General features: G+C 32.2%; 5 protein-coding genes and 1 pseudogene across 23 annotated transcripts; 3 read left to right on the top strand and 3 right to left on the bottom strand.

Annotated features, from left to right (window-relative positions):
* The first annotated feature begins 49,812 nt into the window (after window positions 1-49,812).
* Window positions 49,813-73,928, top strand: LOC148609487 (uncharacterized). Of its 5 annotated transcripts, none has more exons than XM_088540679.1 (19): window positions 49,813-49,883; window positions 50,864-50,941; window positions 52,875-52,952; window positions 53,255-53,326; window positions 53,729-53,800; window positions 54,324-54,466; window positions 56,431-56,570; window positions 57,225-57,374; window positions 59,723-59,788; window positions 61,439-61,582; window positions 63,791-63,952; window positions 64,350-64,637; window positions 67,327-67,767; window positions 68,077-68,264; window positions 69,380-69,512; window positions 70,347-70,394; window positions 70,485-70,668; window positions 71,674-71,845; window positions 72,512-73,928. In XM_088540679.1, exons 7-17 carry the CDS (start codon window positions 56,551-56,553, stop codon window positions 70,513-70,515), a joined length of 1,671 nt encoding a protein of 556 aa, XP_088396805.1. In that variant the 5' UTR covers window positions 49,813-49,883; window positions 50,864-50,941; window positions 52,875-52,952; window positions 53,255-53,326; window positions 53,729-53,800; window positions 54,324-54,466; window positions 56,431-56,550; the 3' UTR covers window positions 70,516-70,668; window positions 71,674-71,845; window positions 72,512-73,928. The 5 variants fall into 5 exon arrangements, with proteins under 5 accessions (XP_088396805.1, XP_088396808.1, XP_088396803.1 ...); XM_088540682.1 differs by having other exon boundaries at window positions 69,380-69,641; XM_088540677.1 differs by having other exon boundaries at window positions 70,347-70,668.
* A 1,219-nt stretch (window positions 73,929-75,147) lies between these two features.
* LOC148609485 (thrombospondin-4-B-like) lies at window positions 75,148-83,019 on the top strand. 8 transcript variants are annotated; one of them, XM_088540688.1, is made up of 9 exons: window positions 75,148-75,267; window positions 76,676-76,716; window positions 77,014-77,118; window positions 78,137-78,251; window positions 78,514-78,584; window positions 78,816-78,883; window positions 79,244-79,357; window positions 80,813-81,122; window positions 82,439-83,017. In XM_088540688.1, the coding sequence occupies exons 2-5, from the start codon at window positions 76,678-76,680 to the stop codon at window positions 78,543-78,545; spliced, it is 291 nt and encodes a 96-aa protein (XP_088396814.1). In that variant the 5' UTR covers window positions 75,148-75,267; window positions 76,676-76,677; the 3' UTR covers window positions 78,546-78,584; window positions 78,816-78,883; window positions 79,244-79,357; window positions 80,813-81,122; window positions 82,439-83,017. The 8 variants fall into 8 exon arrangements, with proteins under 8 accessions (XP_088396814.1, XP_088396812.1, XP_088396815.1 ...); XM_088540686.1 differs by having other exon boundaries at window positions 78,514-78,883; window positions 82,439-83,018; XM_088540689.1 differs by lacking the exon at window positions 78,514-78,584 and having other exon boundaries at window positions 78,745-78,883.
* On the bottom strand, window positions 80,105-80,749 carry LOC148609486 (uncharacterized; annotated as a pseudogene).
* A 3,433-nt stretch (window positions 83,020-86,452) lies between the features above and the next one.
* LOC148609484 (mannosyl-oligosaccharide glucosidase-like) lies at window positions 86,453-93,911 on the bottom strand. Its single transcript, XM_088540826.1, has 2 exons — window positions 93,295-93,911; window positions 86,453-89,102 (listed from the first exon to the last, which is right to left on the bottom strand). Exons 1-2 carry the CDS (start codon window positions 93,769-93,771, stop codon window positions 87,297-87,299), a joined length of 2,283 nt encoding a protein of 760 aa, XP_088396952.1. The 5' UTR covers window positions 93,772-93,911; the 3' UTR covers window positions 86,453-87,296.
* A 4,717-nt stretch (window positions 93,912-98,628) lies between these two features.
* LOC148609483 (uncharacterized) lies at window positions 98,629-111,417 on the bottom strand. 8 transcript variants are annotated; one of them, XM_088541916.1, is made up of 9 exons: window positions 111,267-111,417; window positions 106,426-106,489; window positions 103,076-103,106; window positions 102,714-102,775; window positions 101,734-102,042; window positions 101,368-101,477; window positions 100,506-100,674; window positions 99,974-100,077; window positions 98,629-98,869 (listed from the first exon to the last, which is right to left on the bottom strand). In XM_088541916.1, coding segments are annotated over exons 3-8 (753 nt in total). In that variant the 5' UTR covers window positions 103,078-103,106; window positions 106,426-106,489; window positions 111,267-111,417; the 3' UTR covers window positions 98,629-98,869; window positions 99,974-99,976. The 8 variants fall into 8 exon arrangements, with proteins under 8 accessions (XP_088398042.1, XP_088398041.1, XP_088398037.1 ...); XM_088541915.1 differs by having other exon boundaries at window positions 106,426-106,517; window positions 111,267-111,414; XM_088541911.1 differs by lacking the exon at window positions 111,267-111,417 and adding an exon at window positions 106,777-106,945 and having other exon boundaries at window positions 106,426-106,517.
* A 14,361-nt stretch (window positions 111,418-125,778) lies between these two features.
* On the top strand, window positions 125,779-143,442 carry LOC148609482 (uncharacterized). Its single transcript, XM_088541339.1, has 12 exons — window positions 125,779-125,802; window positions 132,614-132,751; window positions 133,061-133,369; window positions 133,997-134,187; window positions 136,188-136,367; window positions 137,135-137,260; window positions 137,716-137,901; window positions 138,569-138,582; window positions 138,769-138,998; window positions 139,444-139,661; window positions 140,207-140,472; window positions 141,208-143,442. Exons 2-12 carry the CDS (start codon window positions 132,715-132,717, stop codon window positions 141,521-141,523), a joined length of 2,073 nt encoding a protein of 690 aa, XP_088397465.1. The 5' UTR covers window positions 125,779-125,802; window positions 132,614-132,714; the 3' UTR covers window positions 141,524-143,442.
* The last annotated feature ends 737 nt before the right edge of the window (window positions 143,443-144,179 follow it).

Raw genomic sequence — 144,179 nt, 5'->3', positions numbered from 1 at the left:
AATGAAGAAATAGTTTTAAAAGTAATCATTTTCTGAGAAATTGGTCTATTTTTAAAAATTTATTTCTGACATGCCTCCCCCTTTTTCTTGATCACATGTCAAAAATCCTAAATCTTTAAATTTTCACAAAAGGTGATATATTTGGCTTTAAATTTGTAAATACAGTGTTTTCACATTAAAACATGACCAGTAAAGGGCACCTAAAGCAAAAAAAGTGCTCAATAATGGATTTTCCATGTTGCCATAGGGGAATGCTTATATGGCCTTAACCGCAGTAATGAAAGTGAGTTTTTCCTCATTTCTAACCTAATTTTTGCTCAAATCTACACAAAACTTGATTTCAAGTGCTTATTACTACCATATTTAGGTAAATATAGCCCTCAAAGTTTAATATTTGATATTTTTACTAAATTTTCTACACTTTTTACAAGATAGGACATAAAAATCAGCCAAAAAGACCAATTTTCCATAATTTGGACCTATAACTTAAAAAAATGCATATTTTGAAGGATTTTTGTAGTGTATTCCTCTCATGGCAAAGTTAACAAGATCTTCAAGTAGTTTAAAGCTATTTCAAGAAACTTTTCATTTTGCCATGGCTTCATCTTAAGGCTAAAAACCACTAATTCCACTTCCCATAGGCTTCTATGCTAATTTCACAATATTCAATGGCTTCTCTGGACTTTACCTTAACTTTAACCTGCAGATGACTATATATCAGCATGATTCTACATATGTCAGCTCACAATCCTCAGAATGGCATGTGGGGTTAGCAGACTTGCAGTGCAATACTGGTCACCGGAAGTGAAGGGTCTATAAATAGCATGGGAAATCCAAGTGTTTTCACAAGATAGGGGTATATTTAAAAATCATTATGGAGATTAGGCTTCACATCACAAGAAGCAAAATGCACCTATAAAATGTACAGAAATGTTTTTCCTTTCAGAAACTGTTTCAATTTTTTAAATAAGATGAGAACTTTTTTCACAGCACTATGAGGAACAGGGGTAATTTCTGCGTAGGACTATTTTTGCGTACGTTCCAAATGCTCATTGGTTGAATTGGTGGTCTGTAACCTAAAGGGTCACTTTTTGTCTTAGAAAAAATAAATAGCTATACAGGTATCTTCCTACACACATACTGAATGCATTTGCAAAGTTTCAGTGAAATGTGACAAGCACTTTTTTAAATATTTGATTTTTAAATATAGGGTAACCAAGTTGTGCGAGCAAAAAAGTGAAAATATTCTACCATACTGAAATGCATTAAATATTTGCAAAGAACTTTTTCTGACTTTTCAAATAAAAAATATCAATCACAACTTGTTTTTTAACAATATTAATGAAGAAATAGTTTTAAAAGTAATCATTTTCTGAGAAATTGGTCTATTTTTAAAAATTTATTTCTGACATGCCTCCCCCTTTTTCTTGATCACATGTCAAAAATCCTAAATCTTTAAATTTTCACAAAAGGTGATATATTTGGCTTTAAATTTGTAAATACAGTGTTTTCACATTAAAACATGACCAGTAAAGGGCACCTAAAGCAAAAAAAGTGCTCAATAATGGATTTTCCATGTTGCCATAGGGGAATGCTTATATGGCCTTAACCGCAGTAATGAAAGTGAGTTTTTCCTCATTTCTAACCTAATTTTTGCTCAAATCTACACAAAACTTGATTTCAAGTGCTTATTACTACCATATTTAGGTAAATATAGCCCTCAAAGTTTAATATTTGATATTTTTACTAAATTTTCTACACTTTTTACAAGATAGGACATAAAAATCAGCCAAAAAGACCAATTTTCCATAATTTGGACCTATAACTTAAAAAAATGCATATTTTGAAGGATTTTTGTAGTGTATTCCTCTCATGGCAAAGTTAACAAGATCTTCAAGTAGTTTAAAGCTATTTCAAGAAACTTTTCATTTTGCCATGGCTTCATCTTAAGGCTAAAAACCACTAATTCCACTTCCCATAGGCTTCTATGCTAATTTCACAATATTCAATGGCTTCTCTGGACTTTACCTTAACTTTAACCTGCAGATGACTATATATCAGCATGATTCTACATATGTCAGCTCACAATCCTCAGAATGGCATGTGGGGTTAGCAGACTTGCAGTGCAATACTGGTCACCGGAAGTGAAGGGTCTATAAATAGCATGGGAAATCCAAGTGTTTTCACAAGATAGGGGTATATTTAAAAATCATTATGGAGATTAGGCTTCACATCACAAGAAGCAAAATGCACCTATAAAATGTACAGAAATGTTTTTCCTTTCAGAAACTGTTTCAATTTTTTAAATAAGATGAGAACTTTTTTCACAGCACTATGAGGAACAGGGGTAATTTCTGCGTAGGACTATTTTTGCGTACGTTCCAAATGCTCATTGGTTGAATTGGTGGTCTGTAACCTAAAGGGTCACTTTTTGTCTTAGAAAAAATAAATAGCTATACAGGTATCTTCCTACACACATACTGAATGCATTTGCAAAGTTTCAGTGAAATGTGACAAGCACTTTTTTAAATATTTGATTTTTAAATATAGGGTAACCAAGTTGTGCGAGCAAAAAAGTGAAAATATTCTACCATACTGAAATGCATTAAATATTTGCAAAGAACTTTTTCTGACTTTTCAAATAAAAAATATCAATCACAACTTGTTTTTTAACAATATTAATGAAGAAATAGTTTTAAAAGTAATCATTTTCTGAGAAATTGGTCTATTTTTAAAAATTTATTTCTGACATGCCTCCCCCTTTTTCTTGATCACATGTCAAAAATCCTAAATCTTTAAATTTTCACAAAAGGTGATATATTTGGCTTTAAATTTGTAAATACAGTGTTTTCACATTAAAACATGACCAGTAAAGGGCACCTAAAGCAAAAAAAGTGCTCAATAATGGATTTTCCATGTTGCCATAGGGGAATGCTTATATGGCCTTAACCGCAGTAATGAAAGTGAGTTTTTCCTCATTTCTAACCTAATTTTTGCTCAAATCTACACAAAACTTGATTTCAAGTGCTTATTACTACCATATTTAGGTAAATATAGCCCTCAAAGTTTAATATTTGATATTTTTACTAAATTTTCTACACTTTTTACAAGATAGGACATAAAAATCAGCCAAAAAGACCAATTTTCCATAATTTGGACCTATAACTTAAAAAAATGCATATTTTGAAGGATTTTTGTAGTGTATTCCTCTCATGGCAAAGTTAACAAGATCTTCAAGTAGTTTAAAGCTATTTCAAGAAACTTTTCATTTTGCCATGGCTTCATCTTAAGGCTAAAAACCACTAATTCCACTTCCCATAGGCTTCTATGCTAATTTCACAATATTCAATGGCTTCTCTGGACTTTACCTTAACTTTAACCTGCAGATGACTATATATCAGCATGATTCTACATATGTCAGCTCACAATCCTCAGAATGGCATGTGGGGTTAGCAGACTTGCAGTGCAATACTGGTCACCGGAAGTGAAGGGTCTATAAATAGCATGGGAAATCCAAGTGTTTTCACAAGATAGGGGTATATTTAAAAATCATTATGGAGATTAGGCTTCACACCACAAGAAGCAAAATGCACCTATAAAATGTACAGAAATGTTTTTCCTTTCAGAAACTGTTTCAATTTTTTAAATAAGATGAGAACTTTTTTCACAGCACTATGAGGAACAGGGGTAATTTCTGCGTAGGACTATTTTTGCGTACGTTCCAAATGCTCATTGGTTGAATTGGTGGTCTGTAACCTAAAGGGTCACTTTTTGTCTTAGAAAAAATAAATAGCTATACAGGTATCTTCCTACACACATACTGAATGCATTTGCAAAGTTTCAGTGAAATGTGACAAGCACTTTTTTAAATATTTGATTTTTAAATATAGGGTAACCAAGTTGTGCGAGCAAAAAAGTGAAAATATTCTACCATACTGAAATGCATTAAATATTTGCAAAGAACTTTTTCTGACTTTTCAAATAAAAAATATCAATCACAACTTGTTTTTTAACAATATTAATGAAGAAATAGTTTTAAAAGTAATCATTTTCTGAGAAATTGGTCTATTTTTAAAAATTTATTTCTGACATGCCTCCCCCTTTTTCTTGATCACATGTCAAAAATCCTAAATCTTTAAATTTTCACAAAAGGTGATATATTTGGCTTTAAATTTGTAAATACAGTGTTTTCACATTAAAACATGACCAGTAAAGGGCACCTAAAGCAAAAAAAGTGCTCAATAATGGATTTTCCATGTTGCCATAGGGGAATGCTTATATGGCCTTAACCGCAGTAATGAAAGTGAGTTTTTCCTCATTTCTAACCTAATTTTTGCTCAAATCTACACAAAACTTGATTTCAAGTGCTTATTACTACCATATTTAGGTAAATATAGCCCTCAAAGTTTAATATTTGATATTTTTACTAAATTTTCTACACTTTTTACAAGATAGGACATAAAAATCAGCCAAAAAGACCAATTTTCCATAATTTGGACCTATAACTTAAAAAAATGCATATTTTGAAGGATTTTTGTAGTGTATTCCTCTCATGGCAAAGTTAACAAGATCTTCAAGTAGTTTAAAGCTATTTCAAGAAACTTTTCATTTTGCCATGGCTTCATCTTAAGGCTAAAAACCACTAATTCCACTTCCCATAGGCTTCTATGCTAATTTCACAATATTCAATGGCTTCTCTGGACTTTACCTTAACTTTAACCTGCAGATGACTATATATCAGCATGATTCTACATATGTCAGCTCACAATCCTCAGAATGGCATGTGGGGTTAGCAGACTTGCAGTGCAATACTGGTCACCGGAAGTGAAGGGTCTATAAATAGCATGGGAAATCCAAGTGTTTTCACAAGATAGGGGTATATTTAAAAATCATTATGGAGATTAGGCTTCACATCACAAGAAGCAAAATGCACCTATAAAATGTACAGAAATGTTTTTCCTTTCAGAAACTGTTTCAATTTTTTAAATAAGATGAGAACTTTTTTCACAGCACTATGAGGAACAGGGGTAATTTCTGCGTAGGACTATTTTTGCGTACGTTCCAAATGCTCATTGGTTGAATTGGTGGTCTGTAACCTAAAGGGTCACTTTTTGTCTTAGAAAAAATAAATAGCTATACAGGTATCTTCCTACACACATACTGAATGCATTTGCAAAGTTTCAGTGAAATGTGACAAGCACTTTTTTAAATATTTGATTTTTAAATATAGGGTAACCAAGTTGTGCGAGCAAAAAAGTGAAAATATTCTACCATACTGAAATGCATTAAATATTTGCAAAGAACTTTTTCTGACTTTTCAAATAAAAAATATCAATCACAACTTGTTTTTTAACAATATTAATGAAGAAATAGTTTTAAAAGTAATCATTTTCTGAGAAATTGGTCTATTTTTAAAAATTTATTTCTGACATGCCTCCCCCTTTTTCTTGATCACATGTCAAAAATCCTAAATCTTTAAATTTTCACAAAAGGTGATATATTTGGCTTTAAATTTGTAAATACAGTGTTTTCACATTAAAACATGACCAGTAAAGGGCACCTAAAGCAAAAAAAGTGCTCAATAATGGATTTTCCATGTTGCCATAGGGGAATGCTTATATGGCCTTAACCGCAGTAATGAAAGTGAGTTTTTCCTCATTTCTAACCTAATTTTTGCTCAAATCTACACAAAACTTGATTTCAAGTGCTTATTACTACCATATTTAGGTAAATATAGCCCTCAAAGTTTAATATTTGATATTTTTACTAAATTTTCTACACTTTTTACAAGATAGGACATAAAAATCAGCCAAAAAGACCAATTTTCCATAATTTGGACCTATAACTTAAAAAAATGCATATTTTGAAGGATTTTTGTAGTGTATTCCTCTCATGGCAAAGTTAACAAGATCTTCAAGTAGTTTAAAGCTATTTCAAGAAACTTTTCATTTTGCCATGGCTTCATCTTAATTAAGGCTAAAAACCACTAATTCCACTTCCCATAGGCTTCTATGCTAATTTCACAATATTCAATGGCTTCTCTGGACTTTACCTTAACTTTAACCTGCAGATGACTATATATCAGCATGATTCTACATATGTCAGCTCACAATCCTCAGAATGGCATGTGGGGTTAGCAGACTTGCAGTGCAATACTGGTCACCGGAAGTGAAGGGTCTATAAATAGCATGGGAAATCCAAGTGTTTTCACAAGATAGGGGTATATTTAAAAATCATTATGGAGATTAGGCTTCACACCACAAGAAGCAAAATGCACCTATAAAATGTACAGAAATGTTTTTCCTTTCAGAAACTGTTTCAATTTTTTAAATAAGATGAGAACTTTTTTCACAGCACTATGAGGAACAGGGGTAATTTCTGCGTAGGACTATTTTTGCGTACGTTCCAAATGCTCATTGGTTGAATTGGTGGTCTGTAACCTAAAGGGTCACTTTTTGTCTTAGAAAAAATAAATAGCTATACAGGTATCTTCCTACACACATACTGAATGCATTTGCAAAGTTTCAGTGAAATGTGACAAGCACTTTTTTAAATATTTGATTTTTAAATATAGGGTAACCAAGTTGTGCGAGCAAAAAAGTGAAAATATTCTACCATACTGAAATGCATTAAATATTTGCAAAGAACTTTTTCTGACTTTTCAAATAAAAAATATCAATCACAACTTGTTTTTTAACAATATTAATGAAGAAATAGTTTTAAAAGTAATCATTTTCTGAGAAATTGGTCTATTTTTAAAAATTTATTTCTGACATGCCTCCCCCTTTTTCTTGATCACATGTCAAAAATCCTAAATCTTTAAATTTTCACAAAAGGTGATATATTTGGCTTTAAATTTGTAAATACAGTGTTTTCACATTAAAACATGACCAGTAAAGGGCACCTAAAGCAAAAAAAGTGCTCAATAATGGATTTTCCATGTTGCCATAGGGGAATGCTTATATGGCCTTAACCGCAGTAATGAAAGTGAGTTTTTCCTCATTTCTAACCTAATTTTTGCTCAAATCTACACAAAACTTGATTTCAAGTGCTTATTACTACCATATTTAGGTAAATATAGCCCTCAAAGTTTAATATTTGATATTTTTACTAAATTTTCTACACTTTTTACAAGATAGGACATAAAAATCAGCCAAAAAGACCAATTTTCCATAATTTGGACCTATAACTTAAAAAAATGCATATTTTGAAGGATTTTTGTAGTGTATTCCTCTCATGGCAAAGTTAACAAGATCTTCAAGTAGTTTAAAGCTATTTCAAGAAACTTTTCATTTTGCCATGGCTTCATCTTAAGGCTAAAAACCACTAATTCCACTTCCCATAGGCTTCTATGCTAATTTCACAATATTCAATGGCTTCTCTGGACTTTACCTTAACTTTAACCTGCAGATGACTATATATCAGCATGATTCTACATATGTCAGCTCACAATCCTCAGAATGGCATGTGGGGTTAGCAGACTTGCAGTGCAATACTGGTCACCGGAAGTGAAGGGTCTATAAATAGCATGGGAAATCCAAGTGTTTTCACAAGATAGGGGTATATTTAAAAATCATTATGGAGATTAGGCTTCACACCACAAGAAGCAAAATGCACCTATAAAATGTACAGAAATGTTTTTCCTTTCAGAAACTGTTTCAATTTTTTAAATAAGATGAGAACTTTTTTCACAGCACTATGAGGAACAGGGGTAATTTCTGCGTAGGACTATTTTTGCGTACGTTCCAAATGCTCATTGGTTGAATTGGTGGTCTGTAACCTAAAGGGTCACTTTTTGTCTTAGAAAAAATAAATAGCTATACAGGTATCTTCCTACACACATACTGAATGCATTTGCAAAGTTTCAGTGAAATGTGACAAGCACTTTTTTAAATATTTGATTTTTAAATATAGGGTAACCAAGTTGTGCGAGCAAAAAAGTGAAAATATTCTACCATACTGAAATGCATTAAATATTTGCAAAGAACTTTTTCTGACTTTTCAAATAAAAAATATCAATCACAACTTGTTTTTTAACAATATTAATGAAGAAATAGTTTTAAAAGTAATCATTTTCTGAGAAATTGGTCTATTTTTAAAAATTTATTTCTGACATGCCTCCCCCTTTTTCTTGATCACATGTCAAAAATCCTAAATCTTTAAATTTTCACAAAAGGTGATATATTTGGCTTTAAATTTGTAAATACAGTGTTTTCACATTAAAACATGACCAGTAAAGGGCACCTAAAGCAAAAAAAGTGCTCAATAATGGATTTTCCATGTTGCCATAGGGGAATGCTTATATGGCCTTAACCGCAGTAATGAAAGTGAGTTTTTCCTCATTTCTAACCTAATTTTTGCTCAAATCTACACAAAACTTGATTTCAAGTGCTTATTACTACCATATTTAGGTAAATATAGCCCTCAAAGTTTAATATTTGATATTTTTACTAAATTTTCTACACTTTTTACAAGATAGGACATAAAAATCAGCCAAAAAGACCAATTTTCCATAATTTGGACCTATAACTTAAAAAAATGCATATTTTGAAGGATTTTTGTAGTGTATTCCTCTCATGGCAAAGTTAACAAGATCTTCAAGTAGTTTAAAGCTATTTCAAGAAACTTTTCATTTTGCCATGGCTTCATCTTAAGGCTAAAAACCACTAATTCCACTTCCCATAGGCTTCTATGCTAATTTCACAATATTCAATGGCTTCTCTGGACTTTACCTTAACTTTAACCTGCAGATGACTATATATCAGCATGATTCTACATATGTCAGCTCACAATCCTCAGAATGGCATGTGGGGTTAGCAGACTTGCAGTGCAATACTGGTCACCGGAAGTGAAGGGTCTATAAATAGCATGGGAAATCCAAGTGTTTTCACAAGATAGGGGTATATTTAAAAATCATTATGGAGATTAGGCTTCACATCACAAGAAGCAAAATGCACCTATAAAATGTACAGAAATGTTTTTCCTTTCAGAAACTGTTTCAATTTTTTAAATAAGATGAGAACTTTTTTCACAGCACTATGAGGAACAGGGGTAATTTCTGCGTAGGACTATTTTTGCGTACGTTCCAAATGCTCATTGGTTGAATTGGTGGTCTGTAACCTAAAGGGTCACTTTTTGTCTTAGAAAAAATAAATAGCTATACAGGTATCTTCCTACACACATACTGAATGCATTTGCAAAGTTTCAGTGAAATGTGACAAGCACTTTTTTAAATATTTGATTTTTAAATATAGGGTAACCAAGTTGTGCGAGCAAAAAAGTGAAAATATTCTACCATACTGAAATGCATTAAATATTTGCAAAGAACTTTTTCTGACTTTTCAAATAAAAAATATCAATCACAACTTGTTTTTTAACAATATTAATGAAGAAATAGTTTTAAAAGTAATCATTTTCTGAGAAATTGGTCTATTTTTAAAAATTTATTTCTGACATGCCTCCCCCTTTTTCTTGATCACATGTCAAAAATCCTAAATCTTTAAATTTTCACAAAAGGTGATATATTTGGCTTTAAATTTGTAAATACAGTGTTTTCACATTAAAACATGACCAGTAAAGGGCACCTAAAGCAAAAAAAGTGCTCAATAATGGATTTTCCATGTTGCCATAGGGGAATGCTTATATGGCCTTAACCGCAGTAATGAAAGTGAGTTTTTCCTCATTTCTAACCTAATTTTTGCTCAAATCTACACAAAACTTGATTTCAAGTGCTTATTACTACCATATTTAGGTAAATATAGCCCTCAAAGTTTAATATTTGATATTTTTACTAAATTTTCTACACTTTTTACAAGATAGGACATAAAAATCAGCCAAAAAGACCAATTTTCCATAATTTGGACCTATAACTTAAAAAAATGCATATTTTGAAGGATTTTTGTAGTGTATTCCTCTCATGGCAAAGTTAACAAGATCTTCAAGTAGTTTAAAGCTATTTCAAGAAACTTTTCATTTTGCCATGGCTTCATCTTAAGGCTAAAAACCACTAATTCCACTTCCCATAGGCTTCTATGCTAATTTCACAATATTCAATGGCTTCTCTGGACTTTACCTTAACTTTAACCTGCAGATGACTATATATCAGCATGATTCTACATATGTCAGCTCACAATCCTCAGAATGGCATGTGGGGTTAGCAGACTTGCAGTGCAATACTGGTCACCGGAAGTGAAGGGTCTATAAATAGCATGGGAAATCCAAGTGTTTTCACAAGATAGGGGTATATTTAAAAATCATTATGGAGATTAGGCTTCACACCACAAGAAGCAAAATGCACCTATAAAATGTACAGAAATGTTTTTCCTTTCAGAAACTGTTTCAATTTTTTAAATAAGATGAGAACTTTTTTCACAGCACTATGAGGAACAGGGGTAATTTCTGCGTAGGACTATTTTTGCGTACGTTCCAAATGCTCATTGGTTGAATTGGTGGTCTGTAACCTAAAGGGTCACTTTTTGTCTTAGAAAAAATAAATAGCTATACAGGTATCTTCCTACACACATACTGAATGCATTTGCAAAGTTTCAGTGAAATGTGACAAGCACTTTTTTAAATATTTGATTTTTAAATATAGGGTAACCAAGTTGTGCGAGCAAAAAAGTGAAAATATTCTACCATACTGAAATGCATTAAATATTTGCAAAGAACTTTTTCTGACTTTTCAAATAAAAAATATCAATCACAACTTGTTTTTTAACAATATTAATGAAGAAATAGTTTTAAAAGTAATCATTTTCTGAGAAATTGGTCTATTTTTAAAAATTTATTTCTGACATGCCTCCCCCTTTTTCTTGATCACATGTCAAAAATCCTAAATCTTTAAATTTTCACAAAAGGTGATATATTTGGCTTTAAATTTGTAAATACAGTGTTTTCACATTAAAACATGACCAGTAAAGGGCACCTAAAGCAAAAAAAGTGCTCAATAATGGATTTTCCATGTTGCCATAGGGGAATGCTTATATGGCCTTAACCGCAGTAATGAAAGTGAGTTTTTCCTCATTTCTAACCTAATTTTTGCTCAAATCTACACAAAACTTGATTTCAAGTGCTTATTACTACCATATTTAGGTAAATATAGCCCTCAAAGTTTAATATTTGATATTTTTACTAAATTTTCTACACTTTTTACAAGATAGGACATAAAAATCAGCCAAAAAGACCAATTTTCCATAATTTGGACCTATAACTTAAAAAAATGCATATTTTGAAGGATTTTTGTAGTGTATTCCTCTCATGGCAAAGTTAACAAGATCTTCAAGTAGTTTAAAGCTATTTCAAGAAACTTTTCATTTTGCCATGGCTTCATCTTAAGGCTAAAAACCACTAATTCCACTTCCCATAGGCTTCTATGCTAATTTCACAATATTCAATGGCTTCTCTGGACTTTACCTTAACTTTAACCTGCAGATGACTATATATCAGCATGATTCTACATATGTCAGCTCACAATCCTCAGAATGGCATGTGGGGTTAGCAGACTTGCAGTGCAATACTGGTCACCGGAAGTGAAGGGTCTATAAATAGCATGGGAAATCCAAGTGTTTTCACAAGATAGGGGTATATTTAAAAATCATTATGGAGATTAGGCTTCACATCACAAGAAGCAAAATGCACCTATAAAATGTACAGAAATGTTTTTCCTTTCAGAAACTGTTTCAATTTTTTAAATAAGATGAGAACTTTTTTCACAGCACTATGAGGAACAGGGGTAATTTCTGCGTAGGACTATTTTTGCGTACGTTCCAAATGCTCATTGGTTGAATTGGTGGTCTGTAACCTAAAGGGTCACTTTTTGTCTTAGAAAAAATAAATAGCTATACAGGTATCTTCCTACACACATACTGAATGCATTTGCAAAGTTTCAGTGAAATGTGACAAGCACTTTTTTAAATATTTGATTTTTAAATATAGGGTAACCAAGTTGTGCGAGCAAAAAAGTGAAAATATTCTACCATACTGAAATGCATTAAATATTTGCAAAGAACTTTTTCTGACTTTTCAAATAAAAAATATCAATCACAACTTGTTTTTTAACAATATTAATGAAGAAATAGTTTTAAAAGTAATCATTTTCTGAGAAATTGGTCTATTTTTAAAAATTTATTTCTGACATGCCTCCCCCTTTTTCTTGATCACATGTCAAAAATCCTAAATCTTTAAATTTTCACAAAAGGTGATATATTTGGCTTTAAATTTGTAAATACAGTGTTTTCACATTAAAACATGACCAGTAAAGGGCACCTAAAGCAAAAAAAGTGCTCAATAATGGATTTTCCATGTTGCCATAGGGGAATGCTTATATGGCCTTAACCGCAGTAATGAAAGTGAGTTTTTCCTCATTTCTAACCTAATTTTTGCTCAAATCTACACAAAACTTGATTTCAAGTGCTTATTACTACCATATTTAGGTAAATATAGCCCTCAAAGTTTAATATTTGATATTTTTACTAAATTTTCTACACTTTTTACAAGATAGGACATAAAAATCAGCCAAAAAGACCAATTTTCCATAATTTGGACCTATAACTTAAAAAAATGCATATTTTGAAGGATTTTTGTAGTGTATTCCTCTCATGGCAAAGTTAACAAGATCTTCAAGTAGTTTAAAGCTATTTCAAGAAACTTTTCATTTTGCCATGGCTTCATCTTAAGGCTAAAAACCACTAATTCCACTTCCCATAGGCTTCTATGCTAATTTCACAATATTCAATGGCTTCTCTGGACTTTACCTTAACTTTAACCTGCAGATGACTATATATCAGCATGATTCTACATATGTCAGCTCACAATCCTCAGAATGGCATGTGGGGTTAGCAGACTTGCAGTGCAATACTGGTCACCGGAAGTGAAGGGTCTATAAATAGCATGGGAAATCCAAGTGTTTTCACAAGATAGGGGTATATTTAAAAATCATTATGGAGATTAGGCTTCACACCACAAGAAGCAAAATGCACCTATAAAATGTACAGAAATGTTTTTCCTTTCAGAAACTGTTTCAATTTTTTAAATAAGATGAGAACTTTTTTCACAGCACTATGAGGAACAGGGGTAATTTCTGCGTAGGACTATTTTTGCGTACGTTCCAAATGCTCATTGGTTGAATTGGTGGTCTGTAACCTAAAGGGTCACTTTTTGTCTTAGAAAAAATAAATAGCTATACAGGTATCTTCCTACACACATACTGAATGCATTTGCAAAGTTTCAGTGAAATGTGACAAGCACTTTTTTAAATATTTGATTTTTAAATATAGGGTAACCAAGTTGTGCGAGCAAAAAAGTGAAAATATTCTACCATACTGAAATGCATTAAATATTTGCAAAGAACTTTTTCTGACTTTTCAAATAAAAAATATCAATCACAACTTGTTTTTTAACAATATTAATGAAGAAATAGTTTTAAAAGTAATCATTTTCTGAGAAATTGGTCTATTTTTAAAAATTTATTTCTGACATGCCTCCCCCTTTTTCTTGATCACATGTCAAAAATCCTAAATCTTTAAATTTTCACAAAAGGTGATATATTTGGCTTTAAATTTGTAAATACAGTGTTTTCACATTAAAACATGACCAGTAAAGGGCACCTAAAGCAAAAAAAGTGCTCAATAATGGATTTTCCATGTTGCCATAGGGGAATGCTTATATGGCCTTAACCGCAGTAATGAAAGTGAGTTTTTCCTCATTTCTAACCTAATTTTTGCTCAAATCTACACAAAACTTGATTTCAAGTGCTTATTACTACCATATTTAGGTAAATATAGCCCTCAAAGTTTAATATTTGATATTTTTACTAAATTTTCTACACTTTTTACAAGATAGGACATAAAAATCAGCCAAAAAGACCAATTTTCCATAATTTGGACCTATAACTTAAAAAAATGCATATTTTGAAGGATTTTTGTAGTGTATTCCTCTCATGGCAAAGTTAACAAGATCTTCAAGTAGTTTAAAGCTATTTCAAGAAACTTTTCATTTTGCCATGGCTTCATCTTAAGGCTAAAAACCACTAATTCCACTTCCCATAGGCTTCTATGCTAATTTCACAATATTCAATGGCTTCTCTGGACTTTACCTTAACTTTAACCTGCAGATGACTATATATCAGCATGATTCTACATATGTCAGCTCACAATCCTCAGAATGGCATGTGGGGTTAGCAGACTTGCAGTGCAATACTGGTCACCGGAAGTGAAGGGTCTATAAATAGCATGGGAAATCCAAGTGTTTTCACAAGATAGGGGTATATTTAAAAATCATTATGGAGATTAGGCTTCACATCACAAGAAGCAAAATGCACCTATAAAATGTACAGAAATGTTTTTCCTTTCAGAAACTGTTTCAATTTTTTAAATAAGATGAGAACTTTTTTCACAGCACTATGAGGAACAGGGGTAATTTCTGCGTAGGACTATTTTTGCGTACGTTCCAAATGCTCATTGGTTGAATTGGTGGTCTGTAACCTAAAGGGTCACTTTTTGTCTTAGAAAAAATAAATAGCTATACAGGTATCTTCCTACACACATACTGAATGCATTTGCAAAGTTTCAGTGAAATGTGACAAGCACTTTTTTAAATATTTGATTTTTAAATATAGGGTAACCAAGTTGTGCGAGCAAAAAAGTGAAAATATTCTACCATACTGAAATGCATTAAATATTTGCAAAGAACTTTTTCTGACTTTTCAAATAAAAAATATCAATCACAACTTGTTTTTTAACAATATTAATGAAGAAATAGTTTTAAAAGTAATCATTTTCTGAGAAATTGGTCTATTTTTAAAAATTTATTTCTGACATGCCTCCCCCTTTTTCTTGATCACATGTCAAAAATCCTAAATCTTTAAATTTTCACAAAAGGTGATATATTTGGCTTTAAATTTGTAAATACAGTGTTTTCACATTAAAACATGACCAGTAAAGGGCACCTAAAGCAAAAAAAGTGCTCAATAATGGATTTTCCATGTTGCCATAGGGGAATGCTTATATGGCCTTAACCGCAGTAATGAAAGTGAGTTTTTCCTCATTTCTAACCTAATTTTTGCTCAAATCTACACAAAACTTGATTTCAAGTGCTTATTACTACCATATTTAGGTAAATATAGCCCTCAAAGTTTAATATTTGATATTTTTACTAAATTTTCTACACTTTTTACAAGATAGGACATAAAAATCAGCCAAAAAGACCAATTTTCCATAATTTGGACCTATAACTTAAAAAAATGCATATTTTGAAGGATTTTTGTAGTGTATTCCTCTCATGGCAAAGTTAACAAGATCTTCAAGTAGTTTAAAGCTATTTCAAGAAACTTTTCATTTTGCCATGGCTTCATCTTAAGGCTAAAAACCACTAATTCCACTTCCCATAGGCTTCTATGCTAATTTCACAATATTCAATGGCTTCTCTGGACTTTACCTTAACTTTAACCTGCAGATGACTATATATCAGCATGATTCTACATATGTCAGCTCACAATCCTCAGAATGGCATGTGGGGTTAGCAGACTTGCAGTGCAATACTGGTCACCGGAAGTGAAGGGTCTATAAATAGCATGGGAAATCCAAGTGTTTTCACAAGATAGGGGTATATTTAAAAATCATTATGGAGATTAGGCTTCACACCACAAGAAGCAAAATGCACCTATAAAATGTACAGAAATGTTTTTCCTTTCAGAAACTGTTTCAATTTTTTAAATAAGATGAGAACTTTTTTCACAGCACTATGAGGAACAGGGGTAATTTCTGCGTAGGACTATTTTTGCGTACGTTCCAAATGCTCATTGGTTGAATTGGTGGTCTGTAACCTAAAGGGTCACTTTTTGTCTTAGAAAAAATAAATAGCTATACAGGTATCTTCCTACACACATACTGAATGCATTTGCAAAGTTTCAGTGAAATGTGACAAGCACTTTTTTAAATATTTGATTTTTAAATATAGGGTAACCAAGTTGTGCGAGCAAAAAAGTGAAAATATTCTACCATACTGAAATGCATTAAATATTTGCAAAGAACTTTTTCTGACTTTTCAAATAAAAAATATCAATCACAACTTGTTTTTTAACAATATTAATGAAGAAATAGTTTTAAAAGTAATCATTTTCTGAGAAATTGGTCTATTTTTAAAAATTTATTTCTGACATGCCTCCCCCTTTTTCTTGATCACATGTCAAAAATCCTAAATCTTTAAATTTTCACAAAAGGTGATATATTTGGCTTTAAATTTGTAAATACAGTGTTTTCACATTAAAACATGACCAGTAAAGGGCACCTAAAGCAAAAAAAGTGCTCAATAATGGATTTTCCATGTTGCCATAGGGGAATGCTTATATGGCCTTAACCGCAGTAATGAAAGTGAGTTTTTCCTCATTTCTAACCTAATTTTTGCTCAAATCTACACAAAACTTGATTTCAAGTGCTTATTACTACCATATTTAGGTAAATATAGCCCTCAAAGTTTAATATTTGATATTTTTACTAAATTTTCTACACTTTTTACAAGATAGGACATAAAAATCAGCCAAAAAGACCAATTTTCCATAATTTGGACCTATAACTTAAAAAAATGCATATTTTGAAGGATTTTTGTAGTGTATTCCTCTCATGGCAAAGTTAACAAGATCTTCAAGTAGTTTAAAGCTATTTCAAGAAACTTTTCATTTTGCCATGGCTTCATCTTAAGGCTAAAAACCACTAATTCCACTTCCCATAGGCTTCTATGCTAATTTCACAATATTCAATGGCTTCTCTGGACTTTACCTTAACTTTAACCTGCAGATGACTATATATCAGCATGATTCTACATATGTCAGCTCACAATCCTCAGAATGGCATGTGGGGTTAGCAGACTTGCAGTGCAATACTGGTCACCGGAAGTGAAGGGTCTATAAATAGCATGGGAAATCCAAGTGTTTTCACAAGATAGGGGTATATTTAAAAATCATTATGGAGATTAGGCTTCACACCACAAGAAGCAAAATGCACCTATAAAATGTACAGAAATGTTTTTCCTTTCAGAAACTGTTTCAATTTTTTAAATAAGATGAGAACTTTTTTCACAGCACTATGAGGAACAGGGGTAATTTCTGCGTAGGACTATTTTTGCGTACGTTCCAAATGCTCATTGGTTGAATTGGTGGTCTGTAACCTAAAGGGTCACTTTTTGTCTTAGAAAAAATAAATAGCTATACAGGTATCTTCCTACACACATACTGAATGCATTTGCAAAGTTTCAGTGAAATGTGACAAGCACTTTTTTAAATATTTGATTTTTAAATATAGGGTAACCAAGTTGTGCGAGCAAAAAAGTGAAAATATTCTACCATACTGAAATGCATTAAATATTTGCAAAGAACTTTTTCTGACTTTTCAAATAAAAAATATCAATCACAACTTGTTTTTTAACAATATTAATGAAGAAATAGTTTTAAAAGTAATCATTTTCTGAGAAATTGGTCTATTTTTAAAAATTTATTTCTGACATGCCTCCCCCTTTTTCTTGATCACATGTCAAAAATCCTAAATCTTTAAATTTTCACAAAAGGTGATATATTTGGCTTTAAATTTGTAAATACAGTGTTTTCACATTAAAACATGACCAGTAAAGGGCACCTAAAGCAAAAAAAGTGCTCAATAATGGATTTTCCATGTTGCCATAGGGGAATGCTTATATGGCCTTAACCGCAGTAATGAAAGTGAGTTTTTCCTCATTTCTAACCTAATTTTTGCTCAAATCTACACAAAACTTGATTTCAAGTGCTTATTACTACCATATTTAGGTAAATATAGCCCTCAAAGTTTAATATTTGATATTTTTACTAAATTTTCTACACTTTTTACAAGATAGGACATAAAAATCAGCCAAAAAGACCAATTTTCCATAATTTGGACCTATAACTTAAAAAAATGCATATTTTGAAGGATTTTTGTAGTGTATTCCTCTCATGGCAAAGTTAACAAGATCTTCAAGTAGTTTAAAGCTATTTCAAGAAACTTTTCATTTTGCCATGGCTTCATCTTAAGGCTAAAAACCACTAATTCCACTTCCCATAGGCTTCTATGCTAATTTCACAATATTCAATGGCTTCTCTGGACTTTACCTTAACTTTAACCTGCAGATGACTATATATCAGCATGATTCTACATATGTCAGCTCACAATCCTCAGAATGGCATGTGGGGTTAGCAGACTTGCAGTGCAATACTGGTCACCGGAAGTGAAGGGTCTATAAATAGCATGGGAAATCCAAGTGTTTTCACAAGATAGGGGTATATTTAAAAATCATTATGGAGATTAGGCTTCACATCACAAGAAGCAAAATGCACCTATAAAATGTACAGAAATGTTTTTCCTTTCAGAAACTGTTTCAATTTTTTAAATAAGATGAGAACTTTTTTCACAGCACTATGAGGAACAGGGGTAATTTCTGCGTAGGACTATTTTTGCGTACGTTCCAAATGCTCATTGGTTGAATTGGTGGTCTGTAACCTAAAGGGTCACTTTTTGTCTTAGAAAAAATAAATAGCTATACAGGTATCTTCCTACACACATACTGAATGCATTTGCAAAGTTTCAGTGAAATGTGACAAGCACTTTTTTAAATATTTGATTTTTAAATATAGGGTAACCAAGTTGTGCGAGCAAAAAAGTGAAAATATTCTACCATACTGAAATGCATTAAATATTTGCAAAGAACTTTTTCTGACTTTTCAAATAAAAAATATCAATCACAACTTGTTTTTTAACAATATTAATGAAGAAATAGTTTTAAAAGTAATCATTTTCTGAGAAATTGGTCTATTTTTAAAAATTTATTTCTGACATGCCTCCCCCTTTTTCTTGATCACATGTCAAAAATCCTAAATCTTTAAATTTTCACAAAAGGTGATATATTTGGCTTTAAATTTGTAAATACAGTGTTTTCACATTAAAACATGACCAGTAAAGGGCACCTAAAGCAAAAAAAGTGCTCAATAATGGATTTTCCATGTTGCCATAGGGGAATGCTTATATGGCCTTAACCGCAGTAATGAAAGTGAGTTTTTCCTCATTTCTAACCTAATTTTTGCTCAAATCTACACAAAACTTGATTTCAAGTGCTTATTACTACCATATTTAGGTAAATATAGCCCTCAAAGTTTAATATTTGATATTTTTACTAAATTTTCTACACTTTTTACAAGATAGGACATAAAAATCAGCCAAAAAGACCAATTTTCCATAATTTGGACCTATAACTTAAAAAAATGCATATTTTGAAGGATTTTTGTAGTGTATTCCTCTCATGGCAAAGTTAACAAGATCTTCAAGTAGTTTAAAGCTATTTCAAGAAACTTTTCATTTTGCCATGGCTTCATCTTAAGGCTAAAAACCACTAATTCCACTTCCCATAGGCTTCTATGCTAATTTCACAATATTCAATGGCTTCTCTGGACTTTACCTTAACTTTAACCTGCAGATGACTATATATCAGCATGATTCTACATATGTCAGCTCACAATCCTCAGAATGGCATGTGGGGTTAGCAGACTTGCAGTGCAATACTGGTCACCGGAAGTGAAGGGTCTATAAATAGCATGGGAAATCCAAGTGTTTTCACAAGATAGGGGTATATTTAAAAATCATTATGGAGATTAGGCTTCACACCACAAGAAGCAAAATGCACCTATAAAATGTACAGAAATGTTTTTCCTTTCAGAAACTGTTTCAATTTTTTAAATAAGATGAGAACTTTTTTCACAGCACTATGAGGAACAGGGGTAATTTCTGCGTAGGACTATTTTTGCGTACGTTCCAAATGCTCATTGGTTGAATTGGTGGTCTGTAACCTAAAGGGTCACTTTTTGTCTTAGAAAAAATAAATAGCTATACAGGTATCTTCCTACACACATACTGAATGCATTTGCAAAGTTTCAGTGAAATGTGACAAGCACTTTTTTAAATATTTGATTTTTAAATATAGGGTAACCAAGTTGTGCGAGCAAAAAAGAGAAAATATTCTACCATACTGAAATGCATTAAATATTTGCAAAGAACTTTTTCTGACTTTTCAAATAAAAAATATCAATCACAACTTGTTTTTTAACAATATTAATGAAGAAATAGTTTTAAAAGTAATCATTTTCTGAGAAATTGGTCTATTTTTAAAAATTTATTTCTGACATGCCTCCCCCTTTTTCTTGATCACATGTCAAAAATCCTAAATCTTTAAATTTTCACAAAAGGTGATATATTTGGCTTTAAATTTGTAAATACAGTGTTTTCACATTAAAACATGACCAGTAAAGGGCACCTAAAGCAAAAAAAGTGCTCAATAATGGATTTTCCATGTTGCCATAGGGGAATGCTTATATGGCCTTAACCGCAGTAATGAAAGTGAGTTTTTCCTCATTTCTAACCTAATTTTTGCTCAAATCTACACAAAACTTGATTTCAAGTGCTTATTACTACCATATTTAGGTAAATATAGCCCTCAAAGTTTAATATTTGATATTTTTACTAAATTTTCTACACTTTTTACAAGATAGGACATAAAAATCAGCCAAAAAGACCAATTTTCCATAATTTGGACCTATAACTTAAAAAAATGCATATTTTGAAGGATTTTTGTAGTGTATTCCTCTCATGGCAAAGTTAACAAGATCTTCAAGTAGTTTAAAGCTATTTCAAGAAACTTTTCATTTTGCCATGGCTTCATCTTAAGGCTAAAAACCACTAATTCCACTTCCCATAGGCTTCTATGCTAATTTCACAATATTCAATGGCTTCTCTGGACTTTACCTTAACTTTAACCTGCAGATGACTATATATCAGCATGATTCTACATATGTCAGCTCACAATCCTCAGAATGGCATGTGGGGTTAGCAGACTTGCAGTGCAATACTGGTCACCGGAAGTGAAGGGTCTATAAATAGCATGGGAAATCCAAGTGTTTTCACAAGATAGGGGTATATTTAAAAATCATTATGGAGATTAGGCTTCACACCACAAGAAGCAAAATGCACCTATAAAATGTACAGAAATGTTTTTCCTTTCAGAAACTGTTTCAATTTTTTAAATAAGATGAGAACTTTTTTCACAGCACTATGAGGAACAGGGGTAATTTCTGCGTAGGACTATTTTTGCGTACGTTCCAAATGCTCATTGGTTGAATTGGTGGTCTGTAACCTAAAGGGTCACTTTTTGTCTTAGAAAAAATAAATAGCTATACAGGTATCTTCCTACACACATACTGAATGCATTTGCAAAGTTTCAGTGAAATGTGACAAGCACTTTTTTAAATATTTGATTTTTAAATATAGGGTAACCAAGTTGTGCGAGCAAAAAAGTGAAAATATTCTACCATACTGAAATGCATTAAATATTTGCAAAGAACTTTTTCTGACTTTTCAAATAAAAAATATCAATCACAACTTGTTTTTTAACAATATTAATGAAGAAATAGTTTTAAAAGTAATCATTTTCTGAGAAATTGGTCTATTTTTAAAAATTTATTTCTGACATGCCTCCCCCTTTTTCTTGATCACATGTCAAAAATCCTAAATCTTTAAATTTTCACAAAAGGTGATATATTTGGCTTTAAATTTGTAAATACAGTGTTTTCACATTAAAACATGACCAGTAAAGGGCACCTAAAGCAAAAAAAGTGCTCAATAATGGATTTTCCATGTTGCCATAGGGGAATGCTTATATGGCCTTAACCGCAGTAATGAAAGTGAGTTTTTCCTCATTTCTAACCTAATTTTTGCTCAAATCTACACAAAACTTGATTTCAAGTGCTTATTACTACCATATTTAGGTAAATATAGCCCTCAAAGTTTAATATTTGATATTTTTACTAAATTTTCTACACTTTTTACAAGATAGGACATAAAAATCAGCCAAAAAGACCAATTTTCCATAATTTGGACCTATAACTTAAAAAAATGCATATTTTGAAGGATTTTTGTAGTGTATTCCTCTCATGGCAAAGTTAACAAGATCTTCAAGTAGTTTAAAGCTATTTCAAGAAACTTTTCATTTTGCCATGGCTTCATCTTAAGGCTAAAAACCACTAATTCCACTTCCCATAGGCTTCTATGCTAATTTCACAATATTCAATGGCTTCTCTGGACTTTACCTTAACTTTAACCTGCAGATGACTATATATCAGCATGATTCTACATATGTCAGCTCACAATCCTCAGAATGGCATGTGGGGTTAGCAGACTTGCAGTGCAATACTGGTCACCGGAAGTGAAGGGTCTATAAATAGCATGGGAAATCCAAGTGTTTTCACAAGATAGGGGTATATTTAAAAATCATTATGGAGATTAGGCTTCACATCACAAGAAGCAAAATGCACCTATAAAATGTACAGAAATGTTTTTCCTTTCAGAAACTGTTTCAATTTTTTAAATAAGATGAGAACTTTTTTCACAGCACTATGAGGAACAGGGGTAATTTCTGCGTAGGACTATTTTTGCGTACGTTCCAAATGCTCATTGGTTGAATTGGTGGTCTGTAACCTAAAGGGTCACTTTTTGTCTTAGAAAAAATAAATAGCTATACAGGTATCTTCCTACACACATACTGAATGCATTTGCAAAGTTTCAGTGAAATGTGACAAGCACTTTTTTAAATATTTGATTTTTAAATATAGGGTAACCAAGTTGTGCGAGCAAAAAAGTGAAAATATTCTACCATACTGAAATGCATTAAATATTTGCAAAGAACTTTTTCTGACTTTTCAAATAAAAAATATCAATCACAACTTGTTTTTTAACAATATTAATGAAGAAATAGTTTTAAAAGTAATCATTTTCTGAGAAATTGGTCTATTTTTAAAAATTTATTTCTGACATGCCTCCCCCTTTTTCTTGATCACATGTCAAAAATCCTAAATCTTTAAATTTTCACAAAAGGTGATATATTTGGCTTTAAATTTGTAAATACAGTGTTTTCACATTAAAACATGACCAGTAAAGGGCACCTAAAGCAAAAAAAGTGCTCAATAATGGATTTTCCATGTTGCCATAGGGGAATGCTTATATGGCCTTAACCGCAGTAATGAAAGTGAGTTTTTCCTCATTTCTAACCTAATTTTTGCTCAAATCTACACAAAACTTGATTTCAAGTGCTTATTACTACCATATTTAGGTAAATATAGCCCTCAAAGTTTAATATTTGATATTTTTACTAAATTTTCTACACTTTTTACAAGATAGGACATAAAAATCAGCCAAAAAGACCAATTTTCCATAATTTGGACCTATAACTTAAAAAAATGCATATTTTGAAGGATTTTTGTAGTGTATTCCTCTCATGGCAAAGTTAACAAGATCTTCAAGTAGTTTAAAGCTATTTCAAGAAACTTTTCATTTTGCCATGGCTTCATCTTAAGGCTAAAAACCACTAATTCCACTTCCCATAGGCTTCTATGCTAATTTCACAATATTCAATGGCTTCTCTGGACTTTACCTTAACTTTAACCTGCAGATGACTATATATCAGCATGATTCTACATATGTCAGCTCACAATCCTCAGAATGGCATGTGGGGTTAGCAGACTTGCAGTGCAATACTGGTCACCGGAAGTGAAGGGTCTATAAATAGCATGGGAAATCCAAGTGTTTTCACAAGATAGGGGTATATTTAAAAATCATTATGGAGATTAGGCTTCACATCACAAGAAGCAAAATGCACCTATAAAATGTACAGAAATGTTTTTCCTTTCAGAAACTGTTTCAATTTTTTAAATAAGATGAGAACTTTTTTCACAGCACTATGAGGAACAGGGGTAATTTCTGCGTAGGACTATTTTTGCGTACGTTCCAAATGCTCATTGGTTGAATTGGTGGTCTGTAACCTAAAGGGTCACTTTTTGTCTTAGAAAAAATAAATAGCTATACAGGTATCTTCCTACACACATACTGAATGCATTTGCAAAGTTTCAGTGAAATGTGACAAGCACTTTTTTAAATATTTGATTTTTAAATATAGGGTAACCAAGTTGTGCGAGCAAAAAAGTGAAAATATTCTACCATACTGAAATGCATTAAATATTTGCAAAGAACTTTTTCTGACTTTTCAAATAAAAAATATCAATCACAACTTGTTTTTTAACAATATTAATGAAGAAATAGTTTTAAAAGTAATCATTTTCTGAGAAATTGGTCTATTTTTAAAAATTTATTTCTGACATGCCTCCCCCTTTTTCTTGATCACATGTCAAAAATCCTAAATCTTTAAATTTTCACAAAAGGTGATATATTTGGCTTTAAATTTGTAAATACAGTGTTTTCACATTAAAACATGACCAGTAAAGGGCACCTAAAGCAAAAAAAGTGCTCAATAATGGATTTTCCATGTTGCCATAGGGGAATGCTTATATGGCCTTAACCGCAGTAATGAAAGTGAGTTTTTCCTCATTTCTAACCTAATTTTTGCTCAAATCTACACAAAACTTGATTTCAAGTGCTTATTACTACCATATTTAGGTAAATATAGCCCTCAAAGTTTAATATTTGATATTTTTACTAAATTTTCTACACTTTTTACAAGATAGGACATAAAAATCAGCCAAAAAGACCAATTTTCCATAATTTGGACCTATAACTTAAAAAAATGCATATTTTGAAGGATTTTTGTAGTGTATTCCTCTCATGGCAAAGTTAACAAGATCTTCAAGTAGTTTAAAGCTATTTCAAGAAACTTTTCATTTTGCCATGGCTTCATCTTAAGGCTAAAAACCACTAATTCCACTTCCCATAGGCTTCTATGCTAATTTCACAATATTCAATGGCTTCTCTGGACTTTACCTTAACTTTAACCTGCAGATGACTATATATCAGCATGATTCTACATATGTCAGCTCACAATCCTCAGAATGGCATGTGGGGTTAGCAGACTTGCAGTGCAATACTGGTCACCGGAAGTGAAGGGTCTATAAATAGCATGGGAAATCCAAGTGTTTTCACAAGATAGGGGTATATTTAAAAATCATTATGGAGATTAGGCTTCACACCACAAGAAGCAAAATGCACCTATAAAATGTACAGAAATGTTTTTCCTTTCAGAAACTGTTTCAATTTTTTAAATAAGATGAGAACTTTTTTCACAGCACTATGAGGAACAGGGGTAATTTCTGCGTAGGACTATTTTTGCGTACGTTCCAAATGCTCATTGGTTGAATTGGTGGTCTGTAACCTAAAGGGTCACTTTTTGTCTTAGAAAAAATAAATAGCTATACAGGTATCTTCCTACACACATACTGAATGCATTTGCAAAGTTTCAGTGAAATGTGACAAGCACTTTTTTAAATATTTGATTTTTAAATATAGGGTAACCAAGTTGTGCGAGCAAAAAAGTGAAAATATTCTACCATACTGAAATGCATTAAATATTTGCAAAGAACTTTTTCTGACTTTTCAAATAAAAAATATCAATCACAACTTGTTTTTTAACAATATTAATGAAGAAATAGTTTTAAAAGTAATCATTTTCTGAGAAATTGGTCTATTTTTAAAAATTTATTTCTGACATGCCTCCCCCTTTTTCTTGATCACATGTCAAAAATCCTAAATCTTTAAATTTTCACAAAAGGTGATATATTTGGCTTTAAATTTGTAAATACAGTGTTTTCACATTAAAACATGACCAGTAAAGGGCACCTAAAGCAAAAAAAGTGCTCAATAATGGATTTTCCATGTTGCCATAGGGGAATGCTTATATGGCCTTAACCGCAGTAATGAAAGTGAGTTTTTCCTCATTTCTAACCTAATTTTTGCTCAAATCTACACAAAACTTGATTTCAAGTGCTTATTACTACCATATTTAGGTAAATATAGCCCTCAAAGTTTAATATTTGATATTTTTACTAAATTTTCTACACTTTTTACAAGATAGGACATAAAAATCAGCCAAAAAGACCAATTTTCCATAATTTGGACCTATAACTTAAAAAAATGCATATTTTGAAGGATTTTTGTAGTGTATTCCTCTCATGGCAAAGTTAACAAGATCTTCAAGTAGTTTAAAGCTATTTCAAGAAACTTTTCATTTTGCCATGGCTTCATCTTAAGGCTAAAAACCACTAATTCCACTTCCCATAGGCTTCTATGCTAATTTCACAATATTCAATGGCTTCTCTGGACTTTACCTTAACTTTAACCTGCAGATGACTATATATCAGCATGATTCTACATATGTCAGCTCACAATCCTCAGAATGGCATGTGGGGTTAGCAGACTTGCAGTGCAATACTGGTCACCGGAAGTGAAGGGTCTATAAATAGCATGGGAAATCCAAGTGTTTTCACAAGATAGGGGTATATTTAAAAATCATTATGGAGATTAGGCTTCACATCACAAGAAGCAAAATGCACCTATAAAATGTACAGAAATGTTTTTCCTTTCAGAAACTGTTTCAATTTTTTAAATAAGATGAGAACTTTTTTCACAGCACTATGAGGAACAGGGGTAATTTCTGCGTAGGACTATTTTTGCGTACGTTCCAAATGCTCATTGGTTGAATTGGTGGTCTGTAACCTAAAGGGTCACTTTTTGTCTTAGAAAAAATAAATAGCTATACAGGTATCTTCCTACACACATACTGAATGCATTTGCAAAGTTTCAGTGAAATGTGACAAGCACTTTTTTAAATATTTGATTTTTAAATATAGGGTAACCAAGTTGTGCGAGCAAAAAAGTGAAAATATTCTACCATACTGAAATGCATTAAATATTTGCAAAGAACTTTTTCTGACTTTTCAAATAAAAAATATCAATCACAACTTGTTTTTTAACAATATTAATGAAGAAATAGTTTTAAAAGTAATCATTTTCTGAGAAATTGGTCTATTTTTAAAAATTTATTTCTGACATGCCTCCCCCTTTTTCTTGATCACATGTCAAAAATCCTAAATCTTTAAATTTTCACAAAAGGTGATATATTTGGCTTTAAATTTGTAAATACAGTGTTTTCACATTAAAACATGACCAGTAAAGGGCACCTAAAGCAAAAAAAGTGCTCAATAATGGATTTTCCATGTTGCCATAGGGGAATGCTTATATGGCCTTAACCGCAGTAATGAAAGTGAGTTTTTCCTCATTTCTAACCTAATTTTTGCTCAAATCTACACAAAACTTGATTTCAAGTGCTTATTACTACCATATTTAGGTAAATATAGCCCTCAAAGTTTAATATTTGATATTTTTACTAAATTTTCTACACTTTTTACAAGATAGGACATAAAAATCAGCCAAAAAGACCAATTTTCCATAATTTGGACCTATAACTTAAAAAAATGCATATTTTGAAGGATTTTTGTAGTGTATTCCTCTCATGGCAAAGTTAACAAGATCTTCAAGTAGTTTAAAGCTATTTCAAGAAACTTTTCATTTTGCCATGGCTTCATCTTAAGGCTAAAAACCACTAATTCCACTTCCCATAGGCTTCTATGCTAATTTCACAATATTCAATGGCTTCTCTGGACTTTACCTTAACTTTAACCTGCAGATGACTATATATCAGCATGATTCTACATATGTCAGCTCACAATCCTCAGAATGGCATGTGGGGTTAGCAGACTTGCAGTGCAATACTGGTCACCGGAAGTGAAGGGTCTATAAATAGCATGGGAAATCCAAGTGTTTTCACAAGATAGGGGTATATTTAAAAATCATTATGGAGATTAGGCTTCACATCACAAGAAGCAAAATGCACCTATAAAATGTACAGAAATGTTTTTCCTTTCAGAAACTGTTTCAATTTTTTAAATAAGATGAGAACTTTTTTCACAGCACTATGAGGAACAGGGGTAATTTCTGCGTAGGACTATTTTTGCGTACGTTCCAAATGCTCATTGGTTGAATTGGTGGTCTGTAACCTAAAGGGTCACTTTTTGTCTTAGAAAAAATAAATAGCTATACAGGTATCTTCCTACACACATACTGAATGCATTTGCAAAGTTTCAGTGAAATGTGACAAGCACTTTTTTAAATATTTGATTTTTAAATATAGGGTAACCAAGTTGTGCGAGCAAAAAAGTGAAAATATTCTACCATACTGAAATGCATTAAATATTTGCAAAGAACTTTTTCTGACTTTTCAAATAAAAAATATCAATCACAACTTGTTTTTTAACAATATTAATGAAGAAATAGTTTTAAAAGTAATCATTTTCTGAGAAATTGGTCTATTTTTAAAAATTTATTTCTGACATGCCTCCCCCTTTTTCTTGATCACATGTCAAAAATCCTAAATCTTTAAATTTTCACAAAAGGTGATATATTTGGCTTTAAATTTGTAAATACAGTGTTTTCACATTAAAACATGACCAGTAAAGGGCACCTAAAGCAAAAAAAGTGCTCAATAATGGATTTTCCATGTTGCCATAGGGGAATGCTTATATGGCCTTAACCGCAGTAATGAAAGTGAGTTTTTCCTCATTTCTAACCTAATTTTTGCTCAAATCTACACAAAACTTGATTTCAAGTGCTTATTACTACCATATTTAGGTAAATATAGCCCTCAAAGTTTAATATTTGATATTTTTACTAAATTTTCTACACTTTTTACAAGATAGGACATAAAAATCAGCCAAAAAGACCAATTTTCCATAATTTGGACCTATAACTTAAAAAAATGCATATTTTGAAGGATTTTTGTAGTGTATTCCTCTCATGGCAAAGTTAACAAGATCTTCAAGTAGTTTAAAGCTATTTCAAGAAACTTTTCATTTTGCCATGGCTTCATCTTAAGGCTAAAAACCACTAATTCCACTTCCCATAGGCTTCTATGCTAATTTCACAATATTCAATGGCTTCTCTGGACTTTACCTTAACTTTAACCTGCAGATGACTATATATCAGCATGATTCTACATATGTCAGCTCACAATCCTCAGAATGGCATGTGGGGTTAGCAGACTTGCAGTGCAATACTGGTCACCGGAAGTGAAGGGTCTATAAATAGCATGGGAAATCCAAGTGTTTTCACAAGATAGGGGTATATTTAAAAATCATTATGGAGATTAGGCTTCACATCACAAGAAGCAAAATGCACCTATAAAATGTACAGAAATGTTTTTCCTTTCAGAAACTGTTTCAATTTTTTAAATAAGATGAGAACTTTTTTCACAGCACTATGAGGAACAGGGGTAATTTCTGCGTAGGACTATTTTTGCGTACGTTCCAAATGCTCATTGGTTGAATTGGTGGTCTGTAACCTAAAGGGTCACTTTTTGTCTTAGAAAAAATAAATAGCTATACAGGTATCTTCCTACACACATACTGAATGCATTTGCAAAGTTTCAGTGAAATGTGACAAGCACTTTTTTAAATATTTGATTTTTAAATATAGGGTAACCAAGTTGTGCGAGCAAAAAAGTGAAAATATTCTACCATACTGAAATGCATTAAATATTTGCAAAGAACTTTTTCTGACTTTTCAAATAAAAAATATCAATCACAACTTGTTTTTTAACAATATTAATGAAGAAATAGTTTTAAAAGTAATCATTGTCTGAGAAATTGGTCTATTTTTAAAAATTTATTTCTGACATGCCTCCCCCTTTTTCTTGATCACATGTCAAAAATCCTAAATCTTTAAATTTTCACAAAAGGTGATATATTTGGCTTTAAATTTGTAAATACAGTGTTTTCACATTAAAACATGACCAGTAAAGGGCACCTAAAGCAAAAAAAGTGCTCAATAATGGATTTTCCATGTTGCCATAGGGGAATGCTTATATGGCCTTAACCGCAGTAATGAAAGTGAGTTTTTCCTCATTTCTAACCTAATTTTTGCTCAAATCTACACAAAACTTGATTTCAAGTGCTTATTACTACCATATTTAGGTAAATATAGCCCTCAAAGTTTAATATTTGATATTTTTACTAAATTTTCTACACTTTTTACAAGATAGGACATAAAAATCAGCCAAAAAGACCAATTTTCCATAATTTGGACCTATAACTTAAAAAAATGCATATTTTGAAGGATTTTTGTAGTGTATTCCTCTCATGGCAAAGTTAACAAGATCTTCAAGTAGTTTAAAGCTATTTCAAGAAACTTTTCATTTTGCCATGGCTTCATCTTAAGGCTAAAAACCACTAATTCCACTTCCCATAGGCTTCTATGCTAATTTCACAATATTCAATGGCTTCTCTGGACTTTACCTTAACTTTAACCTGCAGATGACTATATATCAGCATGATTCTACATATGTCAGCTCACAATCCTCAGAATGGCATGTGGGGTTAGCAGACTTGCAGTGCAATACTGGTCACCGGAAGTGAAGGGTCTATAAATAGCATGGGAAATCCAAGTGTTTTCACAAGATAGGGGTATATTTAAAAATCATTATGGAGATTAGGCTTCACATCACAAGAAGCAAAATGCACCTATAAAATGTACAGAAATGTTTTTCCTTTCAGAAACTGTTTCAATTTTTTAAATAAGATGAGAACTTTTTTCACAGCACTATGAGGAACAGGGGTAATTTCTGCGTAGGACTATTTTTGCGTACGTTCCAAATGCTCATTGGTTGAATTGGTGGTCTGTAACCTAAAGGGTCACTTTTTGTCTTAGAAAAAATAAATAGCTATACAGGTATCTTCCTACACACATACTGAATGCATTTGCAAAGTTTCAGTGAAATGTGACAAGCACTTTTTTAAATATTTGATTTTTAAATATAGGGTAACCAAGTTGTGCGAGCAAAAAAGTGAAAATATTCTACCATACTGAAATGCATTAAATATTTGCAAAGAACTTTTTCTGACTTTTCAAATAAAAAATATCAATCACAACTTGTTTTTTAACAATATTAATGAAGAAATAGTTTTAAAAGTAATCATTTTCTGAGAAATTGGTCTATTTTTAAAAATTTATTTCTGACATGCCTCCCCCTTTTTCTTGATCACATGTCAAAAATCCTAAATCTTTAAATTTTCACAAAAGGTGATATATTTGGCTTTAAATTTGTAAATACAGTGTTTTCACATTAAAACATGACCAGTAAAGGGCACCTAAAGCAAAAAAAGTGCTCAATAATGGATTTTCCATGTTGCCATAGGGGAATGCTTATATGGCCTTAACCGCAGTAATGAAAGTGAGTTTTTCCTCATTTCTAACCTAATTTTTGCTCAAATCTACACAAAACTTGATTTCAAGTGCTTATTACTACCATATTTAGGTAAATATAGCCCTCAAAGTTTAATATTTGATATTTTTACTAAATTTTCTACACTTTTTACAAGATAGGACATAAAAATCAGCCAAAAAGACCAATTTTCCATAATTTGGACCTATAACTTAAAAAAATGCATATTTTGAAGGATTTTTGTAGTGTATTCCTCTCATGGCAAAGTTAACAAGATCTTCAAGTAGTTTAAAGCTATTTCAAGAAACTTTTCATTTTGCCATGGCTTCATCTTAAGGCTAAAAACCACTAATTCCACTTCCCATAGGCTTCTATGCTAATTTCACAATATTCAATGGCTTCTCTGGACTTTACCTTAACTTTAACCTGCAGATGACTATATATCAGCATGATTCTACATATGTCAGCTCACAATCCTCAGAATGGCATGTGGGGTTAGCAGACTTGCAGTGCAATACTGGTCACCGGAAGTGAAGGGTCTATAAATAGCATGGGAAATCCAAGTGTTTTCACAAGATAGGGGTATATTTAAAAATCATTATGGAGATTAGGCTTCACATCACAAGAAGCAAAATGCACCTATAAAATGTACAGAAATGTTTTTCCTTTCAGAAACTGTTTCAATTTTTTAAATAAGATGAGAACTTTTTTCACAGCACTATGAGGAACAGGGGTAATTTCTGCGTAGGACTATTTTTGCGTACGTTCCAAATGCTCATTGGTTGAATTGGTGGTCTGTAACCTAAAGGGTCACTTTTTGTCTTAGAAAAAATAAATAGCTATACAGGTATCTTCCTACACACATACTGAATGCATTTGCAAAGTTTCAGTGAAATGTGACAAGCACTTTTTTAAATATTTGATTTTTAAATATAGGGTAACCAAGTTGTGCGAGCAAAAAAGTGAAAATATTCTACCATACTGAAATGCATTAAATATTTGCAAAGAACTTTTTCTGACTTTTCAAATAAAAAATATCAATCACAACTTGTTTTTTAACAATATTAATGAAGAAATAGTTTTAAAAGTAATCATTTTCTGAGAAATTGGTCTATTTTTAAAAATTTATTTCTGACATGCCTCCCCCTTTTTCTTGATCACATGTCAAAAATCCTAAATCTTTAAATTTTCACAAAAGGTGATATATTTGGCTTTAAATTTGTAAATACAGTGTTTTCACATTAAAACATGACCAGTAAAGGGCACCTAAAGCAAAAAAAGTGCTCAATAATGGATTTTCCATGTTGCCATAGGGGAATGCTTATATGGCCTTAACCGCAGTAATGAAAGTGAGTTTTTCCTCATTTCTAACCTAATTTTTGCTCAAATCTACACAAAACTTGATTTCAAGTGCTTATTACTACCATATTTAGGTAAATATAGCCCTCAAAGTTTAATATTTGATATTTTTACTAAATTTTCTACACTTTTTACAAGATAGGACATAAAAATCAGCCAAAAAGACCAATTTTCCATAATTTGGACCTATAACTTAAAAAAATGCATATTTTGAAGGATTTTTGTAGTGTATTCCTCTCATGGCAAAGTTAACAAGATCTTCAAGTAGTTTAAAGCTATTTCAAGAAACTTTTCATTTTGCCATGGCTTCATCTTAAGGCTAAAAACCACTAATTCCACTTCCCATAGGCTTCTATGCTAATTTCACAATATTCAATGGCTTCTCTGGACTTTACCTTAACTTTAACCTGCAGATGACTATATATCAGCATGATTCTACATATGTCAGCTCACAATCCTCAGAATGGCATGTGGGGTTAGCAGACTTGCAGTGCAATACTGGTCACCGGAAGTGAAGGGTCTATAAATAGCATGGGAAATCCAAGTGTTTTCACAAGATAGGGGTATATTTAAAAATCATTATGGAGATTAGGCTTCACATCACAAGAAGCAAAATGCACCTATAAAATGTACAGAAATGTTTTTCCTTTCAGAAACTGTTTCAATTTTTTAAATAAGATGAGAACTTTTTTCACAGCACTATGAGGAACAGGGGTAATTTCTGCGTAGGACTATTTTTGCGTACGTTCCAAATGCTCATTGGTTGAATTGGTGGTCTGTAACCTAAAGGGTCACTTTTTGTCTTAGAAAAAATAAATAGCTATACAGGTATCTTCCTACACACATACTGAATGCATTTGCAAAGTTTCAGTGAAATGTGACAAGCACTTTTTTAAATATTTGATTTTTAAATATAGGGTAACCAAGTTGTGCGAGCAAAAAAGTGAAAATATTCTACCATACTGAAATGCATTAAATATTTGCAAAGAACTTTTTCTGACTTTTCAAATAAAAAATATCAATCACAACTTGTTTTTTAACAATATTAATGAAGAAATAGTTTTAAAAGTAATCATTTTCTGAGAAATTGGTCTATTTTTAAAAATTTATTTCTGACATGCCTCCCCCTTTTTCTTGATCACATGTCAAAAATCCTAAATCTTTAAATTTTCACAAAAGGTGATATATTTGGCTTTAAATTTGTAAATACAGTGTTTTCACATTAAAACATGACCAGTAAAGGGCACCTAAAGCAAAAAAAGTGCTCAATAATGGATTTTCCATGTTGCCATAGGGGAATGCTTATATGGCCTTAACCGCAGTAATGAAAGTGAGTTTTTCCTCATTTCTAACCTAATTTTTGCTCAAATCTACACAAAACTTGATTTCAAGTGCTTATTACTACCATATTTAGGTAAATATAGCCCTCAAAGTTTAATATTTGATATTTTTACTAAATTTTCTACACTTTTTACAAGATAGGACATAAAAATCAGCCAAAAAGACCAATTTTCCATAATTTGGACCTATAACTTAAAAAAATGCATATTTTGAAGGATTTTTGTAGTGTATTCCTCTCATGGCAAAGTTAACAAGATCTTCAAGTAGTTTAAAGCTATTTCAAGAAACTTTTCATTTTGCCATGGCTTCATCTTAAGGCTAAAAACCACTAATTCCACTTCCCATAGGCTTCTATGCTAATTTCACAATATTCAATGGCTTCTCTGGACTTTACCTTAACTTTAACCTGCAGATGACTATATATCAGCATGATTCTACATATGTCAGCTCACAATCCTCAGAATGGCATGTGGGGTTAGCAGACTTGCAGTGCAATACTGGTCACCGGAAGTGAAGGGTCTATAAATAGCATGGGAAATCCAAGTGTTTTCACAAGATAGGGGTATATTTAAAAATCATTATGGAGATTAGGCTTCACATCACAAGAAGCAAAATGCACCTATAAAATGTACAGAAATGTTTTTCCTTTCAGAAACTGTTTCAATTTTTTAAATAAGATGAGAACTTTTTTCACAGCACTATGAGGAACAGGGGTAATTTCTGCGTAGGACTATTTTTGCGTACGTTCCAAATGCTCATTGGTTGAATTGGTGGTCTGTAACCTAAAGGGTCACTTTTTGTCTTAGAAAAAATAAATAGCTATACAGGTATCTTCCTACACACATACTGAATGCATTTGCAAAGTTTCAGTGAAATGTGACAAGCACTTTTTTAAATATTTGATTTTTAAATATAGGGTAACCAAGTTGTGCGAGCAAAAAAGTGAAAATATTCTACCATACTGAAATGCATTAAATATTTGCAAAGAACTTTTTCTGACTTTTCAAATAAAAAATATCAATCACAACTTGTTTTTTAACAATATTAATGAAGAAATAGTTTTAAAAGTAATCATTTTCTGAGAAATTGGTCTATTTTTAAAAATTTATTTCTGACATGCCTCCCCCTTTTTCTTGATCACATGTCAAAAATCCTAAATCTTTAAATTTTCACAAAAGGTGATATATTTGGCTTTAAATTTGTAAATACAGTGTTTTCACATTAAAACATGACCAGTAAAGGGCACCTAAAGCAAAAAAAGTGCTCAATAATGGATTTTCCATGTTGCCATAGGGGAATGCTTATATGGCCTTAACCGCAGTAATGAAAGTGAGTTTTTCCTCATTTCTAACCTAATTTTTGCTCAAATCTACACAAAACTTGATTTCAAGTGCTTATTACTACCATATTTAGGTAAATATAGCCCTCAAAGTTTAATATTTGATATTTTTACTAAATTTTCTACACTTTTTACAAGATAGGACATAAAAATCAGCCAAAAAGACCAATTTTCCATAATTTGGACCTATAACTTAAAAAAATGCATATTTTGAAGGATTTTTGTAGTGTATTCCTCTCATGGCAAAGTTAACAAGATCTTCAAGTAGTTTAAAGCTATTTCAAGAAACTTTTCATTTTGCCATGGCTTCATCTTAAGGCTAAAAACCACTAATTCCACTTCCCATAGGCTTCTATGCTAATTTCACAATATTCAATGGCTTCTCTGGACTTTACCTTAACTTTAACCTGCAGATGACTATATATCAGCATGATTCTACATATGTCAGCTCACAATCCTCAGAATGGCATGTGGGGTTAGCAGACTTGCAGTGCAATACTGGTCACCGGAAGTGAAGGGTCTATAAATAGCATGGGAAATCCAAGTGTTTTCACAAGATAGGGGTATATTTAAAAATCATTATGGAGATTAGGCTTCACATCACAAGAAGCAAAATGCACCTATAAAATGTACAGAAATGTTTTTCCTTTCAGAAACTGTTTCAATTTTTTAAATAAGATGAGAACTTTTTTCACAGCACTATGAGGAACAGGGGTAATTTCTGCGTAGGACTATTTTTGCGTACGTTCCAAATGCTCATTGGTTGAATTGGTGGTCTGTAACCTAAAGGGTCACTTTTTGTCTTAGAAAAAATAAATAGCTATACAGGTATCTTCCTACACACATACTGAATGCATTTGCAAAGTTTCAGTGAAATGTGACAAGCACTTTTTTAAATATTTGATTTTTAAATATAGGGTAACCAAGTTGTGCGAGCAAAAAAGTGAAAATATTCTACCATACTGAAATGCATTAAATATTTGCAAAGAACTTTTTCTGACTTTTCAAATAAAAAATATCAATCACAACTTGTTTTTTAACAATATTAATGAAGAAATAGTTTTAAAAGTAATCATTTTCTGAGAAATTGGTCTATTTTTAAAAATTTATTTCTGACATGCCTCCCCCTTTTTCTTGATCACATGTCAAAAATCCTAAATCTTTAAATTTTCACAAAAGGTGATATATTTGGCTTTAAATTTGTAAATACAGTGTTTTCACATTAAAACATGACCAGTAAAGGGCACCTAAAGCAAAAAAAGTGCTCAATAATGGATTTTCCATGTTGCCATAGGGGAATGCTTATATGGCCTTAACCGCAGTAATGAAAGTGAGTTTTTCCTCATTTCTAACCTAATTTTTGCTCAAATCTACACAAAACTTGATTTCAAGTGCTTATTACTACCATATTTAGGTAAATATAGCCCTCAAAGTTTAATATTTGATATTTTTACTAAATTTTCTACACTTTTTACAAGATAGGACATAAAAATCAGCCAAAAAGACCAATTTTCCATAATTTGGACCTATAACTTAAAAAAATGCATATTTTGAAGGATTTTTGTAGTGTATTCCTCTCATGGCAAAGTTAACAAGATCTTCAAGTAGTTTAAAGCTATTTCAAGAAACTTTTCATTTTGCCATGGCTTCATCTTAAGGCTAAAAACCACTAATTCCACTTCCCATAGGCTTCTATGCTAATTTCACAATATTCAATGGCTTCTCTGGACTTTACCTTAACTTTAACCTGCAGATGACTATATATCAGCATGATTCTACATATGTCAGCTCACAATCCTCAGAATGGCATGTGGGGTTAGCAGACTTGCAGTGCAATACTGGTCACCGGAAGTGAAGGGTCTATAAATAGCATGGGAAATCCAAGTGTTTTCACAAGATAGGGGTATATTTAAAAATCATTATGGAGATTAGGCTTCACATCACAAGAAGCAAAATGCACCTATAAAATGTACAGAAATGTTTTTCCTTTCAGAAACTGTTTCAATTTTTTAAATAAGATGAGAACTTTTTTCACAGCACTATGAGGAACAGGGGTAATTTCTGCGTAGGACTATTTTTGCGTACGTTCCAAATGCTCATTGGTTGAATTGGTGGTCTGTAACCTAAAGGGTCACTTTTTGTCTTAGAAAAAATAAATAGCTATACAGGTATCTTCCTACACACATACTGAATGCATTTGCAAAGTTTCAGTGAAATGTGACAAGCACTTTTTTAAATATTTGATTTTTAAATATAGGGTAACCAAGTTGTGCGAGCAAAAAAGTGAAAATATTCTACCATACTGAAATGCATTAAATATTTGCAAAGAACTTTTTCTGACTTTTCAAATAAAAAATATCAATCACAACTTGTTTTTTAACAATATTAATGAAGAAATAGTTTTAAAAGTAATCATTTTCTGAGAAATTGGTCTATTTTTAAAAATTTATTTCTGACATGCCTCCCCCTTTTTCTTGATCACATGTCAAAAATCCTAAATCTTTAAATTTTCACAAAAGGTGATATATTTGGCTTTAAATTTGTAAATACAGTGTTTTCACATTAAAACATGACCAGTAAAGGGCACCTAAAGCAAAAAAAGTGCTCAATAATGGATTTTCCATGTTGCCATAGGGGAATGCTTATATGGCCTTAACCGCAGTAATGAAAGTGAGTTTTTCCTCATTTCTAACCTAATTTTTGCTCAAATCTACACAAAACTTGATTTCAAGTGCTTATTACTACCATATTTAGGTAAATATAGCCCTCAAAGTTTAATATTTGATATTTTTACTAAATTTTCTACACTTTTTACAAGATAGGACATAAAAATCAGCCAAAAAGACCAATTTTCCATAATTTGGACCTATAACTTAAAAAAATGCATATTTTGAAGGATTTTTGTAGTGTATTCCTCTCATGGCAAAGTTAACAAGATCTTCAAGTAGTTTAAAGCTATTTCAAGAAACTTTTCATTTTGCCATGGCTTCATCTTAAGGCTAAAAACCACTAATTCCACTTCCCATAGGCTTCTATGCTAATTTCACAATATTCAATGGCTTCTCTGGACTTTACCTTAACTTTAACCTGCAGATGACTATATATCAGCATGATTCTACATATGTCAGCTCACAATCCTCAGAATGGCATGTGGGGTTAGCAGACTTGCAGTGCAATACTGGTCACCGGAAGTGAAGGGTCTATAAATAGCATGGGAAATCCAAGTGTTTTCACAAGATAGGGGTATATTTAAAAATCATTATGGAGATTAGGCTTCACATCACAAGAAGCAAAATGCACCTATAAAATGTACAGAAATGTTTTTCCTTTCAGAAACTGTTTCAATTTTTTAAATAAGATGAGAACTTTTTTCACAGCACTATGAGGAACAGGGGTAATTTCTGCGTAGGACTATTTTTGCGTACGTTCCAAATGCTCATTGGTTGAATTGGTGGTCTGTAACCTAAAGGGTCACTTTTTGTCTTAGAAAAAATAAATAGCTATACAGGTATCTTCCTACACACATACTGAATGCATTTGCAAAGTTTCAGTGAAATGTGACAAGCACTTTTTTAAATATTTGATTTTTAAATATAGGGTAACCAAGTTGTGCGAGCAAAAAAGTGAAAATATTCTACCATACTGAAATGCATTAAATATTTGCAAAGAACTTTTTCTGACTTTTCAAATAAAAAATATCAATCACAACTTGTTTTTTAACAATATTAATGAAGAAATAGTTTTAAAAGTAATCATTTTCTGAGAAATTGGTCTATTTTTAAAAATTTATTTCTGACATGCCTCCCCCTTTTTCTTGATCACATGTCAAAAATCCTAAATCTTTAAATTTTCACAAAAGGTGATATATTTGGCTTTAAATTTGTAAATACAGTGTTTTCACATTAAAACATGACCAGTAAAGGGCACCTAAAGCAAAAAAAGTGCTCAATAATGGATTTTCCATGTTGCCATAGGGGAATGCTTATATGGCCTTAACCGCAGTAATGAAAGTGAGTTTTTCCTCATTTCTAACCTAATTTTTGCTCAAATCTACACAAAACTTGATTTCAAGTGCTTATTACTACCATATTTAGGTAAATATAGCCCTCAAAGTTTAATATTTGATATTTTTACTAAATTTTCTACACTTTTTACAAGATAGGACATAAAAATCAGCCAAAAAGACCAATTTTCCATAATTTGGACCTATAACTTAAAAAAATGCATATTTTGAAGGATTTTTGTAGTGTATTCCTCTCATGGCAAAGTTAACAAGATCTTCAAGTAGTTTAAAGCTATTTCAAGAAACTTTTCATTTTGCCATGGCTTCATCTTAAGGCTAAAAACCACTAATTCCACTTCCCATAGGCTTCTATGCTAATTTCACAATATTCAATGGCTTCTCTGGACTTTACCTTAACTTTAACCTGCAGATGACTATATATCAGCATGATTCTACATATGTCAGCTCACAATCCTCAGAATGGCATGTGGGGTTAGCAGACTTGCAGTGCAATACTGGTCACCGGAAGTGAAGGGTCTATAAATAGCATGGGAAATCCAAGTGTTTTCACAAGATAGGGGTATATTTAAAAATCATTATGGAGATTAGGCTTCACATCACAAGAAGCAAAATGCACCTATAAAATGTACAGAAATGTTTTTCCTTTCAGAAACTGTTTCAATTTTTTAAATAAGATGAGAACTTTTTTCACAGCACTATGAGGAACAGGGGTAATTTCTGCGTAGGACTATTTTTGCGTACGTTCCAAATGCTCATTGGTTGAATTGGTGGTCTGTAACCTAAAGGGTCACTTTTTGTCTTAGAAAAAATAAATAGCTATACAGGTATCTTCCTACACACATACTGAATGCATTTGCAAAGTTTCAGTGAAATGTGACAAGCACTTTTTTAAATATTTGATTTTTAAATATAGGGTAACCAAGTTGTGCGAGCAAAAAAGTGAAAATATTCTACCATACTGAAATGCATTAAATATTTGCAAAGAACTTTTTCTGACTTTTCAAATAAAAAATATCAATCACAACTTGTTTTTTAACAATATTAATGAAGAAATAGTTTTAAAAGTAATCATTTTCTGAGAAATTGGTCTATTTTTAAAAATTTATTTCTGACATGCCTCCCCCTTTTTCTTGATCACATGTCAAAAATCCTAAATCTTTAAATTTTCACAAAAGGTGATATATTTGGCTTTAAATTTGTAAATACAGTGTTTTCACATTAAAACATGACCAGTAAAGGGCACCTAAAGCAAAAAAAGTGCTCAATAATGGATTTTCCATGTTGCCATAGGGGAATGCTTATATGGCCTTAACCGCAGTAATGAAAGTGAGTTTTTCCTCATTTCTAACCTAATTTTTGCTCAAATCTACACAAAACTTGATTTCAAGTGCTTATTACTACCATATTTAGGTAAATATAGCCCTCAAAGTTTAATATTTGATATTTTTACTAAATTTTCTACACTTTTTACAAGATAGGACATAAAAATCAGCCAAAAAGACCAATTTTCCATAATTTGGACCTATAACTTAAAAAAATGCATATTTTGAAGGATTTTTGTAGTGTATTCCTCTCATGGCAAAGTTAACAAGATCTTCAAGTAGTTTAAAGCTATTTCAAGAAACTTTTCATTTTGCCATGGCTTCATCTTAAGGCTAAAAACCACTAATTCCACTTCCCATAGGCTTCTATGCTAATTTCACAATATTCAATGGCTTCTCTGGACTTTACCTTAACTTTAACCTGCAGATGACTATATATCAGCATGATTCTACATATGTCAGCTCACAATCCTCAGAATGGCATGTGGGGTTAGCAGACTTGCAGTGCAATACTGGTCACCGGAAGTGAAGGGTCTATAAATAGCATGGGAAATCCAAGTGTTTTCACAAGATAGGGGTATATTTAAAAATCATTATGGAGATTAGGCTTCACATCACAAGAAGCAAAATGCACCTATAAAATGTACAGAAATGTTTTTCCTTTCAGAAACTGTTTCAATTTTTTAAATAAGATGAGAACTTTTTTCACAGCACTATGAGGAACAGGGGTAATTTCTGCGTAGGACTATTTTTGCGTACGTTCCAAATGCTCATTGGTTGAATTGGTGGTCTGTAACCTAAAGGGTCACTTTTTGTCTTAGAAAAAATAAATAGCTATACAGGTATCTTCCTACACACATACTGAATGCATTTGCAAAGTTTCAGTGAAATGTGACAAGCACTTTTTTAAATATTTGATTTTTAAATATAGGGTAACCAAGTTGTGCGAGCAAAAAAGTGAAAATATTCTACCATACTGAAATGCATTAAATATTTGCAAAGAACTTTTTCTGACTTTTCAAATAAAAAATATCAATCACAACTTGTTTTTTAACAATATTAATGAAGAAATAGTTTTAAAAGTAATCATTTTCTGAGAAATTGGTCTATTTTTAAAAATTTATTTCTGACATGCCTCCCCCTTTTTCTTGATCACATGTCAAAAATCCTAAATCTTTAAATTTTCACAAAAGGTGATATATTTGGCTTTAAATTTGTAAATACAGTGTTTTCACATTAAAACATGACCAGTAAAGGGCACCTAAAGCAAAAAAAGTGCTCAATAATGGATTTTCCATGTTGCCATAGGGGAATGCTTATATGGCCTTAACCGCAGTAATGAAAGTGAGTTTTTCCTCATTTCTAACCTAATTTTTGCTCAAATCTACACAAAACTTGATTTCAAGTGCTTATTACTACCATATTTAGGTAAATATAGCCCTCAAAGTTTAATATTTGATATTTTTACTAAATTTTCTACACTTTTTACAAGATAGGACATAAAAATCAGCCAAAAAGACCAATTTTCCATAATTTGGACCTATAACTTAAAAAAATGCATATTTTGAAGGATTTTTGTAGTGTATTCCTCTCATGGCAAAGTTAACAAGATCTTCAAGTAGTTTAAAGCTATTTCAAGAAACTTTTCATTTTGCCATGGCTTCATCTTAAGGCTAAAAACCACTAATTCCACTTCCCATAGGCTTCTATGCTAATTTCACAATATTCAATGGCTTCTCTGGACTTTACCTTAACTTTAACCTGCAGATGACTATATATCAGCATGATTCTACATATGTCAGCTCACAATCCTCAGAATGGCATGTGGGGTTAGCAGACTTGCAGTGCAATACTGGTCACCGGAAGTGAAGGGTCTATAAATAGCATGGGAAATCCAAGTGTTTTCACAAGATAGGGGTATATTTAAAAATCATTATGGAGATTAGGCTTCACATCACAAGAAGCAAAATGCACCTATAAAATGTACAGAAATGTTTTTCCTTTCAGAAACTGTTTCAATTTTTTAAATAAGATGAGAACTTTTTTCACAGCACTATGAGGAACAGGGGTAATTTCTGCGTAGGACTATTTTTGCGTACGTTCCAAATGCTCATTGGTTGAATTGGTGGTCTGTAACCTAAAGGGTCACTTTTTGTCTTAGAAAAAATAAATAGCTATACAGGTATCTTCCTACACACATACTGAATGCATTTGCAAAGTTTCAGTGAAATGTGACAAGCACTTTTTTAAATATTTGATTTTTAAATATAGGGTAACCAAGTTGTGCGAGCAAAAAAGTGAAAATATTCTACCATACTGAAATGCATTAAATATTTGCAAAGAACTTTTTCTGACTTTTCAAATAAAAAATATCAATCACAACTTGTTTTTTAACAATATTAATGAAGAAATAGTTTTAAAAGTAATCATTTTCTGAGAAATTGGTCTATTTTTAAAAATTTATTTCTGACATGCCTCCCCCTTTTTCTTGATCACATGTCAAAAATCCTAAATCTTTAAATTTTCACAAAAGGTGATATATTTGGCTTTAAATTTGTAAATACAGTGTTTTCACATTAAAACATGACCAGTAAAGGGCACCTAAAGCAAAAAAAGTGCTCAATAATGGATTTTCCATGTTGCCATAGGGGAATGCTTATATGGCCTTAACCGCAGTAATGAAAGTGAGTTTTTCCTCATTTCTAACCTAATTTTTGCTCAAATCTACACAAAACTTGATTTCAAGTGCTTATTACTACCATATTTAGGTAAATATAGCCCTCAAAGTTTAATATTTGATATTTTTACTAAATTTTCTACACTTTTTACAAGATAGGACATAAAAATCAGCCAAAAAGACCAATTTTCCATAATTTGGACCTATAACTTAAAAAAATGCATATTTTGAAGGATTTTTGTAGTGTATTCCTCTCATGGCAAAGTTAACAAGATCTTCAAGTAGTTTAAAGCTATTTCAAGAAACTTTTCATTTTGCCATGGCTTCATCTTAAGGCTAAAAACCACTAATTCCACTTCCCATAGGCTTCTATGCTAATTTCACAATATTCAATGGCTTCTCTGGACTTTACCTTAACTTTAACCTGCAGATGACTATATATCAGCATGATTCTACATATGTCAGCTCACAATCCTCAGAATGGCATGTGGGGTTAGCAGACTTGCAGTGCAATACTGGTCACCGGAAGTGAAGGGTCTATAAATAGCATGGGAAATCCAAGTGTTTTCACAAGATAGGGGTATATTTAAAAATCATTATGGAGATTAGGCTTCACATCACAAGAAGCAAAATGCACCTATAAAATGTACAGAAATGTTTTTCCTTTCAGAAACTGTTTCAATTTTTTAAATAAGATGAGAACTTTTTTCACAGCACTATGAGGAACAGGGGTAATTTCTGCGTAGGACTATTTTTGCGTACGTTCCAAATGCTCATTGGTTGAATTGGTGGTCTGTAACCTGGAGTGTCATCCAAAGTTCTTTGAGTGATTTGACTTTTAGTATTTCAAATATTTTTGGCATTCATTCCGGATTTACCGACATCGAACTGCAATTAAAATAAGAGTTTCTCAGAATTTGGCCGCAAAGGTCTATATATCCCCAGGAAGGTATGAAACACCATGTCTGTCTGTCTGTCAGTCCGTTGTTTGTCTACACACCTCCTCCCTTATTTTGATATAAAGTTTTATAATTATCACCGAAAGGAGCTGAACGTTACTTTTTAGGTAGTCCAAATAATTATATGCCGTCTTGGTGAGGTTATTTTTTTGGCTTAATTTTTGCCTCCCACTCCCAGCGACTAGTCCAGATAATCATCACATTTATTTATAATCAGATGTTAAAGCATTGAGGCGACCAAGCAAAATATAAATTAGCATCTCATAAATGCATACTTATTTGGACTTTAACCTACGACTTAAGGAAATTACCATTTTACTATATTTTGTGTGTGTGTGTGTGGGGGGGGGGGAGGGGGGGAGGTGGTGACTAAGATAAAATTTGAAACAAAAAATGGGGTGGTGGTGGTGGTAACTGGGATACAATTTGAAACAAAAAATGCGGGATTGAGGTTTTCAAGAAATTGTACATCCCATAAGAAAAAATAAAAAGGCAGGAACTATCATTGTCATTTTATTTTTATCTATATTCAAAGAAAAAGACTTAAACTGAAATGCAGGATAGAAAATTGATCCTAGCCCCTACCAATGAAATCAATTGATTACTCCCAAAATTTCAGACTCAAAAACCCCATGATTTATGGCAAGCTGAAGTGGACAAAAATGCCTATTTATTAATATTTATAAATAATTATGAATATTTATTATTCATTTATTAATATTAATAATTCAATTATAAATATTTATAAATCATTTATTAATATTTATACATGAATTATAGATATTAATAAATGAATTATAAATATTTATAAATCAATTAAAAATATTTATAATTCAATCCAAAGTATACAAAAATGCATATCTATAAACATTTATAAATAATTATAAATATTTATAAATGAATTATTAATATTTGTAATTGTCTTGGATTTATAAAATTTGTAATTCAGTTATAGATATTAATAAATGATTTATAAATATTAATAAATGAATTATTAATATTTATTAATGAATTATAAATATTTATAAATAAAAGACAATGATAAATATTTATAATTCGTTTATAAATATTTATAATTCATTTATAAATATTAATAATTAAATTATAATTCGGTCCTACCTGGTAGAAGTGTACATTATGTCATGTAAAATAAAGATTATTAAGTAGAATTAAAATGAAGTCAGAGTTTATTTTTTATTTACGGAAGTCATATTCATTATAGGTGTACATAGTGTGAAACTTCTACTGGCCAACATACAAATGGCAAGTGACAAGTATTTATTGAACACTTGCTAAGGTGGCAAATGATAATTTTCTGACTCATATTTTAATGACCCTGGACACAGTACTGATTTATTAATCTTAAACATCCCGTAACATTTTTGCTAACCCAATAATTCATCTTTAGAAGTGTTTAGGGGTGTACTTAAAACTAAACTAGTTAAATTGGAAAGTAGCATGTGCTGATGGGTTGAAAGACCCCAAAAATGTAGGATTCACACAATGAAATATAATTTAAAACACAAATTGTACAATAGACTGATACTATACAGGATAAATTAATACAAAAGGTACTCAGTTAACTTATTCATTTCTGCAGGTGCTTATTTTCTCGGAATATATTTCCGGGTATCATTTTTGCTGTTTAAAAAAAAAAATCAGTGTTTTTATTGTTAAAGTATAATTTATTGAAAATAGCAAAAAATTAGCACCATGAAAATAAATACGTTTACAGTAATGAGAAGCATATTACATGTATGATTGTAACTTTATAGTTCATAGTTCATACTGTACATGTACCTGTAGTGTAAAATCTATTTAAAATGAATCTGTGTCTCTCTCCTCTTTTTTACTATTAAAAGCCAATAATTTTTTTTTTCAGAACACTCTCTGGTTGCTCTTTTCCAAACATATCATCTGTAGTCTTTGATGTTGGTACCAGTTCATTGTAAGTGCATGTACATGTAACTATGAATAAGATTATTCCTCTTGTCTTGATCAGTCATTAATTGACAGAATCTTCAAAAATTAAGTGATTATATACGTTAATCAAAATTTCCTATAGGTTTTCATCAGTTTGTTTCAAATGTTATCAAATCAATCATCATCTGTTATTCAAAAAAATGCCCCTGGTTTCTGTTATCCATATAATAGGTATACACCTGTATTCATAGGCTGTCGGTTTTTGACTCAAAAAAAAAACTTAATTGTTGACAGCGTTGGATCAAGACACTTTGAAAAGGAGGGGTGTCAACCAGTGTTCCTCAGAAAAATGGGGGGTGGCTAGGACATTATTTACCATTTTTTGTCAATTTTGCTCATGAAAATGACAAATTTTCCTATATAAAGGAGGAGTGTGAACCCCCTGCACCTGTCTGGATCCACCACTGGTTGATATAACAGGTAACAGCAATGTATAGAGAGGTCATGTACATATTTCTTCCAAGTTTTAAATGTTACTTGATTACATTTTATTTTATGTTATTTGATACTACACCTTATTTGTTTCATCTTTTTTTATTCAGATTAATTGAATATTGTAATGCCTTTGAAGTTGTTGAGAAAACATTTGTTAACCTGACTGCCCTAGAAACACTGTAAGTAGCATTCCTGATCTGATATCCAATCATAAGACCAGCTTGCTAAAGGTTTTTTTGCCATAGAGGTTGAAAAAGAATCATACTTTTTCTTTATTATTTTATTGATAAGCTTTTGCAGTTGAGGATCAAAAGTGTTTGGAAAAAGGAAGTTTCAGAAAAGGGAAGGCGGTTCCAAGCTCAATCTTGTAATTTCTTGCCCCAAAAATATATGAAAGTAGTAAAATTTTCCAAATGTGGAGCATCTCTGGATCAACATGATAATAGTTTATAGTTCATAGTATATAAATTTTTGTTGTATTTGATTATTTTTTAAGATTTTACTCATAGTTTGATGAAAATTTTTTTTTTGTGGTGTTAAAATTTGTATTTATTTTCAGAAACAATGGAACTATTTAAAGTTAGTTATAATACCTATAATAGTTTGTAATGAAAAATTAATAAATAAGAAAAAAAGAAAAAAGAATATGTATTTGTATACATGTGTATTACCAAATAACAAAATTTCATTTTTTGTGGGTTTGACGAATCATTTAAATTTAGTTCCTTGCATAAGTAATTTTCCCATTCACTTGTATGATGGAGTTGTCAAATCAAAGAATTAAGAATCTACAAACTTAATTCTTGTCTAAACTACAAAAATAGGTACACATGTACCCTTAAATTATAGTACTTTTGCAGTATTGCAATTAACCCTGGTTTATCATTCTAATCTTACAGGACAATAGAAAACTTTGGTATAACTACAATGCCTGATATCAGGAATACCAAAGTCACACTTCAGTAAGTATTGTATATATAGGTAAGTCAGTGATACTGAAGTCACACTTCTGTAAGTATTGTGTATGTAGGTAAGTCAGAAATACCAAAGTCACACTTCTGTAAGTATTGTATATATAGGTAAGTCAGTGATACTGAAGTCACACTTCTGCAAGTATTGTGTATGTAGGTAAGTCAGTAATATCAAAGTCACACTTCTGTAAGTATTGTATATATAGGTAAGTCAGTGATACTGAAGTCACACTTCTGTAAGTATTGTGTATGTAGGTAAGTCAGAAATACCAAAGCCACACTTCTGTAAGTATTGTATATATAGGTAAGTCAGTGATACTGAAGTCACACTTCTGCAAGTATTGTGTATGTAGGTAAGTCAGTAATATCAAAGTCACACTTCTGTAAGTACTGTGTATATAGGTAAGTCAGAGATACTGAAGTCACACTTCTGTAAGTATTGTGTATGTAGGTAAGTCAGTAATACCAAAGCCACACTTCTGTAAGTATTGTGTATGTTGGTAAGTCAGTTAGTCGCACTTCTCATTGTTGTCTGCTTTAAATCCTAAACATTGTTTTTTATGGCTTAAAATGTGTTGTAGAGCAATACAGACATATACAGACAGTAACAGTGCACTGATTTAACAAAAACTTTGGTATTCATATTTATCACAAACTGTTGAAAGGACTGGGCATGGCATTGCATTTTCCCTGTGGTTTTAAGCCTCATCCATATATCGGTTTTATGTCAAGTATTTAGTGCACTGCTATTGTCTATTTTCTAACTTTAAGACTTAAAAATTTATGTATCTGGGTCAACATATTTTTCTTTATTTCTTCATCAGAAATCTGGTGTACAACAGTATTGTAATAAAGACTGACTACAATGGGAGACTACAGTTACACATGTGTAAGTGATAGTTACAGAAAAAACTGTTACATCCGGAGTACAGTTAGAAAATCTCAAGCTGCTTCATAATAACTTGTAGTAATATCATTAATCAAGCAACTGGAAACAATTTAATAGTTGAAGAAAAATTATTCATGGTTAAATGGTATCCTAAGAAACTAATATGAAATAATATCCATAGGATAAGATTTCATCCGAATAGTTATATGTCTTACATTAACACTAGCACACATTTTTGAAGTGATGTACATTCAGTCATGTTAGTGGAGTGTGGAATAGTTCAAACTTAATCATTATCAGTCTATTTTGTTGTGCCCAAAAATATTACAAATTATTCAAGTGGATGTCATCTGTATGTGCACGGTCACAGAGTATTGCTGAGGGATATTCATACACCATTCATCAAAATAGGTTCCTGGGTATTTTTTAGAAGTACAATGAAAGAGGAAATGATATCCATTTTAAAAAAAGGTCATTGATTACGGTAGAATTATATTAATAGCAATTCGTACAAGCATTAAAAAAAAATATGTTCGAAATGAAGTTCTTAAGTTTTAATTAGGCTATTTTAAGGTTCATTATGCCTTATATGTTTACTATTCCCTATGTGCTTGTATTTTCTAATCACTGAAAGATTATTAAAACTACACCTTCATAAACATTCAACACCATATTCTAATTTAATTTGCATGTGTTCTTTGTAATTATTGTATCATTAATTATTTTTGAGAGAGAACTGTTATTTTTAATGACAGCTATCATGCAATATTTATTGGTTAAGAGATTGATATTTAAACCCATGTGACTTCACCATACAAGCTGGTTTAAACACCTTTTAAAATCATTAGGTAACATAATATGCTTTATTATTGTACAAGATTTCTTAATTTAAAGAAGTGCATGACAACTAAAAAAAATAATTCAAAACACAATATTCTAGATTTACATAGAAACTACTGTGAAACCTGTCTAAAATGAACTATAAAAAAACCTGTCTAAATCAAACACTGAATAATCCAAGAACCTGTCTAATTTGAACCCTGGGTAATCCCAAAACCTGTCTAAAGAAAGTCCTGAATAATCCAAGAACCAGTCTAAACCAAACCCTGGAAAATCAAAAAAACCTATCTAAACCAAACCCTGAAAAATCCAAAAAAACCTTTTGACTCTTTTTGAATTTCCAAGAAATCAATTAATATACATTTTTAACCTCTACAAACTAAACACCTTTCTAAACCAGCTTAATTTTTTTTCAGGTCAAAAAGGGATTTAATTTAGACTGGCTTAAGGACATGTCATGCCTTATTGATGTAATTCTTAATTCGGAAAAAGTGCAACAACTAAGGACTCAAAAACAATAGTATTCCACTGATCAGCACTGAAATTTAGTTCTACATAATTTTTATTTTACTTGTAGTGCCTTGACCTGGAATCAGATAAACTGGGTCCCAGGTGGATTCCTGACTGGTCCTTATTTGAGACTAGTGTAAGTAAATATTAACTTTAAGTTGTTTCAGGATGCTATATTTTAAGATGTCACACGGGATAATATATTTAAGATGTTACGGGAGACTGTATTTAAGATGTTACAGGAGGCTATATTTTAAGATGTAACAGGAGACTGTATGTTAAGATATTACTGGAGACTATATTTTAAGATGTTATAGGAGACTATATTTTAAGATGTTAATGGTGGCTATATTTTAAGATGTTACTGGAGGCTATATTTTAAGATGTTACTAGAGACTATTTTAAGATGTTACTGGAGGCTATATTTTAAGATGTTACTGGAGGCTATATTTAAAGTTGTTACTGGAGGCTATATTTTAAGATGTTACTGGAGGCTATATTTTAAGATGTTACTGGAGGCTATATTTAAAGTTGTTACTGGAGGCTATATTTTAAGAGTACATATATGTACTGGTTTAGTATATTTTGAATGTCAATATTTTTGTATTCAAGCCTTTGACCAAGTAGTGATTGGCTTCAGTCTTCTTGTTTTTGCTCTGGTACAGGCTCCACTTAAATTTATTTTTTCAATAATTGAACTGTATTTAATATACCCCACATATTGTCTCAGAGATGTTTGTAGAATCATGATACGATACTAAGTGAAACTATTTTTCTGTTAGGCTAGGACAGTGATACTGTTTTACTGTTAGGTTTGAACTATCCCTGGAAAACTTACCAGTATGTTTCGGTTGAACTAACATACAATGCCAGAAAGTGATAAATTTTTTGTATATGTTGGAAGTTTGTATTCCTGTTGAAATTATGTACTGTTGTTAGGTTCACATGTATACTTTTTGATATTCTTATTTTTGAGGGGTTGTCACTATTCTGAACTCAGTAGGCAAAATGTAACTTGGTTGGAAGTAAATTATTTTCCTTCTAATAGTTCCATTATTCTATTGTATAACAGAGGTTTCTGAGAATTTTATTGCACTGCTATTATTTTTTTTGCAGGAGCCTTGGTGGAAATTCTTTCATACACTTTCCAGTTTCTGGATTAGGAAGTACATGTATACCTAGTCTGATATGTTTGTAAGTTATCTAGGTTATAAAGATATACACTTATGTACATGTGTGTTATGTAGAGGGTTAAGTGTGTATACACTGATGTACATGTGTTGTGTAGAAGGTTAAGTGTGTATACACTGATGTACATGTGTGTTGTGTAGAAGGTTAAGTGTGTATACACAGATGTACATGTGTGTTATGTAGAAGGTTAATTGTGTATACACTTATAAACATGTGTGTTGTGTAGAAGTTTAAGTGTGTAACTTGATGTTAAAATAGTATAGTTTCCAACACATTTAAGTATAGGCACTTGATCAGGAATTAGAAGCCTTTGGTTTGGATTCATTTGACCTAATTGGAATATTTTTCATTGATGGGTGGGGTATAAAACTATAAATTATTTGTTCTCTAAGGTAAAAGATTTAAACAGCCTGCTCCAGAATCTGCCCTCATGGAGTTCTTAAGCCTGGTTGTTACTGGTTGTTATGATGTCAGCTTGTAGTACCATGGATACCGGAGGTTACTGCAGTTGGTATGTTGTCAGCTTAGAGTATCAAAAATAGCTGAGGTTACTGCAGTTGTAGGGTGCCAGCTTATAGTACCAAGGGTATCTGAGGTTACTGCAGTTGATAGGGTGTCAACTTATAGTACCATGGATACCTGAGGTTACTGCAGTTGTAGGGTGTCAACTTATAGTACCATGGGTACCTGAGGTTACTGCAGTTGATAGGGTGCCAGCTTACAGTACCATGAGTACCTGAGGTTACTCCAGTTGGTAGGATGTCAGCCTATTGTACCAGGGGTCCCTGGTTACACCAGTAGGTAGGGTGTCAACTTATTGTACCAGGGGTCCCAGGTTACTCGAGTTGGTAGGGTGTCAGCTTATATAAAGTTAGTACCATTGGTACATGAAGTTAGTGCAGTTGGTAGGATGTTGGCGTATAGTACCAGGGGTGTCAGGTTACTCCAGTTGATAGGATGTCAGCTTAGAGTACCAGAGGAAACTGAGGTTACTCCAGTTTGTAGGATATCAGCTTGTATTATCTGGTGTAACTAAGGTTATTTCATTTGGTAGGGTGTCAGCTAAGAGTACCATGGGTTTTCCATGTTACTTTAGGTTATTCCAGTTGGTATGTTGTCAGGTTATACTACCAGGGTTTCCAGATTACTACAGTTGGTAGGGTGTCAACTTATAGTACCAGGGTTTCCAGGTTACTACAGTTTGTAGGATGTTGGCTTATAGTACCAGGGATTCCAGGTTACTACAGGTGGTAGGATGTCGGTTCATTGTGCAAGGGGTAAATTAGGTTACTTCAGCTGGTAGGATATCAGCTTAAAGTACAAGGGGTTCCAGGTTCCTGGTGGGTACTTTTGTTAATTTTGTTCAGTTCATCATGCTCTAAACTGTCACAATAGGGTAGTAAGTCTTGTGACGTTGCTTGATTGTTTCAAGAGAATGTATGATAATTCCATTCAAATGCATGGAAACTTTGTCGTCTACCATCCATTGAGTTCAGTATTAAAAATTCATTATCTTTGGGTTAAAAAATACGAAGTAGAAATGACAAATATATATTCCTACATGGTTAAAGTGTAATGAAAAGCTATAGATAGAAGAATTGGCAGTGTACTGCAGCATTTAGAGATTCTGGAAGTAAACAATAAAATACTGATCTGTCTTCGAATTTCAATATGTTCTACATCAAATATTCCAGTAAAGGAAATGAATCTAGAATGAGACTTACATACCCTATTATATCATTAATCATTTTCTTCAATTAGTTTTTAATTATTGATGTTATTTTTACAATTTTGTCTACATGTAAAGAAGAGACATTATAATAACAATATTCTTTGACGTAGTTGGCATTTATAGCTGCATGAGCTAACTAGTATCATTAAACCCAAGATGATGAATTTATATATTTTTATAATCTCTAAATTCATAAATTTGTAGTGGAATAGAAGATAACCAACTTACAAGAATATCTAAAACCCATATCTATAATTTCAAGGAGACTTCCCAACTTCATCTGTAAGTATATATTGACATGATACTTTGAAATGAACTGGTTTAATTGTAGCACAATGATGAGTATTGTAAGATAGCAAACCCTGTAAATCTGTCTTAACGATTGGAGCAGTTGTAAATGTAAAATTATGGACTTACATATGGTCCTAATTTTTGCTGTTTTCTTACAGAATAATGATAAAGTGTCTCTCAGACTAGGTTAGATTTAGTATCATTTTTCAAGTTAATACCTTTTCATTTTGTGGTCATATGTATGTATGTACCTTTTTTCTTAAGATTACATGTATATGCTCTTGATGTTTTAGGAATTTGTGTAACAATGCTATAGACTATATCCAGCCTTATGTCTTCTCAGAGATACCCAATCTCAAAGTCATGTAAGTTAGCACATTATCTTAAGAAGATAAAAGTTTGACAAAGGCAAGATTGTAATTGGAATCCTTAGAAGGTCTAGAGGGACAAGCCTGTGGAATACAGAATCTGAATGTGTTGGAGATTTAGTAGAACTTAAAGAGAATTTAGGAACAATGTAATCAGCATATTTTCTTTTCCATTCATAATTAATATGCAGATTGACTGGTAGGTCAGGATTTTTATGGAACAGCAAACATTCAGTCATGGCCTTGAGAATTTTTGAAAGTACACATGTACTTCGAAATGCATTGTAAATGTAATTTATGAAAGACATTATGAAGTGTTGCTAAGATCATAAACATATTTGGAAAAATAGTATTTCAGAATCAATTAAAGTGCTTACACTTTCATTAATTTCATTTCAGTGAACTTCATAAGAACAGTTTGTGATCCATACCCAAAGGTGTCTTTGAGAATCTTGAAGAACTTGTTCATTTGTAAGTTTACATGTGACATTTTAAGATTTTTTTTTTCATGTAAGCTTTATAAGTATTGCATATTTAAAATAGTTATTTGTAACAATCTTTGTTAGTCATAATAAATATGTAAATGAGCTCACATCAAACAATCTTATCAGAACGCTTCAGCTAAACTTGCTCTATGGTAAACACTTTCTGAACAAAATATTTGTGGTATAAGGGCTTTTTTGTGCTTGCTTGCTTGCAAAACTGAATGGAAAACTGGATGGGTATGTTGTTCACTTAAAGAATTCTAAGAAATTGGGAAAGGATGTGAAGACTTTGAATAATGATGGTTCAAATAGTATGAAGGTAGATTTCTGATAAAAGAGTTCGGGATGAACGTTTTAGCATCTGTTTTGTATTTCCACCAGTTATAAATTTTAATTAGCATGTGATCACCAGCTTTGCATAATGAACTCTAAAAACAGAATATTGCGTTTTTGTAAAATTTTCTTAAAATCTTGCTAACTCATGCCAACTCATAAGTCCTATTTTGTAGAGATCTCCATGCCAACAAGCTCATGACACTTGGTAGGGAAGCATTTATAGGTCTGGAGAGTCTAGACTCCATTCACAGTCCCCGGCAATGACCACAATACTCTTCAACTCAATGATCAATGTTGGCAAGTCTTTGAAATACTTGTAAGTTAATTTTTTTCACTGTTATTTATGACCTATCCTAAGTAATTTTTAGGCTGCCCATACATATGCTTGTACATACTTCTACTCATTAGATTCTAATCACATGTAGCTAACGTACCCTTCATAGGACTGACTAGAAACTTATACATTTCAGCATGCAAATATGGTCAAAGTCAGACAAAACGTTTTTTCTACTAGAGTATTTAGCTTTAAACTCACTGATGTTATAGTTGAAGACATCAATAGTCTTGAAGTTTTGTAAAAGGAGTATGCATTGCCTAAAAGTGAGCACTGAACATTTCTTCTTGAAGAGTATATGTTAGGTTCAACTGTTTCACTGTTAATAGTACATGCAGAACAGATCAGAACATAGATGTGCAGTTCTTAATCAGCAGATATTGCTGAATATACATAATAAGATTTATCATTAAAATAAATAATTTAAAAAATAAATCCAATATTTATGTGTGTTTTGAACTGTGAATGCAGTCAATCTTTTACATAGAAAAAAAAATGTCATTTTCATATTGTTTGTTTTTGGGACTGAGTTTGTGATGAAAGTTATATTTTTAGACATCCAAGATGTTGTTCAAGTTTTTAAAGTAATTATTTGAGGCACGTATTGTTATTTTGCATTCTTTCTGTGACGTGTCACTTTCGATTGATGATTTTTTGTTCTCATCATTCTGCAACCGGCTAACTTGAACATGCATGTTACTATAGAGTTCTCCATGATTCCTGTGGCTTTGCCCCAGCTTGAGCTGTGCTTGGTGATATATAAAACTTGTAGTATGTTATTCAGCTGAGAGTCATGAAAGTAATTTCTTTTAGATTATTTACAGTTTTATATTTGTGATTCGGTGAAAACAATTATTAAGTCGTGATGATAGTTATGGACAATTTTAATCATTAGTGCAGATTTATTTTCATGGAGGATGAATGAAGAGATTTTTACTACACCTCTATTTCACTGTATACGTGTAATACTTGGTAATCAACAAATGCTTACAAAGCATATTACTTTTTCAATAAATGTTATAACTCACAACCATGTGGATATTTACTGGATTATTCTGGTTTTTATAAATAATTTTTTTTTTAGTTTTTTAAGCAGTAATGCATTGACACACGTACTTCATCAAATATTCATGGAAAACAGCTTTGATAGTATTGTTTCCTTATAAAAGTGACACATCAAAATTTTCTCTACTATTAGCTTAATTTTATTGAAGTTTCTATCTGTGTTCCTGCCCATAAGCCTTATGCATATACTGGGACAGATCAAGAATTTTATGTTTGTGGTTGCATAAATAGAATTGAAAGTGGAAGGAAATGAGGCAAGAAAGATTTGCTAGTAGTCTTTGTGAAAAATCAAGATTTCATGCAAAACAGAAAATTTCTTCAAATTTTATTGCAATGTTTTCTTGGTCTACCCCAGTGAATATATGCCTGATATTTGTAAACATTTCTACTTCTCATAAAATGTAATCTGAAGTAGATATATTGGTGTTATTTATATTCATTCATCTAATATCATTTTATGTTTCTTTTGTACCAAAAATTGATATATTCATGCCTATTCACCTTCCCACATTTTAAGAGAGACTACCATATTTGAACTCTGTCACCCACGAAGAGTGTGTCTCATGTATTTATTATGCATTTTGTAACAGCCATTAAAAGTAAAAAAAAATCCCCCACTAAAAGACAATTTGAAGATGAACAAATGAATATGCAATCCCTGAAATGTGCATCCTTTCATGAAAAATCCTTCAAATAAAATTATTTTTACAACTTCTTCATTTTATGTGTTTTTAGGATATAGTTATAGCACGTTACAATGTTCTTTGTACAAAACCCTCCAGATAAAATAGTTGAAATTTGGGAGATGTCGCACATACTCATTCTCCAAGGTTAATGGGTATTTATATAAGATCATAACATATTTATGTATGTTATTACAGATATTTAGAAAACAATGCTATTACAAATGTGACTGCTCTTGTCTTGATGAGAAAGGTTATGGGTCAACCTTGCGCGGTACCTACTGGGAGAAGGAGACCCAACTAGATCCCTTCTCGACAATGAGTAGCTTACAGACACCGTAAGTGTTTATTGGATTATGAGGTCAACAGAAAAATAAGGAGAACTTATTAAGAATTTAAAAAGTATTATTTATGAAATGTTACTCAGATTCTGTTATTCATGGGCATGGAAATATACTCACTAGAATGATTCCAGAACTTGGAAGGAAATTTAATAATAATTTTTAATGAAAGGATTATACAGATTCTGTAAGTAATAAGCTTGCAAAATATGAAGCAACATTTATTGTTCCCCCTCCATTCTTCTTTTATATATCTTTGCTCATGAAGTGATGATATTGTATATATCTATTTTTGAATGATAGATGATAAAAAAAAATACATTAAACGTTCAATGTATGAGTCCTGCCTTCTTGTAAACCACAGTTTAATTGTCTGAAGTTGCTTTGGCAAATTACTTTTGGTTCCTCCTAAAGAAGTGCCTGGAACTTCATAAACCAAAATTCTGGTAGGATGATACCACTTTTGGAACTATCAGTATATTTGTTTTTAATGTACTTTTCGTTGGTAGTCCCCTGCAAGTATTGCAGTCAAAAGTTTGATAAATAGATGGCTCTTGGTTTTAAAAACAGTTTACACAGGGTTCATCTTTTTCTCTTTTTTTGAGTTGATCCATTAGTTTAGAATAAGTACACCGTGTCATCTATTTGTAGATTCCTGCATAAAAATGATATCACCAATGTTACCAGCTTTAACTGTTGCCGACTAACATCACTGACACAACTTTACTTATCTGGTAATGAACTGACAGAAAACAGCATTAATGATGATTCATTTACTTGTGTTCCAACTTTAGAAAAATTGTAAGTATAGTTGTTATTATACCCCCACTTTGAATGAGAGGGGCATATTGTTTTACCCTTGTCCGTGTTTTTAAGTTTCTGTGTTTCCATGTGTCCATAACAATTTTTTCATTCACAGTTTTTTCAGAAAGAACTCATCATATCTGCTTGAGATTTTAGCACATTGACCCTGTAGATAGGCCATTTGATGAAATTTTTTTTAAGAAAAATTTGACAACAACTGCTTGTTAACAGGGGTCTTTGTTTATTTTCCTTATATTGTGATTGAAAGTGGGGGTATCACTAGTGAGCCATCGCTCATAGCTTTCTTGTTTTATACTACTTGTATATAGACAATGAAAGGTCACTGACTTGATGTAAAGTTAATATACAAATGAGGCTTAGAGCTGCTAAAAAATTGAGTCATGTCAAGCATTTTCAGTGTCTTGAGCTTAATTTGTATATCCAAGTTTTTATCAAATCAGTACAGTTTTTGATAATTTTCTTTTTACTGCAACAAATATTTTTAAAAAAATCATGTTTTAAGCCAAAAAAAAAAACAAAAAAAACAAAGTGTTTGATTTTAAACTGATGACATTCTGGCAATCTCAAACCAATATAGGATTTGTTACATTAAAACAAACTGCTATATTCAGTCAGTGACAACATTTTGGTCAGATCATTGTGACTGTTCAGATAGAAGAGTTGTAGCATAAATGTCCATATTTTACACATATTGTCTGTAATAGACCATGTTTGTTGATTTTTTTAGTTTAAAAAGTTGTTACTTCTTTACAATCAGTTGAACAGAGAAAAAAAAATAGATAGAAACATAAATTACATTGTTTGTCCGAGCTATGAAACTCCATAAAAGTTGTAAGACATGAAATGAAAAAAAAAATTATTGTATAAAACATTTTTCTGTGTACTAATTTTTGCTGTTTTTGCTGTTGGCAGACCTTACTTTTTTCTGCTTTAAATAAGAACTCCTCTTTTATCATTGTGATTTCTTTTTTACTGCACACTTACTTCCAATATTGCTTATTTCTACTTAATTGTTAGTTGGTTTAGCTTAATTGTTCAACATTTCCTGTCAAATTAAAAATTTTATGTTACATTTTTCTCATCAATGTTTATATAAATCACAGCCACTAGATATATGGTAATCAACTTCAATGTGGGGACCCATATTGTGGGGTGTGATTCCAGGTCTGTCACTTAAAATAATTGATAGAAATAGTTTATGCTACGAACATTATTTTTATGGCAACTCAGCCATTTCTGTCTTTTTTTTTGAGTTCCAGAAATTTGTTCCTAGAAGAACGGGATGTTTCCAGTTATCGCATAATATCTCAAAAAGGCTTTCAACAATCAAAATGAAACTATATGTCTATTGTGGTTAAAGGTCCCTTTGATTAAAAAATAATTCTGAATTTTAGTTTTCAGGATACAGAAATTTGATTGTAACAATTGTGGGGGGAGGAGCTCAATGTTTTGCTCAATAACTCAACAAAAGCTTGCATTGATTAAAATAAAACTGTGTGAATGGGTAATATTGAAAATGGGAAGCTCCCTTCAACTTTTTATAAAATTCAAATTTTTCACTTAAAAGCACCTGAAGCAACTTGTGTGATACTTAAAAATTTTGGCATTAGTATTTGATCTAAATCAGCCTGTTGAAAACAATACTGATTTTTATAAACCTTTTAAAAATTATTTCATCCATATTCATTCTTCTTTATGCATATGCATATATTTATGAAGGATTGATAAAAAAATCTACTTAGCAGATACTTGGCTTATTGGAAGGAAATCTCCTTTTTTTCTGTATGTTTATGTTTTACATTTCAGAATTCTTGGATATAAGAGAGAACAGATTAGGGGTTACTTCATCCTGGCTTCCCTCCCCCAAAACTTCTGTCTCCTGACCCCTTTCATTTTGCCTCCAGTGATGGTTCCCAACCATAATCCCACCTCTTGTATTTTTCTCTACCAATACTACTCCTTCAACCACTATTCCCTGTCCCCTCCCTCACCATTCCCTACCCCTTCAACTACTGGTTCCTGCCTGTTAACTCCCCTATCCACCCTCCCATATAAACCATAAATAGAAAGTCTTAGCCATATCATATTTTGGTAAGTTTGCTGATTGTTTTATGAAAATAAAGTCTTTTACATGATATAGCCTCATAAGCACAGCTCCTCCTAAACAGCTCAAAGGGATTTTGTTGAAAATTTATTGTAGGGTAGGCATTATATGTACATGTGAAAGAAGAAATAAAATTAAAGGGAGGTAATTGAACAAAGATTTAAACTTTAAAAATTAATTCCATTATTTTTGTGAGCTTATACATGTACATGTATTTCAGGAGGTTGTATAGTAACAAGATAATATCAGTTGAGGATGGTTCCTTCCCTGAATATATATTTCAAATGTAAGTAAAACAAGGTTTCAGTTACTTACATTAAAACATCTCCTTAAAACATTCTGGACAACTGCTTGACTAAGGAAAATAATAAAAATAAGAAGAACTGATACAAAAATGATAAGTCCCAAATTTGGTTTGTGTGTCTAAATTACATTTCATTGTCATGATGCCTCCAGTAAACAATTTTCTGATACATATACATATATATTCTGATTCTTTTATATGGTATTATTCAATTGATAATTTCCTTGTGAAACTGGATTCTTGACAATGCATTCAATGGCTGTACTTCTCTTGTAAGTCTGTAAGTATTTCTATATGATAGATTGTACCGGTGCACCTGGTCCATGCTCCCAGTTTTTAGTGGCGTCCGAGTTGCTCATTTGCTTTTGTTACTTTGTATGTATGCATGATTTTAGTTAATTTATGTTCTTTGTTGTGTATGTCTGTTTTCCATGTCTGGTCTTTGTCCCAGGATTACATTCTTTTGATTACCATGATAACTTTGGTTCCCTCTTTGTAATAATTTATAGAGTGAGGAAAAAAATTCAATGTTTAGTTTTAAATGCCTACAAGTGGAAGTTTCTTCATAGTAAATTAAGCATCATGAGTATTGTGTTAAAGGAGGAAGAAGAGTTGCCCCTGTCTTCTTAGTCATTATTGAAAACTGTCTGTTTGCTGTTAATCTGTACAACAGATGATAGGACACAGATGTTTTTTTTTTAAATATCTGTATAATTTGTAATGTAAACTTTATTGACTTATCATATAATTATGTTTGTTTCTTTCCACCTATTCATGGCATGTCCTTTCACCTTATGTATTGAAAGTGGGCCTTTCAAAATATTAGTCTATCTAGAAACTCATCTTAAACCTTCAGTTATTTAAGTTCTGCCTAAAAACCGGACAAGATGATTCATCATATCTTAAGATAATCAATGAAACTGTATGAATACATGTGTCAAGTCCTAAAAACAATTCTTCCTATGTTTATGTCCTTAGATCTGCTACTTATAGTGAAATATTTTTGGCTGGTTTTAGTGTAAAAAATTCTGGTGAAAAGTTTTCCTGTACTTTTTCTGTAGTACAAAATTACCAAAATCTTAAGTGTTAATATCTCCAGTGGGCAACTTTCATAATTGCACTTTTATTTTTGAATGCAGTTTCTATGAGGCCTACTGAAGGATTTCCAATCTAAAAATATTTGGGATCTCCTATATATCTTAAAATTTATTTTGACTGGTATAGTGTAAAAATTGTGGCGAGAAATGTTACTGTACTTTTTCTTTAGTAGTACATAACCAAAGTTCAAGTCTTGATTATTTCCAGTGGACTATTTTATTCACACATATATTTCCTAATACAGTTTCTGTGGGGCCTACAGAAGAATTTGCCATAAAGAAAACTGGGATTAAGAAATGCATGAATCACCTATTATAAACCTCTGCCTGGTTTTTAGGCAGAGGTGTACTTAATTATTATCACAAATAGATATGAGAACCATTATTTAAGTGAAGAAACATCTTTATGCTGTACTTGCATGTTTTACAAGATCTTGCAAGTAATATTTGTTTTATACTGTTAAAAGTTTAGCACTATAAGTCTTAATGACAGAAGCAGGTTGATGTTTTACTAAGTTTGTAATTACATTTTTAGGAGACTTAATGTAAACAGAATAAAACAGATCAAGAAGATTCATTTCCAGAACTGTCCCTTAACTACTGACTTATGGTTAAATGACAATGAGATTGGTTGGATGGAAGATGGTTCCCTGGAACATGTTGGAAGTACAGGATATCTGTAAATATTATACAGGTTTTATGGATATCTTAATTTAAAGTAAAATTTGCAAAAAAAACAAGTCATAAATGGTATTGGTTTTACTGTTGTATAGTGTGTTATGATGTCTTTGACATGTCTTACAGTTGTCCAATTGGTTTCAGTAATACGAGGTAGCTGTAACATGTAAGAATGAATAGATTGATATGAAAAAATGTTTTTTACAGTATTCACAACTAAGATTTATTTTCTTCATAATTTAACAAAACCTTAAGATGCGAGCTATAAACATTTAATGTTGTTAAAGATACGAAATTAAAAAAGATCCTTGCTTTGTATTACCCATGGTATTACAGGTTAACTTATTATCAGACTTAAATTAGGCTTTGATTGTTTCTAAGGTCAAAGGTTAAATTTGCATTTGACTACCATTATGAGGACTTCATCCTTTATAAAGAATAAACAGCTTCTAGTTTTGCAATGGATTAAAATGTGTACAATGAGTTTTATAGGTACATTGTACTATGTTAGGTTCTATTGATAGAAAGTTTTGTCTGAATTAAGTTTTCATTACCGTTAAGCAGGTTATTTTTGCGGGTCTAAAATTTGATGATTTTGAGGCAAAAAATTAATTTTTATTACAAAAAATTTTTGTGGTTTTTTTTTTTTTTTTTTTTGGTAGTGATAAGTGGTGCACTAAGTACTTAAGCTCAGTGTAAATACCAGAATTTATTTTTTTGGGCATATTTTAGCCATTGAAATATGCAAAAATTAGCCAAAATTACCTGTTATATGGACAATATGAGGAATATGACTATACAAATAAAAGACTGAAACTACTGAAAAATATGATTGCTTTGCAGAGTGGTAAACACCTATAAACAATTCTGGTTGGTCAAATAGTTAAATTCTATTCCATCCTATTTAAAATGTTGTATTAACATAGTAGGAGATATAAATAGATTTTTTTCAAACAAAGTTGGTGTAGTTTCGCTTTTTCACCCTTAGACCTTAACGACACTATTCTATGGAAACTATGTCACCAGGGGCCAGTTTCACAAAACAACTCCTACAAGTAAAATTGATTGTATCTTATTTCCCAAAAGAAAATAGCAATGTGACAGCATACCTTACGATGAACTTAATACTTAAAACTTTTTGTGAAAATGTCAGCAGATCGTAATTGTATTTCCATATTTGCCAAATACTTATAACCAAGTGGCTGTATCAAAAACCTAAATCGCTCATCATGTGTTATTGGTTTTTTAATGAGCAAAATTTTACTGGATAGTCTGCAGTTTTTTTTTAAAGATATAATACTTATTTTCATTTGTTGTTAGCTTTAGCTAGTTAGTATCTATAGACTTTCCATTCTTTAGTTTCTATGGTTCTTTCCATTCTGTAGTATCTATGGTCTTTCCATTCTTAGTATCTATTATCTTTCCATTCTTTAGTTTCTAAGTTTTTTCCATTCTTTAGTTTCTATGGTTTTTCCATTCTTTAGTATCTATGGTCTTTCCATTCTTTAGTTTCTATGGTCTTTCCATTCTTTAGTTTCTATGGTCTTTCCATTCTTTAGTTTCTATGTTTTTTTTTTCATCTATGGTTCTTTCCATTCTTCAGTAGCTATGGTCTTTCCATTCTTAGTATCTATTATCTTTCCATTCTTTAGTTTCTATGGTTTTCCCATTCTTTAGTTTCTATGGTCTTTCCATTCTTTAGTTTCTATGGTTTTTCCATTCTTTAGTTTCTAAGGTCTTTCCATTCTTTAGTTTTTATGGTTTTTCCATTCTTTAGTTTCTATGGTCTTTCCATTCTTTAGTTTCTATGGTCTTTCCATTCTTTAGTATCTATGGTCTTTCCATTCTTTAGTTTCTATGGTCTTTCCATTCTTTAGTTTCTAAGGTCTTCCATTCTTTAGTTTCTATGGTCTTTCCATTCTTTAGTTTCTATGGTTTTTCCATTCTTTAGTTTCTATTGTCTTTCCATTCTTTAGTTTATATGGTCTTTGCATTCTTTAGTATCTATGGTCTTTCCATTCTTTAGTTTCTATGGTCTTTCCATTCTTAGTATCTGTTATCTTTGCATTCTTTATTTTCTATGGTTTTTTTCCATCTATGGTTCTTTCCATTCTTTAGTAGCTATGGTCTTTCCATTCCTGTGTATTTTATCTCTAATGGTGAAGACCTTTTTTTATTGATTTTCAGAGACCGTGCTCTATCATTACAGGTACTTAGACAATAATCGACTGTACACACTTCCAGTGGAAGGAGATTTCCATGACTTGACTGTAACATACTTCACCCTGAATGGTAACCGGCTGTCATCATTACTCAATGGAACTTCCAAAAACTTTGTTATCACTGGTGATAGCAATGGTGTAGGTCACTTGTAAGTTATTATTATTTGGGATGGCAATGCTGTGGATCACTTATAAGTTATCAGTTGGGTTGACAGTGGCATGGGTTACACTTGTAAGTTATCAGTTGGGTTGACAGTGACATGGGTTACACTTGTAAGTTATCAGTTGGGTTGACAGTGGCATGGGTTACACTTGTAAGTTATTCCTGCCGACTGGAATTGCATAGGTCACTTGTAGGTTTTAAATATTGTAAGCGATGGTAATGACACCTGTAGATTTATTACTGTCATTTGCTTACAGAAATGTACTAGAATCTTTGGGTGAAGGAGTTAAGTAATTAAATTGGCAGACAGTTACCATGAAGACATTGATTTAAGGACTTGTAGTAAGTACAAAGTTTTGATTTCAGTATTTTTATTATTGCAGCCATTTGGAAGACGACAGAATTACCACAATAGAAGATCATGCCTTCCAGTCAGTGACATTGTCAGACAGTAGTGCAGTTATAGACTTGACAAGCAACAAAATCAAAGACCTACAACTGTATGCCTTCATTGATGTTTCATCTTATGGCATTAATTTCGATGCAGATACTTTGGGAGTTATTCCCCCGTATACCTTCAATGATATATCAGTAACCAGCTTGAACTTGCAAAACACTGGAGTGACAGAAATCCAGGAAAATGCATTCAATAACATTAACTTAAAAACTTTGTAGGTATTCATTATAAGTATAAGTTTCTGTAAGTATCGGGCAGAATGGGAAAAATCAGAAACTTTGCATGTCAAAAACTCACTGATCTGAAAATACAATGTTACTCAAGGGTAATTTCTTTTTTCAAAAATACAATTGTTTGACCTCTGCACCACTGTATTTGTTCAGAAATTTTTCACTAGAATGTTAGAAAAAAATGAAGTCTTGACTGAGTAACCTGTCCTTAAAATGGTCATTTTCAGTACATTTCATTGAAATTATAGCTCAGTTAAACAAACAGATATGAAAAATTATGTGTTTTTTTCTTGATTCTAATGATGCTAGTAGTTAAAATTAAACTATCAAAATAATTGGGTTTTTTATACCATGTTCCGTACACTGCCTGATTCTTACAAAGACTATCACTTGAAACTAATTTGTCTTTACTTTGAATTGCTATAAGAGATTTATCCCAAAACCCTAAATGTTACCATGGCTTCCTTAGTACCATTGTAAAGTTGAGACATTGGGCTACATGATAATACAAATATATATGTCAGTTTATTTCCTTTCAGTAAAAAGAAGAAGTTTGAAGAATAAAAAAACGTAAAAAAAATAGATTTTTGCCTAAATGAGGTATAAAAAGTAGCAAAAAAATACAAAAATGTTTCAGTTTATTTTTTGGTAACAAAAGATTTGTAAATGGGAGGTATAAGGGAACCTGAAAATCATAATTAGGTTGATGAGTTTGTGGGGGGGGGGGGGTATCTCAGCCCAGATACTATATACTCTAACCAACTGACCAGCCTTGATGTTTCTGTATTTAGCAGTACCTCAAGAGTAACAACTCTTCATCTTAATAAAAACCAGTTAGCTCATATTAGTTCTGTAGCTTTTGAAGATGTTACAGTCACTCGCCTATACCTAAATGACAATCAGTTGTCTGTCTACCCAATAGCACTGAAAGAAATTACGCCAACTAACATGTAAGTTAAACAGTCTATGGGTCATTGAGCATCTTCTTTCTCTTCACCTCACCTATCCTCTTCATTGAGCATCTTCTTTCTCTTCCCCTCACCTATCCTCTTCATTGAGCATCTTCTTTCCCTTCACCTCACCTATCCTCTTCATTGAGCATCTTCTTTCTCTTCCCCTCACCTATCCTCTTCATTGAGCATCTTCTTTCCCTTCACCTCACCTATCCTCTTCATTGAGCATCTTCTTTCCCTTCACCTCACATATCCTCTTCTTGCCCACAAGGTCCTGATACACCCTCTCCATTTGTGTCTGACCTTATCTGTTATCTTTGCTGATATCCAACAACTCCAACCCTGTTGTGATCTCTCCTGCTCTGTAGTCTTCCTATGTGTTGTTTTAGGCCGTCTAATTCTTCTCTTCTGGAATATTATGATATTAGGAATGCTGATATCTTTTAAACCAAAAAAATTTGAGATGTGTATTCTAACAAATAAAACATTAATACTTTGTAAAATTACAATGTAGTATATTTAATTAATGAAGGGAGGTAATCATTTGTTAAGGATGTACTGCAAAGTTTTATAACATTTCATTTCCATCATAATCCCACAAATCCAGTTTGGAAATGTGTTAGATTGACCTTGCCATCCATCAGACTGAATCCTCATTTTTAACAAGTGCTATTAGTCCTTAACCACTGAATGGATTGCCATGAAACTTAATTTGGAGATAAATTATTGTATGTAAATGCTTTGTAAATATATGAAGGAAGGAAAATGATAATTATTGGATCACTGCAATGGGAGATAGTATTAATTGTATTCATAGTCTTGAGTGGAAGGATGAGGATGGGAAGCGGGTCAATTATAGATTACTAGAACTGTAAAAAATGTACTCCTGTCCACATTCTACTTTCATCTGTAATTTTTCAGAAATTAAAGGGGTAAATTCACTAACACTAGTTTCAGGCCTATAATTTTAACGACATTTCAACGAACTATTTGAAATTTTCTGTTTGCCTATTTTAAAGTTAAAACATTTACTGAATACTTATTTCAGAAAATACTAGCTGCTGTGTCATAATTTAGTCACATAGAGGGAACAAAACTCTGCTTCTACACAGTTTTCGAAGAATTTTCACAAAAATGGGAGACTATGGGGTAGTTTTTCAATCAAAAAATTTAGAACACAAGATTTGAACAACAAAATCTCATGTCAGGAGTTGTGATGGTACTGAAAAGATATAATAAATTAGTAGTAAAGAGAACTCGCACATTAATTTCTTTGGCTTTAAGGAGGTAGACCTAAGGTAAGGAACACAACTTTTAAAAATCATTGAAATGTTTGTATTCAGCATTTTACATCAATCTCATGTAGGCATCTAATTTACTTGGATTGATTTTATTCTGCTTCAAAAAAAAGCTTGAGAGGCTTTGTTATAATTAAATATGATACAAACATATCACTGATTTCAAGTATTATTTTCCTTACCCTAGGTCTAGATTTTACCAATTGATTTTACTTCAGATTTCAACAAAATCTGCTTTATTATTGGCTGAGTAAAATCATGTCCGAGAACAAGAATTTACTGGAAATCAATGTACATGTAAAGAACTTTTAAATAGTGCCTCTTTTAACTGTTTAAATCCCCGCCTAAAAAAAAACAAAAAACAAACAAACCAAATTAAAAAAAAACCAAAAAAACTCTGTTGTACAAATTGTTGTTTGTAGTTACCTACAGAACAATGAGATACAACACATTGATGAAGGAACATTTAAGAGCCTGAATAGTCTACAGTATCTGGACCTTAGTTATAACCAGCTATGGTACTTCCCTGCTATTACTGCTCAGGATCTGCTCACTGTGGTACTTCCCTGCTATTACTGCTCAGAATCTGCTCACTGTGGTACTTCCCTGCTATTACTGCTCAGGATCTGCTCACTGTGGTACTTCCCTGCTATTACTGCTCAGGATCTGCTCACTGTGGTACTTCCCTGCTATTACTGCTCAGAATCTGCTCACTGCGGTACTTCCCTGCTATTACTGCTCAGGATCTGCTCACTGTGGTACTTCCCTGCTATTACTGCTCAGGATCTGCTCACATTAAACCTGGCAAACAACATGATTGAAACCCTTGGAGGAATCCCTGAGGAGAACCAGTTAAATTCAGTGTAGGTTTAATTAGATATTAGCATTCTTTTTATTCAAGTAATAAATTCAGATATAGAGTCCCAAATATAAGTGAACTGATATTGATCCAAAATTACATCAGTAAAAAATGTTTGCTTTCCACAATATATAGGTACAAAAAGTATTCAAAATCACTGAATATTTAAAGGAAAGAGATCCATTGGTTAGTCTATTATATATTTAAAGGTGCATAGCCCCATGGTATTGTTAAGTTGAACAGATGCTTTGTTTGATCCTGAGATAGAGTTTTCAACTTTGACTTTTTTAATTACCATGAAGGAACTTTTTAGTGATTTAACAGGTAACTCCCTTAGATGTGAGTGTAGTACAGCTTACAGTCTTCACTACGTCAGTCCTGTTGTTAGTGGTGGGAGATGTGCCAGTCCAAGTGCTTTATCTACTGTAACATTTGAAGAAACTTTAAATGCTACTGTGTTAACCTACTATACAGATGTTAATACCAGTTCATTTCAATGCAGTAAGTACCTGTACCAGTATACTATGGAAAAACTTTCAATCATGGCGGGCCTAATCTAGACATCGATGACAAGGAGCAGTTTTAGTAAATTCTGTTCGAAATATAACAATATTGACATTTTTGTCTATGTAATCTATTACACAAACTTCTCCCTGTCAAAGACAAATTGGAGAAGTGAGCATAAAGCTTTTGCTAATTTAAGCAAAGATTAAGTCTTGATTACCATAGATATTACTGTAAAGTTTATTTTTTATAGATATTTTTGTAGATTCTGTCAAGTGAACACATTTGCAGGTATCAATTTTCATAGTTTTAATGAATGATTAGTGGTTCATAGTGTTAACAAGTATTATCTTAAAAAAAAAGATGGCCGACGCATATTCTCGTTTTGTTAATACCCAAATCTGATTAAGCTTATTCAATGGATGTGTTATAATTCATATTTCAATTTTTCATTGGTTCAACAAAAATAAAAACTATTTCCAATTATTCAATATATAAAAGTGACTGAAATATTCCGGACACCAATTCCCCCAATGGAGCCTTAAATTTGACAGTTGCTATCACATTTGTCCAATGAAATACGAGGATGTAAGCAACATTGGTTAGGTTGCCATGGTTAGGCATCATGGATATCCCTTGATGTCAAAGCAAACTCAATACCTGGACTGCATTGGAAAAACCACTTATTAATGGTACTATTTTTGTAATTTATCTGTTAATCGTTAAAATAGTGATATTAGTAAACTGAGAAAATTATATGTCTCCTGTGATTTATAATGTTATGGCAAAATTCAGTGGTCTTATTAAAGTTAATGCCATGCCTTTACCGCTGTCATAAATCTTCATATTTTTGTTTCTGTTTCACCATTTGAAAAAAATCTTCTTTTGAGATCACAATCATCTTCAATTGATAAACAGTTTAATAAATAAATAAATAAAAAAATGAATAAATTAAACTGCACTTCGAGGAAGTGCAAAATAGTTTACACATTTAATTTTGAGGAGCTCGAGTGTAGTGAGAAAATAAATATTTTTATTTGGTCATTAGTCTGATGTTTCATGAATGTCATTCCCAGAGTTGATGGATTTACCGGATAATATTGTACTTTCAGGTGCTAGGAACATAGTGGCCAATGCAGTGTCATCAACTGAGCTAAAGATAGAATGTGATCGTCCCACTTATCTATATGCTGTGTTTAGCAATGATACAACTGCTGCTGTAGATACAGCTGATGCTGCAACATGGTGAGAAGTTGATCATGTCCTGTACTGTAAACTTTCTGCTCAGGAAATTTAAAAAAACTGGGTTCTTGGTCAGCTACTTCTACTGATACATTCTCAGACTGGTTCCGTGAAGTTTCTGCCAATTTCAAGGTAGATAGAAATATAGCATTGACCTCTTCTGGAAATGTGTTAAGGTAGAGGATTTTTTTTTATTTCATTTTTTTTAAAACTCCTATAGATTGAGAACAAATCTTAGAGTGTATTCTTAATTGCATTGAAACATTCAAAGAATGTATGACTGTAGTGTATGTGCGTGTCCATGCATTCTTTAATGATTGTAGTCAATGTATTCAATGTTTTACCATAACATCCTTAAGGAGCCATGATTTTTTTAATAGAACTATCTTTTTTTATCTTATAAAACTGCAGTGCTTTTGAAATTAAAATATTTACTGCTTTCCCAAAACAAGTATTCTTTAACACAACAATTAGAAATTTATTTTTTGCATGACAATATTTTCAGATTCAAAGCAAGGATTTTTTTTAAATAAAAGGACAGATTTTAACTTCTGAACTCTTAAAAGCAGGGATTTGGCTATCATGTGCTTTAATAAGCAAAGATCAGCTAGGTACAGATCCATATAATTGGAAATGGGTTCCAGAAAAATGGAATCATGGCTTATTGTTGTTTATTTATGTCAAAATTTTTCACTAATTTAATATAATTTTCCAACCAAAAAGGAGGGGGCAGTGTTCAATGCCAGTAACTCAATCTGGCCCTGAAGATGTTCATTGGTCTGTACACACTCCATTTATATGATATATGTCACAAAACAATTTTTTGTCTGCTCTTAGGAAGATGACTCTCGTATCTATTAGAGATATTCCATGTTTAGAGAGCAGGTTGTTCATCAGAACTTCTACTTCACTTTGAGGATGTTTATTTGACCAGTCATCCTGGTCATGATGAATTGATGCATGTTTAGAGAGCAGGTTGTTCATCAGAACTTCTACTTCACTTTGAGGATGTTTATTTGACCAGTCATCCTGGTCATGATGAATTGATGCATTATAAGTTTACAGTGGCTGAAGATTTCCGTGTGAATGGCCTGGTGGGACAGTTCTCACTCTGGGATGTGTTCACTCAAGGACCACCATACTCTAGAACTTTATAAAGGTGAGGTTCAAAGTCTGTCTGTGGGACAAGTTCACTGAGGGACTGCCATTCTCCATTGAACTAAATGAAGCTTCATAGTCTCATTGTTAGATGTGTTCACTCAGGGAATACCACACTCCATAGAACTTTATAATGGTGATGTCCGTAGTCTCATTGTTAGATGTGTTCACTCAGGGGCTGTCACACTCCATAGAATTTTGTAAATGTGAGAGTCACAGTCTCACTGTGTGAAGTGTTCCCTCAGGGCCACCATATTCATAAGAACTTTATAAAGGAGAGGTTTACATTCTCACTGTGGAATGTGTTAACAACAGACCGCCATACTCAGTAGATTACTTTGTAAAGCTGAGGTTCATAGTCTGTCTGTGGGATTTGTTCACTGAGGGACTGCCATTCTCCATTGAACTATATAATGGTGATGTCCATAGTCTCATTGTGTGATGTGTTCCCTCAGGGCCGCCATATTCAATAGAACTTTATAAAGGCAAGGTTCATATTCTCACTATGGGATGTGTTTATTCCAGGACGGCCGTACTCAATAGAACTTTATAAAGCTGAGGTTCATAGTCTTACTGTAAGATATGTTCACTCAATGAACTTCATTTACTCTATGAAAATTTTTAATGGTGCTCATAGACTGATTGGGCAGTTTTCTGTGCATGATGAGATCAATTTTCATGAAAATCATAAAATGACTTTAATTTCAGGAAATGAAGCTCGCCATTTTACATTTAAAGATAACACAACACCCAATCATAATGCAGCCACTACTGTAGCTCCTCATACATATATTTATGAGAATGTCACAGGGACCAGTCTACAGTATATTTGTATGTTTTAATGTTTATCTGTCCATCCACATCAACAATTTGTTGTGTGATAACTTGAGAATCTATTGTGCTATAGTTTACTCTTGCACAAATTACGACTTACAATACTGATTGTCATAAAACTAGTACTAATATCTAGGTCTGTTATACAAACTGACACAATTTTGATTAACAGGTTGCCATCTCTGATATCAATGATAATTGTCAATAATGAATGTGACTGAGGACTTGACAACAGAGCGTCCATTACTCCAGGTGAATCCATTGTTTGTTGTCAGTACCTCTGATGCTGATAGTGGTGTAAATAGTCAGTTTCTTTACCATGTGTCAGAAGTAATACTGGAAGAGTAAGTGTAAATAGAACTGGAGTAGAATCCAACAATATGATAATTGTGATTGTGGGATTGAAAGACAGTAATATTTCTCATTTTAGTTCAGGGATGGATTTGGAATTTAAGACAGAGTGAAATAAAGGCAAGAAAAATTTGAGGGATAGAATTGTAGAAAGTCAAGAAAATGGTGTATGTCATGTGCTTGATTCTTCTTCTTACTATAAAACATTTTTTGTTAGGTACAAAAACTGAGAACAATCTGTTTATTGATTATGTTAATGCTTATATAATAGCTTCCTGAAAAGTTTGGGAAATAGTAATGTTATCATAGGACACATCTTCACTTAGAATGATCTTCTTAGTTCTCAAGCTCACATGCAGAAGTATTATTTTAATTTATAAATTACTAGAAATTCTTTATTATGGCCTATTTACCACCAAACGTGTCTTAAGTAACCTCTTAGGTGTAGAAAATCATGCTCTTTATGTACAGCAAATTTTACATAGAATGAACTGTTTTGAGATAATCTTTTAAGACATTCTATTGCTGAATACAGATGGTTGCTAAGATAGGTATTACTGTATATAAAGCTGATTTTGTATGTAAACACTGTGATATAAATTATAACTTTTTATCATGTCTTATTAGAGGTAAGTCTATATATTCTCATATATCTGTAGATCTCCAATAGAATATAGTGAGGATCTTGCCATCAGAGAACAAGTTTATAACAGCAGTACAGAGGTTACTGTAGAAGTGGCTGTTATTGACCTCGGAATTCCCCCTCATGGCAGTGTATTTATTGTGACTGTAAACCTCAGTAATACATGCTTCATTGATGGACTGTTTGACAGGACCAGTATCACATTTATTATAAATACTGCTGAATCATATGGAGAGTTTTATCTAAGGATACCTGGGTATTAGATAGTTAACTTCATTAGGTCCTATCAAATTTGACATTTTATTTCTATTGGCATGGGTTTCTAGTCTACTGGTTGTGGATATTGCATTGTAAAAATAGTAATTTTTTTGCAGCCTACTTCAGCACCTTTTATTTAGTGATTTAAAAAAGTTTTTATTGTTTTTGTTTGTGTAGTTAAACTGTTAAAAGTGTTTAGATTGTAGTGAAAGTATTTCATCGTTAAATTTAGCACATACATGTATCTTAATTTTTTTTATTTTATGGAAATTTAGGGAAGACTACTAGAACTACTGTGTTTTTACATTTTGTTGTTATTGTGTTGGGAACAGAATTTATTAGAATTGTAGCCAGTGAATTTTACCAGGCCACTTTTAAAATTGTCCATGTAATTTAAAAATAAGGAAGAAAATTGGTCATTTTAACCAAAAAGTTTGAAAAATTTTGTGTAATGTGAATTTTTTGTGGAAAACCCTTTTTGAGAAGATGAACTCTTGAGAAGTTATGCATTAAAGTTTATATTACAGACACGAAACTAAATATAAGATGTTGCTTCCATCACAGGTCTTTTGGAAGTTGCTTTTATGCAGGAGTACTGTGCAGTACTTTGATATGGAGTGTCAATTCCCAACTTGACAAACAATAAATCATAATAAATATTTTAGTTCTTTAACTTGATTTGACCTTCAAGTTGCTCACAATATTCAGGGTATGCTGTGTCTCTTATCTGGATTTTTGAGTAACTGTTTAAAACTTTAGATATATGAGCAGTCATTATCTTTTACAAGGCAGATTTTGAAAAGTTATCTCTGCATCAATTTTGTACGGATGCAAGTTATATTATCTGTGCCCATTTCAATGTCATTACTATAACACTATACAAGAACATATATAAATAAGTTCAGCCTGTCTCAAAATTTTGCTGATCATCTTATGGAAACAGTGTAATTGGAAAGTCTTAAGAAGATTTTTCATGGTAGAGTTTTGTGAGCTTTGTGATACTGGAACCTACCAAGATGAGAAAGGTCAAACTAGTTGTAAAAATTGTCCTGCTGGGTATTACAGTGCCGCGTTGAAAGATAGGTGTAACCCATATGATGTAGGATCATACAGCATTGGTGAGGGATCAGGTGGTTGTGTTGGCTGTTCAGACAAGACAGAATGTCCTTCTGGATCCTATGAATGCTTGGATTATCCTCCTGGTTTACTGGTGATGGAAACACTTGTGCTGATGTTGATGAGGTGATGAATTTCAAATTTGAATTTTATTGGTTTTTAATAATACTGATATGTCTTTTTATAAATTTACATGTTAAACCAAGATTATGGAAGTGATTTCATCTAAATTTGGTATATACTTCATCTTGAAGATTAAAACTCAAACCTAATAGGTTTAAAATGTCAAAGGATCAAAGTTATAGCAGACCAAAAATGGGACTCTTTGGATGTCCTTTCTATGTTTTCATAATTATATGGAATAAAAAGTAGATTTATTTCTTAATTTGATATTATTCAGCAGTGTACACTACACCAGCTATGTTGGGACCCAGCCGCCTGTATTAACTCGGTCCCATGGTACCAGTGTAGTGCCTGTCTCTATGGTTACCAGGGGACTTATGAGGATACTTTCTCACAAACGGCACATCTACGTGTGTTTGACTATCAGTCTATGAACCAAGTTTTGTCACCTGTACAACAACAGCAGTGTTTTGTTGTGGACGCTTGTACATTAGGTACACATATCTGTGATGTCAACTCAGATTGTGTTAATACCATTGTGAGTGTTAATGACTGATTAAAAAAACCAAAATGATTAATGGACTATTTTAATTTTTTTTCAGATCCTGTATCAATGGCATATTTGTTTTATGAACTCCACCATTTTTTTCAAATACTATAATGTAGGTCTTGAGAACACAGATTCATTCATTAACCATTTTTTTTTTCTGTTTCTTTGGGCCTTTTACACCTTGAAATTTTTGGAAATATTTGGAAAAATATGACATGTGATCACCAGCTCAACTTTTCATTTTTTAAGTAAATCTTTCGATTTGGTATTTTGTATATGAGTGGACAACTATGAGGTACCAGTTTAGTACTTAGATACTTTTAAATAATTTATCCAAAGTGAAAATAGTTTAAGTTTTCAAGAAAAATGTATACTGTTTTCCCTTTCCCCAATGAGACCCCAAACCCAGGTTGTCAGGGGTTGGTGGGTTACTTCCCTTTGAAAAACTTGCTGAAATGGCTTGCATTCCATCAATATGAAAAACAACTATTTGAAGATAGACATGGGGATTATAATGTTTTATGACTTTCTTTTTGTAAGTGTTACAGGAAGTTTCTATTAATTTGTTAGTACAGGGTAACTATACCTGAGGATTCTGTAATGAAGGATATGAAGGTGTTGCTACACAGTTATTTTACTCAACAGATTACTGTGAAACTGGGAAGCATGACTGTGATGAACTGGCTACTTGTATCTATCTCAGACCGAAAGAGTACAGATGTGAGGTAAAATATTTGGTGGATAATAACCTTTTGCCATTGGGTGAATGTCCAACAGAGTAAGAGTCAATCACAATGCCTGTTCATCTGTATCATAGTTCATCGTTCACAATTACTGAATGAACATTAGACTCCTCTGAGACCAGCTTTTGGATGTTGTGAAAAATTTGTAGGATGGCTAGAAAGAGTAACCGAGGAAACCAAGATCATAGCAGAAATTAAAAGAATGTAATCCATGGACAAAGACCAGACATGGAAAACAGAAAAATACAACAAAGAACATAAAGTAACTAAAATAGCACATACAAAGTAACAAAAGTAAATGAGTCACTCAGACTCCACTAAAACTAGAAACAATGGAGATGGTTCTTTATCATATTAAGCAGCCATTTCCTTACAACAAATTTGGCACATTTTCACAGAAATATTTACCTCTATAATTCAGTATGATGTTTTCAGATTTTTACTCTTGATAATGTATTATGAACTGTTAGTCTGAATATGGTCACTCCATATAAACGGTTCTATTAAAAAAAGAGTGGTAGAGAGCACAAAAGGCTGGTAAAGACTGGTATTGTAATTTTGAATTATTTGAGTAAATAAATGTTTTCATAGTATCTATATAGTGATTATTATTCTATGTAACCACTGAAAATAATATATCAAATACTATTCTGGATATTTATTCATAGATCGGCATCTAGACATCATCACGCGATCATTTCGCAAGGTCATGTGATGTGATACTTACTCTATCCTTTGTTTACAACGAATCTGTCATGACATGTTGGAGTTATAAATGAGTGATAAAATACAATATTAAAGACTGAAAAAGTTTTAAAAACATATGAAAATGACAAAATAACATGATTAAACTACAATTCGCATAGAAACAATATTACACACTGAAATTGTCACGAATTGTGTAATTCCAGACTTTACGGCTGCTATGTTGGAGAAACGAAAATGTTGAAGTCTAAACCGTACGTAAATAAATGTGTACAGAAATGCACCAAAAACATTTATTTTAGCTAAAAATAAAAGAATATCACTATATAGATACAAAGAAACTTTTATTCAATAAAATAAATCAATATTTCGATACCAGTCTTTACCAGACTTCAGTGCTCTTTACCACTCTTTGTTTAGTAGTACCCCATATAAAAAGTCTAGAGAATCTCAAAACTCAAGTTATCATCACCCTCACTAAACCAGTGGTTTGTTTATAAATGGGATCACATTGTCAATCTATTCATCTGTCATTTTGTCTGTTTTCCCAATTTCGTTGCATTTTTGTCCACTCCCAATGGATGGCTGCTTGATTTAAATTTGGTATGTGGCTTTATATAGATGGGACATCTTGGTTGCCATTCAATATTTCACTATATGGAATGATGGAAAAAGATTTTTTCAGATATGTGTTGGCAGCCACTGAGTGGTGTGATTTCAAATGAGGTATGTAGCTTTATATAGATGTTGTAATATTTGTTTGATATCAAATTCCTGTTTCATGGGACTCGATGGACAAGTGGGGGACCTAGCAAGAGAATGCATACACTTCCTGTATTGCAAATGTTTACACATTACAGTCATTATTAAGGAATTTTAAGAGTTATATCAGCTATTGTTATGGCTTGTAGATACAAGTTATCTGACTGGTGGCAAAATATCAACTTAAACATGTTATCTCATTCATATTGGCATTTTGGTGGTAAGCCTTTAATCAATAATGACGGAGTTTTTAATTTACAGTGCCCTGTAGGTTATACAGGAAATGGTAAACAGTGTGGGAAAGATTCAGATTTGGATGGTCATTTTGATATCACTATAGCCTGTACAGATTGGGGATGTTATAAGGTGAGTGGTCCCCAGAGTATGGTGTAGGGTCTCCTTGATATCACTATAGACAATGACAACATGGGGGATTATTGTGATGTGGACTCTGACAATGATGGACTGATTGATTCTATTGTGAGTAGTAAGAACAGGGTGTTAGGGAGAGAGGGGAGGGGTAGAGAGAAAAGATTACAACATGGGAGGATGATTGTGATATGGACTCTGACAATGATGGACTGATTGATTCTATTGTGAGTAGGAAGAACTGGATGGACAGAGGGGAGGGGTAGAGAGAAAAGATTACAACATGGGGGGGATGATTCTGATATGGTCTCTGACAATGATGGTCTGATCAATTCTATTGTGAGTAGTGAGAATAGGGTGGTAGGGAGAGAGGGGAGGGGTAAAGAGAAAAGATGACAACATGGAGGATGGTTGTGATATGGACTCTGACAACGATGGTCTGATTGTTTCTATTGTGAGTAGTAAGAACAGAGTGGTAGAGAGATTGGGGAGGGGTAGAGAGAAAAGATTACAACATGGGGAGGTGATTGTGATATGGACTCTTACAGCGATGGTCTGATCGATTCTATTGTGTGTAGTAGAATTGTGGAGAAAGAGAATGTAGAAAAAAACTGGTGATATTATGTTGAATGATTGTGTGATGAACTGCTAAGTATTGATAGTAAAAACAGCAAGGAATTGGTAAAATCATGAAAGGTACAGAAAGTGAGAAATTTGTTATTTGACAATTATTTTGGTGTAATAAGGGTTTATTTGATGTATCACATTCCAGAAGAAACTTGCAATAGGTTTGATGTTTATGGCTTTCATGGCTTCATGAGAAATTAAAAAAATACTGGCTTTTCTGAGAATGCTGAAAACCTTGAAAATTCAGATAAGATTTTTTTCTTAAAATAGTCTGTACTGTAGTTTTGCATTTGTAGTAAATTAATGTAGTTTTAGTATTGTTGATAAAGAATGCAGGTATTACAAATATGTAGATGCAAGATGGTATTCTTTTTTTTTCATTTTTCAGGTCAATTGTCCATTCTTCCGAAGTTTTGATGAGACTGACTCTGATGGAGATGGTGTAGGAGAAACCTTTGATAACTGTCCTCCTGTCACCAATGCTGACCAGACAGATACAGATGGTGATCGTAATAATAATAATAATAATAATAATAACAAAAATAATACTTTATTTCAAGAGGGTAACACAGTTAGTAAATACACTAATCTTCCCTGAGGCCCTCAACAGTAAACAAATACAAAAAATCAATAATACATAATCGTTTAAAATACACGTTAACATTCAGTCACACAAACAAAAACATCAACTCTTCTGAGTAAATAGCATCTTAATCTGTTTTTAAAAATTTGGCAGTTTTTTGAATTTCTTATAATTGTTGGTAGGTTGTTCCACAGATTTGGAGCAGAGTAACTAAAAGATCTTTTGTAGAGTTGAGTTTTCGGTTTAGGAATAGGTAAGTTACCCTTGATAGTGTTTCATAATGAGTAAGAGTTGTTATCAGGTATATACTTTATCTTATTAGAGAGATAAGATGGAGCTTCATTTCTTATACTTTTAAAAATTAGAACACATTTGTGATATATCATCCTATTTTTAACTGTCAACCATTCTAGTTGTTTGAACAAGGCGCAGATGGTGCAAGGAAATCTGTATCAAGGATTAGTCATGCAGCCCTTTTTTGCAGTTTAAAAATGCGGCTCAGATTTTCCAGACTACAGTTACCCCAAATAACTATACAATAATCAATAAAAGGTAAAATATAGCCTGAATAAAAAAGTTTCCTTGAATCAAGATTTAGAAATTTATTCATCTTAGATAGCAGATAAATACGACTGGATATTTTTAGACATACATCTTCTATCTGCTTTGACCAGCATAATTGAGGATCTACCATAACACCCAGTAACTTCTCACTATTGGAGATTTGAATAATATTAGAGTTTATTGTAAATGAAGGAGCATCACTTTGTGACAAGATTTTCTGTCTAGTTCCAATTAACATACATTTTGTTTTAGCACAGTTTATAAACATCTTATTACTTTCACACCATTTTTCTATTTCCACTAGATCTTGTTGTATTTTAGGTTTTATCTTGATTATATCTTTTCCAGATAAATGAATTGTTGAGTCGTCTGCATAAAAATCAGTATTACATTTTTTTATGTGAAGTGGAAGGTCATTTATGTATAAAATAAGCAGAAGAGGACCAAGAATTGATCCTTGAGGTACACCATATTCCACTGGGAGTTTTTTTGACTTAACATTTCCTATTTGAACTTTCTGGGTTCTATTTTCCAAATAAGATTAAAAAAAGTTTACACTGGTTTTGTCAAGGCCATATATTTCTAATTTTTGCCTAAGTATAGATTGGTCAACAACATCAAATGCTTATATTAAATCTAGGAGAATTGCAATATTAATATTTCCCTCATTCATTTCCTCAAGAATTTTATCAACTACATTGATCAAGGATGTCTGACATGAATGACCAGGTCTAAAACCTGATTGAGCAGTGTGGAGTAACTCAAATTTAGAGAGATAATCATAAAGATGGGAGGAACATGGCGCTCAATAAGTTTTGAGATAGTTGGTAAAACCGATATCGGTCTATAATTTGTTGGAAGAGCACGATCACCTGCTTTGAAATTTGGTGTCACTTTTGCATTTTTAAAATTATGAGGAAAAGTACCAGTATTTATCATTCCGTTGAACATACATGTTAAAGATGATGCAATAGCAGGTGCACTTAGTTTAAGCAATTTAGGACCAATGTTGTCTGTTCCTTAGGGCTTAGTTATATCTAGTTTATTTAACAGCGAAAACAAATCAGGGATTGTTAAATGGGGAATACAAAATGTTTTATTAACTATTTTTTCCTGCACATAACGTTTTAGGTTTAGTAATGTAAGTTGGTCTAATTAGGACTGGCATCTCTACGGTTTTGAACACATGTTGTGAAAAATTTATTGAATTCATTGGTTTACTTCAGTTGTCCTAATACCTTCTTTGACAGTCATTTCATATGGTCTTACATGATTTGATGGATTTAGACTGTGAATACACTTCCATAGACATTTTGGATCTTTTGAATTTATAAACATTTTATCATAGTATTTTTTCTTAGACTCCTCAATTATATGTATAACTCTTTCTCCAGAATCTATATTCTGCCCACATGCCTAGAATATGATATTTACCTCTCATTTTTTTTGCATATATCACATCATTATTATACCACTCGGGTTGTTTATCTCGTTTGACCCTCTTAGTTACTACAGGAGCATGTTTGTTGATGACATTAAATATGTCATACCATAAGTTAATCACTTTCAAATTCAACTAAATGGAAAGGAACTCTAGATAAGTCATATAGAAATGCATTTTCATTGAAATTTTTAACATTCCTATATGTTATATAACTATGAAAATATTTTTGATTATTCTTTTATTTTTTCTTTTCTAGATATACAAATAGGATAATGATCACTTAAACTGTATTTTATCACATGTGATTCTAAAACCGTATCTTTGTTTGTAACATAAATATGATCAATTAAAGTTCTAGAATTTTCTGTAACCCTTAAATCTGCTTTCCACACAGATGCACTTTGTATGCTTTATTAAACAATGTGTGTATAACTGCTACGGAACTGTATGAACTATATTTTTTGTACTTGTAGTTCTGCAATGAATGAGTAAGAAGGTGGATAAACGAAATGCCCAACAAGAGGAAATAACAGCTGTGACCAACAGCAATATGTCAACAAAGATCAAGTCCATAACACAGAGGAAACAAAGACACACAGAAACAAACAGAATGAACAAGACTGTATATTGGTTTAAGAGACGGTCATTGTAGAAACCAGGCAGATCCTATTATACAGAAACATGCTTCAAAATTTATTTGTCCCAATGTGTTGTTTATAACTCATTTTGATGACAGAAAGAACAGGACTTCAAAAGTGGATACCTCAGAATAAACGAGCTAAGGTACAAAATGTATCTAACTACACATCAACTACATGTATTATAATTTATACACAGATCAAAGAGTTTTTTCCTTTTATTCAAACATTTGCAGTGCTTTATATAGAGTAGTTTATTTCATTCTTACAATTACAGTAAAACATGAGTTTGTTACCTCTTTTGAAAATGAAACTTGGCAAGTGCCAACCACTGCCTGCATGGTCTTCCATGGCCAATCTTTAAAATAGATAATCACTTTTTCTATTATTTTGTGGATTATTTAGGTTACAGACCACCAATTCAACCAATGAGCATTTGGAACGTACGCAAAAATAGTCCAACGCAGAAATTACCCCTGTTCCTCATAGTGCTGTGAAAAAAGTTCTCATCTTATTTCAAAAATTTAAACAGTTTCAGAAAGGAAAAACATTTCTGTACATTTTATAGGTGCATTTTGCTTGTGATGTGAAGCCTAATCTCCATAATGATTTCTAAATATACCCCTATTTTGTGAAAACACTGGGATTTCCCATGCTATTTATAGACACTTCACTTCCGGTGACCAGTACTGCACTGCAAGTCTGCTAACCCCACATGCCATTCTGAGGATTGTGAGCTGACATATGTAGAATCATGCTGATATATAGTCTTCTGCAGGTTAAAGTTAAGGTAAAGTCCAGAGAAGCCATTGAATATTGTGAAATTAGCATAGAAGCCTATGGGAAGTGGAATTTGTGGTTTCTAGCCTTAAATCAATGATGTAGTGTCATTTGAGTTGCCTTGCAATAGTGTCTCCTTTAGGTTCTACAGTGTGTCATTGGATTGATGGATGGATTGATTGATTGATTGACTGTTGGGGTTTAACGCCCGAGCAGCAAATTTCAGCTATATTCAGGCAATGAACATGAAATGATGAAGATGATGAAATGAATAAGGGATGGGACACAAGGGCAAACAGGGTCGACAAATTTAGATTGTCACTAGAAAAAGGGAGGGATGGGAAGGTCAGGCAATTTAGCCTCCTGTGGCAGAGTGCAAAGGTTCCTTCTCCTATCGAATACTACAGCAGGGTTCTTTAACGTGCTAGGAACGGGAATGATTGCGTTTTAGGGTTCAATGAACTGTATGTACTATTGGATGGATCAATGAGAAACAACGCAGTGCTTAATTTGGGAACCTCCATAAGATATATATTGGAATAAAATAAAAAATCCAGGATAGAATTTTTCATCCCAGCCCCGCCCCCAAACAATAATTAGATATAATATAAATAATGACTCATTCCCCACCCCTAAACAGCTTTTAAAAAAACAAAATTCCCTATTCTGTTTTTGTTTCAGATTTGTGTATTTGAAAAAAAAACTGTTAAATGATTTTGACGCCCTTTAACAGAGGAACAATGACTGTCAGTTAAGTTGTAGACTTCAAACTCACAAATTTTCATGGATTTATACTGTCAATTGTAAACAAAATCCAACCAAAAAGAAGAAAGGAGTTCGGACACAATGGTAACATAGTTGTAATAGAGTACTAGTTCAAAGGAAACATCATTGTTCAGGCAGCAGCTTATCAAGAATATTAGAAAAAGAGAGGGGCTCTGATGAAGTCGTTTATAAACAGGAGATACAAGCTATCATTTGCTTTTAACTGTCTAAATATGTAAGTTGTTATAAACTTACTTTTTTGCCGCGTGAACATACATGCACATAGCAGTTGTAGTAAGTGGTCTGTGCATTGAATTGATTGGTACAAGGAAGTATCGTTATTTCTGTTGTCATATTTTGAAAAGTTGTTTTGATCATCAACAATGTTTTAATCTTAATTTTCGGCCAGCCAATCACGTATGTCTGTTTCACCTTAAAAATGAATAAGTGAGCCACTTTATGGTTCACTTCTCGTATTCTGATTTGTTATATTCTAAATACCAATAAAAAGTAAACTGGATCTGGGATTTATCACAACTCTAAAAGCATCTTCGCTAGCCAGGTTACAGACCACCAATTCAACCAATGAGCATTTGGAACGCAAAAATAGTCCTACGCAGAAATTACCCCTGTTCCTCATAGTGCTGTGAAAAAAGTTCTCATCTCATTTAAAAAATTTAAACAGTTTCTGAAAGGAAAAACATTTCTGTACATTTTATAGGTGCATTTTGCTTCTTGTGGTGTGAAGCCTAATCTCCATAATGATTTCTAAATATACCCCTATCTTGTGAAAACACTGGGATTTCCCATGCTATTTATAGACACTTCACTTCCGGTGACCAGTACTGCACTGCAAGTCTGCTAACCCCACATGCCATTCTGAGGATTGTGAGCTGACATATGTAGAATCATGCTGATATATAGTCTTCTGCAGGTTAAAGTTAAGGTAAAGTCCAGAGAAGCCATTGAATATTGTGAAATTAGCATAGAAGCCTATGGGAAGTGGAATTAGTGGTTTTTAGCCTAGCCAAGGGTTACGGGTTTGCCCCCTCCCTTCACATAATTGAAGTGATAGTGAAGGCCGATTTTATTTGAAATAATTCATTTAATTACGAAAAATCTATTATATGTTCTCTTTTTCACCACCACATACTATATGACTTCTAAGCCATGCAGTAGGTTCCCTCCATTTAAATCCGGAATTACGTCATTTATATAAGAACAGATCGATGGACGCTTAAGAAAACAACTGAGAATTTAGCCCTCAGTTATTGAATAACAGAAAAAAAATATGTCATTTTATCTACTTGAAAGAATAATCAAGGGATACCAAGTTTATAGCGGTAATCAAAAAGAATGTAATCCAGGGACTAAGAGCAGACATGGAAAACAGACACACATAACAAAGAACACAAAGTAACTAAAATCATATATACAAAGTAACGAAAGCAAATGAGCAACTCGGACTTCACTAAAAACTGGGAGCATGGACCAGGTGCACTTGTGGGGTTAGCGTCCACTGCTTACTAGAAACACCCGCCGAGTTGCCCAGAAAAGTAAAGTCTGGGGTAGACGAAAGAGGGAAGGAAAACTGTGCGACGTTGAACAAATCTACATTCAAAGTAACAAAAGCAAAAGAGCAAATTGAAAGGCACTTCAAATATTGATAATGTAAAAACATGAGTTACTTTGGATAATATTCATGCTCCTCTGTTGTACCAAAAGTTCAGAAACAGAACAGGTTGTGTTGGAATTTATTTTGTATTTTACAGTTCCAGTATAATTAGTATATGAAATATGTGAAAACAACTTCAAACTTGTAAAGCTCATGTTGCAGATCGGATCGAGAACGTGTTTTTGTTCTGTAATTAAATAGTCAACTTTTGTCAGAAAAAAGTTCTGTTTTACATTTTTTAAATTCAATACATGTGATTTTTACATGTTACCTGTTTCCTGATACCTACAATGAACGATTCAATTAAACTGCTTATCAAAGTGTATTTGGTTCGATTGATCTATTACCCCTCCTAAAAAAAATAGCAAAATAGCAGAATACTTCACCGTTTTTCACATTACGAGAGTGTGATATGTCGTGACGTCGATGGTGATAATATCCTAGCGAGGGTGATATACCGCTCCACCAATCACTGTTCAGTGGGGCGGGGCAAATAAGGATGTGCAGAGAATAAACTAAAATAACTCATCACCTAATCCCAATCAATATTCTAGATTTTTGTATGAAGTATAACATAGCCGTATACCCTCTAGGCCCATTAAACTCGAGAACTAAAACACTTTTTAATACCTATCCGTAGCTGCACTTATAGAATATTTGTAACGGTATAAGCCTTAAATTGATAGTATTCTGCGGGACGAACCATACCCCTTCCGATATCTAGTATGTTAACATGTACTTTTACCGGCGTAGCAAGTACTCCTGGGTTATTTAAAAAAATAAATAGAAGTTGTATAGCCCTCTTCACAAAAAAAATCGTAAGAATAACATTAGTCGTAAGTTGTGACGTCACAATATTATGACATCATAACTTACGACTAAGTTTACACTTCAGATTTTTGTGAAAAGGGCCTAAATAATTCACGTTTTTGTATGTGAACATAAGCTGTTTTGCGGAACAAATTCCCCATCTGGCCATATCTGTGAACACAGAATTAAATACATGTAAATAATGAAACATTAAAAATCCAATTAATATAAGAAGTGGCCCAACGGAAAAAAATATAGATAAAACCTATGATTTTTTTGTTTTTTTTTTTTTATAGCGACAAACTAATTGTAGGCATAAAAATCCAAATAATTGGGTACATGTAAGATCATACTAAGTTTCGTGAAAAAGGCGGAAAGTGCACGGTGGAACGGTCGTCTCATCCGAAGTGATTACATTTATACATTATGCACTTCTCTGCCACATCAATTTACATATAGACAACATATAAAAGATTGTCGAAGAAACAAAATGGTATGACTAAGTCCAAGCTTGCTTTCCATTAACAGGTGCAAAATTAATTTAACTAATTCTACTTCCGTTTGTCTGGTATGTCGTCGGAGACGAATCATTTAGTATGATACAATGGAAGTTCAAGTAGAACGGAACAAATCGCATGTTAATGGATAGCAACGCAAATATCCTATTTTCGTACGAATTTTAATACTTGAGAATAGAAGACAAATGTGATGTGTCATACATCCCGTTTCGAGAAATGCAGAATAAATGTTAAATAATTATATAAAACTGTTTACCAATGACTAGAAAAGGTAATTTGTAATAACTATTTTATTAAAAATAACTTTTCCTGATACTTTGATTAGCTATCACATAAAAATCAACACGTGAATTGAATAAATGAATGAAAGATAGACGAAAAACAACAATAACGTAAAATGTTTACCACAACTAGTGCTGATTATTTTCACGTGAAGCCAATCGTAAACTCGATCGATTGATTGATATATTATGGTATCTTGTTAGTGAACATCAGAACGAGAACGACACCCTGAGCCAGATCTTTATTATGCTGACAGAAGAGCTAGGCCTCGGGTATAACATGCCTACCCGAATTACACACATCATTCTGACCATGAGCCAACCAGTCGTCACTGTGTCCCTTAAAAATGGTGACTACCAGTCTTTCTGGCATTCTTCGGTCGGGGTCGAGGAATCCATGCAACGACCTACATGTACCATACTTCAGGCGAGCACGCTTCCCTGAGATCACAGAGGCGCTTATCATAAAGTCGACCCTGAATATGTAAAAATGTCTAATTGAAGAAGTATAGGTGTATGTATATTACGTGAGCCACTTTCATGTTTCATGGCCATCATATATATACATGTAGCTTATCTTAATGTCCGAAAAGAAAACATAACAGCGGTTCATTTCATGCCAGAATAGTTAGAATTGACAAACAGCAGTATTTACATGAACTTTAATAATAATACAAATTTTAAAATTTTAAAAATTAAAATTACTACAGTAATTATACATGTATACAAAATATTAACATTTGTAAAATATAAAACAATTGAATTATTTTTCAATGACTATGAAAGACATGGTAAACACGGTACACAAGAGTTGTATATATGTATACAATATAATAATATAAAATAAATTTATATTTTTACTTCCTACAGTTGTCCATTTTTACTTGTTTAAGACTTTCTAGCATTTTGAAAAGCAAACATTTTATCAAATTGCATTTTTTTCGTTTTCATATCTACAATTTTCTTTACAACCTGAACAAAATGAAATATACATATGGCTTAGACTATGTTTTAGATGTTAAAATACAAATCCTGACTCACATCTGATTACATTATCTTATCAAAAGTATAATTACAAGAGTGTAAGTATCTTGGGAGTAGTATTTGTCAGAAAATGTAGATATTAGTTCTGAGCTCGATTTCAGGAAAACAAAATCTGTATTTTCCTCCGATCCTTCCTCAACTGAATTGTCGACCAATCAGATCACTTAAAATTAAAGATGTGAGGCTTGGCCATTTAAAAATCATTTGTACCAAGCAAAAAGAACAAACTCACAAATAAAATACTAGTATCCATATAAACAAACAATACACAAATCAACACAAACAGGCAAACAACAACGCAAACTAATTATAGAGAAAAAAAAGATGCTAATATTATCTTCCTCCGAAAATGTTATACAAAAACTGATATATGTCATGGTTCAATATCACAATTTATTATATTCTAATCCAATGTACCTCATACATGTACTTGTAATCAAAACACGTTAGTACTTTTCGGCCATAATAGCAACAACAAGGGCAGACCACCCGAAGAATGGATGGGCACCTCTACCCTCTCCAGTAGTATCATCATAGTATTCGTAAATGAATCCTTGTTTATGGTACACTTTAAACATATTGTTTATAATATTACTTCGGAGTTCTTCGTAAATAGATGACGCGAGTTTTTGACACTTTCCGTCATTTGTAGCGTAGTAGTATAGACCTCTCAAAGTCAAATAGTTTAAATTTATCCATATTGCTCCTCTCCAGTAGGGCGGATCATTTAAAGTATTGTACCGTTGGTAAAAATTTGAATTCGCAGCAAGGGACCGTAATCCAAAATCTGTCCATAGTAAATCTGGATTCTTTATGGCCTCCAAAACATTACATAGCCGAGTGGAATGACGGTCAATTATCTTCAGCATGACAGGGAAAAGACTTACGTAACCATACGAATTAACAAAAGTCAGTTCCGGACCAGAGGTCATCCGCGAAGTGTTTGTCAGAATGATGTAATCAGTATGAAGACCGAAATCTGTATAGTATTCTTTTTCTGGTGACCAATGTAACCTATTGAGTTCTTCATTGTCCGTTAAGGCTGTATGAATGTCATCAATTTCACCCGAGCTTTCACCGAGTTCATTCGCGATCATTGATAAAACTCCCGCAGAATAAGCCATCCAGCAACGAAGGTCTAAATGCCGTTCTTGTGTATTTGGATGCGAGGCCCTTGGATAGTCGTCCAGTCCTGACGCTGGTGTACGAGGTATTATCTCTAGGGTAGTTTTGTCATCACGTCCCTTCCAGTAGTACGTAGTAGGTTCTTCTCCAGCTTGAGTAGTGTGTAGCCAATAAAACCATTTCTTGAGTCTAGGAAACAACTTCTTTAAGAAGGGTTTATCAAGTGCATTGTTATTGATGAGACTTTCGATGGCAAGGAATAAACTCGGAGGGTTTGCTACATCATTAATTTGAACGACATATTTAGATTCAACCATACTCAGTGCTTCAATACCCAGTATCTGCTCTCTTGGTATCCAGCCGTCGGTGTTCATCAAATCTAACCAATGTGAAAGAATATCCTTAGTAATCTTTGGATTCCAGTAGCCGAGCAAAATATTGTCAAATCCCGAATTCCACAAAAATCCCCTTGGGAACGACGTTCTTGATGGTATTGTTGTGTACAGTGGGGCAGGCCAATAATTTAAAAGTTCATTACTTTCTTTTGTTTTTACTATAGAGGCTCCATGAAAATAGCTTATTTCTCCCAGGAGGTTGCTAAGTGCTGTCTTAGCAAAATTTATACGCTTATCAGAAAACTCTTTTTTTTTTAAATTGAATACTTTAGAAAAATGGTTATCGAAGTCTTCATTCAGTCGAACCAGAGAGCCAGTTAAATGCTCATCCTTCAAAGCATTCGGTCGCTCAGTGAAACTTCCGGATTCAAATAATACTTCAAATTTAAAAGGAAGTTCAGCCGTTACCTGAAATACAACTAAAGAAACATTTTTCTCAGTATTGGCTGGTAACTCCCAATATAAATTATCCTTGTTCCAATTTGAATAAAAAGAATTTCCAATGATAACACCTTGTATCAGATTAGGGTTAGTTACATTTCCTTTCCTTAGGTAGGAGTATTTGAATTTACCTTGAGATGAAGATGGAGGAAAAGTGACACGGAAATTCCCGATATCATCAGTTGCACCAGTGACGTAATCTATTCTCCCATTATTCACTTCCGTTTTAAGCTCTCCCTTTCCAAGCATGATATAAAACATGAACGACGCAATTTTAGGTGTAGCGTCGTCCTGGAACAATAAAATAATAAACATCATGTAACTAGATTAAACTTATTTGCGTTTCAGTCAACAAACTGATGTGGACGCAAACAATTTCTAAAGCAAATAAATTTCAGGTTTGAATATCCGATTTTATTTATGTATCTCTTGAGTTTGAGTTCTTTTTATACGCAATGTATATATGTGCTTGTAATTTGACATCCCAATGCAAACCTTATAAATACGCATAATTATTACATGTGTGTACATGTATACAATTGAACGGAAAGCCAAACCATTTAAAACACTAACTCAATTTATTAACACTTTCAATCCAATTACTAAAATGTATTTTTTTTGACTGACGCAAAAGGACCTAGAAGAAGTGTACATTATTGTGATAATTAACTCATAATGCGCACTGATCATTCTTCTCTAGACATCTTGTAAATTGATTAGATACATGTTCATACTTCAATTTAATTTGAATTAAAACTTAATGAACATAGTATTTGGTTATAACAAGACGATATATTCTGAGAGGTGCTTCTTATGGATGATCAATGTATTTGATTTTACTAAGTTCTATGAGGATAGCATGTAACATGGATTCATTTTTTATATAGAAGGTACATATACCTAGAACGAAGCACAATCATCATCCAAGGACAGAAATGTATTAACATTAATAAATACGTATAATCAATTAAATGGTAAAATTGTTTTAGCAACCCACATTGATCTTAACACTGACAGAAGAACATGTAGAAAATGTACAAGTATATAGATCAGGTGCGCCGGTGGGTTAAGTGTTTTGCCTTTCTAGATACACCCACCACCAAGTTGCACGTAAACTGTCAAATCCGGGATAAAACAAAAGGGGGAACTGCATGTACATGTACGACATTGTGAAAAATTTGTTCTCATGGTCGATATGAACATATCATATAACTAAGGCAAGAACTTTCTCAGTGACTACATATTTGTTAGAACTTTGCGGTGGTCACGGAAACGAGTTCAAGCAACTACTTTCGAAGGGGAATACACATTGGTTCCTTTTTAATTCCTTTGAAGGATGAAAGCTTCCACTCCAGGAATTACCAATAACTGCATATTGTCTCTTTACTGCATTTCATGAAATTGTATGTATAGTAGTTTGAGAGGATTTAATATTTTACTTCTGGGAACTAATCTAGTGTTAAAAAGTGTACTTCTGGAAACTAGGTTCAAAGAGGAATAACTCAATAAAGTATAAGCTAAAAGAGATGTACTAAAAAACGAGTTACGAATGCATGGACAGACTGACGAACGGAAACACATGTAAAAGCATTATTTTATCCTCCGCAACTTCGTTCGTTTCGTGGACTAGTAGTAGTAGAGGAAGAAGTTCTTATAACAATATCTAATGCAAAATAAACTCATTGCTTGGAAGCACCGAGTCTGACAGGAAGTCGCGGCTTTCGGATCTTCACATTACAAGTTCGGTATTTTCGTATATTCTTCACTAAAAAGCATCTTTAAAGGGTTTTCAATATCCATTTATTTAAATTGCGATACTTTTTTTCGTTTTCGACATGCCATAAGAGTAGGCCTTTCTGGCGTTTCGCGGGTGTGTTAAGGAGAAATGTCATAAATTGTCATATTTTCATCTACGAAAACGAGCTACATTTAAACTCATCTTAATACGTGAAATTTCGTCGATGTTCATATTTTTAGTATACAAGTTCATAAAATAAAACTTCCCAAACACAAAAAGATCAACAAAATGTCAAAATGTGCAACAAAAATGAGTCGCGTAATCGGTTAATCAAGCCTTTGGTCGCACCACATAAATGTCAAAAGTGCAGTGGGAAGATGAAAAAATTATACATCCAAATTTTAATAGTAGGTCAATGAATGTGTATATTTTTCAAAAAAGTGCTGCGGGGACGTGAGAAAAATTTACATGGATGTTAAAAAAAAAGTCAATATGCTCTTTGAAAAATCGACATGCCACTGCACTTTTGCATTTTCTAAACCATATAATTTTTCACATAGCGGCGATCTCAGACACGTTGACATGTGACGGATACGTGTGAATAACCAATTTAGTTGCGATACCAGACTACACTTTGAATTTCTTATATTTTGAAAAAATAAAAACATTTTTCATTGAATATTGTTGTTATTTAAAATATAATTTTCAGAAAAGTCAATCGCCTGTGTTAAAGATGTTTCCTTTTTCCGCTGAACAAAACATAACCACACCCCCATTTTGCATGATACCTCAGAAAATATTCTATATTCTGCTTGGCAGTATTTCCTTTCAGTCAAAATTTTTATGACTTGACATTCTCCGAAATCTGCGTAAGTGAATACAGAAGGTTTTTTTAAGATAACTGAAGTATGTAGCGGCTTGGCATTTGGTGTAAATGTGATATGTTTAAGACATTGCATGATGTCAACTAAGAAGAGACAACATTGTGGTGCTTTTGCTCCATACAAAAATGTGAGATAATAGGGAACATTTCAAAATATCCATAGAAACAAGATGGCGGATAAACAATACATTCAATGCAAAATTCTCGTAGGAAAAATAAATTTTGATTTTTTTCAATTTCGGAGGTAAGAACGAAAAATAATTGTAAGGGAATCGTAGTACAGAACGACATGAATAAAATGGCAAGTTTTTGAAAGGAACCGTCGAGTAATTACAAAAATAAACGCAAAAAACCGCAAACAGTCTGAGGTAACTTGGAGTATAGATACAACCGTCTTTCACCAAAACAAAGAGAATTTGAAGTACAACTTACCCAAACTTGGAGAATTGTTTTACTGATAACATGTATGATTTCAGTATTCATCGATGATTGAAGTGTAATGTCTCGGTAAAGGCAAGCATGACGTCTCATTTGTTTACTACAGATGCTCTGACGTTTCAAGCTTCTCTGTGACGTCAAAATCGATACAAAAAATGCTGCCAGTTTTGTTATGTTATGTTTCTTTATTAAGATGAGGGTTTGTTCAATCGTTAATTTCACATATTAAAAGAACTGAGGACTTCATTTAACACTAAAAATATATTGTGTGTTATTTACCAAGATTTCAGTTACTTCCGGAAAAAATTCTCCCAACTTAAAACGTAACGTATTGTGTGCGTGATCAGACGTCAACCAGATGTACAAGAAAACTCCTTAACATAAAGTCCGAGTAATTAAGTCACTTGTTAGCGACAAGAAGTGATATATGTAACAACCGTCAATAAGTGACAAGAGTCATCAATTGTGTAGAAAAAGAGACAAAAGGTTAAAAATAGCGAAAAGAAGTTTTTTTTTAAATACATGTATATCTGTATATTAAATTTTGTACTTTTACATGTTACACATGTTTTCATATTAACCTGGTGCAAACAATAAAATCGGGTGTGATAGACAAATTGACAAACTGTATGGAATTTCGTTAACGAGCACAAAAATAACAAAAATAATAAATAAATTTAAAAAAAAATAATAACGGACTAAAACACAAGAGCCCCGTGCAGGTCCGGGTGTTAAAAGAATAGGCCTGCAGCAGCGCTAAGCTTGTCGTACAAGGCGACTAAATAGTGATCAGAACCCTAGCCGGGGGCTAGGGCGCTCTGGCCACAGAGCAACTGGGATGTGGGCCCCAGGTGGTGGAATGGGGTACCCCTGGCGTGTTACATGCTGGGGTTGTCAGGCTATAATACGGAAAACCTGACCGCAAGCCATAGTGGTGCACCGTGTTGGGAAAGATGCCACGTTCCTCGCACGTTAAATAACCCTACTGTGGTATTTTCCCGGAGTAGGAACCATAGGGCTCCGCCACAGGAGGCTAAATTGCCCGACCCTACCTATGTCTCCCTATTTCCAGTGGCAATCAAAATATGTCGACCCCATTATCCCTTTTTCATTTCATCATCATTTCATGTTCATTTTATCATCATGTTCATGTTCATCGTCTGAATATAGCTGAAATATTGCTGCTCGGACGTTAAACCCCAACAAACAAACTAACAAACAAACAAAATAAAACACAAGAATTCTCCAGATTCCTGTTTGCCTTTTGTTGCAATAAACTCTGCGTTTACATGTACTTGATCTTCTTACCATTCATATGATAGAATTCAAACTGCTGTCAATTAATACATGTAATCGATAAGCCTCGAGTATAAACCTACCGACTTGACATAAATGTATTAAATAAAAATAATAAAGATACATACTTTTAATGGTTTTCCGGATATCCTTGCCGACCAATCACCTCCATGTTCACCCCCTTTCCGCTTGGCGAACGATGTAGTTAGTTCCATAAAATTGTCAGTGATTTCCTGCTTTCCAAAGTTCGAACCATCATGTCTTACCCAACCAAACTTTGTGACTTCGCCCACCCCGTTCCTGACCGTGTGCCTAATACGGGAGGTCTTGGGACTTTCTCTTTGCGGATATTGTCTGAACCAGAATAATCCGAATACGGGACCATCCGGGGTTCGCGGTTTAATACCAAAGTACAGATTTGGTCGGTACGTGCCCCAGAACAAGTCTGTGTTGCTCATTACACCAGTTTCTTTTTCAGAGGTCAATTTGTGCATATCCAGTGGAACATTGACAGTCGGTGTCGTTTTCTGACTAAGGTTTATAAAATATGCTGCGAACATCACCACACAAACCAGTCCTATGAATATTTGATCATTTTCTGCCATTTTCTGTAGATTTTCACCAGAACAAAAAATGATCAACAACTCAAGTCAGCAGCGCTTTCTAAAACGAAACTTGCTTATGTTACTTTTCCTTTAAACATAATCATTATATTTAAGACCTAAGACTGACATTTAAATTTAGCCAACACGACATTTTATGTTAAAATTAGCGATTTGCGAAACTCCCTTACAAAAATAGATTGTAAATACCCATTTAACTATTTTGTGTTTACATATTTAATTTATAACCGTTACTTTTAAAATCCGGTTACAAAAGATTTATTTTACGCGGAGATTATCATTTTACTTCAATGATTCGTGAAACAACTGTAAAGCTCGTGTGTGATTTTGTATATATACAAATGAATAGAGCTTTTATTACATGTAAAATTAAAATTCAATGTTATTGTTAAATCTACACCTATTATGTTTATGCCAACGTAATGACTACAACAGACACGACTGATTTTCGGGCTGCATGTCGAATTCATCGTAACATTTCATAGTTTTACATAAATGTTCGAACATGGCAATACTATAATCACAAGAACACAATAAAATTATTGCGATATTTTCTATACAGGTAGTGACATCTTGACTTGATGTGGATTTAAAAAAAAATTATAATAATGCAAATTAACAGTTGGATAACGGGAAGCCTCTCCGTAGGTAAATACATGTATCTAATCACAGGGGGTTGTTGTGGAAGCCAATGTGGCGGCGTTTTCAACATTTTTTGTCGGCCCTTGTTTTTCACCAATTCAGAAGATGTAACTTGTTCTGTAGATAAATTCTTCCTGTTAAACATTGTAGCCACCTTCACAGCCCATTACAGCTAAAATACCATAGAGTAAGAACAAATTGATTTAAACTTGTAAAAAATTCAAAGCGGCAAAGTTTTGTGAGTCAGATAAGGATTATATTCAATGTAATTCTATGATTTCAGAAATTATAATAAGCCTATATACGCTGAAATTCGAGAGGGAACATCAATTTTAATTCTACCTAATTTGAAATCTCAACATTTTCACGAAAAATTCTAATTTTCTACCCGTCATCAACACAACTTTATTTCTTCCTTTCTGTAGAGATCGGCTTGAAATGTGTTGTCCTTTTGGCACGTGAGTACTCAAGGTAAACACTACGATGTTTATAGTTAGTAAAACATACAGCTTGCAAATATGGTGGAAATATCATTTTCAATACACAATGATAGTTTTATTACATGGTTTACATGTATGTGAACATATGGCCCATTAATTAAGTCTATACATCATGGAGATGAGCCCCCCACTTTCCACCTCTTCCAATTTTGACATGTGTAATATTGCAAACTACCTCAATTTTTTTTTATGTTGCACAGGTACTTGGGGTCATTCAATATCCATATAAAGTTTTCTGATATATGGATAGTATAAGTGCAATATTTGCTGTTATAACACATAATTTTGTATTTTATTTTCTTTTTAACAAAAAAAAAATAAAAATAAAAAATAAATAAATAAATAAAATAAAATAAAAAAGAAATAAAAAAAAAGAGAAATCCCGACCCCAAGTACCTGTGTTATGTTGTGGTCTGCACCAGCCTATGAATGATACTTATCATGCTTGAAATGGCTATACATCTGTCAAACCTTTTCTACCCACAAAATATTAGTTTGCAATGTAGAACCTATTTTGAGTCTACTGGATTAAACAGCTATTTTCGACCGAAAATAGCTGTTTAATCCTTATAATTCAATCCTGACTTTTGGGAATTTTTTTTAAATGTGTTGAACCGGTAAATGCATTTATGGAATCTAGTTCTGGAACGTAGGGAATTCTCTAAGAACCATAACTGATTAGTGACAATTAGATCAAATGTGGCATGGTTCTGACGTATTGAGAAATGTTACAACAAATTACAAATGATACAAGGCTATAAACTCTTTTTTTTACAACAAATTACATAAGAAGACGAAACTACTCACGACAAAAAAAGATCACATAGATGAATAGACATAATTCCTGCTGTTTCTATTTCCTTTTATAATGGTGATACAGACTGATGTTTAAAAGAGGCGGGTCAAAGGTTTCGTGGAGATCCGAACCCCCTTTTATGTTTGAAAGATTGTTCCAAAAGTTAGAAAATAATAGTCTGGAGCCCCGTTTCAAAATATATGCCCCGCCCCTGCATGTTAATTATTTTAGTACATGTAACACGCTTATATTCAAAGACTAATTCTCTTGTATCATTTAGCCTACATTTACATGTACAGTGCAATTTATGTACGCATCTGTCCGTGACTGGCGTGAACTATCGAAGTTGCATCGTCGACACATGACGTTCAGGCAGTTCAGGTGTTGCATAATATGTGGTTAAAGAAGTAAACCTTGGAACTTCACTATTCGAATTGAGAATTAAGTCATCACTTTCTTCCATCGACTGCATAAATATTGTTCCGCTGTTGAAATCATGTTTGTTCAAGTTGGACGATTTGCGGTAATAAAACAACCCACGCTGCTTTTTTTCTCTCAATATTATAAAAAATTTCTCTACAGTTTGTAGATCTCGAAGCTTAAAACTGACAAAAATGTGTTAAATTGGAATAAAGAAATTGTAGAGTAATGCATGGAACATTTAACTTAAAAATCATCGTACCCAATAAAAATAAGGTACGTTTTTCTGTTCCTGATTCAACATTAAACCAATACGAAAAACAGCACTTGCTGCTATTTTTCAATATTTTAAAATGTTTCCTTTACAGTTTGTAAGTTTCAAAGCCTAAAACGGGGAAAAGTGAATTTACGGGGTTATAATACTGAAATCGGAATAAAACAAATTGTTGGACTAATTGAAAGTAAGTCACGTTCTTTTTTTGTTTTCATTTGTGAGTTAAATCGCGACCGTTATAGAATGATAGCCAAGATTTTAATGTATTTAAAAGATAATCCGCGAGGGAACATTTTTTGTACCTAAAATGCGCTATTATGACAAACCAATTTTTTTTTTATTCCGAAGTTAAAACTCACGGAATTAAATATTTTATGTTTGTTATAATTATAAAAAGTGTCCTCTAATTCCAAGATTTTGTTAAATTCGGTCATTTGTACTTGAGATAGTTTTTTTTTATAAATGGCATTGTCATTTCTTACGTCATTTTTTTTTTATCGCCGTAGGACATGAAATAGTTCTGACCTCGCGGAAGGTCACTATTTAGGGTGGATCACATTTTGTCATTTCTTACGTCATTTTTTTTTTTATCGCCGTAGGACATGAAATAGTTCTGACCTCGCGGAAGGTCACTATTTAGGGTGGATCACATTTTGGCCTAAAATGCACTTGTGATTATCCAACTGTAATACGAAATCTTTCTTTAGGGGGGGGGGCATTCATTGTTCTATACTTTTCCACATCTGCTGAAAGACTGAAACGATCAATTCAATAATGCCTTTCTTACAAAGCAGGTCTACATACATGTACCTTGTCATAGTCTCGATAAGTCTGAGAGAGTGAAAAACAATTTTGAATCCAATTACAAATATACAGATAACATTTTTCTTTTGGCATTACAATTGCTAAGTTTTCAACAGACATGCCATCCTGATGAGCACCAACTCGACAACTCTATACTTGCAGATCGCTTCCTACACTACGTAATAGACTATAATTTTAAACGTACAAATCAAAATAGAACGCAAGTTGATATCGTGGGTTTGATATTAAAAGTAAGTCCATTCGGGGGATTTTTTATTTGGTGGGAACATATTTTGTATGTAAAAGGAAAACGCTTACTGTCACAACGACTTAAAACCAGCACAAAGAGGCTACCGAAAAATACAAAATCAACCTTAATTTCGATCCTGACTATTTAAATGGCCGATGCGCGGCACCCTTCCATCAACACCTACATCAATCAAAGTTACGCGAGTCAATTTTTAGTTGAGTATGTGCAAAAGATTTTATCAGTTATATGCTGTCAGACTGAAATATACATACTCTAAGACGATTGTAATCGAGATACTGTCGTGAGCGGTATGTTAATAAAATGTTCCTTACTTGCATGTGCATTTCCATGAAAGTACTATAATTGAACAACAAACAATCAAACGAACAAAATAAAATAAAATAAAATGAAATAAAATAAAATAAAAAAAATTGGAGCAATTGCCATGCAGACATTACATTGAAATCGTTTCTATATATACTCGACGTCACAAACAGCACATTTTCGATTTGAAGCTCCATTTTTTAAACTGTCGGGACTTTCCGCTAGAGTTGTCTCTCTTTTATTAAATCAGACGATAGTTCGCATATATGCATAATATGATAGTTCCTACGAGTCGTTCATTGGCTGAAATCGTGCGTAACAAATCCTTACGGGAAAATCCTATACTAATATCCGCCATGTTGGTTTCTACGGGGTGATTTGTTTACAAACGAAATTCGTAAGTTCCCGTCGAACTCCGGTGACAATCGTCTGCTTGATCAACTTCTCGGTGTCGTACGATGTTGGCGTAGAATAAATCCGAGATATCCGAATTAGCGCCGAGATGCATTCTGGGTTCTTTGGTTTTTTGACAAACCATTAAAACCTAAACAACATCTCCTAGCAACCCAATAACTGTAAACCTGGCCGACTATTGACAATGTAAATATTGGGACCGAGAATTAAAATCTCACCGGAATTTAACGATTCAATGTTTAGGGAGAAGCCGTTTGGCTAAACACATTAACAAGTCATTTACCGCAAGTTAAACGACGGTAGGTGTCAATAAAATCGTAGAAAATATTTTTATTCAAATTTTAACAGTATCTTATTTATGTGACGCCGAGTATAAGCATTAAAAAGGCCATTCAAAGGATACTGCAAATGCAGATAAAGAACCGTAAACACTATCATTTTGAAACATAGATACAATTTAATTACAAATTAGGAATAGTTTTACTATCTGAAATATTTCTTCAAGATATTGTCATTCCATCAATAAAACTAAATGCCACCTGGAAAAAGAAAACGCTCTGTACTTTAGTCCAAACACCCTGTCCTGTTTTACACTGCATTTATTTCATCTTCAGTTTTTTACTGATCACAGTACCAGGGTCTATTCAATAACACTCCTGTAAATGAAAGAGAATCATAACAGTTCATCACTAATAAACACTATTATTACCTTGTCCAAGTAATGGAGAACTACGCCAAAGCCATAAGATCTTTTACGATAGTCCTTTTTCATATTTCCGACTTTGACTTCGTTTTTAATCTTAAGCGAAGGGAAGTATTTAAATGATTTGAAATAATTTTTATAAAAATTTCAGAGTAATTTCCCACCCGAAAAACTGGTTTACTGTCCTATTGGAGCAATGGGTAGCAGTAGACTTAAAATTCAAATATTTGATTTATTGGAGTCACTGTACGTACAATGAAGTGCGGATACTTTTAAATAAATTATTTCAAACCATTAAGGTACTTACTGAAGAGAAAATTGTTTAAGTTTCAAAGAAAAATGATATATTATTGTTCTTCCCAAATAAGTCCAGGTTGCCGTGTATTGTTGGGGTACGTCCGTTTGAAAAAAAAATACTAAAATGGCTTGCATTCCGTAAATATGATAACAAATTGTCATGCTATTTTAAAAGTCTGGGTGATTGATTGATTGATTACTTACCACAGAACTCAAAATAATGCCAATCACTTTAAAAAACAAATGTGAAATAGAATCGGCTCTTTGATATTTAAGCTCAGAGCTGTAAAATTATTTCATTTTAAAGTTTTGTTTCTTAATATTTTTTTCGGTAAAGAACAAACCATCTCTCGGTCTATCACTATTCGTACCAGGTAAGAGTGGGGACGTGCTACAGGCCGGACACTCTACCATTTTTGCCCTTAACCAAATGGCTACCACATAAGAGGACTTAAGACCCCTCGCCTTTCTAATATTGGGTTATGCTAGTAACGCTATTTGCATCTTGTCAAAAGCCGGAATATCATTTGTGGGACAAATTCAAGGTTGCTATGGAAAACATTGTACATGTACTAAAAGCCTATTAATCCTTGAAAACTTCCTTTATAGTTCGGGATAAAAAAAGAAATTCTATTAATAATTTCGAATTCCATAGTTTTAAATATCTTGAAATCACTGAGACGGTTTATGCCAAAAAAGTACGTTGATTGAAATATCGTAAACTGTTCAGTATTTATCTATATATAATTGTTTTACAAACCTTTCAACATATTTCTTTTATAAGGTACGTTAGTAAAACAGTGGGTATGACTGAAAGCGCAAATGAATGATCTTTTGATGACGGTTCACTCGCCGTGGGGAAGCCTATAATTATAAAACAAGTGAAGCAAACAAAATAATGGTACATCGAATGTGAAATAAAAAACTAAATATCTTGAGTAAAATTCGACTCTGCAAATGCAACATAGTTTCAGTAAATTATTCATCGAAGTTAGACTTTGTAGGAAAAATATAATATCAGTCTTACCCGTCCAATTTTGTTGAAGGTCCAGAGTTACAAATGTGTTGTTTCTTCAAAAGGTAGGTTTACATCTTGAAATTATTTTAATTAGTTATGAGCATTATTACATTCCCCACACGTTACCGACTGGATATAGTTAAAGTATTCTGAATGTCAAAACAGTTACTGTGTAAACTTATACCATAGCAACGAACATACATGTATGCAAAGTCATGATGACGTGGTTATTATATTTGAAAAAAAACTTGCTTCAGTTAAAGAGAAAACTTACATGGACAATCTTTTCTAAAATCTATAGAGTACTTCATACTGATACCATTCACTGAACATAGTAGGTACGTCGAGTAACAGATGTATCGACTGTTGAATTGAAATACAGCTTTATAACATCCGGTAAAAATCGTTTCCAGTTCTCCGCTAGAGTCAACTGGTGTATTGTTCTAGAAATAGAATAGAACTTTTTTTAACAATATAAAAAATCAAATCTAATTGGCATATATCATTTTCGTATGATAGTTATATTCATTTTGTTTGTTCAACTTCAGATTCAGGCTCTGATTATGAAAACAGTATAACTTCCTTGTACACCTAGTTATTATCATTGCGAACATGGCTACGATCTATTCGACAAAAGAAAGAGCCGAATGAGGGAAAAGTGTGCAGTATACTAATAAAAAGTATACATTTTGTACGTGACTTATCGTTTTAGAATGTTCTAATTCGATTTCTTTCATTCTTATACTACATGATGAAAATTCGTAAGAAAAGGAAGAGAACACTTTTAATCAGTTGGTGATAAAAAAATGCGCGTGACTTTTAAACCACATGTCGGTGACTAAATATCTGCAAGAGATTTACAACAATATATATACAGTATACATATCAAGTTTTCTTCATATACCATATGGGCGCAACCGATACTTCTTCATGCATCCTTTTCTTTTTTAAACTTTGTCTCCTCAATCTGAGGTAAAAATAAGATGTTACATGTAACATGTTCGCAGCTGAAGCTCGAATCTATGTATATAATAAATGGCAGATTGCTGATGATTTTTAGGTTTTTAAATTATTTTTCTTTTCATTTAAAAAAAAACTCTCATTAATATACAAGTTAGTTAATATACTGTTAATACCTTTATCATTATTCTGCATGTAGGTTTTGGACAAATCTTTCTAATTACGACCAAAGCGTTGCCATCGTCTTCTGGTACATATATTTCAATGTCTGTTTGAGCAGGGAAATCTAAGGTAAAGAAGTGTATGGATATTGTGATGATACTTGACGATTTTATCGTCAATCGTGATTAATATTTTTATTTAAACAGTATTAACAAACGGTAGACGACAATGCAATGCAGATATAACAATCAATTCTGGGCTTTTAAATGTATTTCATGTATCTACAAAGTGCTTCTTGAAATAATAAATGCAATAATCATTGAAGAGATGCAATGGCCAAGTGTGTTGTTTTTTTTCTTTTATTATAAACATGTACTTACAAACCAATGTGATGTTTTCGTCCAAAGGACTAAATACATGGTTTTGGAAGTTCATTTCACATTCATACTTCATTTGTGCATCTTTGTCATCAAAATGTTTAATGGTGATTATATAATCAACCCCTCCTGTTGTGTTGTAAAATCTGGATTCGTATTTGGAAATGTTTGTAGAGTGAGTTCCAAACGATAGGTAATCTTTTGTAGAGCTATCCAGCCATGCTGCGTATAGAAAATCACTCCCTGGACGGTAACATGACATGGATACAATTTCTCCAAAGCGAATAGGATATGTGAGAAGTTGAAATGTAACTAAAAATATTCAAGTTTAAACCATCAACAGACGGGTATACCCAGCAAAATTCTTAACTGCAATAACTAAAATAAGCTTGGTTTGTTGTAATTAACGTTTCTACGGTAGAAGGCAATAATAAACTTTTTTCTACAGATATCGGGATTTTGATTTTTTTAGTTGTATCCACTTTTTCCTGATCTGGGTATTTATAAGTTGATAAAGCCAACTTTAAGGCAGACATTGTCATAAAGAAGGAATTTATCCGACCTTCTGATCTTGTTTTCCGCAAACACAGTGACAATTTGTTTCCTTTTGTCAATTATTCAATCACTTACATGTATAGTATTATTCATTCTCCGCAATAAGAACGCCGAGAACAGACTTATTGCCTTCATCAGGTCATAACTTTTTCTGATTACACCATTGATCACAGTTTTCACATAATATTTGAAATGTCCGCTTATTTCCACTAATTATCTGCCTTTTTTATTTCTTTATCTCATGTATTGTTTTTTATATCGTGAGTATATTTTTTCTTGTAAGTACTGTACTGTCTCTGGTCCACCTTGACCCTTAAAACCCTCTATTACCAATGTACAGTGTGTTCTGTTGGAGCTGTTATGTAAGCAGTCTATATTGACCTTATTGCAAGGCTTTAGTTTTAAAAAGTTTAAAAGTGTCAACTTACTTTCTGGAAAAGCCAAACATTTGAGCATTACTATCAGTGTAACCAATTCTCTTACCAATTTCCTAAAACGGATTAAAAACGCATATTACCTTATAATTGAAGTGAAAGTTTGGACACTATTTTTATTCCTGAATTTGTATGAAACATATTGATTAATTTTACCTGTATATCATCGTTACAAAATAAGTAATTCTTGAGAGCACATTAGGATAAAAATGAGAGTTTTCACTCAAATATCGAAGGGAGAAAAATACAACATTATAAAAAAGTAAGACTTTTTCGAATAAATTGTTTCGCGATACATTTCTTGAATTTTCGTTATAGATAAATCTTTAAACAATAACCAGAATGATATTACTTACATTTGTTATGTTTTCAAATAAATCTCTGAGGCTGTAATGAAATTTAAAAAAATATTATTCAGTGATGATTGAACAAATGAACAAACACTAAATCGTATGCATTTTAGCAACAGAGCCGAATCCTGAAAAAAAAATGAAAATTGGAGTGGATAGGGGTTCGAAGTTTACAGTCTACGAGACCAGAGTATGTAGTCAGACTTATCAATAACTTGGTCAGATCAATATGATTTAAACAAATGATTAAAAGGGATAATGGGACTACACGGATCTAATTAATTTTGTTTCTTTCGGCCTAATTTGCACAAAATTGACAAAGTGTGTTCTCTTAAAACAGCGGCGGACGAGTTACAAGTCCGGTTCCCTCCGGATCCGTAATTCAGCAAACACTAATCGTACGTACACAACCGCCCGTATTTCCGGCACTGACTTCTTGTACACTTAAACTGCTACACAGATGTGTGCGGTTATTTAAATAAACTACAATAGTATTAGTTTGGTGTATTAAAAAAAGCTTTGTCTGTTAGATTCAGAAGTAATAACATGAACATTGCGTGAATACAAAAAAGAAAATAACTTCAAATGTGATAATTTTTATATATGCAAGAGTTGTTCTTAAAATGGCAGATATCTTATGGTGCGCAAATTCAAGTGTTTTATCTGAACACATTTCTACCATAATAACTAACGATCTTAAAGAAAAAAAAAAGATTTTTGTACAAGTATGATTTAAAATACCTTATTATGTAATAGCTTGTCTTAAAAGTAAGAATTATAATATGAAAATATCAAAATTATCATCACAACACAATGTACCAAAAACTGAAATGAATTTTAAAATCGATAATGATATCCGACCAAAAGATAGACAATAAAATTTTCAAATATGATACTTAAACTTATTCTAAATAGATAATTTCTTCCCGAGGGTTCAATGGTCAGCAAAGAATGATGTTGCGCTCCAATTTCCTAAAACAAGTTGTTAATAAATACAAATGAGAACACAGATTCGTGAGCATATTATATAAAAAAAAAGCTAAAACGCCATACCTTGCCTTAACCATACAAAACTTCATAATTTCTTACATATTTTTTTTATAAAACGTTTGATTAGGTATCACCTTGAAGTCTTGAGGTATTCATTTTTGTTTCAAATCATTATTAAAAAAAGGGTCTGTTTAAATGTGTGTAAAATGAAAAGATCCTATGTTATAATTGTTTGAAATGTCCATTTTTTTAACTTCAGAAGTCTTGGTTCTGATCTGAAAACGTCACTTAGCATTAAATCTGTTTTGGGGATCACTCTGACACATGTTCTAACCGTATATCTCCTGGTATTCAATTAGAAATACTGGGAATATTTGATTACAATTGTATTCTTACAAATATGTGGCTCTCACGTGCATGTAAGAATCAGTTCAGGCGATGGTTAAGAGAGAGTTTATATGGTTCTAAAGGGAATAAAAATAATGTAAATATATACGGTACTACTGTACATCCATTATAAATATAGAGTTCTCACATACACAAGACAAATTATTGAATTTTGTACATGAACAGCTTTTATACAAGGAAAATTTAAAACATAATATTACGTAGCTTGCCTTAACCAAAATCAACGTTTATTGCACTATAAAGTTGTCATACCTTTACAAACATTTAGATGAATTAAATCAATTAAAATAACTGATTAATTGTAAAAAGTATGGAGAATCCTCAAATTAAATGTTTCTAAAGGCAACCAAAATGACATGAATAGTCATTATAGATATAGAGTTCCTATATATTTAAACAAGTCCCCTAACAAAAAGGAACTAGAATATTAACCCGTAAAAAGAGCGGTGTATTTGATATGAATACACAGGAGATGATGTTCAATACAAGTACTGTATGTGTATTATAGTGTTATTCTTAAATAACTAGTATCCAATAGTACGCGAACTGAATAATGCAAATCAAAGTATTTTAAAAACTTTTCTAACATATCAAGAAAGATAGTGTCTTTGTAGATTAATAGTTTTTAGAATACACTGAAATGCATTAGTTTGTCTTGACCAAGTAGCATAAAAAGATTTCAACTAATAAAAATATAATATCGATATCAATGAATGATCTTATAAGGTAATTATACCCGATATAAAAAGAATAAACAAGTAAACATGTACATGTATCAGTTATGAATATTGTCTAGTACTTACTCCAAATTGATAATTCTTTTCCGTGTTGTAACAGACGTACATTAATATTAATCTGTTTAAGTTCAGAAAACCCTTTCAGTTCTTTTCTATTCTCTCGGAATACTTTATATATAACTGTTATATGGCTTTATACTAGCTTCATGAAAACACGTGATTATTTGCCTTAACCAAGTTTACACAATTTTAACGCGCATTCTACTTTAAATGGGTTCAGAGAAAAATTATGAAGTTGTTACTGAACTTAATATTTTCTTTCATGTTTTTTTTATTTAGAAAAGAAATATGACTACACGTTACTTATGATATTTTGTCTCGTTTTATTTTTTGATTCATAATTAATATCAAGTACCGAGTTTGGTTTGTGTTGTATGTTTGTAAAGTGTTATGACAGGATTTTTTCATTGTTTAAAAGGTAATATTTGTCACTTAATAGTCCAGAATGTAATACTTGAGTACACGTGGTATGTTGCGAAATTCGGAACTCACATTTGCATAATGCAGGGTTCAACAATATGAGAGCTCTTCGAATAGAAAAAAAAGGAAATGATTTAGAAAGTATTCTCATAAAACGACTCGTACGAAAAAAAGTATTGTGAAAGCAATTTCGTCCTTCTTTTAAAGCACCAGCCGTGTAGAATTTGAATTCAAAGTAATAATGCAGGTTTTTGCCGAAGAAAAAGGGTCAAATGTAATACATTTTTATGTATGATTGAGTTATTCTTAAGATGAATAGTATCTCATCGTGCACAAACTGGTATTTGTAAATTAATTTTTTTTTTATTTTATAACTTTTATTCCATCTAATTCCTGTGTATCTGAACGGTCTTGTACGAGTAAGATTTCAAATACACATACTTATGTGCTTGCTTGTCGAAACCAATTTCAAATTCGAAGAACTACGAAACGTTTCAACAACTTTTAAAAGTATTAAGACAAATGTTATTTGTTATAATACAAATGAGAAAAAAATATTACACGAGGAACCGAGTTAATTATGAGTGTTTTCTATCATAAGAAAGATGGGCAATAAAAGTAATTTAATAAATAAATAAAAAAATATCTTCTCGAAGTTGTTTATTTTTTTTTCGATCGTTAACTGATGTAAAATAGATATGAATCTTTTTTTAAACAGAGACGTAAATATTGGCATTATACCTTTTCTGAACTTCGGTCTTCGTTCTTGATTGCTAAGATAATCGTCACAGTCCGGCCTTTGACACTAATGAATGCAAACTATGCAATGAATACTGTAAACCGTAAAAAAACTTTTAAAATTTTTTCTAACATACCAAGAAAGATAAAGTGTCTTTGTAGATTAATAGTTTTTAGAATACACTGAAATGCATTAGTTTGTCTTGACCAAGTAAGATAAAAAGATTTCAACTAATAAAAATATAATAGTGAAATCAATGAATGATCTTGTAAGGTAATTATACCCGATATAAAAAGAATAAACAAGTAAACAACATGTAAATGTATCAGTTATGAATATTGTCTAGTACTTACTCCAAATTGATAATTCTTTTCCGTGTTGTAACAGACGTACATTAATATTAATCTGTTTAAGTCCAGAGAACCCTTTCAGTTCTTTTCTATTCTCTCGGAATACTTTATATATAACTGTTATATGGCTTTATACTAGCTTCATGAAAACACGTGATTATTTGCCTTAACCAAGTCTTACCAGAAGGTAACATAACCTCTACACTGATAATAATTAATTATTTCCTGATGTGTATTATATAGGTTCCAGGAAATTTAATTTCAATTCAAAATTTCGACACAATATTGATATATTCTTCAAGCCTTTTATTGCGATGAAGGAACTTCCGATTTTACGAGCATCGGTAATTACTTTTTTTGCTCAGTACCTCAATTGGCATTATCGTCGACGATAGCATTGGACTTTAATGTTTCCATCTCTGCTGTGCTTTGAAATTTTGATAATCTGAGATTTGTTCATATCTATCTGAAACTGCCATGTTTTTTAATCTTGGTAAGCCATATGTAAGAAATAATTTCAAATCATCTTCCAAATATACAGAGGAAATTGTTTAGAAAATGCTGGAATTTTTAATCGACATAATATTTGTTCAGTGTGGTGGACGCGTTTTTGAACAATAGATCGACATTCCAATGGGAACAAATTGTACTCCTCTACTTGATGACCTATTCCTTCACTCTTATGAGGCGGACTTTTTAGCTAATCTGATCAGAAAGAAAGAATACCGTTTGGCTAGACCCTTTAATCTCAGTTTCCGCTAAATGGATGACGTATTATATTTAAACAATCTTAATTTCGGGGAATTGAAACATCGTATCTACCCCAAAGAACTTGAGATAAAGGATAATACAGACACTGTGAAGTCAGTCTTATATCTTGACATACACTTAGAAATCGACGGTAAAGGACAACTACTGACCAAACTTTACGACAAACGTGGTGACTTTTCATTCAGAATTGTCAACTTTACTTTCATCTGTGGCAACATCCCTTCAGAACCTGTATGGAGTGTTCATATAAAAAAATCATACGATATGCCAGAGCTTGCCAGAAACTACGCAGACTTTTTTGTATCGCGCTAGAATTCTTACAAATATGCTTCTGGAACAGGGTTATGTTGCTACAAAATTGAAGCCATCACTACAGATGTTTTATGGTCGTCATCATGAACTCGTGGATCGTTATGGTGTATCCATCTGTGCCATGAAAACTGATTTATTCAACATGTCAAAGTTTTCCTTTCCTCGTTTGTCTACCACGGACTTGACTTTTTATGAGCAACTCGGCGAGTGTTTCTAGAAAAGCAGAGGGCGCTTACCTTATCGGTGCACGTGGTCCATGCTCCCAGTTTTAATGTAGTCCGAGTAGCTCATTTGCTTTTGTTACTTTGTATGTATGGTTTTAGTTACTTCATGCTCTTTGTTGTGAATGTCTGTTTTCCACGTCTAGTCTTTGTCTCTGGATTACATTCTTTTTGGAGACATCGGGGAAGTTGCAGTGCATACTATGAGTAGCAGAAGAGTTTATATGCTTTTAATGTTTATATACCCATTTCCTACTATGAGACTCAATATCACACTAAATCATTTATGAAAGCTAAATGTAATTTGCGTGACAATAAACCACTGCTTTGTCTCACACCCTCTGTTAATAAAAAAAAATGTGGATCATCGACATTGGTTTACAACAAGAGACTCTTTTGTATCAACGTCATTGATAATATACCATAGTTTACCTTTCGCTCTCAATTTGAATAATTTTAATTGTTTCTTTGGAAATTCACACGCCTATAAAATCAACGACATCTAAAATTTGAAGTATCAGATTAGATAATTGCTCCCAATTTACTCATTGTAAATATTCATATCAAAAGATGTGATTTACACACAAGCTCAGCCAAGAGGAAAATTATAGCTTAGGTACGATTTTGACTCAGTTGGTCAGTATGATCAATTCTAATAAGTAAGATCAAGAAACGATTGAAGAAAAATGTATCATAATGACCTCGTATGATCGTTAAATTATCTAAAACAACTTTATTCATGCTCGGATGTAAGGGCAATAACAACGTTCGTAGGCTTTTGATGCACTTTCGTAAACATAAAAGGTAATATCTTAATTACATAACTAATAAACGTTAGGTAACAGGCAAAAGGAATACTCAAAAAGGAAAGTCAGGATAATAAGTGGCATTATTAAGGTAAAAACTGTAAAGTAAAAATAAAATGCCACTGCAATTGTCCTAAAATGGGACAGGCGTTTCCAATTCACGGGCTTTCTGTACACTCTCTAAAAAATCGTACAAGAAAGCTTATTGGAGTCGATTGGAACTCGTACAAATTTGCTGATGATTAATGTAGTAAATTATATTATTGCAAGTTCATGTAGTGTAGGCATTTTTGTTGAATCGCCGATTCGTTTGTCGGTTTGCATGGATGCATGTAGATTAAAGATGTCGTTTTGTTCCGACTACTTTGTTTATTCGCATACTGAAAAAAGGAAAGCATCAGCTGTATACATATAGGTAATGTTTCACTATTAATTAACCCTAGATTTCGAGACCGTACATCGTATTAGTGTGCAGGACACTTGAATAAAAATGAGACCTTCGATTTATATGTAAAGAATGCAAATTACAGTGAGCGCTTTAGCATAGCTCTTTATCTTGCTTATATAGTGAGATTGCAAGTATCAGTATCATAAATTGATTTGAACATGTACTAAAGCGAGAGTGCTTTTTATAAGTTATACTTTTATTAATTGCTAAGCAAATATTTATATAGCTATTCAACGGGCATTAAAATATTCATCCAGTAAAACGCTCAAATATATTTTGCTTTATGGATATAAACTCCCATCACCATGAGCACTTTTAAATGGAACTGTGAAAATATATTAAGGCATTCAATAGCAGTAAATGGTTATACATTTCTGAAATTCATTTAAAACGTACGCAAAATTATATTAAATATTAAAGATTAACAAAATAACCGAACTGATATAACCTAGGTAGTTTTCAAAAGAATTAGTCTAAAAGGGAAGTTAGCGTTGAAAATGGCAATATCAGAGTAAAACCCGGAAAGATGCATATAATTTTCATCGTAATATTTATATTTAATCATGTTTGAAAGTAGTCCGGTTTTGAACTTCCACTTTTGTCCAATATGAATGAAGTGCAAACGTTTTATGAACAGACATTATTAAAATGTAGGAGATTGCCTTGTATATATATATATATATATATATATATATGACAAAATAAAAGCAAAATAGTTATAATCGAGCCAAAAGTGAGTTGCAGTTATTATTATCGTTATCACAAGTCAAGATCGAAGTCTTTTTATTATTATATTCTATATTTAAAATAGAATAAAACGATCTTTGGGAAATACCTTTTCTTTTTTTTGTTTTTAACCAAAAAAGCTTATTTTCTTTTATTTGATCATTATCACCCGAATGATTTTTTTTTTGAAGAAGAAAAAAATAATCTGCGGGTAATCTGGATCGTTCATGATATTTGGAAATAAAAAGGACACGATGGATGCCTAGTTTAACGACAAATAATCCAATTAATCAAACGAACAAGCGAACAAAAACTAAAAAACGGAAATTCCCGTTTCTTTTTATAGACTACTATCATCCTACATATATTTCACTGGGTACAAATCGTCCGGGGAACATCAAGGTCATGGGCGTAAAATAACTCTCGCCAAACACATCTGAATAAACAGAATTTGCAAACAAATATCTTGAAACAACATTAAATTTAAATCATTTATTACAATTTTTCAAACTTCCGTTCGATTACAATGAAATTGCTTTGAATACAAACACCCACCCCATTTGTTATTTCTGATGCATACCTAAAGCATTACGATATATTAAGAGAGATAAAGGATAGATTGTCTTCAAACATATTTCTGATCAAGCATGAAATGAAACGGTTTCTCATATATATATTTGTACATTGATATTATTACATGTAGACCCTTTATTAAAATAATATATGCAAGGTGTTTAAAATGCATGAAACAGTGTGAAATAGAATTTCAAATGAGTACACATCAGTGTTTATATACAGTTAAACATTTTAGAAATGCAAAAATCGCAGTTGTTTATGATTTTGTGCCAAATTCGACTTATGATTTATTCACAAATCCGGCATTGGATAAAATGCAAGTTAAAATCATTACTTAAAATTACTTTTGGAAACAAAACAATATTCGTTTCCAATGAAACCTTAACCATTTTTTTTTATTTGTAAGGTGAAACATGATCTGAAACAACAAACACACCACAAATGAAACATAAACTCGATCCCAAAGTCGGGTAAAATGCATTGTGTCCTCCTTTAATTATATTTTCCTAACGCTGATGTGTTTTTTACTTCTGTTTACACTTATTTTATTTCTATCTTAACATTGTTGTATATGTTTCTGCGGATGTAGATGATGTGTAAAGATTTGATTTCTTAACATTTTTTTTTACTTACATAATATTTTTATGTAGTACTATCTGGAGTTGTTTTTGGATGGTATTTGCGAGTCCCGCGTTTTTAAAGTCCTCTGTCATAATCATATTACAAGGAATCTAGTATGTTATGGCGGTTCCAAAAAGTTAGACATTTTTTTTCCATTTTTTGCTATTGCTTGAAAAAAGGTTACATGGTAGAAATGTAGTATAGGAATATACAATGTATACAAAAACAATAAGCTCACGAACCTATAAATGTTAACTGTGGTGTTCCCATCAATGAAGAAGATTAAATATTTATAATTATAATAGTGAATTTGTGAAATCGCCCATTTATTGACTTACATTCCAGGTAAAACGAATGCAACGAGATGTGCAGACGAACTTGTGCATCCTAAAGTGCACAAAAAGTTTTCACGCAACCAGTTTTATGATATTTATTTATATTCGAATGATAAGAAAAAACATTATAGGACACAAGCGGCGAGCATGGACGATTAAAAATTGAAGGCAAGATATTTTATTTTTAGATTATAGGTAATCACTTTGAGGTTCTTTATGGATACCATTCAAAGACAATTTACATATTAATGATAGATAATCACATCAAAAGCTGTTGTTTTATTATGGTTTTTACAAAACCTATTGATATTCTATCGACTATCCCTCTGTGCATTTATACTGAAATTTAGATAATATTGTTTTAAACATGAAAATGTATTCCTGAAATGATTTACTAAATACACGATATAAAAGATCAGGATTATCAAATAATAGGATAAATATAGTTCTTCAATCAGAATTTTACCTACATTGTCTTGCCATGAATATTCAAAAGAAGGTTTAACAGCATGTGATCTATTTAAAAGTCATAGTAATGTTAACTATTATCAAACTTCATAACATGCGTATCAACAATTTAAACATAAACAAATATTATTTTTTTAATGAATTACACCAAGTTGACTCTTTGTTTAAATATAAAGGACGGTTTCATAGGTTACGCCATGAAATTTAAATGTTCTTTTAAATACATTGTAACACTGATCAATTATCTATCTATTGACGTTTTAATTCATTATTCCTCTTTTGCTTGATTTTGTTGGAGGATCCTTAAGGTGATCTTATTTCTACTGAACTGAATTTGGCAAGTTAATGACTCATAACTTGGGGTGTTAATTTGTATTTCAATATTTATAGTTGATAAGAATGAAATGTCTGTAGTTTGAATTTATAGTAAAGGTAGCATACAAAGTTTTCGTATGAGGGAATGACATGACAAATGTAATATATCATTCATATATATGACCATATAAAATTAGTGATTGGTCGACATAGCTTGACGTCCTATTTAAGCAAAGGCCGCTCTTCTTACTTAACATTTACGTTCATTCAACAGTGATGACTGATCTGCGTGGCAGCAAAAGGCAAAATAAATTATGATTTCTACCTAATGAAAATGTAATAAAAATAAAGATAAAATTATTTATGCATGATAATATTGCCAAAGGTATGTATGGTTTCTCAATGAAATTAATTTAGCAAACTATGGAAATATAGGATAATATATCTTATAATAGTTAGGAATAATATTTTAAGAAAACATTATTTGAATATAAGATAAAATAAATGATTTTATACATACTGCACCTGTTTGTACTTGAAGAAGACAACAGCTCAAACTTAAGTTTTGATTATCAACATAATTTAAGGTATTCAATCGCAAAAAGTGTGTAAGGACTATTATCAACAAAATTGTTTAGAATTTCATTAAGATAAATGATAGTACACACTTCATTCATTCTGAGAAGAATTTAATTAAAGTAAGAAAAAGAACAGAGAACAGAGCACAACGAGAAAGAAAAAGAAATATTTATAAGGATAAGGAAAATAGTAATTCACAAAGAAAAATGTTTCATAGAACCAACCTTTGTAAAATTCTAGTGTCATTATAACCGGGATACTGACAGAAAATGAATGTTCGTTGTTCTCACATTTATACATGCATTTTTTGGACAATAAGGATAATCTTTTAGAAAATCATAAAAAGCTGAAGGACTGAAGGAAAAATAAACACACACACAAAACAGAACAAAAACAAACAAACAAAAATAAAAAAAAATTAAAAAAGAGCAAAAAAAATTAATCACATGAAACAACCACATTATATGATTTCTGGTAAGTAAAAGAGTAATGTCATAAAGCTTACTTTGAGATGCTTATTTGAACATATTAGTTTTGTTCAGAAAGTATTGTTTGAATGGGCTTGTTATATGAAAGTGTTTGAACAGATTAGTCATATGAAAAAATGATAACTTGATTTCAGTTAATAATATAATGTATCCACCGTTTAGATATATAAGTACTTTGGAAATTGTTAGATCTCTCATTGATAATTAATGATATTAACCTCATCCAAAATGATGAATTTTATAATAATAATTTAAGTATCATTTTCGATTCTGTTCAATATACGTCCGACCAACGGTGCTTGTCACCTTTATATATATGGTATGCTTGATCATTTACCTAGATATTCTAGATCTTATGCCTTAGATTTACTTGATTACAATTTCAATGTCTGGTCTTTGGCCCTGAATTACATTCTTTTCATTACCGCTATAACCTTGGTTCCCTTGATTACTCTTTCTTCAACAGTATACAACTGTACAAACATTTATACTACATGTGTAATTTGTGTTGAAAATTGATAGTCAAGGGGTTCTAGCATTTGTGTTCTATGTCCATGGATAATGTCTAAAATGTTTGTTTTAAAAAACAATTTATACACACTTACTACCTTTTAGCTCACCTGGCCGAAGGCCATGTGAGCTATTGCCATCACTTGGCGTCCGTCGTCGTTAACAATTTTTAAAAAATCTTCTCTCACACTACTTGAATAATTGAAACCAAACTTAGTATGAATGTTTCGTTGGGTATCATGCATAGAACTAATGTGTGCGATTTCAACACGATGAGATCTATATGTGGTCGAATTTTCATTTTAAACTCTTAAGCTGTTGGAGTTATTGCCCCCTTTTAGACGTTTCTGCTATTTTAATGTTACTCTTTCGAAAATCTTCTCCTCTGACAATACTTGACCAAGTAAAATCAAACTTGGTATGAATGTTCCTTGGGGGTGTTGTACATAGAACTGATGTGGGGATTTTTGTTCCGTCGAAAAAACATGGCCACCGTTACTAAAAATATAACAAAGTGGTCAGACAGTAGTTTTTCACACGTCTCCAAAACCGTTAGGTTTAGCAAAATTATTTCTATAGCTGAAATGGGCCTTATTATAAGGCCCTCAAAAGTCTTCAGCGATCAAAGTTGTCAGGTGACTCCTTGTAAGAGTTATTGCCCTTGAAAGAAGAATTTTTACAATTTTCAGCCAATATCTTGAAAACTATAATAGATAGAAAGGAACTTTCTATCGCTGAAATGATCCTTTTGATAGTTCTACCAAAGCCTTCTTGCGTCAAAATTCTTGGGCAACTTATTAAATTGATTGCCGTTGAAAGACAAACTTTAACAAGGTGAGCGATTCAGGCTCTTGTGAGTCTCTTGGTAAGATATTACAGTTGTACATTTACATGTATTCTTGTGGACTGTGAACATACGTGATTGTTTTTTGTCAGCAGTGATGGCTTTAATTCATGTGTTCCCTGAACGGTAAGCGACGATTTAACGATCTTGTTCCATGCCTATGCTATACTAAGTTGTTTGGCCCACAAGTCACCCCAATCTGCAGTTTGGTACACTACATATGTCTTTTATTTAAAATGTATATTTTTATGGCCGGATCAGAATATATAATTTGATGTAATTAGCTTTGTGAACATGTTTTTCTCATTTTTGCTTTTATGTATAGATTAAATGATTTTTATGATTGCTTGTAATATGTCAAGTTTTTTTTCAATTTCGACATCATATCTTCCTTCTGTGTATTTAGTCAAAAATTGACCTAAGTGTGCTATCAAATAATGGGGAAACTAGTATGTGCGTATCAGTATTTGTGCATATTTTATTTACTCGTGTAGTCATTTTTGTGCGCATTTTTTTAAGCCGGATTTTTTTTTTATATCCAATGCACATTGTTAGAATATCTCTTATCTTATCAAATAAGAGAGTTTTAAAACTATATCTGTCGAGCAACACCATGTATTTAGATTATATTTTCAAAGTTCTTAGTTTGTTAAGTATTAACCTAATTTTACATATATCTGCTGCAAGACATAGTGTCAGAGTTATCTTCCAGACTCTCCAGGGTATAATAGTGGAACCCAGACTGTATAAAAAGTCTTTAATTGTATTCAACTTTACTTGCATTCTATTACTGTCAATACATTCACTTAGATTATTGCAGTATTCAAATGATATAAGTCATTTGTTTGAATTAAAATGCATTAGTTTTACTTCATATGAACATCAGCAGTATGAATGCATATATTTTAATAGTTGGTGTGCATATGCAAAAAAAGTCGCGTTTTTTATATATGTCATAGGCCCTAGTAAGATTATTCCTGAAATGAGATTGAGGAAGAGTTACATCATTCATATTAATTTTCCAGTAAGGGGTATGCATACTTCTTGATGGCTTTCCTTTGAGCAATATGTATGGGGTACACTAGCAAAGAAATAACTATTAACATGGTGACAGTTGTATAACTTAGTATATAGGATTTACAACTCAAAATAGTTCTTGAACAGAGGGTAAACACAATTTAGTACAGTTTTACACATACACAATAATAAAAAAAATAAAACAATAAAAGAACTCATCACACTTATTCTTACATCTCTAAAAGCAATCTTAGTAGACTAGCCTATTCTTTCTAATTTCAGTAATCGCAAAAAGATGATGTATAGTCCCTAAAATTATAAATTTCGAGGTTTATTAATCCTTACGATCTGGAAATTGGAGAGAAAATTTATTAGCATCCGTCTGTTTCGTAACTTTACAAGATAAGTCAGAATTTGATATCTATATTGGAATTTATATATAAAAAAATAATAAATGTGTTGTTAAATTTTACTCCTTGTTGGAAATAAACCAATCATTGCAGCACGAGAAAACCGATCTGTTCAACGTGTCATAGTTTTCCTTTCCGCTTTCGTTTACCCCGGATTTTACGTTTTATGAGCAACTCGGGAATGTTTCTAGACAAACAGAGGTCGCTTACCGTACCGGTGCACCTCGTCAATACTCCTAGTTTTAAGTGAAGTCCGAGTAGCTAATTTACTTTTGTTTCTTTGTACGTATTATTTCGGTTATATCATGTTCTTTGTTGTGTATATGTCTGTTTTCCCTATCTGTTCTTTGTCCCTGGATTGCATTCTTTTGATTACCGCTATAATTTTGGTTTCCTTTATTACCCTTTCAAGTCTAGGGACATTGACATTTCAATTGTATCAGTTGATCCGTCACTGTAATGGTAGAGTATGTGATTTGTACACCGATTTTCTATTTAGAGCAAAGTTAATCTGTGTGGCTAACAGCACTACATTCGCTTCATATTTTAAAATATAACAGTAAACGGAGATGGACAATGTAGATGACAAAATAGACTGAAAATGACATACACAAACGAAAACAATACCCTAACAGACAAAGACACATACACAACACCCAAAGGCATTTGTAATTTGAGCTTCTAACAAAACCCGGGAGTACAATCAAGTGTACCTTTAGTATAAACATGTCCTGCTTCTGTAGCAGAATTTATCAGATTGCGAGTGAGTAAAAATCAAGTTCATCATTTAGACATTCAGAAATTTATCTATATATAAATATCTTGTCTAACATTTTGGATTGAAGTCGATAAAGTTTTGTATTGACTCTCAATCATAGTGGAGACCAAGAGTTTGACTATTAAAAGGAACCAGAAAGAAAAAGAAGGATTTCTTTTATTTTGTCATATTGGTAAATACAGAATAGGCATTTAAGAAACAAATAAAGAGTCATGTATGCATGACTGTGTGACTTTAAAAAAGAATTATTTGTTGAAATACCTTGCCGCCTAAAATACTGTACAGCCAATTGAAAATACTTTAGGAAGTTAAGGTTGTGTTAGTATGCAAGTAATTTTCCAGAAGTGATTTATAACTTACAGATCAAACCACAAGAACCAATGACGTGTGGGCATGCTGTTTTTACTATCCTTGTGTGTGTGTTTTACACAAGGTACTTACTTCTAATGGTGATGGCGTTTTGAAAAGTTTCTTAATTCAATAATGATGTAAATACACAACAATTTTAGTAATGTTTACAAAAAGACATTTAAACAAACTTAATAAAGCACTTTTGAGGACGTCATATATACTAAACAAATACTTCAAAAGGTATGTTTATGAATTTGCAAAGAAAACTTTATAATAGGAAATATTTATACTTTCTTCCGAAAAAAAGACTCTATACAAGTACATAGTTAGAACTACATTTTATGTTTATTTTATGCTGACATTGCATTATTTTACGGGGATTTCATATGTACTACACCCTTGCTTAACATGGGAAGTAAATCAAGATCATTTAACACTAACGTGTACAGCAGAGAAAGCCAACATTTTGCATATTGGTTAATGATTAAATGAGGTCAACCGACCTGTCGACATATTCAAACAAAACGTATGTCAATAGATAATTACAGAAAAAAACTTTTGTAGGCACTACGCAGGCTTTTTGTACCGTAATAGGCCTCTATTAATCAGGCTTCTGGAACACTGTTATGCTGCTAGAAGAATAAAGTCATCAATACAAAAGTTTTCTGGTCCTTATTGTGGATCTATATGATGTATCCATCTGCACCATGAGAACCGTTTTGTTCACCATGCATATGGTCCATTCCACTAAAGTTTGAGATGCTGAACGTGAAATTTAATGAGCTACTCAATATTTTTTTTTCTAAAAAAGCAAAGTACGCTTACTCAACCGGTTTGCCTGACCATGTCCTTACTCCCGGTTTAACTGACCATGTCCTTACTCCCGTTTTACCTGACCATGTCCTTACTCCCGGTTTACCTGACCATGTCCTTACTCCCAGTGTTTTAGTACTGCCTTGGTTGCTCATTTACTTTGTTTCTTTGTACGTGTTGATTATTTCATGTTCTTTGTTGTTTGTGGCTATTTTCCTTGTGAAGTCGTTGTCTTTTAATTTCATTTTTTTTACCGTCCGAAATCATGTAATTTAAATTTACATGTTCTGTTGTTGACAAGCATAATAAATGATGAGTTTTCATATTGTCAGAACAATTATTTCCCGTTCTTTTGTGTGTATATCTTATTAATTTCGTTTTAATATTGATGCTTCTTTTCCACAATGTTTGAAACTACTTTTGAATTTGGTATCTTCTCGTTTGACTTGTATTTTACTTGTATATAGTTCCTTTCATTTTGACTTATTTAGTTTTAATATTTTTGTACCCTTATCACTATCAATTTGCCAATTTTAACCGATGGAATCTTGATGTTTCTCGTTTATAATGTACCTAAGTAATATACTGGCAATTATTACATGTAACGGATCCGGAAGTCTTAGCTGCTATAAAACCTGGTTTAACTCACCATTTTCAATTCGGAAATGTCTGTATCAAGTCTATTAATGTTGTTTTTAATTTCCCTGATTTTACCTTGATATTACCATTTGCCATACCCTTTCTTTTGACAATTGCTTGAAGATTTCGCAGGCTCTCTGCATTTGGTAAAGGAAAAACGATGCGAGAATTAGGTTATATTTAAGTGATATGTAAAAGAAATATATACAAAAACAAACCCAATTTACTTTCAACTGAATGATTGAATACTAACCCATTCCTTTATAGGAGTTTGTATACATGTTGATTGGATACAAGAAAATCAAAATACTTCCATTTATATCTTCTATCGGACACTATCCCTATATAGTCCATGTTGTTGCATATGGTCACCATATCCGTACACGTAAACCCAGGTTTTTTTTTTAAATTTTTGAATAGGTTATGTACATACATTTGTATAACCTGTTCAAATATTAAAAGCATTCTTCATAGTGAAGACTCGATAAACCATAATCGAAGTGACCAAGACAGATTGTATGAGTTATCCGAGTTCAAAGATTGTCCAGACATATATTAGCCAGTGACTGCTTTTGCTTGTTAAATAATTTGTGTGTTTGTAAAGTACATGTACTGCACTTTATTAGTGTTTTGCGTTGTCTAAAAGTTATGTTATTAATGTTGAGCGATTTCAATGCTTTTTGGGAAAATGTTTTTTTTTTTAATTTTTCTCCAATAAATGTTATCGGTAACTTTTATGATGCTTTGATGAAATATCTTCAAACCATATGAATGACGGTACCACGATACAATTTCAGACTCATTAGACAGTGAAACTTACATACATCAATAACATGTACTACTGTCTGTTTGGTGTGTAGTTGAATGAGTAGATGCTTTTGTATAAGTAGAACTTACAAGATGCCATTGTTGTTGTGCATTCCGATTTGATTTATCTACTTTGTTTCTTTTTCATAGTTCTTGTATCAAAGGTATTGTATATAATGCAATAAAGGGGTCAACGAATACTTACATAAACTTAATCCTGTGAATCCAACTTCAGTCTTGGTTTGTAATTATGAAGCATTCAGCTCTCCCACTAAATTGTTGACTTTGAGACGTTTTTTCATATAATAAATTGTTGACTTTAATTTGTAATTAGATTCCATTTCAGTTATAATACTTATTTTGTTATCCAAATGTCATTATGTTTGCAATTGCAACGCGGAGTTCAAGCCAATCTACGTTAATAACGTCATAGTACTAAGCCAACCTGACAAACCTATCAGAAATCTTACAAATCAAATCTATCATAAAATCTTATAAAGAACAACAATGAATAATATTATGCTAGAACATCACACAATCCCTTTGAACTACATGTGGTTTATCTAGTATCTGTTTATTAGGGAGAATACTACGAATCACTTTCTCATATTTAATGCTTGCATTTTTATCTAATGCACGCACACTTATCTCAAAGACTTAGTTTAAATTGATTCCAGAGATTTTTAATGGCATATTTAAAATAAGTGAAGAATCATATTTTTATGTCCCATAATTATAATATACGAATATGGTGAATATGTCATAGAGACAAAAATCCAATCGGGATAAAAAATGTCAGCTCAATGCCACCCATGGGTCTTCAATGAATGACGAGAAAACACCCACACTACCGAGTAGGCTGATTTCTCTTGTAAAAAATACATACATTACACATTGAACTTTACTAATATGTTTGAAAATATAGTTTTCATTCAGAAATGAAAAATAACTATTTTGCTACTAGCATTAAATCATCTTTTTTGTAAATCAAACATCTTACAAGGTCAGTTTAGAGTAAACATTCTTAAATACTTACACTTCGCCTGCCTATACATTGTTGCAAGCATTAGAAATGACTGTTATATGTTACGGCATATGATATATGAAGAAATAACCTCAATCTCGTGGTGCACTCTTGATTAGCATGTTATTTAGAGTGCACCACGTGCACTGAGGCTATTTAGAAAAGGCAACAAAAAAAAAAAAAAAAAAAAAAAAGAATAATAATATTGTTTGTCCATGTTACTTCTGAAATTAAATTGTTTGAAAATAGCATTACCTTACATTCCATGAATAGGCTATTAGATACCAAGAAAGAAAACAATATATGTATCGGTTCCTCACTAAATGATGTCTTTTCAATAACGTCCTTACTTCTTGTAATACAGTTACCCGTTTTATGTATGAATACACATTAATGCAGATGCAAAATTATCCTTTTTTCACAGACGCACAATTTGGGAATGAGGAAACAACAACAAACCTTCGAAATGAAAGCAATATGCTGCCGTCATGGAGTCATAGTTTACCAAGACAGGAAAAACGCCGTGATATATTAAGTAAAATTATAAATACTTGCAATATATTAAAAAAGGCTTTGATATAATAGCAGTTACACTTGATAGTGGAAATATGTAAGCTTTGAAAAGATGCACGATATTTGCTCTTACAGGGAATCTGCAGAAAGAAAGTTTGCCCTTTTAGAGACCGAAGAACGAGTTGCCATATTTTGTGGTAAGACGTACACTTTAAACATTTGCAAAATTTAATCTGGTACGTAGAATCGAATTAAAGGAGAAATACGCCGGTTTTGTATATTACAATAATCATTTTTACCTTGGGAATGATGGGGTCTTATCAATTTACAACATATATAAAAATATAAATATATAAAAATGAATATATAGACAAAGCCTTGCTCTTAAAAGGAATCGATAATGTAGAAGTAAAGCAAGATATACTCATCTGTTTGTGTAAGAGTACTTTAAATGTGTATACATTAGACTGTACCATTATATGGTCTTTAATTTCCATTCTAATGCAATTCCACTATCTATTATCACTGATGAAAATGGATTTCGTTATGTTGTTCTGTCCAACTCGTCAAAGCTGACTGTAATATACCTTTTTGACACCGAAATTAATACAGAAATGTCATTGCCTATTCGGAGCAACAATCGGTAGTTGAAGATATTTGTCAATACAAAAAGCGATGAAATTTTGCAAGTGACAGCTCTGACAATTTTCAAATAATTGGGTTGAAATACCCATCTTATACATGTAAGCGGAAACATTAATGTGATTTTTGTAATTCATAGACTTGATGCAAACGTCCAGATGATGAACTATCAAACTTTGTGTCTCGATTTTTACATTTAATTTGGAATTAAGAAAAAATCGGCTAAGAATTCCTGACATATCCTCATTTTTCAAAAGAAAATCTATCTTTAGTTTCTATCATATACTACTTCATCGTAACAGTTCTAATCGTTCCTTCGATATTAAAACGGATATTTTAACAATTTAAAAGTTTGTTTCACAAGAAGAGATACCCTCTAAGACACCTGAGGACAGTAAGACTTTATGCTTAATACATGTACATATATCCCACGTTCTTGATTAGAATTTAACGTGCAATTGAGTGGGAGTATTCTTAGCACGACGTAGCGTACAGCCTCTTGTTTGATATTTGCAGTCAGTTTAACATTTATTCACTCGCAAAATAGAAATGATCAAGGAGTTTAATTTCGCTGGGTTTTATATCCACATGTAAGTGTGGGGAAAATAAAGTATTCACTGCCATCAAAGACGCCGAGAGAAATGTCCTATTTTTCTGAATTTTGTATATTTCAAAGATTATGAGGGTACTGATATTATAATTATACTTATGTAAAGATAGATAACTCTGGTTTTCAACTTTTCTTTCCGTTGATACATTACATAGATTAACAACTTTTCAAAACTCGTATTCATATTCGGTTTAGAACAAAACACAATTGCGTATAGATAAAATGAATAATTCTAGCCTCAAAATTGAAAGTTAGAAAAGATCTCAAAATTGAAAGTTAGAAAAGATCTCAAAATTGAAAGTTAGAAAAGATCTCAAAATTTATATGTTATAACTGTAATAAAATGATAGTTCACCATCAGCTTCTAAAGATTGGTTCGTAAAAAACAAAACAAAAATACATTTAGTGTCATGACTATGTATGAATGTGATGTTACGTTTATATATGCCAAGCTGCACTTAAAAATAAAATATCTATCTATCTATATTAAAATTATTCTACTATATAACAGTACAACTGCTCTACAAATGTATGACACTTTTAGTACAGCCCTACATGCACACCCTGCTGTTATGACAGATGTGTTAAGGCATTATGAACAAATTTCATTAGCAGATCAAATAACAAACAATGAAGGTAAGATATAGCATGGCAAGTCATTTGACTTTGAACTGATATAAAAATACAGTACGGATATCGTGCTACATGTATACGATGTAAGCCTTCCCATTCTAACGTAGCTTATATTTGTACTAAGGGTTGTTTGGGCGCAGTTGAGGACGGAATTCATTTTTTCTTTCAATGGTCAAAATATCTGGAAGACAGAGACTGTGCCTTGTCTTATGTCAGTAAATATAATTATTAAAATGTTTATGTTCATTTATTTTAAAGACCCTAAGTTAAATACAAAAAATACCAGTTATATATATTGTAGATTTCGATATGCTGTAAACGTGTTTCAAGGCGTAACCTTTCATCAGCAGCATTAAAAGCAAATATGTAGGAAGATCATAATCAAAATATTAGACAAGAAGTACACATAACAAAAATTATCGAAAGAGGAAGCCAAATCCATCACTGAGAGTTTCTACCACATGCAGTGCAGGGATTGAAGCCTCGGTGTTTTACGTATTTTCAAATTTGGATTATTGCAAGATTTCATAAATAGGGTAGATAAAATATAATATTATTCGGAGTCAGACAAGTCTGACTACTGGATTGATGAATACCCTCGGGGACCTCAGGGCCACCAGCAGCGGTATCAACCCAGTGGTATATTTGTATCCCACTCTCTAATTGACAGGTTTTCACATTTATCATGCATTCAACATGTATTTAAAATAACTCTTTGGCATCTGGATGAACTATGCTTTATAAATAGGTTCTGATGGTTTTATATAAAGGTAGACGAGAGTTTTTTTGCACTTTCGATGAGTCTTCTTATGTAATTAGACATGAATAACTTTGTCAAATCAGACAGAATCACAGAAAAGGGGAACATGGATTTATACTTCAGCCACTTAATCTTTTATGTCATCTTTTTTACTCTCTAGGTAAATTTGTTCAGCGACATTAATATAAAAAAAACAAAAACACAAACAAACAAACAAAATAACAAAAAAAATCAAAGTGCTGAGTAAATGAGTCAAGGACGACCTCATAAATATACCAAAATGTAACCAAATTGCAAGCTAACAAAAAAACGATAAAAAAACTTAGTCATTTTAAAGAGAACCATCTGTTTTAATGAAATGCATATCAATACTGCTTGTTTATTAATGCATTTATGGATCTTCTTTTCCTTTATTGTTTTTGCTATTTCTGGCTGTGTACGTTTATGTCCTCAAATTTCTAGACACTTTACACCTAAACCAGCATTTCTTCAAAAATTTTAACTCCACTGTGAATCACTGACTATTATTATATGGATTTTCAAAGTAAGAAAAAATCCACACACTTATTCACGGGTTGGAGATGCATGAAGTAGAAATGAATCCTGTGGACTAGGGGAGCTAGGTTGACCAAGGACTTAATCTAAAGGGAGAAATGAGCAAAAAAGCTTCTCCTTGTTTGTGCTCTCTTTGACAGTGATTTGTAATAGATTAAATGAACAATTATGTCAATATTGTTAGTTTTCAAACAGAATTTACTTAAGCTTGTGCTTGTCATTGTTGTCTAGATTAGGCCCTGAGTTGAAAATGTCAAAACTATACACTTTTTTACAATAAATAATTACATTTCTCTAGAAATTTTTCAATTCAAATAAGGATACAAACTCTTATTATCAAAACTACTATGCAGTTTAAAAATCTTAAAACCCCCCATAAAAACTTTGGTTGTACCTCAAATATTTTAGCAATTTAAGATTCCAATCAAGATAGAAAGTCAAGGATCAAGAGATATAGTGAATACAGGAAATATTTTGTCTTTCTTTATAACAAATGCACTTTGAATATAAATCCATCTTTTCTACTTTCCAAAACAAAAAGTTTACTAGTGAACCCATACCCTACGAGTACCATCTTTTATGATGAAACATTATTGCGTTTAAGCAGAGTGTTTTATACCTGTCTGCCTTCAATAATGAATGTGCATTTTTTTTTTCATTTTTTCTGCATGATTGTTTCACCGATATGTATTATATTAAAATACAAGTAACTCGTATGTTTGCGAACAAATAAGTGCTACGAAATCAGACTTCATATTTGTTGTTTTTATTAAGAGATGTTGACATGTACCAGCACTTGAGAATCATGAACTTTGTTTCATGCTTAAATATCGTGCTGGCACAAAAAAATAGTTCATTTTGCTTTTGCATTCTTCTCGCTACATCTAGTGAAACTTTAAAAGGAATTACCACTGAAAAGAAATCAAGGAAATGATGATAACAGTACCTTTGATAATTGCAAAATGTTACAATATGCATGAAAATATACATGTATTTTAGCCACATCGTATGGAAGTACAAAAACCTCCTCTTGATGAGATATATTCTTACATGTACATATAATTGTGTGCAAAATCAGGCAAAATAGAGGTTGGGTGGTTATCATTGTCCAGTATTTCTGTAGCATTATAATTTCTGTCCTACATTATAAAAAAGTTAATACAATAAATATATATTATATTTTAGTGTTCTGAAATGTTACTTTTAAAATATCTCTATCAGCTGTCGTAATTAAAAAAAAATAAACAATTCTTTCTCTAAAATAATAAAAATTGATCATAAATAAAACATAACTAATTTTACAAAAATGTAGTACAGTGTATTTCATGAGCACATCTTTGTTTCAATAACTGTTAATAACAGGTAACGTAAGTAAGAGAAGAATAGGTTACTTTTCACCTGACTGTTAAAACAACATCCCCTCATAACCAGGAAGATCATTAAAGTGGTTTGAAGTGGTGAGTTTAAAACAATAAATTAACGCCATTTCATGTACTAGACAAAACTTCTAAATACAGAAACTGGAAAGTTTACTAATGATATTGCTTTAGAGCTTCTCCCATGTATGGTTTCTAGTTACCTGGTGATTTATGATGTCTGGACCCCCCCATTTCAAAATATCTGGATCCATCCCTGTATGTTGATTTATTTATGATCAATTAATATTACACTGTAAAGTAAATAACAAATTTAATACATATATTAATATATTACAAATATCATAATTTCATGTATGAAATCTTTAATTAATACTGTACTGCATATGCCAGTAACCATAGTTAGAATAGTTAGAGTACATGTACATGTAAGTTTTCAGTATACATTTCCTGTTCACAGACATACGAATGTAAATGCAATTTTTGCTGAGACATATGACAACTGTTCTCTACTAGCAATGTTTACAGTAGACCTATCACCAATTCTGAAAATTTTAAATCATTGTGTACATTGGAAGTATATGAACAAACTTATGTATACCTTCACTTACCTAATACATTGTACATGTTTGAATGTTCCTGAAAATCGGGTGCCTTGATATCCATCATATTTTCAATCCACTTTCATGGACATAAAATTTCTAACCTAATTGACTGTGTCCTTCATGTGTCATGAAAATCCTGTATCTAACTTTAAGATCTCCATTCTAAATGTATATCTTGGCAATCCACTAAAAAAAGAACCATATTGACAATCAATTATGACTTACATGTATATGGATATAGTACACATGTACATACTGAATATCACATGCGGTATCAACGAAAGATTCCTATGTCAACCCACTTAGGTCTATTGGTCGCGGAGTGATATAGGTCGAGGATTGATACCCCATCAGATACAGATTTTGGCATGTCAAACATATATATTAATTATACTTCAAGTGTGTTCTGTGTATGGCGTGATTTAAGGTATGCAATATAGGTCTAGGGGTGTGATATATGGTATGCCATATAGGTCTAGGGGTGTGATATATGGTATGCCATATAGGTCTAGGAGTGTGATATATGGTATGCCATATACCCGGTAGGTCTAAGGGCGTGGTATATGGTATGCTATATAGGTCTAGGGGTGTGATATATGGTATGCCATATACCCGGTAGGTCTAGGGGTGTAAAATATGGTATGCCATATAGGTCTAGGGGTGTGATATATGGTATGCCATATAGGTCTAGGGGTGTGATATATGGTATGCCATATACCCGGTAGGTCTAAGGGCGTGGTATATGGTATGCTATATAGGTCTAGGGGTGTGATATATGGTATGCCATATACCCGGTAGGTCTAAGGGCGTGGTATATGGTATGCTATATAGGTCTAGGGGTGTGATATATGGTATGCCATATACCCGGTAGGTCTAAGGACGTGGTATATGGTATGCTATATAGGTCTAGGAGTGTGATATATGGCATGCCATATAGGTCTAGGGGTGTGATATAGGGTATGTCATATATATATGTAGGTCTAGGGGAGTGATATGCAGTATATGATGTGCACATCATGTATGACTAAGGGTACGATATAGTGTAGAGGTGTGATATAGGGTATGCGATATACATGTAGGTCTAAGGGTGTGATATACAGTATGGCATATAGGTATAGGGTGTGATATACATTTGTACAGTATGCAATTTAGGTCTAGGGGTACGCGAAATAGGTCTAGGCTTGTGATTTAGGGTATGCAATATAAGTCTAGGGGTGTGATATATGGTATTTAAATCACAGGTCAACCACAATGATAATGATTGAAAATTTGAGAATGGGCAATTTCTAATACAATAAAAATGTAATCAAATCGTTTTTAACGTATTTAGGAAAATTCTTAGTAGTAATGTCATAAGCGGGGACTCTTTATGCTCTAAAAGTTTGTTTGGCTACATATAAATACCTAATTTATACTAGATATCCCTCTTTTTGATAGATCAAGATCAACTACTGAATGTGATAAATATGCCACATGGCTTCATTTCATCCCAATCTAATTCAGGTTAGATTTTAAATGCCCCCTTTTTTTTCCTTTGGCGCATGACTTCATGTGACATAGAAAAAAAAAGGAGGAGCAATTAAGATCTAATTTTAATTACATTTTTGCCTTTCATTCTTACCTTTGAAACAGAAATTGTTTATGTTTCTGCTTTCGAAATCATATTAATTTAACAATTCCATGATTCAAATGTTTATTTTATAGTTTAAATACTTCATATTATTTGCTACATGTACATTTGTATGTTTATTCATGTACATGTACACATTGCTTGCATTTTAAATTCCTGGGATCAAATCAAGCACACACACACACACACACACACACACACACACACACACACACACACACACACACACACACACACACACACACACACACACACACACACACACACACACACACACACACACACACATATATATATATGATTTACATGTATTGAACAGTACAATGTGTATAAAATATAGAACAACTTGAAAACACTTAGCATATGTAAAAATATTTTTATCAAAATTGTTCACAAAAATACCTGTAATTCACAAACACTTTCTGAAACCTTCAAGACCCATCTGGCAGGGGCGGATCCACACACTTTGAAAATGAGGGGTGGCAGCTTGGGTTCCTCAGAAAAAGGGAGTGCTAGGACATCATTTGCCATTTTTGTAAATTTTACACATGAAAATTATAATTTTCCCATAAAAAGGAGAGATGCCAATACTCCACCCCCAGCGCACCATCACTGTAATCATAAACATTAAAACTATACTTGCGTTTTTTGTACATCACAAAAAACGTACATTGCAGCTCCGAAAATCCGTTATTAGAAGCTCCCGACATTCGCAGTATAGTTTTTACTGTCATGATAGAAGTCTACATTTAACTCCTTGGTAAAACTGACAAACAATTAACACTTTCAAACATACAGGACCCATCTTGTAATGGTGGACATTAACAAAATACTAACAACTCAAAGAGTGTACATTGCAGGTAAAAATATCCGTCATTAAAAACTTCCGACATCTTCTTGTGAATGTTTGACCGGGTTGCTCGAATAACCAAAAACCTCGGTGTTAAACGAAAACCAGATTGAAAATTCGAAAACTTCAATAAAACACGTTTTTGGGTGGTATACTTGCTCACTGTGTTATTTAACTACATTTGCAAAAAAGTTTTTTTATAAGTATTCCAGCACTTTCTAGATACCTAACGAAGGTCTGTAATAATCAATATGGCGTCAGTACTTTGAAATTAGTCACTTGTCCTTCCGACGCCATATTGTTTTCGGTTATTGGAGGTATAGTGTGTGACCTGCGTCATGTCAATTAGAAAAAAAAATAGACCTGCTCGCTAAGACAAAATTCAAATAGTTTAAGATAAGCACATAATCATAGAAATATTGCAATTCAACAAATATTACAAAAGCTTTGATGTCATAATACTTCCATCTCTTACGAAAAATAAAGCATCACATATTGATCGACGCGGAATATTTAGGCAGTTCCATGTGGCAATATCCACTTCCGGTTGAATCCCACTTGCCGACGATCTCTAAGTCAAGTTCAGGCTATAAATAGCCTTCCTTGACTAAAAACGCTAAGCAACATCGATTTCAAACTCTGATGAACATCAATTATACTCCAACTGAAAAGTTAACCGAGATACATCGACCTGATTATCTGCCATTTTATAATATACCAAAGTTAATTTTCGTGTGTCCAAATGCCTGTTTTACTGAGGCAAAGACAATTCAAGTCTAGTGTATATCTAAAATCACGTTATTGTCTACTCATTTTACATTTGTACAAGCAGTTAACAAACTCCCAACGGGAACCCATCATAAATAATTAAAAAAAAACATCGCCTATGAATAATGATGTCGATATTTTCATTATATACGTAATTTGTGAAGAAAACCTTAATCAAATTATCGAATTCATATTGTTATCATAAAATATCCGATATCGAATTACTTAAGGCATAACTGGGTACATGTATAGATCTAGATTGAATCATTATTTCTGGGGCTCTCTAGTCATAATTGTACGTGTAAATGTAAAAAAAAGGCTGATATAGTGGTTAATTCATTCTTTGTATTTAGAAATGACCAAATGGATAGTTTCATTTGTTATATTGCAAAATTGTATTGGAGTGATAGGTTTATATATAAAAATAGGTGAGTAGATGTACCATTTTACATTTTAAAACCAGCTATGATAGCGCACGTCAGGGAAATTATGGAAATAGAAATAACACCTATCTGATAAAAATACGGGAAATGAAAAATCCGCTGTTATCTATTGTTTATTTCAAAGGTGACAAATACCATTTATCGTAATGTTCCGCGTCTCTTTCGTGTCGTTACTTTCGAGATAAAATGAAATTGGATAATAAATATGTAATAAATATGAGATATTGGCAAGTAGATTAAGTGTCGAAAAAAAAAGGTCTCTGTACTAAAAATATTCGATTTAAAATCATATTTACCATTTGCCTCTTACGATATTAGGAACAAAATCTAAGACTAGTCTAAGCATACCATTTATCTATCTATCAGCTTAGCGAACAGAAAAAGACAAATTATCATTATTTACCTAGAGAAACGTCTACGAAAAAAATGAATAACTGTTGCCTATATATAAACGAAAATTAATTTTACACACAACTTTTTTATGACAGTGGAAATGAAGTGTCCAATTGAAAATGCGTCTAAATGTTGTATTGTCCGACTGTTTCTTAAATAAGGATGACTCGTTTTCAGATATCTAAATCATCGTCTGTCGGAATAGTGTGATGTCAAAATGTTGAGGGTATAATAATTCCCAATTTACTTGTACATAGGGCCAGAAAGTTCCAAATAGGAAACGAAAACTATATATTTTGTGCATCATAAATAGTTTCATGCATTTTAGTTCATCGAAATATAAAACAAAACTTATGCGTAAATTAGAGCAAATGGTTCTACAAAATCGAGATAGTAACTTATTCAAATTTAAACATATTTCTCTATGATTTGTTCGTTTTATCTATTTCTTGAAGGTTATACATGTATATATCAAATCATTGACGATGTGATATGATTTGTGATAAGTAAATTCACCGGTGCTATATTGGTTGTTGTGTGATTCTGTATGATTTTCTATAACACTAGCTGATTGGTCGAAAGTTTCAACCATTGTTCTCCCTATTTTGGATTGCAGACAACTGGAAGTGCGTCAATCATGTAACCGAGGTTCAATACGGGGAGAAAAATTGTACGCGAGGGCACGATACTAGTATTACCGTAACGATGAATCTTCTTCGAATCTTCGACAAGAGATATCCGTAACAAGAGAAACACAGATGAATTGCAAAAAAAATTGAATAATGTTAAAATTGATATACATAAATTCAGTCCAAATTTCTTCTACTACAAAGCGATGTTTTGTGCAAAATAATGAAAATGACACACACACACACACACACACACACACACACACACAAAAAAAAAAATGGATTTGGCGATCCATCTTAGAAGACTTTTCTGATGTTTCCCCGGTCCAGGAGCAAAAAAATCCTGAACGTAACAGCCAAACAACAAAGTACCACCGTGTTATATAATGAAGAAACATCGTGATAATGTTTGTGTTTTGCTGCCATGTGCGATAGGCAATATTGTTGGTTTGTATACGACAGGGAGTGTACTTAGTGTGTGTAGCATAGAATTTTTTTTCAGAATACAATTTTATGAGAGATCTGAACTGTTGTGAATATGATCATTTAAGGCAAATAAAAAACAGCTATGATGATAAAATAGACACAAGAGGTAAACATTTGTTCATATCAAATAGTATGAGAATATTAATTGGTAGAGTGTTTGATGATTCAAAAGTTTACTTGCTACAAAACTATTGGTTCAAGCCACTGCAGATGTACGTAACAGTGTCAGAATGCATGTTTCAAAATATACTAAAAAAATTGAAATTGCTGACTTTCTACCATTTTTTTTACTGACATTATATACTGCAAATTTTCATTTACTTTAATGGCATCTTTTGTTCAACCAAGACAAAAACATATCTGTTAAAGGTTACATTATATATACCTTCTCTATTACATAACACAAAGTATTACTAAATTATGATATGCACCTTTGATAATCCACTCAATTTGATACTGAGATAAACATGTAGTAAACAAAATAGACAAAGGGGAGAAATTTTAAACAAATAATAAATTTCACACACAAAAACTCTTTAATATTTACTTCAACAAATATAAGAATGATGTAGTTTGTTCTGTTTTCCCACTCTATTTTTAGTTGTGGATAAAAACTAATTCAGATCAATTCCCATATCAATATCTTTTACAATATTTTGATCAATGCTTTTTATTTCGTATCAAAAATACCCATTTCGAATTTCCATCCCAGGGGCAGATCCAGGATTTTTTATTAAGGGGGCACGGAGATAAGCTGTCGTTAAGCAGAGCAAGGCGAACAATTGTTTTCGGTTAAATTTTGAAATACACTTCAAGAGTGGGTGTAATGTAGATATCTATTGTGGTAAAATTAGCGAGAAATTATAGTTTCAACCTAATTAAAACCGCCTAAATCAACCCCTCGAAACCCATGCTTTGCAAATTTTAGGGGGCACGCCCGTCAAGCCCCCGGCTGAATACACCCCTGCATCCTTCACTTTAGGATGATCGTAACGGCCGTTACGGTCATCCACTTCACCCTAGTGATTATACTCCATTGTGAAATCTATGCGAAATGTCATAGAGTGTTTATGTTTCAATATTTTCAGGGGTATTAGTCGGTAGTAGGTGGTTTCATACAAATCAAAGACCGATCCAATCAATAATCAATGGCAAACACAACCTTACAGTAGATATCTTGTGGAGAAACATGCAGGAAGGCTACACATTGTACAATTCTCAAGAAGGTATCTTCAAGATTTCTTATGTAACGATTTAAAGAAAGCTACATGTATGCTGCGATTGCAATGAAACATCTTTTTTTCAAGAAAAATCATGTTTAAATAAATCTAGAAACACGAGCTTAGTATAATAATAAAGTAAATATTTAGTTCTTTGTTCCATTAATTTCATCGTTTTCTGGGCTTTTTATGAATAACACATAAATGTATCTGATGAGATTAATAAAAATTATAATTAGTTTAGTTTGGAAAATATGGAGAATTTTTTTTGATCGTATTTGTATACTTTAACGTTTTAAAAAAAATGTTTTGCAGCATTGTCTTTAATGGACGACGGAGCAATGATAATATTTGAAGTAAGCGGAGGAGTACGGAGCTGTTTAACAGGGTTTGGTTGGGCCATCCCAGTCATTAGTATCGGAACTCTACCCGGAACTTTGACAAATAGCGAAATCTCAACGACGCATTGTGTTAGAGCACTAGAAAGTGCTGCAAGAAAAATTCAACATGTAGATATCGGTAGCAGGTTGCTTTCTGAATCTCATGAGTACTCGACTGTTCTACTGTCCACACTATATAAAATACAATGGAAAGATGCCATTCTTGTTTATGACGACGAAACGGGTAGGCAGTGCATGCAAGATATTATTTATTTCCTCTTACGAGTACATCGAAAGTATAACTCATTGGCTGAACAATGTGTGTCATCTAACACTAAATACGCACATGTACATACAATTAGTCTTCCCTGATGTAATGAGCATGATAAAATCTGTACAGCAATTTTTTTTTTAAAACATTACCTGTGCAAAAAACAGGGAGTTGACCGTAACCTCTGACCTTTTTGAACTGGAGCAGCCCAAGATAACTCCAGTTCTGCCAAATGAAAGCATCTATTGAATTAGTAACAGTTAAACTTAATCTCTTTGGACATTCGAATATACACTACACTTCAGTTCAACAAGGTCAGAGGTCACAGCCAACTCACTGCAATATTGTCAAGTAGATTTCTTGTTCGAACAAAACACTCATCAAAATCTATCAAAGTACAATAACAAGTATAAAGCCATACAAGCAAATGTTCTACCTAGATTCTGCTGTTCCTAACCTATACTGTATGTACAAAATACGCTTACGTTACATTGTCCTACAAGTTTGCTTATGATAGTTTTTATTTGTCAGAGAAAATAGAACGGAATTCAGATCGATCGACTTCCATCCTACATAACTATCATGTCATTCCCATTTTAGAGTCTATAATCAGTATTTTACCAGATATACTCAACCCAGATGGCATTTTTCTAACAATGTACAAAATTGACAATACACATACAACTGAAGATCTTCACAGTTTTCTGCATAACATACACGAGAGTACATCTAAAGACCTGTGTATTGTGGTGGTCTGTAGTACCGAAATGATGACAAGACTGATGCATGTGGTACGTTTGATAATGTTTTTCCTTGAAGTCATAGATTTCAATTTAAACTTAGTGGTAAACATACATGTATAATGTTAATTGTATTAAAGGTGTTTTACGGGAATGTATGCATATAAATAAAATCCGAGACGATGTCGAGGTCGAAATATTTTCTAAAATAATGTGGTATTCAGTTATTACACCACCATCTGGAATATGTATTTGCGTGGTTTTGAGAAATTTGCGCATGCGCATTGAAAAGTTTTTACAATATACAGGTTGATAAATCATGCAATGGGTGAAATGTATATAGGTCATGTGTTTGGGTGGTTCAGTATTCATCAAATTGATTAGGTTTAATCCTGGTTTGCCCACTTTTAATTACCCCAATTATAAATCAGTTGTACAAACAAAAAAGATGAAGGGTACACTGACCATGAATTTGTATAGTCCGTTTCTATGTGTGTCATACATGTGTGTATCTATGTGTGTAATAAATGTATGTTTCTATGTGTGTCATACATGTGTGTTTCTATGAATACTTGAAGCAATAGTTGCTTGCTTTTTTAATGTGTAAAAATGTGGAATAAAGTTCATATCTTAATATTTTTTTTTAAATATTACAAAATACTACCGAACAGTCTATACTAAAGAAAATGTTTTTATTTCATCTTTTTACTTATCTTCCAAATGTTCTGGTAGAAGTGGCCACTTTATAAGTACAATTAATAAGTAAGAAACTAAATGAAAATTGAAAAAAAAATCAAATTAAGGAAATATCTTTTTTTACTTATCAGACATTAATATGCAAACATAATATAAAAATATTCAATTTCAGTATTAATGATATAAAGGGTATGATGAAGTACAAATTTTAAAAAATTTCAAGTGATATTTTCACTAAAACTCAGATATATGTAAACCGTGAGTTTATTTCCCGCGACTTTTTTTTCCTGTGACTTTTTATAACGTTTATAACTGTTGCTGATATATGAAAATGGATTTTCTGCTCTGAACATGAGCTAAGTTTTTGAACGCTACAATAATGATGCATGCGTCCTGTGATTGCCGTTTCACAACTGTTCAAGGAGACATTTTATTTGACCTTATTGTAGAAATCTGTATGCTTTAACAAAGTTATTTTGACTTAATTTGCTATATTTGATTCTTTCTGGGGGGAGAACTTTTATGGGTGTTGATGATTTTGGTTTAACCTTGTGTTATACACGTCATATGCGCTGCAGTCAAATAAAATTGAATGCTGAGAATCGTTTAGGTTACATCGACTGCTTGCATTAAATGTTGTCAGCAAGAAATGGTACCATACATTTCATTTTTTCTATTGATGCTATGTACTGTACAGTAACATAGTGCATATATAATGCATATTTTTATCATCACATTTTCCTATTATTTATTTATTCATTCATATTCGTATTTTTTCTATCATTATTGTTTAAAGCTCTTATTTACACATAACGAAGTTTGTGTACTATTTGTACATTTATTTGTAACCTCTATCTAGGGAGATGCATTTTCCTATTAATTCAATAGTTGAACATAATATTCTTTATCAGATTTTACAGGGAAAATACTGGTAAAAATTATACCTACATTTCAGAAACAAACTTTAATCGTTAAAATAACACAACCATGTTTATTTAAACCATTAACTAAAAGTGGGCAAACCAGGATGTTACCGAACAATTAAGGATATGGCAAAAAATTACAATTTTGATTTAGGCTAAAATGTGATAAATGACTCTACAAATATTACATTTAAGTTCGGGGATAATGCGTACGCGCTATACTTGCATACTGCCCAATAGGTACAATGTTTAGAAAATAACAATGTCAACTAAATCTCGTGAACACTTAATTGACTTTTGTAGCCATGTGTAAAATAAGATAAAAAGGTGTATCAAAACGAAAAACGCAATGCTTACCATTAGAGCTACATCTTATATACATAAAAGATGTCGTTTTATCTATAAGAAGCCAAAATACAATCATTTTCGCAGGCGAACAACTTTGACAAGCTACACAGGCGAGAGACTGCTCTGTACTACAATTCAAGGTGGTTGATATTTAATGTTGGAAATAAGCCTCCTGACAACACTTCATTCCTGTCTAATCTATTTAATGTTGCAATGCTATCCCTACCTTCAGATCAATCACTGCCGTACATTCCACAATATTTGGTAAGTTCTGTTAGCGGACATACTATAAATCTAACAACCTTTTAAAAGACGTCTTATGGTGCTACATGTAACATTTTGTTTTTTTTTAACACAATTTTTAATTGGTGTTATATGTAGTAACTTCAAACAAGTTTTTAATCTATGACGGTATATCAGGGTACTATTTTAACACAAATGGAAAAAGTTAACCCAGGGTTGGGATTAAGGCTTTAATTTGCAAAAACGCCAATTGGTTATCGTATATATTACTAATTCCCATAAGATTCAATGTTAATTTAAAAATATTCAATGGCTTCACTGGACTTTACCTTAACTTCAACCTACAGAAGACTATATATCAACGTGATTCTACATATATTAGCTCACAATCTTCAGAATGGCATATGGAGTTAACAGACTTGCAATGCAGCACTGATCACCGGAAGTGAAGGGTCTATAAATAACATGGGATACACCAGTGTTTTCACACATTAGGGATATAATTAGAAATCATTATGGACATAAGCCTTTACAGCACAAGAAGAATAAAGCACTTATAAAATGCTCAGAAACAGTTTTAATTTTTGAAATAAAAATTTTTTCTCAGCGCTATGAGGAACAGGAGGTAATTTCTGCCTAGGAGTATTTTTTTGCGTACGTTCCAAATGCTTATTGGTTGAATTTGTGGCGTGCAACCTATATGATTAAGGCAAATTTATTTTAAACAGTTGTATGGTTATTTGTGTCGGTCACTCATCGAATTCCATATATTTATTGTTTGCTTTCAGACATTGCAATATATGTTATACCAAATTTCGGAAAGCGATTTCATTATGGAGACATACGGATCTGGATGCTTAAACAACTCAATGATCTTACAACTTTCAAAGGATGTAGCTGCTCTCTGGTCAAAGGTACAAGTCAAATAACACACTACTGTTTAGATCCCGGCGTACAAAGGCATGGACGCGCTTCCGAAAATTAAACTTAATTTCTGGATTTAATGTGTTATATGTAGTACAAATAAAAACTCTGGTCGGGATATAACCTTTAAAGAAAGTGCATAACGAACAATTCACTAGCAACTTAAGAAAAGAAAACATTATACACACAAATAAAAAGAAACAAAAGAAAAGAGTGAAAAGTGGTAAGGGCAGTGACAGGGTCTATAATCCATATTTTACTCTGCTGAAGAAAATGAGGATTTAAGCTTCAGATATAAACTGCCTACTGCAACAGGCTTTTATCACTTAAACAAAGTATTTTCCTTATACACAAATACTAATGCATAGCAGAGCGATTTTTGAAAAAGGTATAGTATGTAATTAAGTCTTCTTCAAATTTTACGTCACCACAAAATTTATTGCAGATTAGGAAGTCTTACATAGAATCCATCAGATTTCCGATACGCACGCTCATGTTCCATCAACAACAGACATCTTTAGATACCGTTGGATTTGTTTCGTTAGATGGATATGTTGATTTGTTCAGTAACATTTTTCCAAATGTCAATCACGGTTTAAATGGAAAATTATTAACAATCACAACGTTAGAGGTGAGTGAAGTTTTGTCATGTAAGTCGTACTGTGTTAAAGTGGTCCCAATAACGGGTTATTATATCAATATTTCAAAATCGGAGAGACAAAAAAAAAGAAGTGAAATTAATGGAGAAAAAACAACAAACAAGCCCATCAGTTCAACATACAACAAACTGTGACCTGGACTCCCGACAACTTAGCTGGATCTTGAACGTACGCCCCGTTAGGTCCGGCGTATGACAAGACGTGTTTTATAGCCGAACTTGCTTCCTTTAGGGTTCAATTTGCAATGATGTCGGTTCAAATTAAGTACGTTTTGCACGATATCGATATCACTAAATACAAAACAATTGTTAATGTTAATTGTACGATCGTTAGACTACATTCTATGTATTGTAATAGAGGGACAGGTGCAACTGGTGAATAAATCATTTTATCTTTCATGATAGCAGTGCCTATAGTAGCAAGTATCTATAATATCAACATTCATTCATGATTAAATATTATTTCATCAACCAACTTGACTCTCAGTGTTATTCGAGATTAGTTCAATTAGAATTACAATTCTTGAATTCATGTCACAATATTTCCTAGTTAGAATCAGGCAGGTGTTGATACACCTTAAACATAACTTTCTATTTCTGAAACGTATTCAACACAGCTTGAAAATACTCTGAATTTAAGGAGGTAGAGCTAGGGTAAGGAACACAACTCTTACAAATCGTGTGACAGTTTGTATTCAGCATTTACATCAATCTTATGTAAGCATCTAATTAACTTGGATTCATTTTATTCTGCTTCAAACGAAAGCTTGAAAGGCTAGGGTGAAATTGAATATGGTACAAACATATCCCCGACTTTAAGAGTTATGTTCCTTACCCTAGGTCTACCTCCTTAAATAACAGTTCTGAGATAAACTTACCCGATTCCTACATTGATTGGTATAAATTAGAATGGAAAGTAATTGTGTTGACAGGTGGCTTAGTGCCAATCGTTGCATTAATTTTATCTTGCTTGGAGGCTGTCAGTCCAGCTAAACAAACAGAAAAGAAGTTTAGATTCAGCCATTTTTATGATCAGTTTCTGTATGCCTATGGATGTATTTTCATGCAAGGTATTTAGCAATCAGTGCACAATCGCTTGTAACATATATATGTGTAAAACTTTAAAGGCAAGCTGATAATGAAGCTTTTTAGAAAGTTTCGATACCTTTTGGCAGAAAAGAAAAGAAAAATTTCGTAAACGTTCGCATGTAAGGGATAACATGTAAACTAGTGTATTCTGATCACTCACGACTAGATATTATAATCGTCTCCTATTATTGAAGAGTTTAGAAACTACACGAACATAAAGTCAATAAAAATGTAATACATTTGAGGCGCGCAGCCAGAGATTTTGGAAAGGGGAACCAAGAAAATGGGGAGTTTTATATTGTTTTCCCATTTCTACTAAAATAAAAAAAAAAATAGTAGAATTTTCAAGCTAAGGGGACTCTGAACTCGAACACCAAGATTTAGCATCGCTAGTTCCTATCAACGTGTAATGTACATGTTTTTCAGGTAGTCCAAAAGAGCACACGTCACAGACATCTAAGACGATGGTATGTTGTTGGTGGCTGTTTTGTATTATTCTAGGAGCAACATATTGCGGTAATTTGATAGCTTACCTGACTGTAAATAAACAAACTCCTCCGTTTCATTCCCTCGACACTATGGTTGAGCAGGACGATTACCAATGGGGCACACTAGGAGGAACATACTGGGTTACTTGGTTTGAGGTATATTTTTCGTCAAGTACTAGTTCGGAAATTTTATTCAAACACCACCAATATATAGCATGGCATTGGATATATATATATATATAAACTTAATCACACGAAAACACTTTTAGACAATGAATTATTGCATTAACCATAATATATAAACTGAATTTATACTGTATTCTTTCTTTTATTTGAGTGCACTATATTTTTCATTGTTCGTGATTATCATCCACATCATTACCATCAGATATAATCGACTACTCTGTTACGATTTTTTCTGCTCTTAACGTGTTAACGTGCTTAAGAAAACAAATTACAATAAATAAAAAATAAAAGCAAAGCAACAAAAAAAAAAAAAAAAATAAATAAAAAAGAAAATAAAAAAAATATATCAGCACATTAAGCATGTAATGACTTATCACTTAAAACACGAACATTAAAAAAAAAACAAAAAAAAAACAAAAAAGAAAAAAACATTATCAGCACATTAAGTATGTAATGATTTATCACTTAAAACACGAACATTTAGACCTGCATATTATGTATGTACTTCTTTTCAGCATTCAAGAAACCCTGTATTACAGAAGGTCTGGAGCGGAATGAGGAAATTCAATAAGACCGACAGTAGAGTTTTAAGTCCTTCCACTAAACAACACATGACCAAAGTTAAGGAAGGGAAATACGGCTATATAGGAGAACGTTCCTATTCAGATATAATTACATCAGAATCATGTGATCTTCAGGTGGCTGACGAGGAATTTCTTCCTTTACAGTATGGTTTCGGTCTACCTCGAAATTCACCATTTACAAATATGTTTTCTGATATGTAAGTATTGTTATCCTTGTGTCATAAAACATGTTCAAATAATTATTATAAATTATTTAATGATGCAAGTGAAATATAACATTATCAAGTATGAAAAAGGGAAACAGATATAGTGAAACGCTACAGATGCACCGTCATATATAACATTTATATAAAAAAAAAAGAAAATACTTTCAGAGTTCACAAAAAAGTCATCACCAGGTGAACCCCTTTTTTCGAGTAAGCGCTAAAAACAGTGGATATATAACTTTTGCTGATAACAAAAATAATTAATCCACTGTTACAGTAACAGAACGATTACACTTGCCACTTTTTGTTATACACTTAAGAAGACAATTTCGTCAAATATGTAGTTTTAACGCCCTGTTTTAGCTTTCACTAATCTACACAGACCTGAAACAAAAACCTTGCAGTTTACCTTAGAGACTGTTTCTAAATAACTGTCAACCAACCATCTTACATGTTTGTGTAATAATGAAATGATTGTCACCGACGTAAAAAATATACATAAGAAAGTTACTGTGAAGTCCACGAGATAATTGCGATCATCCAAGCATACGAATGCCTTATATTGCAAATGTACGGGTCGGTCTGTAATTTTTCTTTATACAATACTTGAATTTGTGACATACTTTTAAACGCATTTTTAATTACAACTAAAAGTTTTTTTGAATATGTAGGGAATATAAAAAAAAATTGATTACAGTTATAAAAATGACACTTGTTTTTTAAAAGGATTCTGAATATGCATGAAACAGGATTAATGAAAATATGGAAGCAAAGGAACTGGCCACAACAAAGTTTCTGTTCTGGAAGTTTAGTCAATGAAGCCAAGCCAATAACATGGATTGATATACAAACTGCATTCGGTTTCCTAGGAATAGGAGTAGTTCTTAGTGTTCCCGTTCTGATAGTGGAAATATGTGTATCTACATTTAAAAGAAAGAAACTGACACTTGATGCCTGTTCGTCGAACAGTTACGATAATGGTGCATTAACTTTGAACGAAAGGAGATTATCTAATCACAGCCAACTAGGCAAACACATTTGATTTTGATATTCTTTATATGATATACAAACACACACACACTGAACCGCTTTATGGAAAGAAAACGGAAATAAATCGAAAATGGATCAAATGTTATGGTTTAAAATACTCCAAGGCAGCTAAACCTTTCAACATGGACTAAGATAAGATTAGAAAACTTTTTGAATTGGCATATCATCAATGCAAACACAAGCTCAAATGGGCTTTTTACCGAATATATCTTTTCTTAAACTTTAGAAACTACAGGAAGAACACTAACATGTCTCTAATTGGTTTTTTACAATGGGTCATTTTTCTTTGAATAAAGTTTCACCTGTTCTTCTTTCAATTTATCAGGAAAACAAGTATTTCTAATTTACATATTAACAGGAGTGGTAAGTTGAGGTACTAAACAAGATGTAGAATGTTTTACAATTGTTGCTTAATACCATCAGAACCTATGATCTTATTCACATTGATTTTATTTGATTTTTTTTCTACATTTTTATTAGATACCTTGGTTCCCTTCATTACTCTTTTGAAACACAAAATTGTATTATCATTTCAAATGATATTTCATGTATACTGGGATGGTATAAGGGGTCATGTGCAACATCTGCTCAGATTTTGTCGGCTACTGTGAGGAAAAAATATTAAATACGTGAGACACGTCTACGAATTGTTTATAGTTTTGTCATTTTCACGTAGTACAATTATTTGCTCTCCACAGTTCCCTTATTTAGAAAAGAATGGCTTGACTGTTTTCTTACATTTTTTTTAATCCTCCAGAGCAACGTTCTAAAAATTAAAATTTCATGGATTTCTTTTTTAGGTTTGTTACCAAATTTCTTTGCTGCCTAAATTTCTCCCAATTTTTGTCACTCCGGTTTTTAGTAAATTTAGTATATAGCATTTTCTTTTAATATATGACCCCTTAAGTTCCTTATTTATACAGGAAAGTGGTTTCTACGTTAACTTCTAGGTTTTATTTGAGCATGTTTGTCTAAAATGTTAACAAACTTATTTTCATAATCACAGTACACATTGTTGAAATCTGTATCATTACAATTTTCAGTAATTTTAATTGAATGTAAATCTTGCAAAATCATTTATATCAAATTCTATAAATGTTAACTGGCAAATTACCTCATACATGGGTTGAAATAATATTGTGATAATCACTGCTGCACGAATATTATTACTGAATATTAGGTCTATTTAGACTTTGGATCACCCTGGGTCCTCTTTCTGAAAATTGTATTATTAAGTTAAAAGAAACAAAACAGTTCTTGATAATAACGTTTATGAACAGTGTTTATGTGAAACTTTAAATGAATAGTAAGTCGTCAACAAATATGCCCTGATGTAACTTAAAAACGAATAAGAATTATTGACATTGATTGTACAAATCTCACATTGCAAAAGTAATTGGTGCACATAGATCAAATATCCATTGTGATATGATGCTCGACAAGTGTTTTACATTTACGATAAATGCAGTTGTTATACTTTTAAAAAAATAAAAATGTAGACATTTTCTTTAAAACACATATTTATCTTCATACATTCTTACTACACAAAACAAAACATCGCGTCTCAGTTTGTCATGAACTTAGTATGTCATGAATGATATTCGTGATTTATGCATTTATAGGAGGATATTTGTTTTAATGATCTGCATTTTATTCATGTTACTTTTTGATAATGTTTTAAGATTTTGATATCGGCAACATACACAGTTATCATAAATTGTACAAAAAGAAAGTACAAGGGGGATACCAAGTGTACTTTGCTCACAGTTGTTCTAGTTTTATTTTGTGATGGTTTTGTTTTCATGCCAATGACTTATTTTGTATTTATTTACTTGCCAATCGTTCAGATAATTTAATTGAATTAAATGAAGTTTAATTTAGTTTTTAATTGAAGCTTATCCGTGTTAATAAACATCATAAAATAATTGTCATTAATTTGTTTGTTTAATCATTTCACATACTAAGCAGTATTTTGATAACCCATAGGTGCAAAATGACGACAGCACATAATAGGATCGATATTTGAAAAAACAAATCATAAATGTTTCATCAAAAATTTCATTCATTGGTTTTAGAGGAGTGCGGATTAGAAAAACCCAAAGAGCCACTCAAATCGAAAAAAAAAATTAAGCAATGGCAATATGGCATGGAAAGTACAACAGTCCTTAATGTATACACAAACACCGTTCAACAACACTCACGAGGTACAATACTCATCTCAATTGGCCTAACATTTCTTAATACTAATTCTTTATATTTAACGTGTATGCTTACACAACTGCCTTATTCAGGGATATCTTTTTATAATTCAGTCGTTTAACAAGGACCTATCATACAAACATCCAGTCGAGTTAATAAAAGACCAAGAAAAACAAAGCAAAACAAAACAGAATAAATCGTGCTGTACAAAAAATATTAAATTATAATGGTGAGCTAGCTTTTTGGACTTGTATCATTTTTAAAAATAATGACTGAATCGCCAGATAAATATGTTTCTTATTTGGCATGAAAATTAGTAAATATGTAAAAATCATTACAATACTATTTTAAAGAGCAAAATCTAGAATATTAATCAAGACAACGTTGGAAACCACTTGTTTTTTCCCATAATAGAATAAAGGTCAGTAACGAATTTTATCTTTGAATTA

This window comes from Perna viridis, chromosome 8, assembly GCF_037379345.1.
Source record: "Perna viridis isolate PV_CMFRI_1.1 ecotype Kerala chromosome 8, ASM3737934v1, whole genome shotgun sequence".
NCBI classification, from domain to species: Eukaryota; Metazoa; Mollusca; class Bivalvia; order Mytilida; family Mytilidae; genus Perna; species Perna viridis.
This window is presented reverse-complemented; position numbering and strand designations above follow the sequence as displayed.

Bases quoted from the DNA above. Each gene is read 5' to 3' on its own strand.
- LOC148609487 (XM_088540679.1), top strand. From the start codon at position 56,551: ATGAGTAGCTTACAGACACC. The intron at 64,638-67,326 runs GTAGGTATTCAT...TGTTGTTTGTAG, and splicing joins AACATTAACTTAAAAACTTT to TTACCTACAGAACAATGAGA. The intron at 69,513-70,346 runs GTGAGAAGTTGA...GTCTGCTCTTAG, and splicing joins ACAGCTGATGCTGCAACATG to GAAGATGACTCTCGTATCTA.
- LOC148609485 (XM_088540683.1), top strand. From the start codon at position 76,678: ATGTGTTGGCAGCCACTGAGTGGTGTGATTTCAAATGAG. The intron at 76,717-77,013 runs GTATGTAGCTTT...TTTAATTTACAG, and splicing joins GTGGTGTGATTTCAAATGAG to TGCCCTGTAGGTTATACAGG. The intron at 77,119-78,136 runs GTGAGTGGTCCC...TTCATTTTTCAG, and splicing joins CAGATTGGGGATGTTATAAG to GTCAATTGTCCATTCTTCCG.
- LOC148609484 (XM_088540826.1), bottom strand. From the start codon at position 93,771: ATGGCAGAAAATGATCAAATATTCATAGGACTGGTTTGTGTGGTGATG. The intron at 89,103-93,294 runs GTATGTATCTTT...TTATTGTTCCAG, and splicing joins TATCCGGAAAACCATTAAAA to GACGACGCTACACCTAAAAT.
- LOC148609483 (XM_088541916.1), bottom strand. The intron at 101,478-101,733 runs GTAAGTACATGT...TCTTTACCTTAG, and splicing joins CGAAAACATCACATTGGTTT to ATTTCCCTGCTCAAACAGAC. The intron at 100,078-100,505 runs GTAAGTTTTCTC...TTATAATTATAG, and splicing joins TTTTAGAAAAGATTGTCCAT to GCTTCCCCACGGCGAGTGAA.
- LOC148609482 (XM_088541339.1), top strand. From the start codon at position 132,715: ATGCAGGAAGGCTACACATTGTACAATTCTCAAGAAG. The intron at 132,752-133,060 runs GTATCTTCAAGA...AATGTTTTGCAG, and splicing joins ATTGTACAATTCTCAAGAAG to CATTGTCTTTAATGGACGAC. The intron at 138,999-139,443 runs GTATTTAGCAAT...CATGTTTTTCAG, and splicing joins TGGATGTATTTTCATGCAAG to GTAGTCCAAAAGAGCACACG.